The sequence below is a fragment of the Paralichthys olivaceus genome, chromosome 8 (genome assembly GCF_024713975.1).
Source record: "Paralichthys olivaceus isolate ysfri-2021 chromosome 8, ASM2471397v2, whole genome shotgun sequence".
Classification (NCBI taxonomy): domain Eukaryota; kingdom Metazoa; phylum Chordata; class Actinopteri; order Pleuronectiformes; family Paralichthyidae; genus Paralichthys; species Paralichthys olivaceus.
This window is the reverse complement of record NC_091100.1, coordinates 14708398-14830293: the sequence shown is the minus strand read 5'-3', so window position 1 is coordinate 14830293 and position 121896 is coordinate 14708398. Positions and strand designations below refer to the sequence as shown.

The 121896-nt window shown below is 42.8% G+C and overlaps 1 protein-coding gene and 1 long non-coding RNA gene across 6 annotated transcripts; one reads left to right on the top strand and one right to left on the bottom strand.

Moving 5' to 3' along the window:
* The first annotated feature begins 2570 nt into the window (after positions 1-2570).
* tnrc6c2 (trinucleotide repeat containing adaptor 6C2) lies at positions 2571-119665 on the top strand. Of its 5 annotated transcripts, XM_069530278.1 has the most exons (24): positions 2571-2680; positions 31629-31716; positions 31857-31981; positions 84948-85048; positions 85441-85462; positions 95305-95697; positions 103288-105738; positions 106462-106665; positions 107444-107610; positions 107738-107815; positions 108019-108076; positions 108276-108418; positions 108647-108793; positions 109697-109852; positions 110725-110844; positions 111087-111170; positions 111688-111961; positions 112274-112432; positions 113087-113278; positions 113591-113740; positions 114205-114420; positions 115311-115384; positions 115830-115969; positions 117003-119665. In XM_069530278.1, exons 4-24 carry the CDS (start codon positions 84986-84988, stop codon positions 117346-117348), a joined length of 5637 nt encoding a protein of 1878 aa, XP_069386379.1. In that variant the 5' UTR covers positions 2571-2680; positions 31629-31716; positions 31857-31981; positions 84948-84985; the 3' UTR covers positions 117349-119665. The 5 variants fall into 5 exon arrangements, with proteins under 5 accessions (XP_069386379.1, XP_069386381.1, XP_019939758.2 ...); XM_069530280.1 differs by lacking the exon at positions 95305-95697 and having other exon boundaries at positions 2572-2680; XM_020084199.2 differs by lacking the exons at positions 2571-2680; positions 31629-31716; positions 31857-31981 and adding an exon at positions 74194-74994 and having other exon boundaries at positions 95305-95559.
* LOC138411168 (uncharacterized) lies at positions 73410-74636 on the bottom strand. Its single transcript, XR_011243816.1, has 3 exons — positions 74496-74636; positions 74276-74377; positions 73410-74184 (listed from the first exon to the last, which is right to left on the bottom strand). It is a non-coding gene; the product is annotated as an uncharacterized lncRNA (long non-coding RNA).
* Positions 119666-121896: the final 2231 nt, after the last annotated feature.

Below are 121896 nucleotides of genomic sequence, written 5' to 3'. Positions count from 1 at the left end.
TTTATAGACACATGAAGAAGGAAAGGCTTTATCAAATTGAAAAAGTGTGTGATTTAACAACACTCACTGTTGGGTTTTGTTTTAGCTTTAATTTACCTTCTTTTTTTTGATTATCACCACCCAACTCTTAACAAGCTGAATATAAATGATGATGGGCACAGAAGTGGACGACTGAGTTAACACAATCCCTGAAATTGCTTCGTTAAAACAACCATCCATCTAATTTGTGCATTTGTGCCATCTTTTACGATCTACAGAGTGTGAACAAATGTGTTAATGTGATACACTGCGTTAGTCGCTCATATTGTGGAGTTAATTATTTTTCGTTTTAGACTAGTTCAATTTATTATAGATTGGTTTCTTGTGGACAAACAGTGGGTGTGCATCCAGGGTGTGAAACCTCTTTGGTTGCAGGTCACAAGATTGTAGTCAGCTGTTGTAATCAACTTTTATTTCACGTTTTCTAAATGTTGACCCTTTGATAAAATGCCTTTTCAGGGCTGGAACTGTTTTGTTTTCATACAATCAACAATGTGCAAACAGCACTGGGCCGAAAAGACATCACATGTGTCATAACAGCTTATCTTTTTGATTACGTAGACATAATGCAGCTACAAACCCATGGAATTACTGTTTGGATGTGGATTCGAATGCGACACACACTCTTTCATTTCATATCTTTTTTGTAACTGCACACAATCATTGGCAGTTAACATGATGCATAATCCAGTGAGAAACTGCAGCTTGACGCAGTGATACATGAGGCTTTTTACAAAGTTAGCTACGTCAAATGACAGCCCTGGTTAAAGTTAAAATAAAATGATCGTGCTGTTTGCCTGCTCACTGCACTGCTGCCCTCACTGTGGGTCTTTAATTTGTAACATTATCATGTATCCTGTATTCCCAACGTGGAACTCTACGTCAAACTCAAATATCCATTCATATCCATCAATTCATTAGCTCCAGCTAGGAATGAGCTCTTCAGATTCATGAGCACTGGCACATTTAGAAGAATCTTTAACTCTTAACAATGTAGTTTCCATGTGTGACTCGATAATAGTTTGTAAGAAATGCATAAATATAGCAGCCGGGCTTCTGTTGCTTCTTGTGAACAGATTCAATATGTAATATCCAAATGGCAAAGTGAGTGCAGTACATTTATAGAGTTATGATTTTAATTGGAAGACATATAACAGTGTATTGTCATGTGGTAGCCACAGTTTGAATTGCAGGACACCTCCAAATATCTCAATGATAACATCCTGCATTCTCCTTTAAAATCTGCTGTCAGCACTTATTCAGTCAGTCCTTCATCCATTCAATTATTCAATTTACCTCACAGGTCCCTGACTTATCACAGCATGCATTGGACTCATCCAGAAGGATTTCTGTTCTTATCACTGAACAACTAAAGCTAAAGAGGTGGCTGAACGTGATGAGCCTGAACTGGCCTGTTGTTCGCTCAGCACTCGTCACTGTTTCTAACAAATATGTTGACAGAAGTCGCAAGAACAGAGGAAATGTCACCTGGGATGCTTTAATCATGTTTTTGAGTTTTCTCCCGAGGAAGAAGGTGCAGCTACAGTTAGGTCTTGCAGACGGCCTATGTTCAGCTCAGGCAGCGAGCCATGCGTGTAGTAGCACACTGTGAAACACTGAAAGGTGTGAGTTAATCAGCCGTTGAACAATATCAGCTACACGGTGTCATTTTACGTTACATCAGATCAAACAAGGTAAATATGACAAGTTTTAAAGCATGGTGAAATGTGTCTCTTATTTTCAGATGGTGAGCGGTTGGTCAGCAGGCAGCAGGCTCCATGTTCAGGTGTCGATCCAATGCTGGATTGGCGAGGTATGAGTGTGTGGGTTCTTTTCTTAAGGGGCTTGTTAATAATTCACAGGCTTATAGCTTTTTCACTTGAATGAGAAAAATGTAAATGGCTCAGCTGTGGCTCTTCCCTCTACCACGGTGCTGCTGCAGAAATATAGAAATGGATGCCAAATCTAACAGCAGGTACATTATGAGTCTCAGCTGGATCACATAGCCTAATATATCACTACGTTTCAGTCCACCACCATATTGCTCCGTGGCGGCATGTTACCACTGTCTTCTGGCAGGAATACTGTGATTCATGGTGCACATGGTTGGTAGAAAGCCAACATACAGCATTTTGCCTTGTCCACTATTGTTATGTTTTTGTCAGATTAAACTGAATGCCAAATTATTATCAATCCATGTATAAATTTACACCAAATATCCAAAGGAAAGATCAGCTTTCTTTGTTGCTTCACTGGCTCTGGTCGTTACCAGGCAGAATCCTTCCAGCCAGACAGCCAATGAGCCACCAGGCCAGCCAGACAACCAGACAGCCAAGACCTACAGTCAGCCAGTTCACCATCTGCGTGGTAAACCTTCCTTTTTTTTTTAAAAGAGAGCCAACGCCTATCTGTGCTGGGGTGGCACAAGTGGCTAGTTGCATTTCTCATTTTCCCAAACAGACACGCACATGTGCACACAAATCTTTCGTCAGCCTCTGTCTCCTTCACAGAAGAGAGAACTCTGCTGTATCTGCCGGTTCCTCCGTCCTGAGCCGTGAAAACAGCACAAAACAAAAGATCGCAGCCCATTGCCCGGCCGACACTCCCCGCCTCGCTGCGCTTCCAAAATAATCGACGCAAGGTAATTTGTTGCTAATTAATCGCTTATCGTTAATGGCTTTGCATTTATTAAAACTGTGCATGCCATCAATTGTAATCTTTGTCATCCTGTATCACCAACTTATTTATGTAAAAACAAATATGTGTACACGCGGACATACACAGAACACCTCTAATCCCCTGCCCCATTTACCCTTCAGCCCTGCCAACTCACTCTCCTGGACACGAAGCATGGCGCCCTTGTTTGTTGTTGATATATGCTAATGTGCAACATCCATCTGTTCGTTTGCTTAATTTGGATTTTGCTTGTCTCTAGGTCTCTAGCCATGTTCCCGCCCCTCCCACTCCGCCATTCCCTCCCCTTGCCCCAATCTAAACATCCTGCATCTCCCGTTCCTCCTCCTCCGCCTCCTTGCCATCTCCTTCCTGCTGCCGCTCCGACATCGGGGCACTCGTCTGCTTGGATCGCAGCCAGCTCTGGTGCTGTGAGGGTGGGGGGAGAGGAGGAGGGTCTCCCGTTCCTTGCTGTCCGTATGCAAATTGGCCTTGTTTTGATTAAAAGACAGCTGCATATTTCATTAAAGTCGCCAGTGGAGGTGGGAGAGGAGACGTCTTACCTCTCTGGGGAGGCGAAGGTTGTTTAGCTGGAGTGAATGTTGTGGGAGCTGCTGTTTAGTGCTGCTGAGGGGAACAAATAGTGAAGACAAAAGGGCTGCCCAGGGACTGCTTTGGGGTTTAATGGGGCTGACTGACTGGCACATCAGTTAAGACTCACACTGATGCAGAGTGTGAGTGAATGTGCATTGCATGATAACAGAGGCAATTGACAATGAGATATAGACCCCCCATCAGCCTTCAAGGTGCTTCAGCATGCCAAGGCAGTTGTATTTCTACCCATCGCTGCCAGGCTGCTGGAGGAAAACAACTCCTCCAGAGTAATAAAATGAGAAATGGTTTCTGATGTGGCCATCCTTTTAGTCTGTGGCAGATAGGCGGCTCCCTTGTGGGCTAGGTATAAGAAACATTGCTTCTTCAATCACTTCTTCAGAAATATCTTTATGCCTTAAAGGTTTTCACCTACGCCATCTGTGTTTGTCTTCTGTGTTCGATTCCTGGCTGGGCAATGGTACAATTTACTTTTTCGTCTTTAGTATTGTAAAAACGTTATCATCCTCCCACCTTGTTCCCTTTTGCTTTTCAGTCGCTGAGGGCAACCTTCACCTTACTAGAGGTGGAGGAGGTTTATGTATAGGTGGGTGAGGTCAGGGGGTGGGAGTAGGAAGGATGGGGGAGGATCTCTTGGCTTCAAGCCAAGTGCGGTGGAATTCAAAGATATGTGGAGGGAAGGGAGGACAGACCGACGGTTCCTCTGCATAATCAATCAGAAACAATGGAGGAAGAGAGCGAGCGGTTCTGCATTTCTTGACAGGGCTGATTGCATTTATGCAGGGATGGAAGTGTGGGTGGGATTGGGGGGGGGGGGACATTAAAACGGACTGAGTAGTAAGATGTTGGCAGGTGCAGGGAGTGCTGTTATAGGTGGCCCCTACTGCAAAGCCGAGGACATATACCCAAGAGGAACTGATTGAATGCCATGCCAATAAAAAGAGGCAGTTTCATGCGCCATTGACCGTGTTGGCATCCTCACAGTCATACTGTGATGAAACCCACTCTGAGGTCATGAAAATGTAAATCACATTTTGTTCTTCAGTGGGATGTGCTGTTCTGAGGAAGAATTAAACAGCGCCCTCAGACCCAATTTTATTTTCCTGTTTCTCTTGCAGTTTGTGGCATATATCTGATGTTTCCATTGTGTGGCAGAACAGGGGGGGAAATCAGATTGAGTGTTTGGGCAGAAATGAAAAGATCAAATTCTAAGTCACAATAGGTGGGGGAAATAATCTGATTTGAGCCCTCAGTGCGCGTACAGCCGGAGAGATTGTCCTTTCATTTTCTCTGTAGGCAGAGCAGCGTGTTCCGGAGCAGGCTAATAAAGTGCTTGTCTTCTGTCTTCTCAGCCATGAACTTTTCTCTGTCAAAATTACATTCAGTCTGAAAGCCTGTGTGCCTTGCAGCCGAATACTGTATATTAGCTAAAGTAGTCAAAAGCTTGTGTCGAATTCAACAATGACGTTCATTCATATACTGTTGGAGAAGTTCTGTCCTGTAGTGCAGAGTTGATGCTTCTAGGTTTCCAGCAAACAATAGTAAAAAATTGCATTAGTTTAAATCCTCAAAATTGATTTCCTATTATTACCTCCACATTGGAGTTTGTTTCTCTTTCAGCAGGATTGCTCAAAAACTACTGAACCAATTTCAAAGTTTGTAGAGCAGGGTGTTGGTGGGTTCCAAAGAGGAGCCCATTCAATTTTAAAGCTGATCTGAATAACTGGACGGAGGATTTTTTTTTCTCACTTTCTTTAACATGGCAAAACAGGGCTTGTATGTGCCCTCCGACCCTTCTACTTTGCATTCCGTTGTTCCGTTGAGTTGTCAGAATACATTGCAATGAACTATATTTCTCATCAGAACCAGAGATAAATGTAATTTTCTTGGTCAGAGAGAGAGACAGAGACAGATGGGACAGAGGCAAGATGCTACCTTTCAACATCACAGTGTAGAGGATGGTTGCATCAACTTTTATTAGTTGCATTCTGTTTAACATTGTTGTTGAATATAGTGAGTGATGGCCTTTTGCAGAGGAAACAAAGATTAGATTGATGTCGTGATTACAGTTACTATTTGGAACAATAGTTATGTGCTGAGCAATTTGACTGAAAACTGTGAAACAATATGTGGCTAAATGAACAGACACTGAAAGTTTGCAGAACTGTGTGTTTGCATATATGCTGCTGCTGCTGCACTACTGCCTCCTGCTGTGCATCCAGAGCAGTGCACATTGCAAGCCTGTGCCGGTGTGTGTAAAACCAGCAGATTCCCTCCGTCAGTCCCTGACATTAATGCAACTACTGATCCACGAGCCCCTTGAAGCCCTCGCCTCTCCATCCACCTCCCTCTTCTCCGCCCGCTGCTCACCCGTGTTATCGGTTTACTGTTTTCTCTGGGAAAATATAAGTTAAGCTCACCTTATTTACATTTATATGATCAGATTTTCTTCCTTATGGTAGGTATGCAAATTTGCCCTTTTCTCAAGTCTTAGCCACCGAGTGTGTAGATTTGTTGCGAGGGATGGAGGAAAATAATAGCATTGCCCTCCAGGAGGAGAGAGACCCAAGTTTGGATTTCTGGACCTCATGAATTTTGTAATGATCAATTTTGTTTACCGTAGCCTTTGCAAGACTTATCAGGGACCTTTGAGCCAGGGATATATAAGATAAGATTGATTTACACCTGAAATGTCTATCTTTCTTTCTGTCCTTCTTTTTCACAGTGTATTTACCTTTGGTTGTTGCCCCTGCAGTGCTACCATGTTTCATTTTCTTCACCGATGGCCTCTAAATTCCACTATTAGTTTGTGTGTGCATGTGTGAGGTGGGGAGGGTGCGCTCAGGTATCGGTCAGGGGGAATGAAAGGCAAATCTGAAGGCTGGATGGATGAATGCAGTATGTTTGAGAGGAAAAAAAGAGAGCAGTAGCTTGTTTGTGTTTGTGTGTGTGTGTGTGTGTGTGTGTGTGTGAGTGAGAGAGAGAGCGAGTATGTAGGTGTGTTCTTACCTGACTCCTGAACCCATTGTGAATTGGATGGCTGGGCATTACACTGCTTTAGTGTGTGTGTGTGTGTGTGTGTGTGTGTGTGTGTGTGCTTTCAAGAGACTTGTGTGTCTGGGGGCCGTCGCAGAGGGAATAGCACTCGAGCAAATTGCTTTCTGCCAGCATATTGCCAGCGCCACACTTTATTCCTCGGGATGGGGAGGAATGTCTCAGACGATTACGGACCCTGTTTTCAGGGCTCACGCCACCGGCTGGCTCGCTCGCCCCCCGTTCCACCCGTGTAGCCCTGCTTTACAATGCACTCCTCTATACCATTTTCTATACCCTAACCCTGCCTGATGAAATGCTGATGTGGAATATTTAAGTGACACTCCAAGCGAAACCTAATAATATAATCAGGTAATAAGAGATTAATTTTCTCCCTGGCTGCACTTTGACTGTGGTGTTGATACAGGGAAGGGGAAGAGAAACCATGAGGCAAACGTTGGCTGTAGGTAGCCTGGCCCCTCTGGCTGGCTCCCCCGCTCTCTCTGTTTGCATCAACATTCCTCATGACACACTCTGCTGATTCGATAGCCACCCCAATGCACCCATCCGCACGCCCCATGCTGCTGTGCACATACAAATGTGCAGGGACCCACACAAAATAACAGAGGGATCTCTCTCTCTCTCTCTCTCTCTCTCTCTCTCTCTCTCTCTCTCTCTCTCTCTCTCTCTCTCTCTCCACCTCCACCTCTCTCTACCTCTCTCTACCTCTCTACCTCTCTCTCTACACCGCTGAGCTGTAAATGACCAAGACCAAGAAGACCACTCAAGACACACACAGACACACACACACACAACGTTCTGCTGCTGTCAGTGAAGGAATTTCATGTCGCTCACAGGCTTACATGGTGAGTGTCAGTGCCGGTGTTGGCCTGCAGCACAGACAGGTGTGTGTGTTCATGGGCGACGGTTCTTGTGGTAAACTGGGGTAAAGCACCTTGCTGTGTTTCTGACCCACTAAGTGTAGTTCAGTGTGTCCTCTCACTCTCGTTTCCTCTTTCTATCTCCTTGCATTCATCTTTCTTTCCCGTTTCTCCCTCTCTCAATCTCAGTGCTTATCCTCATGTAGTTAATTAGGAGGAAGGAGTCCATCGGTGTCAGTGCTTTGGTGTTTTATTGCCCCCCACCAACCCACTCTTGGCCCCCCTGGCCCCAAACAGGGAGACATCAATAACCCTTCCCACACACACACACACACACACACACACACACACACACACACACACACACACACACACACACACACACACACACACTAACACACGTGCGCACAACATGCCACAGTATCCATGGCCCTGCCTGCTCCTGCCTGGCACAGCCATCCATCTCTGAGTGCTCTCCCCTCCTCACCCCGCTACCCACCCACCCAACCGCTCCTCTCTCCTCATCTTCCATCACCCCCGTCTCCCTCCTCCTCTCCATCCCCTGCCATCGCCTCTATACCTGAGAGCATTTGTCATCCCATTGCTCTGTATGCCACGGCCGACGCGATGAAAAAAGAGGGAGAGAGAGAACCTCAGCAGCAATATGCAAAAATGCAAAAAGGTAGATGCGGGTTGCCCTGGCAACGGCTCCGAGGTTATTTCCAAGCGCTGATGGAAATCAATGTCATGTGCCAGGCAGGCAGGCACCTTCGTCCTGAGGAAAATTAGAAAAAGAAGGAGGGGTTGGGGAGGGGGTGAGGGAGGGTAGGAGGAGGAGAAGCGAGGGCTGGAAGGACAAAGAAAAATGCAGAGGAACAGAAGTCAGGTCTTTCTTCTTTCTCCTCTAAATCTTAAGGGCTCTTGACCGTTCTTCTGAGGAGCTGGAGGGAGGCAGGCCGCCTTCGTCATTTGTTTTCCTTTTGGTCACAAATTTTGTGTTTCTGCCCATAAATTCTGCGTCAAAATGTAATCCTGTCTGTTCACATGGTCAGTTTGTGCTGAAAAAAAAAAGATACCAAACACTGGCATGATAAACATTTTTATACGGAATATTAATGAAAAAACTAAAGCATCAAAAACGGTTAAAATAGCACAAGACTCCTAAGGGTTGAAATTAAATTCAGTCTGAGTTGGATTATTTAAGTAGATAAGGGACAAAAGTCACACATGTCTCTCAGGCTGTGCGTGACTATACTCTTCAGTCTCGACAAATACGAGCACAAAGTATTTTCTCCTTCCAGAGGTTGAAGGGTGCTTCAGGGGAGAGATGGTGCCCGTTCAAAACCTGACACACTTGATGATTGGATTTTAGAACAGTGTTCCTCTCCAGCAGCTGGAGTGACTGATTTTTGTACATGAGTGGCCCAGATCTGCCGACCATGTTTGTAAAGTCGAGGAGCCAAAGGGTCTACACTGCCAGCTGGAACATGCTCTCAGCCTGTGATGAAGTACGTAACTCTTAAGATCTTTTATCATTGAAAAAAAAGAGCTGTGGCTGACAAACATTTTGATTTTCAAATGATGGTTTATCACTGAAATGATCACCGTCCACACAAGCTCAGCAATAATCCCTGTCCATACTTACATACCTGAAAACACATGGGACCATTTACTCTCACTGGTGATGTGTGTGCCACTGTAAACAGGAAGCAGATCTACTTTCAGTCGATTGCTTAAAAAATACTGCAAACAAATAATAACAACAGTGGTAAGAAGTGGAACAACAAACCTTTTCAGTTTCAGTTTCAGAGTTTACAATGTTGAGCCTATGCTGCTGTTACTAGTGAATAACCAAAACAGGGTCGGCAGCGTTTCCTGACTTCTGCATTTTAAACATTTGAGCAATGTGTCTGGGTAATTATAGCAGCAGTGATGCATTTTAAAGCAAAAATGTTGTCGTGTGGATGCAGCCTCATATGTCACAAAGGTGAAGCCTGAAGTGTTTTGCTGAGAAAGTTGGTGTAGTTACTACTAGACACCACAGCAGGACACTATCGTAACTATAACCATCCATTTGGTGGAAGGATGGAAGGATGGGACACAGTAAAAAACCTAGATTTTGACATTGACTGATGTTAAAATCTGGCGTTTTTTCACCAATTTCCCAGGGAATAGTTGATGGATCGTGATTTAAAAGTCAGGCTTATTAAGGGGACTAATATCAAAGAGTGCCAGTCTAATTTTGTTATCCACTCCTGTCTTGCATGTCGGCTGCATTTCTCATAACCTTTTGGGGGTGAAGCAGCAGTGTGGCATGCTTTCAGAGAGGAGGACATATTTGTCACCACTTAGCTTACAGAGAGAGATATATTGAATTAATTTCCATAGGTTGGAATCTATAGCCCATTAACTGTAATTTATAGAGTAAACTGCTGCAGCCACCACAGGCCATCTCTGACGGGCCCTGTATCACCGTGGCAGGCTGCTGTGGAATAGATGGACCATGCATGCCAAGCCAATGGCTTCTTGTCCTCATTTGCATACCTAACATGGTGTTCACACTCCAGTTGACACATTTGTAACCCGCCACTTATCCCATTACCGGCTGTCCCTGGTCGCAGCATTGTTTGCTGTGTCGGCACTCTTTCTCGCCGGCTGGCCAGCTCATTTTCCACCGCGTTGTGTGTCGCAACACTCGATGCAGCTGAGCTTGACACATGTGGCACACATGCACATACATGCATGCCAGGGCACTTGCTTACACAGGCACACATGCTCACAAACGGATGTGCTCAGATATACACACATATACAGTTCCTCTTTACACCTGTTGATGGATACTGTAAGAATAACAGAATCCATAAAAAGGGAAAATATATCAAACACGTCATGTGCACTGAATGCATCATAAAGCTGAATATACTTTGTTTTTTCTGATATTCTTATTGTTTAGAAAGTATACTTGGACTACCCTGTATGTTTTATGCATTTTAAATGTGAGATAAAGCACATGTACAGTGTATATACAAAGAACGGAAAATATAATATTGTCTGAACTCTGTTCAAAAGGGTTTTTAATGTAAGACACTTATTAAATAAATAGATGTAAAGAAAAGTATTGTTTACTTTGCAACAGCGCCCTCAGTATCCTCATTGTGTTGTGCTCCATGTCTAATCCCTGACGTGGTTTTCATGTAGAGAAAAAACAAAGCCTGAGCTCTGACTGCATAGACCCACTTGCACGACTGAATGGTGGATATTACCCATGATCCTCAGCTTCCTCAACCAGAAGAGCTGCCGCTGTGACAAATTCACCAGAATCTTTTTAGGATTGTTGATATTTTAAAGGTTTCCTCACTGAATGTTTGAGATAAATGTTGGTTTTAAGGACTTCCAAGTCTTTTTAACTGATCTACAGTTCACCATTACTCTTGAACTTACGGACCTGATGACTATTTAAGCCCCCAAATACAGCAGATTTCAGACATGAACTCCAGACCAATCTCATATGAAGAACCCAGCAGGATGGATTCTCAGGGTCCAACGCATTAACACTAATTAGAAAATCTCAGGAGGGTTCAGGTGGTGCCTGGATAGAGCAGAAGAGATTTTGTGTCCATTTTGCGTCCATCACGAAACAGAAAGGTCATCAAGCACCATTATCCTGCTGTATTCTCAGAGAGGCTCACTCTGACATTTTTACTAGGCAGGAAGAACTCTGGAGAATGATCAACTGACTCAGACATTTGTATTCTCACATACAGCTCATCAGTTACTTCAGACAGGAGCCACTCACCAAAGTTGCATAGAGCTAGAACAGATGTTCAAGGTTATGGGTGGAAAAGAAAGCAGCACCAATCCAGTTATCCCTATTCTGAGTCAGGGCTCTATCGAAATGATTTTGTGGCTTTTATTTTAGGGTAAGAAATATGTATAGTGTTGCTTTAATACAACAATCAATTAACATCACACAATCTTATTTTTCTATTCATGTTTCTATTTATTTTGTATGTTTTCTTTTTTTCTTCATACGTACATTCGTAGAATTAATGAAGTTTATTTGAGTGTCAACACAAAAGACTGATGTGTGTTCACTGAAAAAATCTGTCACATGCAAATATCTCGCATGAACTCGTGGCTCGTGTGGAATGAAGCTGATTAGTGTGCATTACTGGGGCAACCAGTTTTCATTAAAGGTGCATTTTTTTATTGGCTTCTGTTCTCTGTATGTTTGTTTTGGGTTTAAAATGAACTTCCTGGACCCTTTCATCCATTTTTGCTTCCATGCCGTCTTCTACCTTCCTCCCTTATTCGTCTCATTCCCTCTCTTTTTACAGTATAACTAAAACTGATTCCCGTGGGCTGCAAAAAGAAACTCCTATTACTGTTCAAGGATGAGCGGCCGTGTTCACCTTCAACATCGCTGCAGGATATAGTCCGTTACAGTCTTGTATAGCCACAGTGGTGTTTTCCTTCTTAGTGAATGTTACCAAGTGTTGTTCAGCTGTAAATCTTTCAGAGTTTCATGTTCTAGCGGCAGGGGGTCCTGGTATCTCTCTCACGAGACTTACATGGCATTTCTGTTGAGCTCCGTTATCAAATGGCTGTAAACCCGGCTTAGAGCGACTCTCTGAACTCAATGAACTTAGCATCACTGAGCGGATTCTCCATGGTGCAGGACTGCAGCTGAATGCTGTGTGTCACCCACGGATTTTCTGATAAGATCATTTTCCACCCTGCACATCTATTTTTGATGTGTTGTGTTGGTGGCGCGCCGAATAAATGAATATTCATGAGCGCACAGAAAGCCTGTATGGATCATAGTGATTTCCACCCGTGTCATCAAGCTATGCAAATTGCGTCCTCACATCTCAGTACGGCCACACAGCCCCCTCTTTCTTCTTAATTAATGATGCTGAGAAAATGTTGTTTTTTTTCTTCTAAGGAAAATGAGCTCCTTGGAGACAGAATGGGTGCAGATAATAATGGGAAGTGATAACTCTTTCTTTTTTTGGACTCAATGACTTGAGGAAATGCATATCACTATCAGATGGTCACACTATTTTACATGACTGTCCTCGAGCTGAAGTTGTAAATACTTCGGAGAAGTAAATTTGCTGCCAATTTATGCTGAAGAGGTGAAATCTGATTGGATAGCCTTTTTCTCACTTCTTGTAGTAGTGTAACTAGTGTACATTTAACCCACACCCTTTATTACCTCCACAAAGGAGGTCATGTTTTAATCTTTGTTTGATTTTCTGATTATTTGTTTGTTGCAAATGATTGCAATCATGCAGCATGATTACACAAAAACTATTCAACTGATGCTGCGGAGGACGTATACAATTTCTGAGCATCTTTCTTGTTACCTCTGCCAAGGAAGTTATTTTTCATCAGCATTTGTGTGTTGGTTTGTAGGATTACACAAAAACTACTGGAGATTTGGTTGTGGATCAGGGATCCACGGAACCAGGAATATTTCTTTCACTTTCTTTGACATGACCTTGACATGTGCGATGAGATGTTTTTCAGCATTTTCTTGATTTCTCAGAAAATAATTCATGGATCTTATGATGAAATAATCAAGCATGTCTAGGGGACTGATATTTATTTATGAGTGTGTGCAATTTGGTGCAGATGCAGATTTTTATTTGAATTTAAATGTGGTTTCATAAGGCGACTTGGCGTTGGCAGAGGTATGCACTCTACTGAGTGCTATTGTTTTTCCTCATGGATTAATAAATAGTCTAACGTTTACACAGAATTGAAATCTACCAACCCAAATTCCTAATTCTGATCCAGTAATGATTATATCCCTCATCTTGCCTCCAGCATTTGCTCACGTATTATCAAATATTATTTGCATTGAATTCTTGTTCGATGATGCCTCTCTGCTTAAATGACATTTTTCAGTGATCAGCACGTTTAAACCTACAAAGACTCCACTGTTATCAGATAAAACATATACCTGATGGCGATTTGCTGTATTACAATTCATGTGTTCAACTCGTCATCAGTGTGATCTCGTTTTCATCTTAGGAGATGAAAGAGAAGATGAAGTGAGAGGGGGATAACTTGTGAAGGAGAGAATAAAGGGCTGAAGTGAGGAACAGCAGTACAGCTGACATTGGGGTCAAGAGCTGATCTGGTATTGCATTTCCTTTTCAAATCCATCTATATGCATATGCTCACACGCACACACGCACACACACAGAGCTGTACGTGCGTGGCTGCACGCTCACACATTCTGCTGGGAGAGCTGCCAGAGAGAGGTTAAGTCACACTGAGACAAAAAGCAGATGGATTAAATCAAATGAGTAAAAGAGGATATCAGAAATTATTTAAGTGTGTGCATATGGCTGTGTGTGTGTGTGTGCCCTATAGAGAGGATGTATGTAAGAGTGGGAGGGGGGAGAACCTATTCAGGATTGAGGCCGTAGCTCACTGACAGACTGCACTGCCATGCTCAGCCAGTTCATTGCTGTCATTCCTTACATCTTTTGACATTTTCAATTATGTCTTTCACACATGGCCGGGCTCTTGTTTTTTTTTCTATGCTCACCTCATCATCCTCCCTCTTGCTCTTCTCTCACCTTCCCTGTTCTATTCCTCCACTTCATTCCATTTCCCTTTTAAGTGGCCGCTCCCTCCTCGCTTTGTGCGTTGGCCCTTTTCATTTACGTGGGGGTCAGGTAGCCCAGGGATCCTATTACCCCCCCACACAAGCACTCACTCTGTGGCGAGCGGCGCGAGCAGGGAATGGCAGAGGTGAGGAGTGAAAAGGATGCTGTCAGATATGTCAGAGGCTTGGGTTCAATTTATCTTGTGATCCTCAGGGGGCTCACAGGGCGAAGTACAGCAAGTAAAGGTAGACTTGTGGTTTTGGAGTGGTCCATTGTTCTTACCACTCATTCATCTGAGATTTACATATGTCGCTGGTATAAAATGTCTCTTATTTCTTATTTATCTCTTAGTGCAAGGGAGATGTTCATTTACTGATCTTTAAAGATTCAAATTTGGGAAACCTTTATTTAAACCTTTTATAATCAAAATCATTGCAGTTCCCCTCAGCTTTCAATGTCTTAAAGGTAGTTTTTTTAGATTTTGGATTCTCAACTTTGTTGTTTTGGTTCACTGTTCTTGTCCTTGTGTTTTCTAGATGAAGAAAAAAGTTGGAAATATTGAATAAGATGTATTTAAACTGACCTAATGAATATAATTATAAAACAAAGAAAAAAACTTTGATAAACCCACTGTACCTGCTCAGCACATAAGTTCATGATTAGCAAGAGTGCTAGAGTTACTGTAGTATATTTACAGTTACTGAAGAGGATATGAATTCAGACTATTGCCTTCAAAGCAAATTGCACAGCCAGTCCAGGCTGTATCACACCTCTTGACCAATATCAGCCACCTTTGGTTGACAAGTGGTATTGCTATGGCTTACTTGTGGCTCAGATCTGGAAAATAAGAGCGGACCACCCAAGTGCCATCATTCCACGCAGTATGTGGGCCGGATAAGGGTGTGGCAATGTGACAGCGTGGGCCAAATCTAGGCCAATCCCTCATAGAACAAAAAAAAAGTTCTATGTTGGATTGTTCTGTCTGCATAGCTAGAATGTAGATATAAAGTTGTATTATTATTACTACCAAGCTCTGAATACTTCTTTCACTTCTTGTTATTGGCGACGTTATGGAATGAACTGCAAAATGGCACGTTTAAAAAAAATAAAAGTGAGTGACATTCTGATAGTTACTGTTAACATAGACATGTATTTCATATTGTTAACACAGAAAGGTACTTATTGATGGATTGGCTGTGAGATTGATTATCTGAGTGACTAATTGATTGAGTCATAATGAGGACATCATTTTTTCTCTCCACTAAGAGCGTCAGAGGACACACAACATCCATATTGCATGTTCCAAATTAAAGAGAGCAGGGATCATTTTCATACAAGACCCAACTGATGGATTTACTGACTGATTGATTAGTTGACTGACTGACTGATTGATTGGTTTCATAATGAGGGGAAAACACATTTTTCTCCATTAAGTTGAACGGCGGGGATTCCCTGTCGCTGGCAGCCGTGATGTAATGCAGTAGGTTCTTATGACCTCAGCATAATCACAGCTATTATAAAGCAGGCGTACAGCTCTCTAAACCACTCCATCATCACAGTATTGCCTACTCATGCCTAAAGTCATTGCTCATTCACTCCTCTTCCACAAAGTCAGCCAAACAGATTACCAACGCTGCAGCCAGATCTGCCGCCAAATCACAGCAGAGATGCAGCGGGCCGCCAGCACAGTTTTTTGGAAAAAAATAGTCACTGTGTGTGTTTGTCTGCCTGTGTGACTTTTGGTGTCGCCAAACTGGCATCCCTGGTTGTCCTCACTTTCACCAGGGGGCAGTCAAGGAGGCAGGAGGCCAGATTGCTATTTTTCCAGGCTAATCACGGAAGCGGGTTGCCAGGTCCTTTTCCCCCTCTTATCCCCCCTCTCCTGCGGACTCTTAACCCTAACACTTCAGCGGGAGATCCCCCCTCTCTTGGCAAGAGGGTGGAAGAAAAGCAAGTGGAAAGGGGAAAAAAAGTGGGGGAAGTCGGTGGTGCGGGCTGAACAAGAGAAATGGGGAGTCGTGGTCAAGGGCTGATTAATGAGCCTTTAATTTAATCAGCAATTCCCATCTCGCCAGGGCCTCTCCACGTGGTTCTGCAGCAGCTTATTATTTTTAATAAGTCTGTGATCTCCCTCCTCTTCCTCTGCTCTTTTTCTCCCTCTTTCTGTCTTCCCCAGTTCCTCCTTTTACACCCAGCTCTTATCTGTGTCAGAGTCTGGGATGTGAACAGAGGGGCAATGATTAATGGAGATTTAAGACCTATGAAGGATGTCTAATCACTGTCTCTCACTCCCTCACTGCTTAAACAAAAGTGACTGCTGTAGGCCAAGTTCCCGACTGGGCAGCTGCTGTTATGAAGCCAATTACGGGGATGAATGCTCAAAGACGGCCCATGACACTTGTTTTATATTTTAAGATCAAGAGGTGAGAGGAGAGTGAAACTGTGCGTGGGAATCCTTCATCTCTATTTATATATTTTGTATCTGTCTGTATTTTTTTGTTTTCGTTCACTTTTGTCAACGTCCACAGACAGATATAAAAAGAGTGCCCTTTAATTTAGAGCCTCTATCACATACAGGTGCTTTTCATTTGATTATTAATAATACACACATATATATATATATTGTCAATATAGTGAATATACAATGATAACCAGCGTGTGCCAATGCCTGTTGCTCTTTTCTTATTTTACCTGTGTCTGTCTTTATGTTTTATTTGCAGGATTACACAAAAACTACTAAACCGATTTCCACCAAATTTGAGGGGTGGGTCCTTGGCCTGTGAAGAAGCTGTTCAACATTGTATTGGATGTGGATTTAGGGGTGAATTCAGGTTTAGTTTCCACTTTCTTAAGATTGCTAGGCCTTGGTGGATGACTACTTTGACAACTGAATGAGCAGAAACGATGACTCAGTCACCTTTTTTTGTTTTCTGATTAGTTCTTTTGGTTTAAAACCATGTGACGTGACCGCTCCCCAAAAGTGAAGCCAAACCGTCTCGATCACTACCTGGTGGTGTTTTTGCGGGGCCTCTCTAGCAAGTTGGTGACATTGGTATCTGAGATATTTTGGCTTCAATTCTGGATAGTGGAGACATGTCGTCCATCTTTACAGTTTATGGAAAAAGATTACTGATACGGAACCAAAATACTGGACGGAGATTGTTTTAGTTTGAAAATGCATTGTCAACCAAACAGGTAGAAGCATTGAGTTAGCCTGAGTGCCATCCTAGTTAACTATAATACTTCGCCAAAGTCTATTCAGATAGATTGTCCTGCAGCCCTACTGTTTTTTGGGGGATTTGTTATCCTTCTCCTCTTTCAACTCAACTGGCTGACAGTGTTCACACTTTTCACCTAAACCAGTCACTTTGCCAAAACCTCTGAGGGCCAATCATTGCTCTGCTGTCAAACTTAAATATAACTGGATCTTTTCTCTGCTGCTGCCAGGTCTCATTTCAGTCTCAGATCAATGAAGCCGCATCTCAACTCAAATCACCCTGAGGTTTTCATCAACGCCAACCTCTGACAATTTAACAGTGAAAGTGCTGTGTGTATGTTAAGATAGTGAAACAAGTGTAAATAATAGTTTTTCTCTTTACACTGACAGGAAAACAAACAACAAAGAGAGAAAATCCTCCGTCAGTCTGCGTGCTGTAAAATGCCCTCGCTCACGTTTTGGCTGCATAAAACTGCACACACAGCACCTTCTTTAAAGGCAGCGGCAACTCATTTATTTCTAGATAATTGGAAATGATGGCAGGTTGAAAAAAAGAGACAGAATAAGGAGTGATGGAATAAGAAAGGCTTTGTAGTGAGTCAGAATGGAGATGAGAGAAGCTCTTTAATTCTACCTCTGATTACTAAGTGGCTCTGTCCATTATCTTTACACAGTGAATAGCAGAACACCATAAAGGTAAAATGTGACTCATCCATCCCCGCTGGTTATCACACTCAGTGGCTTATGGGAGCTGGACTCCCGCCCCACTCCCACCCCCACCTACCCCCATCCATCCCCACACAGATTGACACACAGTGCTTTTACATAGCCCTTCAGAAAGTGCTTTAAATTGCATGCCTGTGTGTGTGTGTGTGTGTGTGTGTGTGTGTGTGTGTGTGTGTCTGTCTGTCTGTGTGTGTGTGTGTCTGTGTGTGTGTGTGTGTGTGCGTGCGTGCGTGCATGTGCACGTGCAAGAATTGCCTTTTTCACACCGGCTGTTCATGTGTATATGTCTTCAAGGGAGGCTTGAGTGTATGTATTAGTGTTTGTGTATGCATGAAAAGGTGTAGTGTATGTACAGAGTGTGTCTGTGTCGGGTCATTTCATATGTGTCTTCTCTCAATCTGAGACAAGGGGAGGAGCGTGTATACGTCCCCCTCTCCGATCCTTTGCCGCGTGGCGCTCCGAGAGGTATTGCCTCTCTTATTGCTGTTGAAAAGCCCCATCAGTGCCAGGCGCTGTGATTTATGTCCCTGATCCCCCTCCACCTCCAGCTCCTTTCCATTAGGCTTTACAATATTCCCCCCATTGTTCAGCTGCCGGCGTTATCGGCCCTGCCCAGGCCTGTCAACGGGACCTGCCCCACACACAATCACACCGGGAGCAGCGAGGGGAGGAGGGAGGGGACTGATAGGACGTAGCGAGAGATCGAAGAGGTGGAGTACAACAGATAGGAGGAGGTGGTGGAGAAGTGGCAGGCAGAGATGGGTGGGGGTGGGATGTTGAGGAGGAAGATGAGGTGGAGGGCAGCGCGTTGAGGGAAGTGCAGATATGGGAGATGTCCATCTGAGCCTCGGTTTTATTGTCTGTGCGAGGGTGGAGGTGGTGCAGGGAGAAGGGTACGCAGACATAACTTAGGCAAAGTGTGAGATGTTGACTGTAACGATGAGAGGCGGAGATGCCATTCGGTGAGATACTCTGGGATGTTCTCTTAGAGTATATGTCCATTAAGATATAGATTTTTATTGCCTCGGAATGGTTTGGGGTTGCTGTGTGTGTTCAGTGCAGTGCTGGGGGGCGAGATAAGGTGACGGCAGCGGTTCCCCTGGAGCGAGGCTTTTGATACAGACCCCACTCTGTCAATTTAAAGTCAGCTTTATTGCGTCGAAGAAAGGTTGGAAGAAGTAGGAGTCTTTTTTTTTGGTTAAATATAGCAGCCTTTCAGACAAGGCTTTACAATAAAGTGCAGGCAGATGCAACAGAGTTGTCAAGTGTGGTACAATGAATATTTGAAAGGCAGCCTCAGGAAAGGTCGAGAGGGCCATATGAGTGTGTGCGTGTGTTATTTAAAGAGATTCAAAATAAGTAGTGTCCTTGATGATATGCGAGTAAAAACAGGACATACATTCTGTTTGTGAGGGTGATGCATTGAAAGTTTCAGCTCATCGAGACATACAAACACTATGACGTAACTTTTCATTGCACATAAAGTCGGTATTATTTCTTCAAGTTAATAATGCAAAGGAAATTCAGTACAATCTCCTCATAAAGCTGAGATTTATTCCTTTTCCCCACCTCCTGTAAATGGAAAACACTTTGACTTACATCCCTCCCATTCAAATTCTAACAGAAGTCACATGCTCAACAATTGAGGAAAAGAAATGTCCTATTTGTTTCACTGCTGCATAATGCCACCCAGACAATGACGTGCTAAATTTAAAACGAATTGCAAATCACCCTTGTTTCATATTCAGCCGCCCCACCACCACCTCCCCTCTTGAAGAGCCCTCTTGCTAAAGATCTTTTTGACATATACCTTTAAGTGGAGGGAGATGAGAAATCGGGATGAAAAGGAGTAGAGGAAGGGGGGGGGGTGAGGAGGAGTGGTGGCTGATAAGCTTGCTTGCTTTCAACTCTGTGGAGGATAAGGGAGAAGAAGTTTTAATATCTCTAAATCAGCGGCTCGATATTGAAAATGTCATCTAATTGAAAATGATTTAGGACACCGGGCGCGCCTGGCAATCGTATATAAATTCACTCCTGACACCGGCTCCAAAGTCTCTCTATTTCTACTTTATGAGTCATTTGCATGGTGGGGGCCTTGGAGAGTATAAACCATGCAAATGATATGGAGCACTGCACAAGGTGATGTATCCCCCCCCCCCACAACCACCTTCTCCTCCTCCTCCCCCTACTCCTCCATCTCACTCGTTCTCCCTCTTCGCCTCAGGAGAAATGCTTTCTGCTTTGCCGCTGCCTTTGTCCAGAAAGTCATTTATTTCTCTTGTTGTGGGCTCGCTTGCCATTTTACAGCTTCCCTCACGGGTTAGTGGGGGAGAGAGCCGGCTGCCGCCACATTCGGCTGAATAACTGTCGTCTCCCATTTGCGAGCCTGTGTTGAAAGTCATTTCCTTATTTTGTGAAAGATAGACGCCCCACAATAGAAATGCTGGTGTGTATCCCCACAGTACATAACAATAAATATACCTGCGCTTTAATGCAGCGCTGAAAGCCTCTTACGTCAGACTGTGTTATTAAGTCATATCAGCGCTGTCGATGGCTTAAAGGACTGAATGAGATGTTTTGCTTTAGTGACCGGACATTTCCTCAGACCACTCTCAAGTCACTACACTTGGCGGGTTCAATCATTATGAAGTACGTGGGAAAATCAAGGACCTTGCAAACAGTAGAGAAAGTAAAAACTCAAATAAAATAAAGAGAGAGAGAGAATAGGGAGGAAAAAAAGCTGAAAACTGAAAAGATGGTTCGCAGCCATTAGATTATCTATCACAGCAATTCTTTACATGCGGCTCGTGTGTTCTCTCGGACGAGCATAAAAAGCTTGAGAGTTCAGAGGGCCGACTCTACACGCTTACCCTTTACAGCTCCTATAAAACTTTTATGACTTGAAAATCCTCTATTTCTCTGTCTCAGGAGAGAAAAACTGAGATTAAGGGATGAAGGGATGAGAGCGAAATGAAGACGGATGGAGCACAACAAAATGAGCAACTCTGTCGCTCACGCTCTCCTGTAAATGGACCCAATTTTGTTTTTTGGTCCCACCAAAGCCGTTGTTATTAAGGTGCAGTAAAGTGGCACTGGGGGAATATCCATGTGCACATTATCGTCTAACACTGTGTGGCCTCTCGTTGTAGAAAAAGGGGCTAAGTTATCCCACAGGGTGCAATTTGTGTGTAAACATGTGTGCTCCTGTTTTTTCCCTCTGGATCTGTGGTTTTGGTCCATTTACCAAGAAGACTGGCTCTGCTCTGTAATCTGCTGTGCATGTTTGTGTGTGTGTGCTTCATGTTTTGTGTTTGAATTTTATATGAACGTGCATGTGTGTTGAATTTTCTACTCTCCTCTCCCTCACCTGAGCATCTATGCATGCATCCTAATTTGCTGGTAAACATACATGTATGCAAACGCTTGTATATGTGCCTATATGCATTAGTAAGTATATGCAAATGGTCCGAGGTAGGACTGTGTAAGTGTGTGTGTGCGGTCAGGAGCCGGTGAGTGAATGACTGCAGCAGTCTCGTGTTGCCCAGGGAGCTGCTGCATGCGGTGGCAGTCTTGTTTGTCTTCCACTGCTGTTCAAACAATGGTTCCCCGTGGGCCTGCTCTCCACCTAATTGAGAGACTACAGAGAGAGAGAGAGAGAGGAGTGATGGGGCCGTTCCTACTCCAGCACAATTACACACACACGCACACACACACACACACACACACACACACACACACACACACACACACACACACACACACACACACACACACACACACACACACACATCATCATCATCAGACGCAGCCGGCACTTTCATGCGCGCACAAGAAAACACCAACACACACACTCAGCCGCATGACGAAGTGTAAAGCATTACAAACTGTAATGGAGCAGCTGTACACGCTCTATTATGAGCATCAACACTCTCTCTCTCACACACACACACACACACACACACACACACACACACACACACACACACACACACAAGCAATCACATCTGATGAAGAGACAACTGCACTTCATCTAGCAGCACAGAGAAGTGTCTCAGTGCCGAGGAAGAGTAAACCAAATAGTCGATACGGGGCTGTGTTGTGTCTGAGTGCACTCTTCTTCACAGATACACACTTCACATGGACCCTAAAGGAACTTGTTTTTCACTGCGTCATGTGCAAGTTACATCAGCAACATCATCAGCAAACCATTATAGCCACATTTATATATTTATTCCTACTGAAGATATCTATATCTATTCAGATGTATATCTACATATTCCTTTTAATTTTGGGAGGGAATATATAAACAATAATTGTACTGTATGAATATTTATGTGACGTGTTATTAGAGGAGAATACAACAACTTGTGTCCCATTATTTTGTTCTACATACATTACAAACTAAAAAACACATGATTTTGCTGTTGATGTTGTCTCAAGGAACTACTCACAAGTGGTGGAACTACAAAAAAACATCTTTGAAGTAAATGATACCTCATCCACCCAATAGCAAGTCAGACACACACACACACACACACACAATTCTCACTTAGTGCTCAATGTGTTTGCAGGACTACCAAAAGCAGAACAGACTGCAGGAACAAGTGGATTAGGACTTTCTAACGAGGACAGGCAATACTTCTTGATGGATGACAGCCTTCATGCTGTGCTGCCGTGCTTATAGCATCTGTGTGTTGAGGGGGCATCAGTGTATGTGCACATGCTGGTGTCTGATTATGTCTGTGTGTGTCTGGCTGTGTACTCTGGTTTGAATGTGCATGTCTGCGTGCCATTACTTTCTGTGTCGACGTTTGTGTATCCAATCTCTGAAGGAAAGAGTGAAAATGATGTCCTTGAAAATTCACATCTCGGTAATAAGGCTTCTCGTTTCTTTTTTTTTTCATTTTGCAACAAAGCAGCCTCATTTTCTTCCCAGGTGGTAAAAAAAAAACAGCTCATGGATGTCAATAAAAAATATTTACCGTGCACTACTGCTTCAAGCCTATTGAAAGAGAAAAAAAAGCTCACAGGATATTGTTGAACAGGGTGCCTGTGTTCGTCCAATATCGTTGACACATTCACTTGGTAGTACAATGGAGCCCAAAGCGAGGAGGCATGGAAGTGTCGACTGCTTGTGTAGTCAATGGGGCCCTTTTACAAGCTATTTAAGGGGATAAAAAGCATGTCCTTTTCAGGACGACACCGGTGTCAGTGTGTTTCAAAGGCGCTCCAGGGCCATTTAGGAGCGGTGGCAGCCCCGCCTGCCTTGATTAAAGCGCCACAGTGCAGAAAGGAGAGAGGCAACACTCTGTTAAGTGAATATGGAAATGACCTCCGCCATCCTCTTTTGCTCCCACGCCAACCTGTCCAAATGCACAGAGCAGCGCAGTAGAGATGAGTATGTCCCGTTTCTGTTTATGTGCCTGGGTCCAGGCATTAAAAGGAAAGAGCCCCAGTGTTATAACACTCAAGGGAGGAGTGTGTGTGAGTCGCAGGGTAAGGGGAAGTAATGAGGGGAGAGAGAGAGAGTATGACGATGAAATGGTTTTGGAGCAGCTCAGGTATCCTAGTTTTGATTAATAAGTAAGAGGGCATCTCCCCCCTCTCCTGCTGGAGCTACTTGCTTTATCCACAAGAGACTACTATAACTAATACTGAAAATTAGAGCCCCCCCGACAGTATAAGCCTTTCACAGTTTGCTGATATGCACCAATATACTGTAGACCTTTTTCACGTGGTCAAAACCCACTAACTCCAACTAACATCTGGCTTTTGTCTGCAATGACAATGGATTAAATCGTCATTCACTCCAGTTGGCAGTGATAGAAACCCCACCAGGAAAAAAAAAAAAAAAAACATTGGCCGGGCTCTGCTGAAAATACATATGCACAGAAATAATTTTTTCAGACTCTTTTTCACCCCATAAATATTTAGTTTAGTATATATTTTAACATGAGCTGCATTCAATACCAACCTCTGCACCTATGAAATGTTGATTAATTACACTGAAAGAGAGAGAGAGAAAGAAATTGTCCCTTTAACTTCCACTGCAAAAACATTCCAAAGCACATGCACCTCACTGGTCCTCATCCATAAAACAGATCACATCCCATCCTCGCAGTTCTGTCGGTGAGCTAATTTGCATGTGTGCTCTATTACGTGCCATTGGCCCTCAAATGGATGTGCACCGCCATAGAGGATTCCTGTAATTAACCCAGCACAACATAGTTGTCATGAGGTAATTGACCTAATTGTTTGGCTTGTCAGTTCCCGTTCTATATATTAAGCATTAAATATGCTGGGTGTCATTAATCAAAGGATTATCACGTGTCCTGGGGAGGGTGGGTGCACTGTGTCTTGGTCTTGTTCAGCATTGTGAGACGTTATAAGTGTCTACAAGGTGTTCTATAGCCCTACTTCTCTCCTTGTATTTTAATTGCCATAACATTTTTTACAGGCTCTAGGCCTTTAATAGCTTGTGAAAGTCCCTATTTTATAGCCCAACAACACTCCATCAAATTATCCACCAGGTTTACAATGTGTTGTCTTTGCAAGGCGAGGTGGGGTTCTTTGAAAAGTGTGTAAAATTGAATTTTGTTTAGCCTGGGTAAATCGCAAATCAAAATCTGTTATTCCCAACACCATCATCCCATTACTGTAAAGCTCCCCACTCCAGCTTTAATGTACTATCTCTGAGTGTCGACATCAGCCTTCCATCGCTGATACTTTTCTATATACCCTTATAGAGGTGTGTGTGTGTGTGTTTGGGTGTGTATGTGTGTGTGTGTGTGTATGTGTGTGTGTATGTGTGTGTGTGTGTGTGTGTGTGTGTGTGTGTGTGTGTGTGTGTGTGTGTGTGTGTGTGTGTGTGTGTGTGTGTTTGAGAGCAGGCAGATGGCTCAGGTCCAATTCACAGCTGATTCACGGTTGAGGCTTATGTATTTAGAAGCAGATTGCCTGCAGGTTGCTATAAAAAGTGTTGAGCTGCCACTTTTATTGGATTTTTAAAGTGAGGAGATTACATCCCGTATATGTCTAATGGTTCCCCACACACTGCTTATTCGGTTTCACCTCTCTCCTGGTCAGGTTTCTGTATTGTCTGGAGCAAACGAGGCAGGGTGCGCTTCCTTATATTCTTGTGCACACACCCAGTGCATTAATAACAATAACAATAAAAAGGTAATCAAATCTGTAAAAACAATATGTACTTAATGTTGGCCCAGGATCCATCGCTAAAAGCCCACCTCATCAAACTGCAAATTAGTCTCGGCCGTAACTTTATTACGGCCTGGCCTGGAGACGGGCAGCCATAAATAATTCAACTGCACCGTCTCTGTGAGTGGCGAGATTTAATTCTACAGAATTGAAAGTGTGTGTGCATATGTGTGCATGTGTGTGTGTGTACTTGCTTAGATGCATGCATGCCTGCAAGGTTTTGTTTGAGCAAGTATGTGAATGTATTTGTGAAATGAGGCAACCCCCCTTCCTTCACACACAAACACACATTGCCGGCACCACCCTCCTCTCTCCCTCTCCGCCCCCCCCCGGCAGGTTGCTGGCTTTGGCCTCCCATTACAGAGCATTCCCCACCAGGTAGCACCATGGTAACGCACTCAGCTGCATCCATCAGCCAGCCAGAGCCCCACAGCCCCCCCAGCTACAGCCACCTAGAGAGAGAGACACCTACACACTGGCAGAAGGGAAGAAGTAAAGGATGGGGTAGAATGGTGAAAAGGGGGAGAAACAAAAAAAGAGGATGGGAAAGAGGAAAAGTAAATGTGACGAATTGGAAGTAAAGGTGAAACTCTTAAAAGCCTGAAATCACACTTCTGGGCATCTTTTAAAGAATCATCAAAGTGTAATACAACAAACCTAGTGGCCATGGTCTATAACATGATGACCATGTAGTCATTCATGGCCCTGGTTGGGATTCACCCCACAAATGTATCTGTCGTCACCTAATACTGCTTTTATACCAAAATTAAAGGGTAAAAATTATTGAACAAGGCGATTGACTCATTTACCATTGCCAGTGGAGAAGTTTGCGTTACAGTTTTTACTCTTGTGTGTCATGTTCGACGTCATTAATTCACCGGAAACCGAAAAGAAACTCTCTTACTTTGCTGTATAGTTATTTGACCTGGGAGTGAATGCCAATAGCATCCTTTCCATTGACGACAAAAGACAGATTCTAGTGGGTATTAGTAAGTTTTTGCCCATTAGAAAAGAGGCTAAATGCCTCATTTCCCCTTGTTTATCAAGTGTTTGTCCATCGTAGATATTCGACCAACTGTGGTGCCTGCTAGCAGCTTGTAGCTGTGATTCGTTTCCGACCCAGCCCTTTGCTGTGGGTCCTCTCACATTCTCTCTCGTCATTTCACGCTTACTGTCCTGTCAATATGAAATCACAAATCCAACCAAGTGCTTTAACTGTGAGCTGTGGTTGTGCTCATCCTGTGCAAAAAGGGATTATGAGGCATTTTTGGTTTTATGTCCAGTTAAGTGGCAAAATATTTGGCATGTTTACAATCACTTCAGACTTCAGCAGCAAATACTAAAATACGTTTCCAAGTCTATGCAATCAATCCAAGCCATAGTGCTTCAATGCCAGAAAACAATAACCACAGTTTTCTATTTGACAGCACAGAGAGCTCATTCCCCAACTCTCTCGCTACCTGCGTCTTGTTCTGTCCGAAACTACGGACTTGCCAAATCACGGAGCAGACAGCCGTTGCGTGAAGCGATGCCTCAGGACAGATGGAGGCTGTCTGCCGCTCATGAAAATGTCATCACGGTACCTGCACCATACATCTTCATTAACACAGCACAGATAGGCATCAGGGGAAATGCCCCCAGTTTGATAGGGAATGCTCAAGTGCAGTGAGTTAAGCTCAATGTGCTGAGCAGTAGGCAATTTGAATTCATTGTGTGTGCAGGACCAACCTATTAATGGCATTTAGCTTTCAATACTATCCCCCAGCATTGAGTGTCGGCTTGTCGGTGTATGTGCATGTGTGTGTTTTTTAAGGGGAAGTGACAACTTGAGACACTACCCTGGTGATGCATGTTGTGGTATAGCAGTAGTACACATAACCAGACTGCACACTGACTCTGTGAGAGGGTGAGGAGGTTGGTTTTGGAGAGGGAGGGGGCGCCAGGGTGGAGACCAGAATCTCATTTGTAATAGAGTAGTGTGTGTGTGTGTACTCTGTGCATGTGTGGGACTTTTGAATGATGTAACATCAAGGCAATATCAGTGGCATACCAGCGGTCTGAGGGGTGAGAGGGGTGCAGAGCGAGCAGGACCTAGGGGAGTTTGTTCCTCATTCTATCGCTCTCTCTCTTTGTGTGTGCATGTGTTTGTGCGTGTGTGTGTGTGTGCGTGTAATAGAGCAACAGCTCTGTGGCCACAAAATGCAATCAGTTCTACTAAGCAGACATTCCACTGGCACCTGCCGCGCCTTGATCCCCCCTCCACCACCACCCCGCCCTGCAGCTCATTGAGTCTCGGCATGGATGCAGTGGCGCGAGCGATAAGGCCAATATTACTTGGGGATAAAAGCAGAATTAGCTACCTGCTGTGCAAAACGGGCACCAGGAGCCAGGGGGATCGAAGGAGAGAAGGGGGGTACAGAGATTGTGTTTGTGCAGGGTGGGGGTCGTTCTGATAATATTGGATCGCTTTGGGAAAACTAGCCTTTCAACATCCTTTCAGCTCGTCTTTTATTAAAGCTCCTATATTTACCCTCACTGCTGCCCTCCGGCTCAACTTCATCATCCCTTATTTTTCTGTTTTGGCTTCTTTATCTGTTGCTCTACAGCTCTTCTCACCTTAAATTATCCTCAAATATATTGAAGTCATAATCAGTTTCCTACCAACAGTCAGCATTATTTTTCTTTAATAATGATTCTCTAACCTTAACTGTGTAGTTGTAAATGTAGAACTGTGACGACAAAGGCCCAGAAACCATGACAAAATCCAAGGCATGATGTTCGGCTAACTTTAACTAAATCCAATGATCCTTCCTGAAGTGTAACCTTGTCACTTCGAGCTTGAATGTAAACCAAATCTTAGCTCTAATATGAAACTGCAGACATGTCGGCCATTTTGAGTCCCTAGTGCAGTGGGCGTTTTGTTCAAAAAAGGCTATTGTTTGGTCTGTGGTGATGCTAGTTGCAGTTTTCTTTCTGAAATCGTTAAAGTGACCTGCAGTAATTTAGCCACAGCAAGTTTAGACCAACTTCAGGACTCAGTCCACAGAATCTTGATGCTTCACCACCGCTGCTGCACAAAGAGCTGTTCACCTGTTTATTCAAAGATTAGTGAACCAAGAACTGGAGAATTATTCAAATGTCCTTAATATTAAACACATCCAGTGTCCAAATATGTAGATGAAGTTACAGCTGATATTGGAGATGATGGTCAACATCATATCTGTCAGCTTTGATAACATTCTCACCAAAGTGCTGTGAATCACAGGGGTAGTCTGATGATCACTGACAGATTATATGATTATTATGATTAGACCAACAGTCAGATTATTTGCTACACCAGTTGCATGTGCAATGGAAAGTGAGCATATATATTATATTATATATTGAAAATAATAATAATCCTTCATTGTACACAGAACGTGTACATGTACGACCACACCTCATGCAGTAGGTCAATGGTTAATAGTTTGCTAATCATCAGCATGTGTCCCCTTCTGACCTTCTATTACCAAAGTTCTGACCTTTCCACATCTCACCCACCAACATCATAACAACAGTGTTATTTCTTCAGAAAAATAATAGTAGTGAAAAACTTAATTTATCCTTTTAACTGGACAGAGGCACAAGAAAAAGAAAAAGCTGAGTTCTGAAACAAGTGGGCTGATGGAATCGTAAGACGACAGCCTGAGGGGCCCCTCGTAGATGGCTCAGTTTGAGACAGTGTAGCCAATCCTCCCCCTAAACACATAAAACACATTGATGTACACACTTCAGTGAGACCCCATCTGTTCCGTTTTGCTTTGGCTCTCATTCAGGTGTAACAGTCCGTTTCCAAACATGACCCAGTGCCTGAGGGAAGTGAGGCTGGGGGTGTGATGTGGCCCATCATTGCACAGATAAGGGTAAATACAGCATAAAGGAAAGGAGCTGAAATATTGATGAGGGTCCGACATGGAGCCTGCAGCTCTGTAGCCTTGCTACTATGAGGTGCTTTATCATTCCAGGCTGTAATTGAGCAGTAGGAGAGGGAGAAACCCTCAGGGCAGCTTGCAAGAGCCAGCAGCTACACTCCTGCACCAACCAAAGACCTCCCATGATGCCTCATTGACTAAAACAGAGAATTGTGGGGAATCTACTTTCCCATCTCGCTTTAATTGGACATCATTTATCCTCCAAATGCTGCTAAGTCCATCTCTACTGGGACTGATTGAAAGCATTATATGATCAAATTGGGCTGGTGAGTGGGACAAGCAAAGTTTACGTTTCCACTTCATTAGGTAGATGTGCGGCAACCAAAAGGGATTCATTCATTTTCTACAAAAACACAAAGAAATTGCTGGGTCTGAAATTGCTGGAGGCAGAACTGTCTATGGACCAAAAATTGTCATGCAGACAGATTGTGTTACATTTCATTTTATGGAAATAAGATTGCATTTGTGCAGAAATCCATATCCTGTGGATGTTGACTCTTTTTGAGTCAGAGATTTACCCCAGACTCTTTTACTTTAACATCTGATCTGTTAACATAAACTGCTTTCAGACATGTTCTTGATATTAATTCATATTCCAGATATTTTCCTGAAAATGTCCAGAGGGGCTGTATTTGGGAATGGAAATTTCATAGTTAGTAGCTGTGGGCATTTTCCGCAAACTTTCTTACTGGTGTCTGGTGTCCAGAAAAATGTCAGAGGGAGCCCATGTGAGAATCCAGCAGGAACATGTCTGGAAAATTCAGTGTAAGCACTTGGGTGTGATGCTTCTAGCACATGACAATTGAAAAACTGGAAAAAATAGAATACAAATATGTCAGGAACTCAGGATGAAAAGTGAGAAGTTGCCAAAGATTGGACTTGGAAACACTATGAGGTTCCTGAGCTGTTGGTGATGAGGCTCGACGGTGTTGATGAGCTGTAAACAAGAACATGCGGATTCCACAGCAAGATTTCCACATCATGTTCTGCTTCCTGCAAGCTCCACCCAAGAGTTTTGGACAGTTTTAGTCCAACCTGCAGCTCTCCCTGCAACTTTCCCTTCTCTTCCTTTGAGCATGATGCATGCGTCATTGCTCTCATTCACATATTTAGCGTAATCCCTCCTTCTCCCTCTGGTGCTCGGGATAATGACTGTTGAGAAAAGTCCAATAAGGGAGCTAGTGGATTTTTACGATAGGTGGGCGGTTCAGGGACTAGACTCTGTGGCCTGTGTCACTCTGCTACACACTCCTGTTTAAATCTGTTAATTACTACACGGCTACATAGAGGGAGATTGACGAGTGTGTTGCCATGAGACGACTTGGCTGCTAATTAAGACGAGCTCTGGGAGGGAGGAGGGGAATCTGTGTGAGTGAGTGCACGCTCGCATGAATAACCTTTTGCATAAATCTGTGTGCGTTTATTTTTTTTTTCCGTGCTTGCATGTTGTGTAAGTACATCTGAGCGCGTATCTGTTCAGGGAGTGCGGCGGGGGTGGCAGGTTAACAGTTACACAGGAGACAAGGGGTTGATGGGGGTTGGTGTGATCTGTGGGGGTACCCGTGTGAAACAAGCGTGATAGGTGGAGGGGGAGAATCTGTTATTTTGCGTAACTACCTGATAATTGTGTCTCTGACTGTCAGTGATTGCTTTGTTTATTAGAGGCAGAGGGCTAAATGAACTCCCGATGCTTTGACTCACACCGTCTCTGCTGCTCCTGGTGTCTGTATTTGTCATTAGGTGTGTGCGCCTCGTGGTCCTGTTTGTTAAGATACAGTGGGGCCTCTGGTGTATTAGTAAAGTGCATATGGAGACGTATCATCATTGATTGACAGTGTGAGGCAAAGTCGAGAGCATTTGTATCTCCTGGTGTGCCTCATACCTAGTTTTCCTCAGGTATGTGCCTCCAGTTACTGCATGATATGACCTGTGAAAATCCAAATTACTGCAGAATCGAAATGAAATACGTTAGAACGTACATGCAATTATTCTAGATATTACTGCAGGTCTTCAGTCTGATTTCACCCTAATTCACCGGCATCACAGTAAACAAATCTGAAAGCAGAATACACTGTGCTCTATTGCACAAGCAGTTGCTATTAATACTCAAAAATAGCATTACCTGAAAAATGTTGTACAACTGTTCCACATTACAGCTCCTACTGTTACACACAGTGTGAAATTTTGTGTGCATTCACATGCTCCTCTGAAAGTCCAATTTTCCCATTGTGACGTCGCTCTGACTTTGTGTGTTCATGTGCTTTGAAGTCATTTGCATATTAATGAAGAGCAAAGAAAAAAGTATCAGGTGTGAGAGGCATGTAAATGATTTCAAATTAATGTTTGTTAATCACCATAAAAAGTCTTGTGTTTGAAATAAATGTAAAGTTTGCAAGTGACAAAGGTGAAACTTTTGACAAGTTCAAATTAAAAGCCACTATTTGCAACTAATTGTTATCGATGTTATCAAGTTGTGTACCAACTTTCCAAGTGGCTGTTTCCGACTTGAGGAGGCGTTCAGGTGAATTCTCCCTATTGGAACTAATTTTCCCATTATTCCGACACCACATGAACGCACAATATGTCTGTTCTCTTATTATCCCAAAAAATGTAATTCCTCGTTTTCATCTGCCCACAGAGCTACAAGGTGAGGGGATTGTATTTCCCTTCTTATAAGAGCAAGACCTTCTGAACCTCCAGTCTCCGAGGTCTACAGCATATATGAGGTAAGACTCTTATGACCCTGCAACACTGAGAGCATGAATGTGCAGTACAGAAAGTGGTGGTATACAGAAGGTCTTTGGGTGTATTTTCCCAGTGAACTGCACCTTTTAAAACCTCTGAAATGCTTCTGTTGTCCTCACAGTAAATACAACAATGGAGCCCCGCTGGGTTGCTGAGGCAATTTAACAAAGGACGTCACAGGATGTGCGTTTTGAGTATGGATGTCTTACCTGGGAATGAGCCGTGGTGTCAGCGCTGTATTGTCTGGTGAGTTATAGTGTGATGTGTACACTGAGCTCTCACAGGACTTGGCTCATTAGACAGTTGCGTTTAAGATGACACATAATGGTCCATTTCTTCAACATGTGGCATCCACCACTGAGATATATGGAGCAGCACTCTTTCCCAGTTAAGTGATTCGAAGTAAACTGGTTAAGAATTATCGAGAGTTTTTCTTCTTGAGTATTTTTCTTGGATCATAGAATCCACTTGTAAGGATTTTTGCCTCACTCTCCATGTCTCTCTCTGTCTCTCTTTCTCTCTTTTGTCTTTTTGTTGTTCTCTTTCATACATTCTGCTATAGATATGCTAAGAGTGAAAGTACCAAATGACCTTCAGCTGTCTCTCGCTCTCTGATTCTCCTCTTTCTGTTGTCTTCTAAAAATAGACCCCCCCCCCCCCCCCATCATCAGCACAGTGCTGCGGCTGGCCCTGTGGGCACAGGCTTTGGCAAGAGGGTGCCAGAGATGAGCCTAATTAACTCGTTGAGAAGGGGAGAGCAATGGAGGGAGTGTGTGTGTGTGTGTGTGTGTGTGTGTGTGTGTGTGTGTGTGTGTGTGTGCGTGCGTGCGTGCGTGCGTGCGTGCGTGCGTGCGTGCGTGTGTGTGGGGGGGACAGAGGCAGGGGGTTGGTGAATAATGACAGAGAGATGGAGAGGATGAGGGATAGATTGGCGCAAAGAGGAAGATGAAGAGGAAGAGGGGGAGATAATGAGAAGGAGGGGTCAGAGACGGAGAGAGGAGAGGCGAGGCGAGGTCTCTGGGGCAAGGATATAGTGGTGAGCGAGGCACAGGGAGAGTGATGGAGAGGAGCGCTAATTAGACGTAGGACCAAAGCCTCTTCTCAGTTTACATGGCGGCAGAGGGGGAATGGGAGAGAGGAGGAATGGAGATGGATGGGTCGGGCGGCTGCAGCGCCAAGATATGAAAAGGAAATATGTAATCTTCAATACGGAGAGAGCAAGAACGAGTGACGGCAATCTAGCCAACTCAATTAGCCCACATCTATAAAACAAACTGCTCTTAATCGGCTCCGTCAAGACACTCGCGGGCAAATGAGCTGGCTGCTTCCTGCGGGGAGGTGTGGGGGGAGGTGAGGGGGGGAGAGATAACGGCAAAGATGGAGACACCCCTTCATCACCACTCCACCTCTCATAGCACTTATCTGACCTCCACTCAAGGTGCTTAAAAACATCTTTTATCCATTCTGCTTTTTTCTTTTCGCTCTGCATTTTCATTTCATTTACCTCCTACACATTACTCAGACTCTTACATACATTATCTTCATCCCTCCCCCTCCCCCCCATCGCTCCAGTTATTTATTTATCTATCATTCTGCCTCTTTCAAGGTAAACAGGCCTAGTCATTAACAACTTAAGGCTTTTATCTTTTAAAGCAATGCTCTTTTCTGGTTACTATTTAAATGTCTTATTCACAATATCTACCAAATGTTTTCCCATGTTGTAATAATTAGTTGAAAGTTGTATATGTTTACATACATGTTTTGCTATTTTTTCAAATTTCTGCCCGTTGTCACAAACACATGACCATTCAAATACATTTACAGATATGCCATAATATTGTATTGCAAACATACTGGTAAAGTAAGTTTTATTGCATCTTGTTTAGTAATGTATTTTATTAAGTTGTCAAGTTGGCACACCCATGAGACATTTTCAGCCGCATGTGCCCCTGCTAACCCCGCCTGCCCTGCCATCTTGCATTCAGTGGCCCCTGATGAGTGTCCTGGCCCAGGCTGAGTGTAATTACTGAACAGGAGGTGCTGGTAGGCTAATTAACACGTTAACGAGCAGCAGCCAGCCGACAAGGGCCTACAGCACCGCCGAGCGAGGGTCTGACAACTTCATCCCCCATCTGTCACCACAAGCACACATGCACCTGTGTGTGTGTGTGTGTGTGTGTGTGTGTGTGTGTGTGTGTGTGTGTGTGTGTGTGTGTGTGTGTGTGTTTGTATGTGTGAGTGTGTTTGAACGTGTACTCACAGCATTTGTTAGCGTCCACCCTCTTCCTGCACAGGGCAGAATAGAGACTCTGAAGAGGAGTGGTTAAGTTAAATGCCTTTTGTCCATGAGACCGGTGGAACCCTCCCATGCCACTGTGCAGAGCGACCCTACAAGAGTCATTGCCATACATCACAGTTGGCATCGGCCAGGTGGTATGGTGCTCTGTGCCAGGACCTGCCATGCTGGGTTGTGCAATGCCATGCTGAGAAGTGGCAGGCTATTTCTTGGATGTGTTTGTCTGTGGTTTAGTTTCGACAACAGCGATTTGAGTCAGATTCAAATAAATGCTGAAATAGTATTTCTTTTATTTTGTAGTTGAGAAAAGAGGAAGCAGACACCAATAACTGAAATCCAGGAGCAAAAGTCACAAAATGTACCCTGGAGTCTGTCGCTGGAAATCATACACCAAAGCTCCGTAGAAGTTCAACTGTTCACATCTTTGTTGATCTGATCACCAGATGCTCAACAGTGTGTAGGTCAGAAGTTGGTAAATACTATTCTGCATTCATCGAGTTGCCAGGAGTCTGGTTGCCGGGTGCTTTTCCTTCACTCTGTGCCAGGTTCAGGCAACTGGACAGTGCCAGTCACCACAGAAAAGCTGATTAAATTAAAGTCATTTGGCCGGGAGACGTGTCATTGATACAGAACAAATGTTTTGTGAATCTTCCAGAAACCATGTGGGAGTGGAAAAACCAGGGCCATTGATTTATCCAAGACCACAGAGCATGTTATGCCTGCCTTTACCCAGCCCTGTGCTCTGATTGGCTGTAGTTCCTGCAGAGTCGTCCAGATATCAAACATGTTGCCAGCTGTGTCATGCCACGGCACACTACGGTTAACCAGCAGCAGCTGATGTGGAACACAGATCGCTGGCACAGATACAGACAGCTCACCATTACTGTCACACTGCTGGTGCACCATGACAATGAGATGAATGCATCACGACATTTCCAAACAACATGGACACAGACACTGGATTCACAGTAACAACATAAACCTGATGCACAATAAGACTCAGCATGGCATAAGAGTCATTCAGAGAAACTAAGATTATTTTTTTATGCCTTTGTGTTGGACCATGTGTCCGTCTTGTTCTTGTGAACATGATATCTCAAGAACACCCTTAGATATTTTTTTCAAATTTGTTACATAGGTGTAGTTAAACTTAAATATCAACTGATAACATTTTGGTTATCTTAAGGAATCCTTAATGGCTCAAATGTTCACTTAGACTCATGACAGATTAGATTTGGTTGGTCGAAGGTCAAGGTCTTGGTGGCCCTTTAAAAACATGTTTTTGGCCTCTTGAACATCATATCTTAAGTTTGCCTTCAGGAAATTTCTTCAAATTTTGACCAGTTGTTGCTTAGACTCAAAGATGAACTTATAAGAGTTCAGTGGTCAAAGGTCAAACTGACTTATTGTGAATGCATTGCAATGTCAGCGGCACCTGGGGTGACTGAAACACTGCTGGTTTGTTGTTTGTCAGGGTTAATGTTGATAGTCAGACGATCAAGATATTATAAGTAAGATAATGGGAAACTCTTTGGTGCATTGCTAATAGCACATCGAAAATTTTGGGAAATGGAGTCGGGGTGAAATCAGTGAAGATGACTTAATGGGCTGTACAAACAGTTTTGAGGAAAACATTGCTTGTCTCCATCTCTTCATGCTGTGTCCGCAGCTCTTGAGAAGGAAAAATAGAAGTGAATATTCCACAATAGCTGAATCTGTTTAGCTCTGGTCCTGTGCAGGGTGGATTTGATGGCGTTTTACGCAGTGCTTTTTCTGTCCACCTCTTCTCATGTCTCATTTCTCCCTCTACACACTGAGTCCAGAGTGCCGCTCCTCCTCTGTTGTCAAGACAACCGCACACAGTAGCTCCATGTCTGTCTGTCTGTCCATTCGTCTGTCCGCCCGTTGTCTGCCTGTCTATTTTAGTTTGCAGACTGAGAGAAATATTTGGTGGCAGCCGTAGCAGTGTGACTGATCACGGGAAGGCTGCGTCTGACTGATAAAATACATTTTGAGGCTTATGCTCATGCTTTTATGAATAGAACATACGAGCTTCCTACTTTCATAAGTTGCAGATGTAAACTCAAAGAGCGTTTTAATTTTTTTTCTCCATGACCCTGTTGTTGTCTAATCAGCATCTTATTGTGCCTGTGGTCTGCAGTATTACACTGTCTCAGCAAACAGCACGCTCTGCCCAGCAGCACGACTATGCTTCATATCCAATTGGTTTGATTTCCTCTCTGAAGGAAATACAAGGCGCATACCCCGCCTCTCCCACCGCCACCCCCCCACTCCCCCAGCCCTGTGAAGTGTGGCAGATAGTCTTTTCACGCGGTGTAGACCCAGCGCTCTTCTCATTCATCAGCTTGTGTATTTGCATTTTCAATTAATTGCCGGCGTCACACGCGGCGACTCCGAAAAGCAGCCCCAGCTTTGTGTGCGACCCTTAATTGCGATCATTACGCAATGCAAGTAACCCGCCTTTGAGTGTTCAATTGTACACTGGGTTTAATTATGGGAACGGAGCTAAAAGCATTACTCAACAGTCTAATAGACCAAGATACTGGAGCAGTTTTCTCTGGAACTGAATGAAATGATGGTCGAACGCCGAACTGATAATTACTCATAGCTGCGGCTGCTGATTTGCATAGTTTCGTTTCAAAGGGGATGTGAGCGTATTTGAAAACACAGACGCCACAAACACAGTTGAAATGAACATTCCAACAGTTGGGCAGTTTAGCCTGTCATGCCTCACTGCGAGTCAGATGAGATTAATATACATTTCATAACTATGTATTCAGAGGTGCAGAGGCTAGCTGTTTCCCTCCACTTCCAGTCTTTGTGCTAAGCTATAGGTTAAAATAAGAATTCATGTTTATATTATCCTTTAATTCTTGGAATAAATACAATTTCTCCGAACACATTCTGGGTCTTATATCCATGCAGACGCACACATATTCACAGGCAGCCAGACACACCCGTATTTATTCATATATACATGCAGACACACTCTCACTCACAAATAGATTTCACTTCTTGCATGCGAGCGGTTAGGAACAAAGAGGCGACGTGATGCAGGGGGGTAAAAAAAAAAAAAAAGGAATTATTTTGCACAGGGCTCTGTACCTGGGGTTGGAGCCTCGCCTCTGGAGTAAATAAGTCACTGCGAGAGTGTGTGCTCACGTTGCAAATCTGAGGCAGACACACATGCAAAAGCACACACACACACATGCGCATACTCCCAGGAGCAGGAACAGGGACAAAAATTCAATCTTGCATCTTGCTACAAATGCAGAGCCCACACATTCATGCTCACACACACGCACACACACACGCACACACACACACACACACACTCCAGCATCCTGTCACACAGATAGCCCCCGCGTTCCTGTAATGAAGTTCTGTGTGTTGCATTCACGCTCGGCCACTGAGCCAATAGCACAAAGCCTTCAGCTGTGACCCCCCCCCCACCCTTTCCTTTTTTACTTCTAATTTCTTTTTCCCTTGCTCCCTCACTACCGCCTTCACCGAGCCCTGATGAGAAATCATACTGCCGCTGCCATGAAAGAAGGAAGGACAATTTGACTTGAGATAGAGAGAGCAAGAGGAGAGCAGGAAGGGAAGATGGAATGAGCGGGTTTAAGAAAAAGGAAGACAGGGAGAAGAGGGAGCAATTGTGTACTTGTCAGCGCACAACTGGAGACTCTGATATAAATCTTAATATCCTATTTAAGGCTTTTCTTCATCACAGGCCCTGATTTATTAGCAGGGCTTCCCCTGCAATTTATCAAAATGTACTATGAGCTCACGGTCGTGGCCGTGCAGTGGCAAATTAAAACAAACAGCAGACTGGGGGGGTGAGGGGGCGGGGTTGTCATTGAGAGAGACATATACACACACATACACATACATATTATTTATTCACCCTTTCTTTACCTCTCTTCTATCTCCATCTGTGGGTTTGTGACAAGCTGAGGCCAGTTAATGTGAGCGTGTAGGGAGACGCAGGGACAGAAAGAGAGAGAAATCTGGGGGTGGGGTGGGGGTGGCGTTCACAGATCTCAGATGCTAGGGAGAGCTTTGCGTTAAAGCTGGACTAATTTGTTTTGGGATCTCGAGTGTATCAATTGTGAAGAAGTAGAATCTGAAATCCTCTCAATTAGTTCTGTGTGTGTGCACGGCTGCTCAGGGTGCGTGCGTGCGTGTGTGTGTGTGCATTTGAATTAATTAATGTGCAGATAATGTGTTTGTATTGTATTGTATGTGGAATTTCGCTGTGTGTTTTTTGAAAGTCGTCATTCACAACTCTATCATTTATTTTTGTAGTTTTTGCCAATAATGGTGCTAAATTCTCACTACTGTCTTTTGTTTTTTGCAATTGCCATGTCTTGGAGATCACTTATCTGTCAAGCGCAGCACATCTTTAATTTCCCATTGATGAAGTTTCTGCAGATGGCACTTACTTCTCAATTTATCAGAGTGTTGTCTTTGTCAGTGCTCACATCCCCTACTTTAAGTAATTAAGACATGCATTAGCATTAGCATGAAAACTGCATTTTACTGTAATGTAGTTAATTTAGGCTGATAAAGTTTTAGAGTGAAAACTGTTCTGACTTTGAAAAATGTGTCTGTCTCTGTTCACATATGAAGAACACAGGAGGATATTGGGTCAGGTCAGACACGTTCACAGGAAAATGTCATTCAGATGTTGGCGTCCTGGTAGAGCATGTGGGAGGCGGGACATAATGTATATATCCCACTGTGGAAATCGTGTTTTTGTGTACAGCATATCAACACTGGCGTCGGCCCTGTGTGTGTGTGTGTGTGTGTGTGTGTGTGTGTGTGTGTGGGATGAAATAGCAGACAATGAAAAGAGTGGCAAAAGAAAAGAGACCTGGTGGATAAAGGGAGGGATGTGGAGAGCTGCAGGAGAGGACGGCAACACATTTTTATATATATATATATATATATATATACACACACACAATATACACACACAAAAATAGAGAGTAAAAGTATATGTGAGAAGTTTTGCTCATCAAAGAGCAAAGGATTGATCAGCTCCAGCGTTTCTCTCGTCATGAGAGGGGAAGATACGAAACACACTTTTAAATGAATTGGACAGAACATCTGCTCCTTTTTTAATGTACCTGGAAACTCTTTTATCACATCCCCTCTGATTGGTCTTGTAGGATCAATCATCTGTAATTTTCCTCCTTGTGGGACAGTTGTGATTTCATCAGCCGTGATTTCCCCGTGGGCGAGACGCAGAATCGACTTAACCCACCGGTCAGTCAGCCATGAGGTAACTGATCACCATCCAATACTGAAGAGGCCAGACGAGGTCAACAACCTCGTCCCTCTTGACCTTGCTCATCTGACCTCTGGGTCTGGTCCGACGGGACGCTGCTGGTGTAGGGGACGCTGGTTTAATCAATAGCAGGGGCAGCGTGTAAAAGAAATTGTGTGTGTGTGTGTCAGGGGGTACTCCCAAGAGAGGACTCCAAACAAACCATCAGTGTCCTGAATGGCCACGCTATCTGTCAGTCATGTGCAGCATCACGCTTCTTACAAGCTTGTTTGTTTTTATTGGCAGTGACAGAGGGAGTCGTACACTGAGGGGAACAAATGCGTGACATTGAACTCAGAGACTGTTTTGTGCTCCTACTGTTTGACTCTGATGTTTCATGAGAGGATCCTTGAGAATTAGTTTTCATGAATGAATCATTTTCACAACTAGAAATTACAATTAACACGGATTAATCTCATAGGATAGGAAGTGGAATAGTTGCACTACAATTCTGAATAATTCTTACATCTAAATGAATGAAGTTAAGACTGTCAGTTTATTTATAGTACCTCTGTTGTGCTGCACAGCCAAATACATATTAATGCATACCAATGTTTTCACTCTGTAGAGCACATATTCCCTTCAAGGCACAACAGTTTCCTCAAATTCAAATATTCAAAAATACAAACAAACAAACCCATTAGAAAGGCAATTGGAGTGTAGTTAAAGTTTGTTACCGTACAGTAATTAAATAAATATCAACCATCTAGTTATTCTTTTGATTCACAAAATCTGGACCATTATCTGCATCTCCACCAAATGTTGCATAATTAAAGCAAAGACATTATTTTGAGCTTCCTTGATCGGCTCCTCATACATGTGGTTATTATTTACAAACATGCAAAAGAGGTGTAAGTGCTGCTGTCCTTCTGTAAAACTTCATTATAATCCCCACAACCTTGAACCGGTAAGACAGCTGCCTTTAAAATGCCTGACAGGCAAATCCTGGGAAATATATCTGCACTAAAACAATGAAGTTTAATTTTGGGGGCTTTGATAAAGTCCGATCTTGATTAACTGATTATATTAAACTGTAAAAAGTGGAAACTCTGCCCCTTGTGTTCAGTGGTCGCATGCAGAGGTGAGTCTGGGTTTATATGGACTCACTTGTGTGTTCAGTGATGTGTACACACAGACTGTGTGCTCAACTTAGAATGACAAATCACAGCGTACTATTTTTCCTGTGCTCCCCCTACTCCTATCAAATAACTGTTTCCAGGCAGATCTACTTTGACAAAGCCACCCTTTGTGTCCCCTCTCTCCTCCATCTTTCCACCAAAACACAGTTCAGCTCTTTTCCTCTCCTATTGTATCCTCCTGATCAAACCTGGGGCCCAACCTTCCATCCCATCCTTCTCTTTTCTCTCCGACCATCTCTCCATTCATCTTCCTTTTTATCTCTGTCTCATCGAGGTCTCCGGTGGGAGCGTGGAGGTGACAGGCGTGTGTCTGCCCGGCCCTGCTGTCTGCCTTTCTAATGAGCCAGAAACACAGGGGGTCAGCCTATTATGGAGATGAGGGGATCCAGGAAGGCCAAAAGGTGGCGGACCTCACTAATAGGGACCCTCTTCGATCCTCCACCTCTCCCTCCTACCTCTCCTCACCTCTTTTTTCTTCCTCTCCTAGTTCCTTTTTCCAACCATCCATTTTGAAAGTCTGCACCCGCCTGTCCTGCAAAGACTAATGAAGGGGCTCATATGCTAAACTGGAGCTGTGGCCTCCTGCTCCTCCTGCTCCTCCTGCTCATCCTTCCATCCTCCTCCCTTTTATCTTTTCATTCGGGAGCTTATTTGAAGTTTGTCTCCCCTGGGTCGGTTGGTCGGCCGGTTCAATCGCCTCTCTCAGCCCAGGGCCACCTCTGTTTGTCTGCTCAGCTTCAACAGGCTCTCTTTGTAGCCAGGCCCTGCATGGAGCCTGCCACTGTAGAGAAATGTGTTTACTGTATTTCTTCAGCCTCTCCTCAATGATATGCAGCCTTCCCGTCACCGTCTCTGTGGCAAGGCCTCAGTCAGGTTGGCTTTGACTTGCAGCAAGATTTCAGCCACACAGGGACAACAGGAGACAGGGACGCAGTGGTTTCTTCACTTTTAAAGATTTGTGTTTGAAGCTCACACACATCTAACATCTGATCCACACACCTACCGCCTCACTGCCTGCATAATGTTTTTATTTAACTATGCAGTGTAGTTTATTTCTCATGGGGATAAGATAGTGAATTAACCTCAGGTAAATACATCCGTGTGACTGTTGAATATTGAGTTGTAGCCTTGACGTATTGACGTTCAATAATCCCGCACCATGTGAAGCAGCGGGGTCACCCTCATCGGGTTGTGGCTCATTAAATGTGAAATAAATAAGGGCTGAGGAATCTGCCTCGTTAGCACTTTCTTCAACATTTGATCTTCCAATGTCCCGGGGATGAATTCTATTTGACTATTTGCCAGTCAAAAAGCTCACCGGGTGCTTTCGGTTGCTAGGTCAAATGGAATGATTAAACATGAAGCGATTCATTGGTCAGATCAGGGGATATGCAGATTAGAGCTGACGTGCTGTGCCAATGCCTGGCAAAGAGAAAGCTCCAACACCACATGCCGGGAATATTCTGAGATGGTTGTTGCTAGGGGAAATGTGGGGAGGGGGGGGTTAGGAGAAGTGTGAGCTGTGAGCAACACACCTGTATCTCTCTCTGCACGCTTTGTGCAACACTTTCTACTTGCCAGGCTTTGGAGGCTTTGAAATTTCTCCAGACTTTTTTTCAAAATCAAAATGGGAAAAAAGAAATCCCCTCACTCTCTCAGGCTGCATATCTGAGCTGAAAACTACTCTGCAATGAAACAGAATCAGTATTTGAGAGTATTAATAATTAATAACAGTGACAAAGGGGTTGTAAGCACTTCTGAGGCCGTTCATGTGTCAAATCATATCCCACACACCTCAGCTAGTTCAAATATTTGAGACGATTTATTGAAATTCTATTAATAAAATGCTCCGGGCTCCTGTAATTATCTCGGTTGCCGGTGCCTGAGGTTCCTCCTTCTGAGGGATATTTAGTGTCATAGCTGAACTCATCGTGAGAGGGTGGTCCTGATGATTAGCCCCTGTTAGCGTCAGGTCTCATCCACTTCTCTGTGTTATCCCTTTAGCATTAGTCTAATGGCCCGGGAAACACAGATAATGATTCTCAGCACAGATTAGCATGTGCCACCGCTGCCAGACACACAAGCACAGGCACGCACACATTGTGCACGTGGACACTAGACACAGACTATGCATTAGCACATAATTACACATATAACAACGTATAAATGTTTGTAGAGCAAATGATGTGGTTTAGCAAATGATCCCATTGATGAAAACAGTTACTGTCCAACCACAATCCTGCAGACTTTTTCTTCTCCACTGCTTTTGAAGTCTAAGGATAAGACTGTAAGAAATCCTGCTAGCCACTTCCTCTTTATCTTCTTCTTCTATTATGTAATGCTGTCTTAACCTGCAATAGGTCAAAACAATCGAACTATCTAATAAATGTTTTCATCGTACATGTGATCTGAGCCATGGTTTGTTCGATCTGTACTGACTCCAGCTCCTCTGTTTTACTTGCTCCTCAAGTAAAGGTGCATTTTCGAGGCTCGCATTCAGATGATGTATAAAATAACTAAAAGATATTTGTAATCTGAAGTAAAACTCACTTGTTTTATCATTAAACCACTAAACACACACCCTGAGCTTCCTCTAAACTAATGGCAGCGCTGTCACTGCTGTGAATGTGAGCAACACAGTGAGCTGTTATGCACCTAGTAGAAAACCAAAAAACTGGTGTGTGTGGTGGTGTGAGCGCTTAGAGGAGGCCCAAGGCTTCGTCTGCGATGTGTCCTCTGAAGGATGAGTCGTGTGTGGGTTTGGATGCAAATCTGTGTGTGTCTGTGTGTGTGTGTTTAAACGTTTCCCTGCGTGTGTGTGCATACATCTTTACAGCAGCGTGAGTGAACATCATGTGTGCATCCTGTACCTTGTGCATGTATGCATGAATGCAGGCCTCTGTGTGCATATGTGGCGACCCCCCCTGCAGGGCAGTAGAGTGGGCTGGAGGGAGGAGGCTTTTTCCTGCGCTGTCTGAAGTCTGGCCATCTGTAAAGAAAGACTCTTCATGTGCAGCGTGCTGGGGAGAGTCACTTATGCTGCATCTGACATCCAGTCTGGCATCAGTGATTATAAAGCCCTCACCACTTGATGTGTCCCTCTGTAGTAGCCATCGGACCCCCTCTGCTCAAACACGAAAATCCAATTTTGTGTCAGAGGGCGGTGAAATTAGGTTCATGTGTGTTTGCTTTTTGGTGTGTCTGGAGGTTGTGTTATATGAGTGTGTCTGTGCATATGTGTCTCTTTTTTAAATGGTTTGAGTGATTTTTCTCTCTCTTTGTTTTGTTTCCTAATCCAGTCTGAACCATATAATGATTCTTTAGCAATAAAGTGGCTTTTCTTGACCAGCTCTATTTTTTTAGCCATTTTCACAGTAAGACACCTACAGGTGGTTCCTCTCTGTTTAGTTTTGAGACCGAACATCTTTGTTTAGGTTTCATTCTTCGCCTCTCTCTCTTTTTACTTGACCTCTCTATCTCTGGACACAAATTCTTCTCCCACTCTATTTTCCATCTCCCTACAGTTATTTGTTCTCACCCGACCTTTCCTGTAGTTTCTTGATCATAACTATTCCTCTGTGTAACAAAACCTGGTGATCAAGACATGATCAATACACATGCACACACTGGGCTGGCATTCACCAGAGAACTGTAAGCCCAGCATGGACACTCCTTTGAGACAGCTACAGTACATACTGCCTGTGTGATTAGTCAGTACCACAGGGTGCAGTGTGTGTGTATGTACGTGTGTGAGTGTGAGCATGTGTTTGATACTGTGCCTTTGTGTTTGAGAATCATAAGCCCGTATCTTCTGTGGTTTGGTGTCAACCCTTTGCAACACCAATCTCACTTGTTCCTGAGGGAGCATGGTGCACCTTTATTAAGCCTTTACTCACAAAGAACAAATAGTTCCAGCATGAGCTATCAGACAAATACGCCAGTTCAAACCCCCACAGCCTGGCCCTGCGCCATCTCGGTCTAAGCATGTGTTTCAATGTGTGTGTGTGTCTATGTGTCTGTGTGTGTCTGTGTGTGTGGGTGCATGTGCATTTGTGGCTACAACTGATTTTTGTGTCGTGGTTCGTGAAACATTTGTTATGTTTGAAGTTGAGGTAAATTTCCCGGAAATGAAATCATGTCTAGGCAAAGTAATCATTGTCACACTTGCTTCACTGTATTTCTTATATTTCTTTTTTTTTTTTCACTTTAACCCTTTGTCTTTGTACATCATATGACAGCTTCTGAAAAACGACATTCATATACTGCAAAAAAAAAGAAGTTATGTTATGTATCAACATAGGCTGGAGAGATCTGCATTCATCATTTTACGTAACCAGAAGCCTGCTAAACACAGGAAGGAGAGGGCAAGGCAAAGGGTATTTAGTTTGTTGGCAATCTGCAACTTCACCACTAGATGCCACTAAATCTTACACAGTAAACCTCAATTCATATATTAAAAAGAAGAGTTTGACGAGTTAGATGCAGATGGATGCTTTCTTATGTCTGTGGTAGCTTCTCGTAAATATTAAGTAATAAATTACAGCAACATTAGTTGTGTCAATGTTTTGTCAGTATTTGTTGAAGTGATTATACGAGAAATATTAATCCAGGAGTATGTCGAGCCATTTCAGGTGCGACCACATATTACTAAATCCTGAAAGCTTATACCACCTTACACAAAAAAGCCAAATCTCAAGGGTACCAACGCATCTAGAGCGAAAAGAGACTAGAGAAGTGCCTCAGACTCCTGAGATGTGAAAACCCAGATCAGAAACATCTGACACTGTTTGAGGACATTTTATTTTTAGCATCTCCATTTTTCTTATATTTTTTATTTTTGTGTTCTGTAAGTAATGTCTGATTCTGAATCTTTGAGCTTCTGGTATCCCCAATTTTGGACTTGTCAAATCAGTTTTTCTTCTTTCGGGGCTCTGATTACAGCCTACCAGAAACATGCCACATAATAGTCCACAAGCGCTAAAATATATCCTGCCACGAAGGATTGCCAGTGAAAGAACTTCATGTCATTCCGGCAGAAGCCTGAAAATTGCTTTTAAAATACCGTACCTCCACTTTCTCCATTAAAGAACCCTCTCCTCCTCTTCATGTGGTATTTTCAAGACTCACCTCAGAAAATGTCAAGACGTCAGAAAAGTCAAATCCAGGATATTGTATGCTTAAGTAACTGCCGATAATGATGCTGCATTGAGTCTCTAATGGATTTTTTAAAAAGCTCTTGTCTGCCAAGAAACATCTTAACTTCTTTCATTGAGCATTTTATCACCGGCAGAATGAAACAACCAAAGCATGTGGTTTCTCAGTGCACAATATCTGTGTCACTGGGATGAGTATGCCCCAGAATGCAGATAAAAACAATTTGAAAAAATGGATTCATACTTAAATGAACACATTGTGAAACGTGGTGTTTGCATGTTTTGTTTTTTGGATAAGTTCTTTCTATAACAGAGCTTTTGACTCATTTCGGAATATACTTTACAATCTTATATGGTAGCTTTAATCAATAAATGAAATGCTCAATTTGTTATTCTGGCTCTTTGCTTAGATTCTGGGAACAGAGACATGACCATCACTATTCATTTTGTTGTAATTTTAAATTTTAAGTTTCATAAAATGGCAGAATAATTCTGTAAATGTCCGTCCTGTCTTGACAAAGAGCTGCAGTAGTTGTGATGAATTGTTTATTAAAAAAATATGCAAAAATTCAAGTTGCTGAAGCCCAAGAAAATAACCCACATGCACACAGTCCAAAAGGGAACAAGGACAATAGCGCTGATTTATAGAATTGGATGCTATGAGTGAAGGGATCACAAGGATCATACATTCTCAAAGCGTCACCCTTCCTTTTTAGATGGAAGATGGATGATTAGTCGTTGGGAATAATCGGTAGTTAGCAAGTGAGTCGGAATGATGAGTTTGGCGAGTGCATGCGCGCACGTGTGTGTGTGTGTATAGGTTTAAAGTGACTTTTCAATGTATCATTCACTGTAAGCAAATAAATAAATCTGATTAAAACAGAGGAGGTTAATTATTGAATTTCTGTTCATATTAAATCTGAATATAGTATATAATATAGATAATATTTACTGAAACATGACTCACCACATTGCACTCATTCCCATCATGATCACTGAGATGAGAGACGTATGCGTTTGGTGTTTAATGTCAGACAACCTGATGTTTCTGTCCCTCGTGCATGATTCCTGCCTTCTTTAATGAAGAGCCTTGCTTATTATTGGCGTCGCAAGTGTTGCTGTTGTTTGTAATTTGTAGAAACAGTTTTCTACAACCACTGCAGCATTGAGTAAATCATTGTGCAAAGATCACAATACACATGGGACTCACTCATTGTTTTCGCTAATAGAGCCATAGCCTTATAAAACTGATTATCATGGAGGGATTAAAGCCTTTTGCGTGTATCCAGTGGGAAGTGCAGTGTAAATCATGTAGTATCATATTTTGTCTTCTTTCATTTTTCAGAATGAAAGATTTTGAATTAAAATGCAGGTGAAATCTGAATTTTAAATACCATGTGCAGCACAAACATTTCTATATTTGTGTGTTAACAGAATCAATGTGTTAATCTATTCAATCATGAGCTCTCTTGAGAAAATACAACACAAAACTGCTCAGTGCATATTCCCTCTGTATGGTCCATTATGAACTACTCGTCAGGGGCTAATTTTCAGTGGGGTGTGAAGAAGAGAAAAAAAGTTCAAGACTGTCAGGACTTTTGTTAAGACTAATGAAAACAGAATTATTGTCTCTGTGCTGAATGGAAGCAGCTTAGCAAGTTCTCTCTTTTGTCTATATTTATGTTCCACAGTGTGATGCTAAAACAGACCAAGTTCACTTAAAACAACTCCTTGTGTGCATGTGTGTGTATTTGCGTAACAGTAAGAGTGCATGGCCACTGAAGCCACAGGCCCATGGTCTGTGAAATTGGGCTGCCTCATCATCATCATCATCATCACATATACACACGTGCATGCAAATGATGATGTGCACACATACAGATGTACAGTCGCACACTCAGACGTACAAAGAAGCAGACACACAGAGATTGTAATGTTCCATATTTTCACTGTGTCTCTCTCCTGTGATCAAACACCAATTTTCAGGCCATCACAGCGGTGATAAAAAGACACCGGGCGCAGGAAGGGAGTCTCCCTAATGCGCTCTCAACACAGCGGGGTGCACCATCGTCTCACACGCCTCCCCTGCCTCCCCTTACCTGCTCCCCGTCCCCCCTCCGCTCCTCGCCCCCCTCAGGCCTGGCTACATCCCCCACTAATTGGATTAGCCGTGACAGTAATGCACTGCTGGGTCTCAGTAGCACAAACACGCTAATAAATTGCGCGGGAGGGGAATTAGCGTTTTCACTATCATTTATGAGATTAAAAGAGATTATGAGTGGCAGAATTAAGTAAGTGTGAGAGCCTCTCGACAACAGGAGGAGAAGGTTTCTGACCTTGGAGCTGTGGACCGGCACCATGCCTGGACAGTCAGACACAGTAATTAGCCCGCAGACTAAGTAGCACGCCGGCAGACAGGCTAATAATAGTGTCATTGCTATTAATAATGAGAGTGATAACGGCGCTCGTAATTATGACAGTCATAATCATAATGATGTAAATCATGTTCCAAGTTAACACTTTAATCGTCATGCGCGTGTGTGTTCGGGAAAACATGGAGGTGATGGATTAATTTGAGGTTGTGTTTATGATTTAATGTCATTAGAGCCCTGTGTGTATCCAGTGGGTTATCATTTATGTAACACAGCTTTATTGTGAGAATTATTGCTATCTGTCTTGGGATTGTCTGGTTATCTATTACTTCCTATTACTCACATTTACATATAAGATAAGGGTGTTTTCCTCCGCTCTTTCACACACACAAGCACAAAGCTCAAGCTCAGTCTGGCTCAGGGATAGTTGTATTTTATGTGACTTTTTTTTTATCGTGAGCTCTTTCTACCTCGCTTTATTGTAATTGAATTATTACACTGCTGAGCTGACCTGTTTCTTCTTGTCCAGAACCTTTCATTGTACTGTTGACCCTGTGTAAACTTGCACGTAAAAAATAAAACTTGAAACCTGAGTATGCATTTAAAAAATGAACATAGTCACATACACACACACGTAAAACCACATGAAGGCTTCACTCTTTTATTGCAGCCCCTTGTGGAGCTTGTTCGCTCTTTTCATCAGGCATCAATAACCCTGCGTTCCAGCTTCTTCCACTGAGGTTAGAGAACACACTGTTCCCTAGCTCCACTGCATTATTGTGTTCACATCCAGCCAATTTTTTTTTTTTTACTGGTGCCAGTCGACCTTTTCCCAATGCCTCTCCGCCGTGCTTCCCCTTGACCTTTTTGCCGGATGCCGTGTCTGCTTTGTCCTTTTGTTTCGCCCCGAGGTAATATCTCACATTTGGGCTGGGTGATTTATTTACCGCCTCCCCTCGCACTGGGCACAAGCATGCGCACGCACACACGCACGCCCATTACAATGCACATGTAGGGTGTGTGGACAAACTTTTGTGTTGCCAGTCATTCACATCAGTGTTTCTCCTAAATAAACTCTCAGTACCTGTGGCCTCACTACAGACTGCGAGATGTACTTCTCTCTTACCAACTTAGTGAATATCCACAGAATTCGTCGAGCTTCTTCTGTAAAGTATCATAATCCTGTATACGTATGAGGGGAAGAGAGTTTTACAATTGTTGGGACTTTATGTGGAACGACCTACTAAATAAGTGACTCTTCCAATTTCACCTTCCTCAACTCCATTTCCTTCTTAATCTGGTGACTCACGCCTCTGTTTTGACTGACTGTCAGTCAGCCTAAGTAGCGTATGATTGAGGTTTATTGCAGCAGATTTGGGCACCTCTGTTCGTGTTTGCCGGAGGCTCTTTCTCTGCTGCTCCATGTCGAGCTGAATTCATTACCAGGCGCAGGCTTGGTACATTTCTGCTGTAGGTGGCAGCATCTCTCTCATGCAGTTGCTACTTCCCTGCCAAAAGTTGAAGTTTTGCCTCCGGGGCACCGTTCAATGTGAGACTTTCTTCGCTTTGATTTCCGAGAGCAGATTTTCACTGCTGTTGACCCAGACCTACTGCACTCACTATCAAAGATGTCTCATATTAAACGTCAATCATCCTTCAAGAGGCTGCACAAATACTATTAAATATGACTAAGTATGCTTAGAATAATAATTGAACTTTACAAATCACCAGCTGCCAGATCTAATACTTAAATCTCTTGATGATACTTACGGAAATATAATCATAATATCTTCTAAGGGGAGGATTAATTGTAATACACAAACACATTAAAAAGTGTATTCAATATTTAATGCCTACATGACTTTGTTTAATTACCTCCTCCAGGGAGGTTGTGTTTTCACCCCTGTGGTTTGTTTGTTAGTTTGTTTAGTTTTATCAAGATTACACAAAAACAGCTAAATGGATTTTCACTAAATTTGGTGAAGGATGTGGCAGAAGTCATGAAGACTTTTAATTTTGGGACAGATCCTGACATTTTTTAGAATAAAATAAATAATTTATCTCAAAAATGCATGACATTTGGTGCAGCTTGATTGAAAATAAGGGAACTTGGCAGAGGTATGTGCTCTACTGAGTTCTATTTTAGTTACTATACTTACATTTCCATAACTATAATAAGTACTGTTTCACTGTTTAAGATGTCATTTATGTATTTTATATATTAATAAATGTTTTTTTGGGTATTATAAGTTACTGGTGACCCCTCAAACCCTGAGGTCAGGACCAATTGATTTAATTCTTGGGACAGTTATTTGACCCCCAGTAAATCAGACATGATGATTCCCAAATGGACAGAAGGAAGGAAGAAAAAGAAAAGATTCCTCCTTTAGGCACTTGAGCAAGTATAGGTCAAGGCTTTTGTTATTATAATATATATTTTCCCCCATAACCTGCTTCTGTAGAACCAAAGGGTAACTAAGGTAAATGCTAATTTGGTTCAAGGGTCTAAAACCTGAAGAACTCAAAGCACCTTATAATTCACTTACTAACAAAGGAGAGAAGAAGAAAAAACACTGATAAATTTGTTCAAGCATTCAGATAATCGTCTCAGTCCGACTGTGTGACCAAGCAGAATGTCTGCGTTATCCATACTACAATACCCATAAGCCCTGGGGTTTACACTGTCAGCGAACCAATTAACTCCAAATGCTCCTGTCAGCCAATTATGCTGAAATAATGATACTTTGGAAACCCCCAACCACCAGCATGCATACTTACACACACACACATAAACTCTCTCACGTGCACATATGCCATCTTACTTCATCAGCATGCCGGCTACTTTTGTGTGTATGCGTGTGTGTGATGATGATGAAATAGCCATCTGCCACGGGCAGGCGTGTGTGAATCCCAAATGAAGACGAGTGGCTGGCTTCAAACAGCACCAGCCTGTAAATTGTAAATGAACGTTGGAGCGTTTGTGCCTCCGGGCAACACAACCTATACCTACCTACACAGCATCAGCACCTCACACCCCCTCAGATAAAGAAACACCAGGCAATTACTCCCTTCTCTTCAATTTAATCCGTTTTTGTCCCTTTCCTCCCTCCGTCCCATTAGATGTTCATCCTCCTCTCTTTGAAGATGATACCATCGGAAGTGGGTCAACAGAGAGCAATGTCAGCTGTTTGCTGATATTTGGAGAGTGTGATGTGCAGTTTGTATTGTACTGTGTGTGTGTGTGTGTGTGTGTGTGTGTGTGTGTGTGTGTGTGTGTGTGTGTGTTAGAGGCTGAGAGAGATTTACATTGTGTTTGATGTGGGTAAGTCTGGCGCTGCGTTCATTAAGGTGCTCTCAGGGTCCTGCGTGCTCATGATCAAATGATTTGATGATAACAGTCCAGTCCTAATAGATGATGGCAATTTAAGCTCTTAACCCCAATTTGTGTCTATTAGAGGTACTCCATAAAACTGAAGACCTTTTTTCCCCACTACAAATTAAACCTTTGAGTGAAATTGTTCCCTTAAAAATAATCCACTAGATTTATTTTTCCCATCATCTACAGGGGACAAATACAGTTGAAGTGCTGAAATGAAATTCCACTTCTTCCAACAAAAGACATTTTGGCATGAGGAGTATTTTCATGAAACATATTGAAGTATTTGTAATTGCTCCAAAACCTGAATGTTGCCAATATGATCACTTGGCCCTGAAAGCTCAGCACACTATAAGAAAACACCTGCGAACAGTCACAACAAATGCAAATGGAGAAAACATCATCAAATGTATGATACATGCACGGCAAATACAAAACGTTCTGCAAATAAGTTCTCACAACTCAACCAATTACAACGAAACCAAATACTCACAACACGAGATGTGGATGTGTTGTGAGTATTCAGTTGTGTTATGAATATTTGGTTGCAATGCATTTTCTGTCAAAGTGTTGTCAAATCGATGATGACGTTTTCTTCAATTCCTTGTGTTTGGTCTTTTTGTACATTTTATCATGTTGCCGTGCATTGAACTCTCGGGGCCACCAGGTATTACTCTTCTCTCAGAATAAATTTAGAGTTGGGTTTTACAGCATATATTTTCTCCTGTGGGTCACCCTGAAAACTTTGCAGGAACCCTGGTTTTAAATTGCATGTGTAGTGCATAACCTGCCAACTGTCAATATGGATACAAACTGTCAGTTTTGTGTGTGTGTGTGACTTTTAGGTAAAAGAAATACCAGATTCAAATGTAAAACATGAAGGGTTGTATGCGTTAGAGAGAACAAATGTTTGTGAGACTGCACAACTACAGCTGCAAAAGTGGGATGTGTCCCCTCAGAGCTCATCAATGTCAATCACAGTCAGGCTGCTGTGAAGGTCCCATTATAACTGTCATGTCTGTGTGCGTCTGCATTTATGTGTGTGTGTGCATATAGAGTACTTGTGATAACATTGCTATAGGAGTAGTTGTGTGCACAATATACAGTATATATATGTGTGTGTCTCCACGTCAGGCTGCATATGCATCCTGTCTTGTGTATCTGTTTGTGTGTGTGTGTGTGTGTGTGTGTGTGTGTGTGTGTGTGTGTGTGTGTGTGTGTGTGTGTGTGTGTGTGTGTGTGTGTGTGTGTGTCTGCACATGCAAGGGTGTAGACAACCTCCACATGAGACTTCTCAGACACAAAGAGGGTAATATATGTATAGAAGGGCCTCTGTGTCCCAGTCTTATGGAAATACAGTCTAGCTCACTGTCTCCGTGCTCCCTGGTAATGCCTGCTGCTAAACCCCAAATGGACCATTATGTGTTTGCAGAGTGGGAGGGTCAAGAGACCTCCGACGGAAATTGGAGTGGGGGAAGGGACACATTAATTCAACTTAGGTCTCACGAAACACACTTGGATAGGATATGCTCATTCTGAAACACACACACACACACACACACACACACACACACACACCTTGAAGATATGCACATCCTCCTATAAAGGCTTAATATGCAAACATACAAATAGAGTGGACACGTATGCAGCACGTTGGATGTAGATGTGCATGCATGATTAACTGCTATGGTTTCAAATGCATACACACAGGCATGTATAGGCCCAAACACACACACACACACACACACACACACACACACACACACACACACACACATACTGTATACGCACGTTTATCTTAAACTCCAAAGCCCATGATGGACCTAACGCAGTCCCATAATCTACACTGGCCACATGCTTAGGAGATCAATGCAGCGATTACACCTGAATGTCTCTAGCTATGTTTAACATTGTCTACCCCCCACCACCACCTCCACACACTCCTCTCTCCTGTGCGACCTTATCTCCCAGGCTTAATCAAATTGCCAGTTAGAGGTAGAGGCTGGCGCTGAAGGTTGTGGATGGAATACGGTCTGGGAGGGCGAGTGAGAGTGGAGAGAAAGAGGGGAATAATGAACACGGCCGCTCAGCTCCACTCTGCTTCAGAAAGGGAAAGGTGTTTTAATGGATGTGGACAGACGTCCTCTGTCAGCAACCAGCACTCGATTCAACCTCTCATCTCCTGCATTAACGCCCTTGCACCATCCCCTTCGCTTGCTACCCCCATCCTCCTCCTCCTCCTGCTCATTCACCAGTCCTCTATAACCTCTTGCTATCTTTGGCCGTCAACCTCTCCCTATCCTTGTCCCTGTGTCTCTCTCTCTCTCTCCTCTTGCTGCAGCCTGACACCACACCTCTCTCTGTTTGGATTTTCCTCACACCCTTCCTTTCTTTCGTTCATCTTCCTCTCCTCTTCCTTCGTTCCTCCTCTTTCTCTCTGCGGCAGGCTTGCGCTCAGATCTACATATCTTTAGCTGTAATTGACATTTTCCATTTGCCAGCCTCTCTTCCTATCGGCTGCCAGCCAGCGTCACCAAGGCAACTGCAATAGGCCCCTGCGCTCGGCTAGAGAGACGTGGGGCGGGGGGGAGTTGGGGGGAGGGGGGGAGGTCTGCCTCTGCACTGGCTTCTCATTTTTCCCCTGAAACACACACTCACACACATAATACACACATTCACGGCGTGCACACCACTCCATTGACCTGACAGGAATCTCGGCTGGCCACTTAGGGAATAGTTAATAAGTGAAAAAATAATCATGAAATAGCGTTCAATAGGGGCATTTAAGCTAATTTAAGGAATTAATGAGCATTTTATGATGCCCCAGGGTGTAAAGGGTTGGCAAGAATGGTCATGTGCTCTATGTACACACACATAATCCTTCAATATGTTGTGTCTATATGGATTAAGATGTAGAGAGCTATTAAATATAATGGGCATTTTCAAGTCTTTGTTGAAAACATGAGAGCAGAGTGTAGCTGGTTGATGTGTACTCTGCAGTACATCCGGATGGACAGATGGTATTTTGTATATTTATCCCCGTCTTGCAGTCTGACTTTTCTTCCTCTCTAATTTCACTCTTTCTTTCTCTTTTTCTCTAAATATGTAAAGTAACTAAAGTCCCTCTGACTGTGATTTTAATTATCCCAACTCTGTCTGACAAATAACCAGGCAGAGCTTTAGTCGACTTCCCTTCAGCCACATTCAGACTTGGTTGTTATAATTCTGTGGTAATATACGCGAACAGCTCTCACTTCTGGAGTTATTTTATTCATAAGGTTCTGCTGTTGTGTCTGTGTCTCATTGTTCATAGTCATCTTTTCATGCTACAGGCAATGGAAATGTCCAATATTATCGATTGCTTTGGTGAATTTAAGCAAATTGATATTGAACTTTGACTTAATTGATGACAAAATTGTTGCTTTGCGATGGCCCCAATTTTCCTTCCTCTCCCGTCTCATTTTCAAACGATCATCCAGTCACCAACCACTTTCAAGTGTCAAGGCAGACAACCCAGACGAGAGATGAAGACCAATGTGAGCAGTGTGGGAAATATGTTTGTTGTACATTTGTAGATATCTGAGAGTGCATGTGTATGTTATGGGCCACACAGTGGAGAGCATATATCTGTAGATATATCTCTCACTGTCCTTGCTCCGTGCCAAGTGTGGGGCAAGATACTGTACCTCAAATTGCCCCTGATGGTTGTGCTGACAGTGTCTGAGTGATATGATGGAGAAAGTGCTGCACATAGATGCACTGTATGAATGTGTGTGAATGGCAAAACTGTACTGAAAAGCAAAGTGGCCATCAAGACTAGAAAAGCTCTATATAAATATAGAAAATGCAGAAAAAAATGGCATTTTCATCCACACAGTGTTTCCATCCTTCGTTATTTTCCAATATTAACTATAGAGTAGTGACTGGCATATAGTGTGCGGTGTGAAGTGTCTGGTCACCAATTCAATAGATGTCTTCTGAAGAAATGCATTTGCTGAAACACTGACTTGTCACACCATACAAGTGATACGTCCCTATTACAGGTACATAAATATACTTGCTCATTACTAAATAGGACATAACCCATGTACTGCAAAATTGAAAAATAAAAGCCCAATACTGTCTGAGCAATACTTACGTCTGAACCATTACTAATATTCAACTTGGTCAAATATTGACTTAATTGGACTTGCATTTATTGACCTTTACACATTTCTATTTAAACATTGGACAAAGATTGTCCAACTCTATTACAGTGAGGTGATAGAGTGGAGTACTTCTAACCTCATGTGCTGAGATGGAGAGGAGGTGCAAACTGATAGCTGTGTTGGGTGGCTGGATTGACAAAGTAGGTGATAAGTGGGACCGGAATCATGTCTTTATAAAGCGCAGCAATGGGAAAATGAAAGACCAGTGCGATTTCTATCTGTATTGGGGTCTATACCACAACCAGCAGAGATTCCAGCCATGATTAGAAGCAGAGATGTGTGTGCGCCCCCTCTTCAACGAGACAACATGTACATGCATACAGTTCTTTCTTTATCTCACACATCTCACAAGCATCAAGCCTGTCTTGTCGTTAAAAATGCATCTATTTCATTACCAGGTAAAGAGATCTCATGAATTCATCATTGGTGAGGTGAAGGTAGACCTGGGAGTGATTCCGCCTCTTCCATTCTGTGTAATAAGAGGCCTATAGGCTACATCCAGACTACAAGGTTTTTGTTTGAAAATGTTTTCAATTTAAACAGTTTCTGGCTATTCAAGTTACGTTGTGTAAGAAAAGACTTAACTGGTGGTGAATCTACATCAGGGGTCACCAACCTTTTTGAAACTGAGAGCTACTTCATGGGTACTGAGTCATAGTACCACTTTGATACACTCTTCTGAAATAACAAATTTGCTCAGTTTGCCTTTAGTTACATAATGTTATTAATGATAAATGATACTCATCTATGTGAAGACACTGATCACGTTAATGATTTCTCACAATAATTATCAACAATGATTTAACAAGGTGGGAAACAGATAATATCATTATTCAGCACTTTATTTCTATTAATCTCAGCAATTGTTTTCAGATGATCACTTCTACAACATCCCCAGAGTTTTCAAACTCAAATGGGGACAACAGCGTATCCTAGCATCTCTTTTCTTGCAGCCGTAAAACTCCAGAGTAGAGAGAACACCAGGCGTATCCAAGTTTATGCATTTTCAAACAACAACGTATTAGCATGGATGTAAATGTAGTTAGCAGTTGTAAGACTTTTTTTCTTGTATCCACAAGGCACGGGGTAAAGGCTTCCAGGCAAATTGCTCCATTACTTTCTTTGTCTGTCTGACTGTTTTTACATACACACACACATACACACACTCTTGTCATCTCTCCGCAGCTTTCTTCAGAGGCTTAGTCTCTCTCTCTCCCACAAGGAGCATCTAAATTATTTCAATTAAAGTGTCACCTGTCAGTCAGACAGCTCCAGGTGATGTTTTATAATGTTGAGCCAACATCAGAGCTCCCCCGAACCAAACCGCCGGCGGAATTCATTTCAATCATCTCCGCCGTGCGTGGCTGAACCCGGGGACTGAGACAATCCCCCAGCCTCCGCAGATTCACACCTCCTGTACTGTAATACCTCCACTACCACCACCAGCCCCCTCCTCCTCCTTCCCTCTCCCTCCCTCACTCGCTCCCGCTTGTCTCCTCACTTTAATTAGCTCCGGATTAAATTAAAAGCTATATGTTGGTGTTAATTGATTTATCTTGAGACAGGGTCTATAATTACAGGTTCTCAATGGAGAGATCTACGCTGTGACACTGAAAGGCTTCCCTCACTTCATTGTCTGGCTCTCAGCAAACGTGTGTGTGTGTGTGTGTGTGTGTGTGTGTGTGTGTGTGTGTGTGTGTTGCCCATGTTTGTGTGTGATCACCACTGTAAGCATAATAAGCATTGTTTAAGCCAGTCAGAGGTTAGCGAGCAGCCACCACTCGATGAGCAAGGGAATAAAAGATGATGCAAATAGACGTCGTCTCGCCATAATGAAACACAATTACAGCTTTATTAGAAGATGTAATTGCTTTGTTAGAGCGTCTCAATTTGTCCTTGTTGTGCGCCGTTTACTCCTGCCATTATACAATACACATGCTCATCCATACTTGACCTGCTGTGTAATATGTGAACCCCCCCCCCCCCCCCTTCCGTTATTATTCTGCAAGCATGGAGAGTTGTGTTTATTGTCTTTATAGAATAGAAGTGGGCTTTCACTGGTGACGGGTGGTTTTTGCTGTGAAGTACAATGAAGGAGCCTGAAGGCTTTCTGGCTCTATCGGCTGTAATTGGTATCCTGTGGCATAGCACACACACATGCATGCGGACGCACACCTCTAAATGCACATTGTCTGTAGTACACAGACTTAAGTGCAGATATATGAACGCCCTCAAAACTATACTCGCAGCTTTTCTCCATCTCCCAACTCGTCTCATACGGTCCATCTGAACTAGGGAGGTGGGAATTAACCTGCCAAATGTCAGTGTTCATTTTCCCTCCTATTCCAGTCCACTTTATGCATCCTAATCCGAGCCAGCAGAGTGCAGAATGCTGTCTCTGTCAGTTGTATCTGGCCGACAGACTGGCATCAGGCCTGGAGGTGTGAAATGAGCCCACCGGGGGCCATAGTCTGGCTGGAGCACTAGTCAAACAGCCCTGGACATCATGAGGGAGTTGGAGAGGTGGGCAGAGGGAGTGCGGTGAGGTGGAGGCGAAAGAAAGAAACGGATGATGTGAAAGATTCTGAGCGAGAGGGGGGAAGAACAAAGGAGTGAGGGAGACAGAAGAAGAGGAAGAGAGGCCAACTCATCTGGAGAATGAGGGAGAGAAAAGAAGGGAGGAATATGGATCGAGAGGAGGGAGGATGAGAGATGGAGAGACATGGCTCATCTGCTTCTGCTTGCTGGCTCCTGCGAGATTGCAGAATTTCCTAGACCAGCCAACTGTGGAAGTGAATTTTTCCCCCTGCTTGTCTCCTCTCATGTCCTCCCGTTCCTCCGCCTCTCACTCGCACTTTCCCCCTTTCCCTCATCTCCTCTGTCCCTCCTGTCTCTTCCTTTTCACTGAGCAAAGGATTAGATTCCTATTTCCTTTTCAATGCTGTTGTGATATCAGATTATTCTGCCTTATCCTCTACCTGTCTGCCTTCTGATGTCCACACTTCCCTCCACAATGTCACAATGTTCCCTGTTTTTTATCATTAAATCCTTTTGGAAATCAAAACATGGTATCCTTTAAAGGCATGAAGTACTGATGTGCTTATATTTGCAAACTATATGTGAGTAATCTACTGATCTATGACCACTAGTCTGTGGAAAATCAATCTGAAATTAATCGGCTTTCAGTGGTGCAGAGTTTCTCTAGCGTTTGCCTTTCACACGTGTAAATCACAGCGGGAGATTTTCAGTAGGCTCTTTTCTCACATGGGCTCACTCCGACATTATCTTGAGTTTTTACTGGGGGGCTGGCCGGAGAACCTCCATAGAATGTCCAAAGCCTCTCACTCAAACACTGGTGTTCTTACAAAGCCTATACAGCCCCTCTGGATAATGTCGTGAGTTTATCATACATGTGTTAAAGCAGCTATATATTGGCCAATACTTCAAAGATTGATATAAAGTAAAAAAAAAAAAAAGTCCCTACAAGTTGAGTTTATTATGTCGTAACATGCAAGTGCTGTGATCGTTGTTTTCTTCTTTACAACACTAGGTTGTTCTTTGGTATCACACGCATGTATTTGAAATATGGATTTTCCATGTGTCTCGGATAAGGGTCTCTCAGCAGTAGGTAGTCTTTGCATCCCTATTGAACTCATTCTGCGTGAAATCCATCAGCTAAGCTCCATTAGGAGTTGCTGGATATATGACAGTCTCTCCAGAACCCTCTACCTTTTTCTCTGACTAAGTGTGAGCTTCAGACGGGGATGAGCATAACCAAGTGTCTGTCCGAATATTGAAGAAGCCTGCACAAAGTAGAGTTCTGCCTTTGACACTTTCAAATTCCGGAGCAGTAGGTCCTGAGTGAGCACACAGGGATGTAAGGTCACTGCCTTTAGCCTTGACCCTTTAGAGCATTGGAACTTGAACTCTTCTTGAAAACATTCAACCTCAACAAGGAAAGGCCAATTTCATGTTTGATCTCAGGACCTTCCTGCTGTGAGGTGATACTGCACCGCTCTGCAACATCAGGCTGCCAAGTAACCCCGTAGGGCTTTATATACACTGCATCTGTAACAACTTTAAAAAAAATGTCACAAAAATAATGTTGTCTCTACTCTTATTAATGGATAGTACGCCAATAATGTGCCAAGTATAAAGCTGTAAGCTATAAAAGTGGTTCGAATCAACCATTATAAATCAGGCTACCTGTCGATAGCGCCAGATAAGGTTCATTAATATTTGGAGCGGTTAAATTAATTTCAAATCCTGCAGTCGTACATCACCTTTTGTGTGCATGTAAAAAAAAATGCACCCACACATCTGAATGTGTGAATTTGTAAAACCAAATAAAACCTCACTGATTCAAATATGTGAATCTAGAAGTTCTGTATATAGCTGTAGAAATATTTTGTGTTTTTAACACAACGTTTTGCTTTGATATTAACTTTTCTCCATCCACTGCATCAATCTAGAAAAGTGAGTAATTCTCCTAATACTGTCAAGTTCATAGCAGGGGTTAGCATTATTAAATATTGAAAATATCCATGCTCAAACTTGAACTACAAATACACAAAATATTTCCACAGCTACAAAAACCTTTTACATGTTTAAGTTATATCTGTGGCGAACACACTTTTTTTGCACAAACTTGAATTTGTTTCAAATGTGTACATTCAGATACGCAATTTCTATTACATGCACACAAATGTTGATAAACAACATCAGACTGTGAAATTCCTTGTTATTCTCAAAGTAGCAAAGACCCTTATCCAACTCCAAAACCCAAAGCCAACTTCCCATGTAGATGAGTTTGTCAGCCTGCTTCCATCCGTCTCTCTCGTCCTCTGGACGGATGGACAGCACATTATAGGTCTGGCTCCACAGTATGTTATACCCCATCTTGTGCTAAGTGACCTATGATTAATTGCACATTATTAACTTAGCTAAGATTGTTCTCCAGATACACAGGCGTCGATAATGTCTGATTCCTCTTTAATAGGCCACTTCTGACAGTCTTCATAATGTGCCATTTGCCCTGATCCCTCCCTAATGTATTCCAGCTTTGTGAAAATTCTACTAATTTAGGGGTGGGGAAATGGGCCGAGGGAAGGGGTACGACGAATCAGGAGTGTGATGATCCTCCTGTCGGCTGGTTAGACCACAGGCACAGGCTGATGCCTTTGGGAGGGGAAAAAAGCAATATCTGTTCATGTGTGAAATCTATCCAGGGCTTTTTAAAGAAGATATGAGTTCAGTCTTTTGATTTACTAGATACACCCTTGCAAGATATTTTTGAAATTATAAATTGCTCATAGGAACAATTGCTGGTATCACAAACCCCTGTTGTTCTGTGTTTATTCTTGTTTTGGTGTGGAGGACACCGGGTTGATGCACATGTAGTGATGCAGAACAGGTGCGAGTAGAAGTACAATTGGGAAAAAAAGAAAATCTGACAAATTGTTCTTAATTTAAGTCACAATTGACCTCATAAATAATTTTCCCCCTGGTATCATGCAGGCTAATCATACAAATTGATGAGCAGTGGGTATGTGCTAATAATATATGTAATATACGGATGTTACTCATGTTACTTTGAACCTGCAGTATTTATAGAGCATTGCACTTTTTTCCACAGTGACTTTCTTTCGCACCTTCGCTCGCTACATCCACACTACTACATTTAATTTAATAATGCATCAACTCTGCTACATATATGCCTGGAGTCCACTCTATAGCAGAGATTAAGAACCACTAAAACAGAGAAGATTGGAAACACTGCTGGCCCTGTTTAAGTTTTGAAACTCCAGGGCAGTCTTTTAGTCTGTTTGGAAACGATGATATTCACAACCAATTGCTGATTGGATCTTTTTGGACATAGCCTTTGCTGATTCGTCAGGCTCCTATCATATGGCCCTCTTCCGGAAAAAAAACGTCCAGCACTAGCCTCGGCTTTCAGTGTCAAAAACAACATGGATAATCAATTACACGCGTCGCTGGTCCTGTTGCTTTTGCTAGCAAGCAATCTCTGTGTGTGGTTATTTATGTGTTCCTGAGTGGTCACATGATCTGCAGGCATCTTAGTATGGATGGGGATTAAAATGATCAGAGACATAACGGTCAGAGATCATTTAGTTTGAAAACTTTTCTGTGCACCTCTGCAAATTAGTTGTCCACCAAACATTTAAGCCCATCTCCTGTTTTGGTGGAACACCGTATACACCCACAACACACACCCAACCAGATACACACACCCAAACCAACACACACACACTCACGTTTGCTTTCCCATCTGTCCCCCTGTACCTCTTTAATCCCCCTAATACTTTCTCTGTCAGGTCTGTTTCAGTTTGTGTGATGTTTTTTTTCATCTGTACGTGTATGTGTGTGTGTTGTGAAAAGCAGCAGGGTTTATCTTCCATCTCTGTGTGATGTGGTGCAAACAAAGGCAGCGTCCATGTGGCCCCAGTTGTCGCTGCAGCAGGACTGTAAACACTGTGCCACTACAAAGGGAGAACCCTCGCCGCCTGCCCGCCTGAGTAAATCCCACCGCTTTTACCAATTAACACCGGGGGAGAAACTCACCGCTCGTGTGCCGTCTGCTGCGGTGTTTACCAGTGGAAAACAGACTGGCAGGGACAGAGGAAGGCAGATACACAGAAGCAGAGAGATGGAAAACATATTGCTTGGTCGTATAGCAACTGTGGTACAATATGCTGGAGCTGACGTTTATGACTGTTTAGATAGCCATAACCACAGCAGGCAGTGATGGTAATAATGCTGTGTTGACATTATCCCAGGTGGGAATTTGTCAGCATTGCGTCGCCTCCTCCTAATTGCCCCTTCTATTGTTGTGTAATTAATGCTTAATTAGGAGGCTTGCTTCAATCAGCAGAGGGGTCGTTAAGAAGGGTGTCGCACGCGCTATAAACAAATGTTACCTTTATGGATGCAAATCGCGCAGCTATTTTTTCCTGTGCCCTCTTTTTGTCCTTGTGCCACCAAGCATAAGGAGTGAGCATACCGAGGCATCCATCTTGAGCTGGATGTGGGTGCTAGAGAGGACTGAGCAGGAACAGGGTTTCTGTTCGTGTTGCTTGGCTTGGCTGCTGAGTTGCTATTTTGTGTCTTTTGTCCCCCTTATTTATTTCCGATGTGGTTTATTATGTGCTTCGGATTGTTGTTTGGAGATGGATCCCCCATGCCACCGTATTGTCACCTATGAAGGGAGGGTATGAGGGGCGAGGAGGGATGTAGGGAGTTGGTGTGTGGGGGTACAGTCGTTGAAGAAAGGGTTGTATGTGTGTAGGGGGGGGAGACAGGGAGAGGAGAGAGCATGCAGCGTGCAGCTGGAAGAGGCAGAGATGAGCGGAGGCGTGAAATTGGCACTGCACCTTCCACCACCCACAGCTCCTCCTCAATCTTAACCTATCACCCGTTTGCCTGCCCCCTCCACGCCGTTCCACCAAGGAAAAGACTGGCTATGGTGTGTGTGTACCCCAGTGAGCTACATATGATGCATTCTCTCACTCTCATATATATATATATATATATATATATATATATATATATATATATATATATATATATGAGAGTATATATATATATATACATACACACACTTCACGCCACCCTCCCTGTCCCTCCTGTGGAGTGGTCATAACTCAACTTAATTGTATTTGGTAGGTGGTGCTCAGACCTAGAGTGCATGGTGAAATGTAGCCAGGACCATGAGAGAGCAGTAATGGGAGTGAGGGCAAGGTACTGGAAGGAGGGAAACGAGCGACCTATTGGCCCCTGAAAACACACATTATATGCATTTAGGTTGGACTCGTGCATGCTCACATTCAAACACTCACCACCAGCAAGCATGAAAACACACTCATGAATATACACTAATGCCGACACATGAGCATTAAAGGTGGAACACATACAAAAATACCCTCTCTCAAATGCATGCACTGTGTAGCCTATATCAAGCCCCTGCCCATTTTGCATACATGTACACACATTACTGGTAGTTCATGGATGCATGAAGGAGATATTGCAGCACTTCTCCTTTATTCAACCTTTTCCTAGGCTGTTTGTGTATGCTGGGGACCTTGAGATGTCCCACTCAGGACTATATGGAACTCTATGAGGACAATGAAAATGCTAATATCATTTGTGCCCCTCATGTGCATTTATACTGCCAAAATAATTTCAGACGTAAACACAGACACTCTTAAACGTGTCTACACACACACACACACACACAGACACACATACACACACACACATACAAGTTTTTCCTCCCGGACAGCCTTGTTAATCAGTGTTGTAATAAATCAGAGGCTCGCGGTGTGAGGGCGGGGAGCATAATAAGCTCATCTGTCCGATGAGAAGGTTCACCCTGCCGCTGTGTTGACTGGTTGCGGGTAATTAAAGCAACAGCCACAACTGTGCTGTCCAGTCCCCTGCGAGTCCTCCATTGTCACTCCATTAGCACCTAACCCATACAACTTGCATTCAGGTTGACACACACCACAGAGAAGCCTGTATGACACTAATCAAGTGTGCTGGGAGTCTATTGGAAGAACTAATATGTTGTATTTATCTGTTCTATGTTCAAGGGAGAAGGGAGAAAAAAGGTGACATTGATTATTACCTCTGCCAAAGAGGTTATGTTTTCATTAGCTTTTGTTTGTTGCTGTCAGGGTTCCACAATAACTGGATGGATTAGCACGAAAATTAGTGGAAGGGTGCGACACGGGTCAGGAAAGACTCCATTACATTTTTGGTGCAGATCTGGATCAGGGTATTCAGTTGGGGTTTTTTCACTCTCTAAACATTGCAATTTTTTTTCAACATTTTCGTTTACTTTCTCACAGAATAATTCATGCATCTTGATGAGAAAATTATTGATATATAATTATTATTTTATTATACGACACGTATCTAGTGAATTTAGTTGATAAAGGGACTGTTAGGCCTTGGTGGAGGTATGGATTCCGCTGAATGACATTCTAGCTGTAGCTTCATAGCAACTTTTGATAAATTATTGTGTAACCTTACGCTGGTGACCTGTCCAGGATGTACCATGTCTCTCGTTCAAAGCCAGTTGACTTTCCACTGCAGACTCCAGCAGTCAAGAAGCAAAAGAACAATCCTCTCCATTGTTATCTCTTCCTCCTCCTCTTTCATCCCTCCCCTGATGGTCAAAAGAAGGAAGGTAATTCTAGCCAGGTCCTACTTCACACCTTCAATTTGTCTTTGCTGCACCCATCCCTGCCCTCCCTAACTCCCCCCTCCTCCTCGCCTCCCCTCTCTATTCTCCTCTGCCTGCCTCCCCCCTCCCTCCCTGTGCATGTCTCCGTCTCTCTATCTATCTTTCTGTCTCTGTCACTCGCCCTCCCTCTCTCTCTCTTTTTCCTTCTCTCCTGATGCAAGGTGATGGAGGCGGGTGTGTGGGTCTCCAAGAGCACGCCTCAGGGATTATACAGCCCGCTTGCATGAAAGATTCATGATGCTCTGGAGTGTGTATGTATGTGTGTCGCTCACACTCAGGCACTGACTGGAAAAAGGGAGAGACGGAGAAGAAAAGGAAGGTGGGTGGGGGGACGGAGGGGTACAGAGTGTGAGACAAATTGACGGTGCACAGCGAGGGCTAACTCTCCAGGATGCTATTATGCTGCTGGCTTTTTTGCACACATTGTCAGACTCCATTATGGTCAGGGCTGCCTTACAGAAATTATCAGTGACAAAAGTTTGGTATAGAAGTGTCCAGTGAAACACAAAACATTTGAGCTCATGAGTTGATTGATGGCACATGCAGGGCCTCGCAATACAGAATGGATTCATAGAAAACCAACTCAAACCTTTTTCAAAAGATAATCATAAGCTCGATTCGAAATTCAGTCGACCTTAACAGAACCCAACAGAGGACACCGGCAGCAAGATAATGAATTAACTGGGCAACTGCAGTCAAAAAGCTGTGAAATAATGATAAAGAGCTACCTTACAAATTAATGTTTATATATCTGGAAAATTCACAGCGAGCGAGTGGGTGTGTTGGTGATGAACACAAAACTAGAAGAAATATCTCAGGATTAAAAAAGAGGTGCCACACACGTAGAAGAAGAATATGTTAACTTATAAGGTTAATGAGATCCAAGAGCTTTGTGACGAAAAGAATATTTTTAACTCGTGGACCAAGAATAAACTATTCTGAAGCCAATTGGGGGACAGATTTACCATTTCAATGTTTGTGAATCAAAACAACTCAGTGTAACTCTTTTACATAGGCTAATGATTTCCTGAAATATTCATCAAATGGTGATAATGGTGCCCCCCCGTTCAGACCTGATGAACTGGTGTATCCTCACAGCCATTAGCATTCTCTCAGATATTAGACTCACCATACAATTATTCGGACTCAGCCCAGGGTTTGTCACAACCAACTGGCTCCATGATCTGATACATTATAGAGAGATGCAAGTATTTAATGGTGGGTAATGTGCAGGAGGTTGTTTCTTTAGGCTACATCCAAACTGCTACGTTTTAGTTTGAAAATGCATATCCAGGATTTTAGAGCCGTTAAAAAGGATAAGTTTGGAATCGCTGCCTACACGGACAATTGATTGCAAGCGTTGCTGACCCTGTGTCTTTGCTAACAGCTGTTATTAAGTTTAATTCTGCATTTTACAGTGATACAACTGCTCTACGCTGAGGACATGAGCAATTATTCAAACAATCTGCGACAATTAGCGCAAGCCTTCCTGTTTCCACCGGCACACGCGTACCCAGTGTACCTGAGTGGTCACGTGATATGCGTTTTCAGTGTTAGTATGGACCGGGATTATAACGCTTGTGTGGACAGAGATTATTTTAGTTTGAAAACATAATAGTATGGATGAAGCCTTAATGACCAGTAAATAGAGTCAGTATGACAATGCAGCACAAAAAGAAAACATCTTATTATTATTATTAAACATCAAATTATTTTTAGCCAAGAGAGTGTCTGACACACAAATGTCCCGTCTCTCTCTCTCTCTCTCTCACTCACTCTCGCACTCTCTCTCCTCTTCTTGCCAGGTCCATGCCAGGCAACACTGACTGGCACAGTAAGTAGCATTTGTTACAGTTTCTTAGTCAGAGGAAGTGTGTCATTGCCAAGTGTCTGCTGGTGTAGGACAACTCTATTCATGTGCCTTCACCTTGGCAGTCTGTCTGTGGCAGAGGGGAGGAAGAGGGCGGTGTGTGTATATGTGTGTGTGTTTATCTAAACCTCATTGGATGCTCTAATAGCCCCCTCGCAGGCCTGTTCCCTCTTCCACTCTCCAGCGTCTTCAGACACATTCCATTATTGCTGCTTTTGATTGCATTTCAGATTAGGGAGCGCTGGTGGAGAGAGCAAAAGTGTCAGATGGACGCGAAAAAGAGAAATGGTGGCAGAGAGAAAGAGATGGATGAGGATGATGAGAGATAGAGGGTGTAGAAAGAGAGGAAGGGCAGATCAAGGGGAGAGAAGACCAGACAGACAGAGGGAGTTTAAACGAGAGACAGACAGGGAGAATCAGGGGGAAACAGGAAAAGCAGAGAGAAAGAACCTCTGGGGGAGCGTATTATATGGCCGTTACCCCCCTCTGGTGCAACCGCGAATGGGAGGAGCTGAGTACCCACTATTCCAGTGACCTTGGAGGTCAGTTGGAGGAAAGCAGCATTAATCAAACTGACGCCCAGGCTGAGGCGGATGATAGCAGGCAGCAATGCCCACAACAACAACCCACCCCCCCACCTCCACCAACACACACACACAATCATTCCTCTCACACATTTATTTCCCCTGCACATTCATTTGCATTCTTCCTCTGGCCTCTTGATTTTCTTTCTCTCTCTGTTGCTTTTTGCATATCACCCCCTTCCCTCCTATTTGTCCTCATTCTTTCCATCACTCGCTTTCCCCATCATCCATCTCTCTCCGTCCTCCTCTTTGTGTGCCCTAAACCCTCACTGGATCTCCAGCTACAAACAGTGAATTAACCCAGCTCCACCTCATGTTAATGGACTTCTAAATATCAGCCCTTGCCCGTGGATATGCCACCAACATTTGCATTGGATGTGGGATTGAGTTAGTTGCCTTCTGGCCACTCGCCGACGTTAAGATATCGATACGCTCGTTCTCGCTCGCTGCGTTGGTGCATATTTTGTGGAAATGGCTGATGGGGAGTCAGATACAGAGATATTTAATTCAATATATGTGCAGAGGAATTTGAAATATTACATGCAGGTAGCGCATGCAGACCTCAGATATAGGCCTATTCATGTGGCCTTTATCGTGCCCTTTTCTCTAATGCCAAACATACATGTAAATACAGAGGCAATCATTATTTGTGCAACCCCACACAGTACAGAAGCTAACCAGTCTTTCGAAATCCCGCCACACCTCTTCATTTATAAGGTTTGGAGATCCTTGCAGCCACAACAGGACTTCCCTGACACAAATTTACTGTTTTGACCCTCCTTGCTCCCTACTATGCTGCACCCGCCAGTGAAAGATAAAGCAGTGAAAAATAAAGGCAACAAGCAAGTGTGTGCATGTGGTGGTGGTTCTGTGTGTCAGTCAATACAAACCAATCAATATACCCAGGGCCCTTACTGAATAAGGTGTCTATTTTAGTGTGTGGCTGTGTGTGTGTGTGTGTGTGTGTGTGTTTGGGTTGGGGGATGGTTATGGGAGGCCGGGTTAATCCGTGACCGCCCGTCTGCAGTGATGATAGTATTGATCTGGTGAAGATCATGTGAAGGTCAGGATATGTTGTCTTCTGTGTTTGTGCCGCCATGATCTTAAAACACTGTCCCACTCCACTGTCCATGTACTGCTGGTATATACTATTTCATTTTAAATAGAAATGTCACAGTAGAAGGTCCATAAAGAGCAAAGACAGAAAAATAAACACCTCACTTTGTGTCAGCGTTTTGAGCGACAGACGAGTGGAACTATTCATACAAGGCATTAGTATAATCAGTTTTGAATGAGGCCAATAAGTGGATCCTGTGATGTTAGCATTTTTTGATTGACACATCCACAACCTTCCCTCAGTGTGGGTCATTATCATCAGTTCAGAATGGTGAAACAGAAACTAGGCTTGTTAGCCCTTAATTATTCATTTGAATCCATAAAGGCAATCAATTAAGCTTAAGTGTGCAATAAATCTGATTAACCAGTCAGTTCCCAAAACACCATAAAATCCACGCAGGTCTTATACCCTGGTAATGAGTTTGCAAGAAGGGAGGGGGAGGGGGCTAATAAGTGAGGGTGCTCACCCACAAACACGCACACACACACACACACACACACATACAAATCACTGTATACAAACCACTATTGGGGTTGATGTGTTTTTTTCAGGTGATAATTTGATGTATTAGCTATTGGGGATGAAAGATAAGCAGGGCTTAATGTATGCTAATATTAAGGTCTGCAGCTTGTTACAGAATAAAGCAAGGTCATCAGGAAAAGGCACACTTGTAATTAATAGATGAATTCATTAGAAAAACAATGACTCAGTTCAGAAACACTCATTAACAAGATAAGGCATTTGAAATGAAAATAATGTGTTGACAGTGCGGGTTGCTACATTGAAGCCAGAGAAGCTGCTAATGCGGCGTGCACACATTTGATTGGGCGAATCTGCCGGCCTCTTTTCCGCCACTGCTGTATCATTTGCCATTATTCACTGACACACTTGCTTGCTGCCTCTCTCTCTCTCCCTCCCTCCCTCCCTCCCAGCCTTCTTTAATCCATCTCTGCCTCCCTCCCTTTCTCGCTGGCCTTTACCTGCTCGGTTGTCTCAGGGGAAATTACCAGAGCTCAGAAACACTGTCCTACTGCACTGCAATGCTCCGTTCTGCTCTGCCTCCCTCCACCCAAACAGCACACACATATGGACATGCACAAATACACACATATACTGTGGACATGCACTCTCACACACGAGCATGCAAACGCACCCTTGCACACAAAAACACTACGAGACCACTATGACCCCTTCCCCACTCATTGTATTGCTCCTTTCCCAGCAGCTTCATACACAGTTTCCTCTGGCTATTGTGCTTCCCCCATAATATATTATATAGCATAAAGACACACAGCAGTATGAGAGGATCAAATACATTTTGTTGCCATGGTCTGCACTGCATATTTGTGCAGGAATAGTCTTATCGTGTATCTCTATTTTTATGGACCATAACAGTAACTGCCTGTTTGTATGTATGTTTGCATGTGTGCTTTAGTGCAAGGGTGTGTTTATGTACTGTACATGTTTACCTATCTTCCGCTGAGGGTAATTCATTATTTAGTCTTAATTAAAGTTAATGTAAAGTTAATGATAGCCCTCCTATGGACTATCATGCCTTCTGTTCCTTGAGCTATACTCGCAGTTTGACTTATCATTCATTGCAATGCTGCAGACCATGGAGATGAGCAATGAGTGACTCAGAGGAGCTTTACCACTCAACACTGTTATTCAGTGGATAGGCACTTCAATCACATTGGTAATCAGAGTGAGGAAAAACTTGCTATGAATGTTTCAGCTCAACTGCACAGCTACCACTTGCAAATTTTACCCCAAAGCAGCAGGACTGGGGAGCTCGCTGCGCAACACTTTTCTTTTATGTACGGTTAGGAGATGGTTTCATTTGGCTTCTTCCGCTGTTAGAATTATCATCATGACGGTCCTTTTGCATATGTCAAGTCATGCCTTTGGAAATGTCACTTTGAGCGAAGCAGCACCTCGCCGTCTGCATTTTGATTACTCACATGCATAAAGTCCAGACTGGTGTGGAAGATTGTGTATTCATAATCAACACCATAATACTGACACCACCAATAACTCATCAGTCATTCCGCATCACACGGCAAAACTACGAATGTCTTCTTTTAGATTGCAGTGTCTCGAGAATGACGTTTCAATACCAATATCTGCTTTTGTTCTCCGCTCCAGTGAAAGATGTGGCAAACCCTCAGATCATGTTTGTTTGGTTAATTCCACAATATTAAATATCAAGATGGTACAGTTGGAGAGGGCTTCGTATTTAAGAGAAAGGCAAAAAAAAAAAAGATGTTTGAATGAAAAATGGTTTTGATGATTCTATAAATTCTGCTGGTCTGTCATAAGCTATATGAAATATATTGTGACTTTCAAAGCAAGAAATATAGTCTGTTGGGATTCTTTTCATACAATTTGTCTGGTGATATCTATGCCTTTTATGAATGTGTGTGATTCTTAATGTTTCTAGATGGAGATACTGTCCCTCATGGGAAATGAGTTTAAATGATAAAATGTAGCCACAGAGCACTAGCATTAAATATGCATGTAGACACGAAACACATTAGTGTGTGTGTGTGTGTGTATGTATGTATGTCTGCGTGCATGCGTTTGTGTGCGTGCGATATGTATAAGAATCTGTGGTTTGGTGTATGCACATGTACTCCTGTGTGAATTTGTGCATATATGTGAGTGTGACAGACTCCAGTGGCAGGCTTGAAATTAAAACCTTATGCGGAACACATCTCATGATTGGACTGGAATTAAAACAAAAGGCAGAAGAGCATGCTGGAAAAAAAATAGAGAGAGGAGAATAAGAGAATGGAGAGAGCAGCAGCAGCAGCAGCAGGAGGAGAAGTGTTTTGTCTGAGAAGGGAAGGAATGAGCGATTGCCTCTGCTGCAGTCCTTCGGCTTGTGTCTGGGCCGGTTCTTATCAGACTGTCAGGCAGACCTTTCCCATTGGCTCGCTTCTGTTAGCAGTCTGCTTAAATGTGAAAGCAATTAGGGAAATTGGTGGAGTCAAAGAAACAGAGACACCTAAAAGAAAAGCTGTGATGAGTTGGAGAGCGGATATGAACAAGGAAGACACACAGACACTCACCCTAAGTAGTATGAACCACTGATGGCTAATATCATGTCAAACCGCTATTGTTATTTCTAAATTCCAATTTGTGTTGCACAGATTTCCATCACTGACAATTCCTGCAAGTGTAGATTTAGCCTACAGTACATGTGATACTTGTACTTAAAATGTGTACTTAAATCTGCATGATGTATTAACTCTGTGAATTGATGCTTCATGTAAGCACATTTAACTAACTCTGAGAAAAAAATGTTTTGTAACACAAGCTATTTAGAATTTGATATGAATGAGCAGCAAATTCCTGCATACAGTTAAATTGTATGTGATCCACAGCAAACAACATTTCCCTTTTTCTGAAGCCGTTCCCCTCTGCTCTCACCTCTCTTAACCCCAAGTATGGAACATCTGCTTTCTCCATTCAGACGGAGCTTGCCATTTTAATAGCTCTGGGCATCTTGCCTTGAAAAGGAGGGAAAAAAAACATTTGGCCGGGGCCCCTGTCTTTCTCATTAGCATTCTCTCCCAGTAACGTATAGGAGCCCAGAGCTTTCCTGAAAGAGTTCTCACTGGTCAGTCTTCCCCTTTGTGGACCGCAGCCTTGACCTGTTCCCACCGCGCAGTGTGAGTGTGTCTGTGTGTGTGTTTGTCTGTGCATGGAGCGGTCATTTCCATGAGAAAGGGAGTGTAGAGAATGGACAGGGGCCGCAGTTTCTTTTTCTGAAGCGGCTGCAGATGCGGTTCAGGGCACAAGGGCGACCTCATCCATCATGTTGAGAATAGCCTGGAATTATCGCCCCATGTTTCTGGACATCATGTGAGAGAGAGATTCTTGACAAAGGTCATCTTGGGTAAAGAAACTTGGGGTGAGCCCTTTAAGAGGCATTTGAGTCTGCTAAATAAAGTTCATGATGACGTTCCAAACTGCAGACTTTTATGAGGCTTCTCTATTTTTGTACTCTTTTGCACTATTTTCATCATGAGTCACATGTAGTATGGTCTTATATTTCTACTAATACTATTATGTAACAATATGATTGAGAGGTACTAATGAAAAATAACTAAGTACATTTATTTGAGTACAATTTGGAGTACATGAACTCAACTTGAGTATTCATATTACATTTTCTTTTCTTTCTTTTTTTGTTAATAACTTTCTTGGCCACTAGGAGGCAGAACAAGTAGCCATAAAATGCTGACATATCATCTCCTTAGTAAGTTGATATTGTGAGAAAGTTGCTCATTAACATAACAAGCACAACATGGAAGAACCTTCAGTTAATTTTAGAGTCCTGTTCATGACCACTCAACACATGTAACTCTTATTGCTCCATTTTGGTTTCCACTTAATCTCAAGAGAAATAGTTGTCTCTTGGGCTGTTACATGCTCCAATGTGTTTTCCAGTTAGCTAATATCATTGTCTGTCTGCCAGTTAGTTCTACGCAGGTAGCATATGCTGATCCCGAGCATTTATGTAATGACGTCTTATCCACATGGCTTTCATAGTTCTGCCATATAAGCAAGTAGCTAGTCAGATTTACCTTTATCCTCAACATACCCTAAGGTTTGGTCTGTATCGTTGATTATAAGGCCAAAACACTTGATGATGCTAAAGTGAACAACTGAAGTTATGTCCCTAACATCCGCTGGTGGCTGCTAACACCTGCTAACATCTACTGGTAGTCGGTAACTTAAATTGTGCAGAAGACCTTCAAACGTACAAGGGATATTCACCATCTTGTCTTATATTCTAAATGTTGTTACCTACAAAAATAACCATCTTTTTTTATCAAGTCATTGCTAGCATGCAACACACTGTCGTGGCGCACACCCCAAATTACAGGTACTCAGAGTAATGATAGAAACCTTAAGGTGCGGCGGGCCACCAGGATTGGTCCAGTTTGCCTTCTATTTGTTTGGAGTTTGAATTCAACAGTGTGACAATTCCTCAATTACATAACATCTGTAGTACTTAAAGGTTCAGTGTGTAAGATTTAGGTGAAAGTGATCTATGGGCAGAAATTGAATATATAATAATCTTAGTGATTGTTTTCCTTACCCTAGAATGAGCCCTTTATATTTAAATACTTTATATATAAATCATGAGCGGGCCCTGTCTATGGAGGCCGCCATGTTTTTTTTATACAGTAGTCCAAGCTAGACAAACTACGCACGAGTTTTTATGACAACTGAAGGTTACCACAGGTTCTCTCTCATGTTTCGAAGAGGAGGGTAAAGGGTATCCGGCTGCAACATGCAGCTTCACCACTAGATGTCATTAAATTCTACACACTGATCCTTTAATAGAAAATAAATACGGACCACGTTGTACGTAGTGTTAAATGAATCAAAATGCCTGCCATCCTTGTTGCTTTTACAAGATGAGAATCTAATTTTGCAGGAGATATACTTGCATCCAGTCTTGACAACATCACCCTCGTCAAATCAGGCATTCGTATCTTTTTTAAGCTCGCAGTCTTCGCTGCGTGTTTCAGCGATGACCGCGGACACACGAGCTGCTCCGGCCCGGGTCCAGCCTGTGTGTGTCCGCGGGGGGAGGGGGAGAGGGGGCGGGGCCGGGGCGCCGCGGGCGGAGCCAGCGTCCGGGCGCCCGTGGTTGGTCGGGAGTGACGTATCCGGAGCCACTTCCTGGTCCGCCCGCTGTCTGGGAGGAGGAGAGGGAGACTGCGGTGTTGTTAGTTTGAACAAAATGGCTGCGAGACCGCTGTCAACGAGAGCTCAGTGAATACGCCTACCATGACTGTCCGCTCCGCTGTCCGGATCCACACAGAATGTATTTCCCCGGAGTCGCTTTTCACTTCGCACCCGCGGTAGCCAGCGCGTCGCTACTCGTCCGGCTGGCGACATAAACAAACAAAAAAAACCATTTCTTTTTTGCACTTTAAAACAAGTTAGCTGACGGCGGCTCGCTCCAATACGCGAGAACTCATCGGTGTTTTTTTTTTAAATTCATACCGAAAAACGCCTGAATTCTCCGGTTTGCAAGAACCTGGCGACGGCCGACGACTCTCAGCGTCAACCAGCTAACGTTAGCTTAAATTAGCTGCTTTTAAAAGTCATTTTATCCGTGTTGGTTTGTTTTTTGTTTGTTGTTAGTGGTGCTCCGTGTCCCCTCCCCGCCCCCTTTATATCGTGACGTTTTACAGATTTCTTGCGAGTGTAATGTCTCTGCGTATTTTCAATTTTTTTTCTTGCTCAAAGCATATACATCACCGTGCCCGCTGTGTGTAACGTTATATCTGGCTCAGTAGCCGCTGTTTACCTCGGTCTCTTGTCACCAGTCGGCTTATACCTGCAAAGTCTTGACTTAAAAAAAAATCGCGACTGAATCTCTGCACCATCTCTTTTTTACGGGTAACTTCAGAAAAGACATCGGAGGATGCTTTTCTGCGTCTGTTTTTCTGCCATGCATCGACTCCTCACCGAAAGCTGCCAAAGCTGTGGTTAACGCGAGGTAAGTTTTTTAATGAATGGCTCTTTTTTTCTCATCCTGTGGTATATAATACATGAGTGTGATTGCTGATCGGTGGTATTGGAGATTAAAATCGAGGCAGCAAAAATTCACAATGCACATTCAACTAATAGATTATATAGCTTCACTATTTTCTGCCCCTGTGATGCATCTTAATTTAGCTCTACAGCATTCAAGTCCAAGTGCCACATAATTAAAACATTGACTAACAATTATTTAAGCCTATTTGTGTTGCAGCGATGTTGTGATTTATTCACATTACTCACATCCCCAGAAATAAAACATGCTTCTGGCTGCCTTCTTACTGTGCAACCAAAGACCTAAAGGCTTTTTTCTTAGTGTTTTATGTGATGTTGGATTAATTAGTAAACCCCCACATGAACTGACTGATGAGAGGTATTTTCCCTTTTACCCCCATGTTTATGTGAGGGGGCTTGATGGGAAAATGTTGGGAACTTAACTAGTGTTATATCATCGCTCTTTCACGATTGGCTGAGTGGACTGGAACACACTCTGTACATGTGAGCGTGTAATGTGATTATTTCTTGACCTGGCTGCAAACACTGCCTCTCTATTTTGAAAGTCTGTGCACTTTTTAGAAGGTGAGGATGTGCTTAATTATTTTACAAGATTTGTTTTTTGATTGCATGGTTGCTGACAGAGTGGAACTGTATGTTGACAGCAGGACTTTTGTTAAATATTTTAGTTTTTTGTCTGCATAATGTAGATGTTGCTTTTTTCAGTGCGACACAGGCACCTTCTTAGATTTTATCCCGATTGTCACTCCTGTCTTTCCTCTTTGGTTCATTCCGTAGCTGTATCACATCATGTATCTTGCACACCAGCGTACATTTCACTACACTAAGTCCAATTACATTATTAAACATAGCTGTCCTGTCTCTCCCCCCCCGGCTCTGTGCGAAAGCCAGGGATTCTGATTTAACTGTCGCTTTCCATTGCTTCCCCCCTTCCTGCATCCTGGCCCCCAGGCACTGGAGTATAGCTTTTAATATCTCCTCCGCATGTCTTAATTGAAGTACATAATTTCCTGTTCAATTTCAAACCCCCTTTTTCTCCCCCCCCCCCGACATCTCTGTCATCGCTGTCTTATCTCCATCGTCACACACCAGTGAGGTGATGAAATGAAAAATATGCACGAGCAGTGGTACGCATACATTCATTTATTTGGGTGTATGGTTTCGTACAAATTTGCATCCATGTCTTGGAATGTAAGTGCGTGGCTGCAAATATTTGTGTCTGATCCAGCCAGTGATGACACTCGTGTAAGGCTGTGCGAGTGTATGGCCATTTATGTCAAGCTCTTGCAGTTTGTTAATGTCCTGCAGTTGTTAATCAGGTTGTGAGCTGCATGCCCTAGACACCCAGCTGACTCACAGACACACACTGCCCTGTTCCTATCCAGGATCAAGGGTGCTCCCTTCTATACACACGCTCATCTTTCCAAAAGGCTGGCAAGCACGCAATAAGCGGGTGGCTGTGAAAAGATGTTGCAGTGTTGGTCCTCTGGTGTGTATGTAAAAAGAAAGATCTTAAAGCTTGTTAAGAGGAGGAAGGAGTCTGCTAGTTTTCTGAAATTGTTTAGCTTAACCCTTCCAGACACAAATGCTTCAGTACCATTGCTACAGCAGGTGGCTGTCATCTGTGGGGCAATGGGGTATATTTGAGGTGTATATCGACACTAGGTCAACAAAGGTTACCCCTGAGACAAGACGTGTTGTATTGCACTGAAGATTTAAGCTGTGCTTTTCCGTTTGAGCCATTTGGAAATATTTAGGCTGCAAAGCTCAACTTAGTTATTTATGGTTCTAACAGATTTCATAAATGATCTTCTGGAACATGAACGGCCCTGATACTCTATGGAGAACATGGACAGTCCATCAATCTATGCCTGCATCTAGACATAGAAAATATTAAACTCCATTTTGAGGCACATAATTGGTTCTTCCCATTGCAAAAGGACCCAAAATGAGAAATCCATTCTCTCACCGGGGCCTAGCCTCAGTGAATTATATTACTACTTTTGTCATCTTGGCAACGTGCTTGCAGGAAACCCTTAACCCATGTTGGCTGGGGATCCAACCAGGCTCTAGGCTGTTGGCATCCAGACACTGTTTTGATTAGAGTGTAATGTAACAAAGCCATGAGGACAAACCCTGGCAGTAACTGTATCTGCAGCCCCTTATCACTGAAGGGGCAGGATCATTTGTTTAAAAGGAAACCCAAGGCATGCTTCCCCTTGTCTGACCCTTTAAAGACAGAACTTGGAACACTAGCCCAGTTGTCAGGTTGCTATCACCAGCCTGGTTTCCAAATGTAACTGGAATGAGCCTGCTTGACCTATGCCCACTGTTACCCCCACATACACTTTCTTCTGCTTCCTAATTGTTGTTTATGTACAGTAGTTTGCAGTTTCAAATACACAAAGTTGACATTTTCAGTTGACCCTGGTAAATCCCACTTTGGAAAAGTGGCTTGTGTTGTCTATCCGTTTTCCCCTGTCATTGACCTTAGCCCAGGCCTGACCGTGGTAGTTACTGAGCCTGTGATTATGAGGCTTTTCTAACAACTGGCACAGCCCTGATAGATAACGCACTTAACACCACCACAGGGTGCTGCTCCAGTAAGGGAAGGGGGCTCTAGCGGTGACAGTAGAATCAGCTTGATTCAACGGGATGCTGCTAAAAGCCATTACCCTCTTGCTCTACTCTATGGTTGGCTATTTTGAGGTGTGGATGTGATTGTGTGCAGGATGTACGCTTGCCAATTGTGTTTGGTGTGGCCATTTTACTGTGTTTATGTACAGTATGTGTGCTAACCTGGGACAGGGTACAGGGTGACTGTTGACTGTGACATATCAATAGTAATGATAGGTAGCCACGATGACATTTATTAGTGTCCAACATTAATGAAATATTAACAGGTTTCATTTTTAATGTTGTTTTTTTTTGTATGTCAATGTTTGTGTACTAGATGGTTTGCATCTGTTGTTTTCCTGTGAAGTAATGCCTCAGGAAAAAACCTGTGCTGCCACTGGCTCTCCTTTTTTTTTTTAATTCGAGGTGGTTCAGCTCAGGTCTGACACTGATCTGCTTTGCTATAAGACCGTTATCTCATGTCATGATACTCATTATCTTATCTTTTAGTGCTCTCAGCCACAAATTTGACACTTCCTGATTGCATGTTCGCAAGAGTGTAGGTTGCCTTTGCTTTTGAGATTGTAATTGTATGCATATTAGAGGAATTAAACTATAGTTTTAGTAATGTTTGAAAGAGAGCAGATGTTTACTTCTGAGCAGCAGTTTGTGTACATAGGTTAAACCTGTGTTCATTTTTTATAATATGTCATACAGAGGGCTTTTGTGTGAATGAGGTATTGGAGGTTTGTAACATAAGAATCCTATGGACGTTGGGGAGGTTTGGTGGTCCCCCCCCCCCCCTTCTTGTCCAATTTTTGTGCCAATGAAGGGGGCAGGGGCTTAGGGGCCCCACCAAGGGTAACCCAGGCCATGATGCAAGCAGGGGGATGGGGGAAGCAAAGCCGCGACTGGCGAGCTGCTGCCTGTGAGTCTTGGCAGGGATCCAGGGGAATGTTCAATGTGCCGAGGGTAGGTGGGGGCCTCCTCCTCTCCCTCTGCTCCATGTCGGCTAATTGGAGAGATGTGGAGAGAAGGAGAGGGGCATCACATGGAGGCTGACAGAGATTCTGCAGGACATCCAGCCTACAATGTTCCCCTTTTCCTGCTCCAAACCAACATTTAGACAACCTTACTCATTATAGCTGCTTTCAGACATGCACTGAACTCCGCAGTTCCTCTGTATTTCCTCCGAAGGAAGTCCATGTGTGAACGCAGATGTCCGAGTGAGATGCTACACAGTTTCTGCTGACTATATCGCCTGGCCTCCTTGTATGAAGTCCATAGAAATCCAGAAAAAGTTGTATGAACACAGCAGGAGATCCCACGCTATATTCAACGCGAGTGAGTGATGGGGGGGTTGATGACGGTTCTCAAACGCAAGAGACACAAAAATGAAAAAAGAACAAATATCTCCTAATGAAAAAGAGGAGCCACGCACATAGAAGACACTGACCAAGATGTCAATAGAGTTTGTTGGGGCCATGGTTTGGCTCGTGAGCTCAGGTCATTTGTTTGCTGTCTGCACTGTTTTATCACATTAATGTCAACTTAAATACACTCAATGAGCTTCAAGTATTTACTTTTACTGTGTATATTGATTTTTACTGTATATTTGAAAGTAGTTGATCAAACACATTATAGCCTTTAGAAATAATCAACACAATTTTCTTGGGCTAAAAACAGAATTATGGACAAACAAACTTTCAATGTTTGGTATAACTATATATAATAATTGTCTGAGCTACTAAATAATAGCAAGCTAGTAAGCTAGCAGCCCAACACATCATGTTGTATCTTCTTTGCTGTTGTTTCAATACTGAAATAGCTAAGAAACTTTCTGTAATTTTTTCAGGATTTATGTTAAGTTATTTGAAGTGTAGTGCAGTTATGTTTCTACTTCTTCCCGATCATTCTTTTGGCTTTATCAAGAGGACTGTCACAAACAGCACTTGCTTTTATTTGTCTTTCTCTCTGTCCTCCTATCTCAGAGTAGGCTTTGTTCACACAACCAAGCACAGTACTTATTTTCTGTTATTGCTTACACTGTTGATGGACAGGGAATTATTGACTAGCGTTTCAGATGAGGGTGGATTTTTGTCATTGCCCAGTGAAGCCCCCCCAAAGGACAGGTAGAAAAAAGTTTTGTCTGCCTGCCAAGAATGGTAAAAACACGATGGGCTTTTTGACAGTCCACCAACACAGTCGTATTTCTCCCATCAGTGCCAATTTTCAGTCTGACTATGAAGGACAGGTGTTTGCGTGCCAGAGAGAAAGGGAAAAAGAGGCAAAGATAGCTGCACTCATATCTACAATGAAGCAGTGGTGCAAAAATTGTGGCAGCAGTCCCCTGCCTAGGTAACTGATAAGAAATCTTGTTTGCAGCCTAATTTATGATAGGCTGAATGTTGTTTAATTGAATAGAGATTAGCGTGTTGCCAAAGCTATGTTTGACTGATGTTCAAGTTCAAGTGCTGTCGGTGTGCATTGTGAGGTACTTGGGTTTGGTATTGAGTGAAAAAGTTTAAGGAACTTATTCATGAGGTTAATCTGAGAGGTCAGTCATTATATTAATGCTAATAGCACTCTATAACTACCTTAAGACAAATATTCACCCCAAAGCCTCTAAGCTGGCAGTTGAGCATACAGATTAAAACAAATATGCAAAAAATGCAGACGTTTGCTGAACATGCACAGCCACACATTCCCATCAACACAAGCCATCATCGGCAAAGAACATATATACCAGCACAGTGTCTTTGACAGTTTTTTTTAATTCAATAAGCTTTAGCTGTGGCACTGGCAGGGAGCAGGCTTCCTTGGTCTCGTGCATTGTGCTGTTTTCCTTTTTAATGAGCTGCCACTGTGTTAAAGTTTCATTTCGACTTGGGAGAGGAAGCAGCCAAGACACTGAGAGCTAATTTTCTGGAGGCAAACCTCAAAGCTTTTATTTATAGCATAGCTCAGACTTTCTCACTATCTGATCTTTGACTTTTTCTCTCCATCATGCATTCCCCTCTTTCATTGCCGCTCTCCACCCACCTTTTCGCCACAAGCCAGTCCGCCAACCAAGAATATTTCTGCCACAGTTCATTGAGCAAGTCCGGTCCAGCACCAATAAAGTGTCTTGTATATTTTCACAAGCCACTCACTCCACCTGCTGAAAGCAATGCTGGTATGCACAGTATGCTTACAAACAGAGCAGTCAGTGAGACTGTTGTGTGTGACAGAGGGCATGGAAATGCACACCGACAACAACATTGTTATAACTGCTTCCCAACTGTGGAATTTACAGGCTTGTTTTCCCCGAGCCATTCAGGTCGAGTAAACACAAATACACCCACACACGTTTGTGGGGAGTAGTTGAGGTCTGTAGCAGGTACTGAAGAATTATTCCCCAGGGCTGTCCATGATAATGTTCCATGTAATAAGGCTCAGGAGTCCTGTGGCTTCTCTAATGCCACAGGAATGGGTGGCTGGCTGAATGGTAATAGTGGTGGGGGGGTGGATTTGCCACACTATGCGGCCACAACCTATTACATCTCTTGCTTAGAGAGGAAAGTCTCTTTGCTTTTTCTTCCTCCGTCTTTGTGATTGGTGTTGTCCCTGGTTGACCTGACAGCCATTCCGAACATGTGAAGCTATATGTTTTCCTTACAGCTTTTCCCCTTTTAAGTTCTCTCTGTGTCTTTCCTCCTTTGCTTTGCTAAGTCTTCACACAAGTGAAGCAGCATCTTTTTACTCCCCTCTTTTCATTCTCCTCTCTTAGCCTAGCGCAATTTCCTTCCCTCTCCCCTTATTTTTCTCCCTGGGTCTCTAGATACTAGCAATCAAGATGCATGGATATTTCAGCACCAACATCCCCCCACCCCTCCGTCGCTCCGTGTCTGCCAGCCTCGATACTGCTTCGTTCAGGTTTTTCTCCCCCAACTGTCTCTTCATCGAGGATTCTTTCTCTCTCCAGCACAGTATCTGCCTTTCTCTCTGCTCCCTGTTTGGTTCTCCGGCGGCTGTCGTTCTTAATTGGTGTTACTCTGCGTCTGCTTTCTAAACCCCCCTACCCCATCCTCATCTCTCTGTATCCTCTTCCCACCTCCCTCTCCTCTGCATCCCTGGCAGAAAAAGACAGGCTTCAGACAGACTGCCTCCCGCCTGTGTACATCAAGCTTCCCCATGTGTGTCTGTGTGTTTATATGTGATTTGGTTTGTGTGCTGGGAGCTCCTCGCCTCCTCAGTCCTGTACAGCGTGTTCCTGTTGTCATGTCTCCTTCTCCATAGCTTAGCAGCATTACAGTCCCAGGACAAGGGGCTGTCGTTAACAGCATAGGAAGAGAGGATCCTGCCTCACCATGCAATTTATTCACAATTTCCCATGGGCCCAGTTTGCTGAGAATTTGTATTCATTCAATACAAAGGTAGCTCTATCTCAAGCTTAGCTTTGTAGCAGAGAGAAATGGTTAGCCAAGTCTTGGCAGCAGTCATTTCAAGCCAATCCAAAGCTATAAGCATTTAAATAATGCAGAAATATAAAAGAGACATTGTAGGCAAACAAGCACATCTGAGATCATTCTTGACAATAGCCTGCAAACATCTGCCAGCTTCACAAACATTCATAACTCAGAAAAAGTCCCAGCAGACTCTTCCATGTGTTGGTGAACAGCTTGCAAGCTAACATATAAATAAATTAATTTTTGCTTAATATACCTACAGACTGTCTTTGCAGTGGTATATACCTTCTTATCTAAACTTTAAATAGTCTGCAAATTTCCCTGAATGTGATATTTTCAATATAACATTTTTGATTTGTTAATCATGTATTAATTTAGTTTTTAATTCGAGTCGTGTAGTCTTTAGCAGTTAAAGCTGGTTGTTGATGGTTACCATAGGTGAGACTTAAGTCCTTACTTAAAGTACTTAGTGGTTGGAGGTATTGCTTGTTGATAGTTACTGGCTGTGTTATGATCTAAGGCCCCTTAATGTGAGAGAAGATCGAATGACACGCGGCTGTCTTGTAGGTTGCTAACCTCAAAACGTGACATATTTTTTCCTAATTGCAGTGTCACACTGGCAGCGAGTTAATCTGATATTAGAAGGCAGCGCAGAGACAACCCAGGGTCACTGCTGAAGAGGTGCTGGTGTCAGCAGTACTTTGAGACGGGCAGAGAGAAGCAAGTAAAGAGATATGTGGGGGCAGCAGAGGACAGGCGGGGGAAGCTAACTTTAGGACCTACTTTGTCAGCTCAGTCCGCTTGCTCCCATTTCACATAGCAAATGTTTTTCCAACAGGATGACATTATAGTAAATAATGATTAAAAATAATTTCAAATTAAGCCAACTATAGTGTATTGACACATAGGAAAATTAGTAGTATTTGTAACCTTTGACCCATTTTCCCCCCATTATTTCTTGTTGTCTGTGACGACTGCAGTAGTAACCAGATAGAGCAGATCCACATTCATGTAGGGGCTAAAAGGTGAGAATACCAGAATGACCTAGTCAACTGTGGTGCAGAGGCTCTGTAACTTGCTGAGTTAAGGGATAGAAAACTAGGACAGTGAGTGAAACCATTTGTATCCCTTTGCACTCTCATTTTCACATGTCACCATTTGCCCATTGCTGGTGCTTGTCGTCATCGGTTAGCAAGTTGTTTGCGTTTCTGATGGCACGCTTGGAATTTGATAAAGGGGGGTGTCAGATTGGAGGCAGAAGTTTAGTTAAAGAGGATCGTGACAGAGAAATGAACAGCAAAACATACTACACATACAGCACAAAATTAGCCATATGCACGTACCCGCATCCACACATGAATTAAGGTTTATTACCTGAGGGCTTCCCTCCCCTTGCTGCTGAGACGGCACAATGAAACACACAGACTACTCGGTTTGAAAAATAGGACTGTGTGACTGTTCAAGAAAAAGAGCATGTGGCAGCAGTGAAAGGAGAAACAGGGAATTAGGAAGAGAAAATCCAGCTGCAGTGGGACAAGGTAATCCAGGGATATCAGTTTACATTTGAAACTACTGTCATGGCCATTAGTTTGTCAATCTTCCCGAGGGTTTGTCTCTAAACTCACTATTCACTTTCTTTCTCTCTCCATCTGTATGTCTCTGTAACTTCACTCTCTTTCTTTCTCTTCCTTACTACTAAAGAGACATTACCCCATCATCAGTCAGTCTCTGTGAAGACTGCTGTCTGTTTGATTGACAGCGCCCTCCCCCTGCTAGTGGGCAGCACAGTGAGAGGCCAACCTTTCATTCTCTGTCATGAGAATTATGATTCTTTTATACATTCTGATTAGAATCCAGGCCATGTGTGGACACATTTTGTATGTTATGCTTTATTTGTCAGGGACACGAAACATGAATAGCATTAGGGCTTCACAGAAGCGGTGCATTTTTAAAATAATATTCAACTGCTTATAGTGATGAATTTGGCCCAGGACAAACATGATCACTATAAGCAATTTCCACTGTACCAGAATTTTGTCAAGAGGCAGAGGCGGCACGAAATTTGACGGAGGTGTCTGCCTCGCAATTCTCTGCAGGAAAACCCTGGGACTAAACACACATTCAGTCCCTGTGGCCTCTACTAGTTTCCAGGGGCTGTCACTGAGGCCAAGCCAAAGGAAACTTGCTGAAATGAAGCACTTAGCTTCCCCGGCCCTTTCCTTTCCTCCAGCTAGATATCTAGCTAGATTGACTCACACTCTCTGAACATATCTTTGTAAAAATACCTTGTCTTATTTTGTCAATCTGTTGGCCTTTACATAGTCTCACTTTCAGTCCGTTTAATCCCATGCCTTTTTTTGTTTTCTCGAAACAAGCATGATCTTTAAACCAGCCCCATTTTTACACTGGCCTTCATTCATACTGTTCACTCTCTTTATCCCTCTCTCCAACTTCTTTTCATTTTCCTTTTTTGTACCCCTCTCCTCCCCCTTTTTCCATCTTCTTCATTACAGTTTTTGACCATGAGGGAAAGTGCTCCTCAGAAGTGCCTGCCATGATTTTTGCATGAAGTGATGATTGTGGATGGATAAGTTTTTCCAGACACTTTGGCTCTGTCTCACTTATGCATCAAAGGGAAGGGGATGAAAATGTGCGTTTTGTGTGTGTGGAATCTGACTATCGCAATGTGACTGTGCTTGAATGCCTTAAATGTGCACAGTGTGTGATGCACATGGGGTTACATAGTTTAATAATGAAAAGATGGACGACACTAAGCATCAGAGCTGAATCCTTTATGTTTTACTCATTACGCTTTCCCTTTTTTGTTGGGCAGCTGAGAGAAGCTAGCGACAGAAGAAAGAGAACCATTTGATGGAAGAAAAGAAAAAGAAAAAACAAGAAGAAAAGACCAAGAAGGACACCGCTCAGAAAAAGGTAAATGTTAAAATCATGCACATGTTCACAAATATACACACTTGTCAATAGCTTGTAAATAGTTTCTGAGGCTAGCAGGTACTTGTATGTGTTTGCTTTTTTTTAGACCTTCAGTAGTATCTTATCTTTTTTTTTCATGAAATAAATATCTATGGCTGAGTTGTTGGAAGTTGGTCTGCAAGTTTCTAGTAAACAAACACTCACTGACACTAACTTCTTCAGTTCATTCAGCAGCAAAATGGCTTGAATCACTGTACTGACACTCTAGCTATAAATGAATAAGCTCTAGGGTTCGTCATAACACTTCTGATTTGTTTATGGTTTTGATGATTGTTAAACATCATCCTGGGAGTATTCAGTATCAAACTGTGTCTCTCTTTTCCCTTCTGCAGGCTGCTGATCAGAAACCCAAAGGTGAGTGTCATGATCAAGTTCTCTTTACCCTTACATCAACCTCCAACCAACTGATATACATTAATCACATCTGTTATCATATTATTCATGCATTATACACTCATATAATTTAGCGTTCTTGTACTCAAATGACCACACACAGTTTACACATGCATGCACAATTGTGCCTTTTAACTCAGTTTCTCAGACGCATGGACCCACACACACACGCACACACCGTAGCAGAGCGAATACAGAGTGTGACAATGATGTGGAGTGAGTACGCCCGCAGCACTAGGCAGTGAAGCGTAAGGGCACCCAGACAGCACCCTGAGTGTGGTGTTGGTAGGGGGATGGGAGGATGGTGAGGATGGGGGGGAAGGGAGGGAGAGAAGAAGTGGAATAAAAAGAGAGCATGGAGTTCAGCTGAATTGCAGAGACTGGCACAGGGAAAAAGTGTCCTCATGTGCCCTTGGTTCTTTCTTTAGAAGCTAAAATGTATTTTGTGAGTGTTTTGCAAGAAAATTAGTTTTCATAGCAAGACATTAATGAATTACGTAGTGATTCAGCTGTTCTCCCAGCTGTGCTTCAATTAAATATCTGAATTGCTGAAACATGAGAGGTATAAACATCTGTTTGGTCCTTTGATTTGTCTACTTTTGCTTTATGAATAGCTTTAGACCCTTCAGTTAGGTTTGGTATTGATATATATACACACATATATGAATGACAACATTAGCAAGTGAACCGTGTGCTAAGCATCTCTATCCCCTTCATCTTTGGCACTTTCGTCTTTGTCCTGTGTAATGTCTACTCTCTTTGCTAGTGCTATTTGTCTCAAATATCATCCTAGCTTGTTTTCTTTTCACCTGGCACCCTCTCTTGTGTGAGTCTTGCATTTACAGTAGGAGGTGATGTAATTAATTCAGAATTTAGAAATTGTTTTTGTGGTGTGATCAGAGCACAGCATTTGAGCTGCAGTGTCTGTCTTTACGTGCCCATCCTCCCCCACTTTGAGCAGCAGCTTGGCCATCTGGGTGTAAGTGTAGGGCTTTAACAAAGGTTACCACAGCTTGCCGTGAACTCTGACCAGCTTATTTAATTACCCTCCCTGGGTTTCATTGCCTTGTCCATGAGCTTGTACTGTTTCAGTTTCAAAGCTCACTGCTACTAATTTGAATAAACATTAAATGGCACTTTTCTTGCAGTAGGGTTTATGAATAAAAATGCATTTCTGACTCATCCGTTCTTTATTGGAATTAAATCCAAATTTGATGACATCTGTATGTGCATAATTAAATTATCTATAAACAAAGACTGCTTAAGCAACAGAAACACTAAGCGAGAACAAACAGATTTTATACTTTGCTGCGAAGGTTCCATTATTTACATAAAGCGGTTTCCGGCCATGATTACTCTGTTGAGATAGATTGGTTGGCTGAAAAAATTATTTTGTAGCACTTTTTCTGTGCAGTTCTGTCTCTTGATTGTGGCACATTTTTGTACTGCAAAAGAAAAGATTTGAAACAAATCAAGTGCAAGTTAAATGCTGACTGTCAGTAACTGTACCTGTAACCTGAGCTTTTTATATTTTATAACAAAAAATGCACTGTGGATAAGTAACTGAACAAGTTACTTACTATACTTAAGTACAGACATTTCACATCTTCCCCGGTTATGCTCTTGACTGACCTGTACTTCACAACAATGCTTGTTTCAGGGGCTTGTTATTTGGATTGCATTCAGGTCTTGTGATGTGTTTGTATTCATTTATGATTTGTCCATCTACATTTAAAAATGTTTAAATTTAGGCCCTTTTTGCAAAATGCTTAAATTCACATTGTCATTGTTTCATCTCTAATCCAGTGTGCCAGATTTGAGCCAAAACAATGACAACAGAATCACAGCCCTTTTACTTTCTGACTGCACTGTATGACGTGTGTGTGTGGGCTGCACCAAGTGTTACTGGCAGGCGCAGTAAAGGAAATGCTAAAAGTCAGTGAGGGAATATCATAAAGTCTACTAAGAATGGGAGATGGAAGGAAAGAGAATGTGTAAAGGCATTCGTCTGGGGCTAGATAAAAGCAAGAATGAAGTAAGGAAAGGGATAAAAAAAAGTAATGAAGCAAAAAACACTTTAGATGTGTACCAAAATTGACCATTGGTAGTCAATGACAGTGCTAATATAGAAGAGGACCAATGACATGGACATTTATTTTATGTTATGTTTAATGAAAGATAGAGAGAATTGTGGACACAGAACAAGAACCTGATTTTGTGTGTCTGTAGTAGGTACTCATACAGACAGAAATGTGAAGAAAGTACAGGGAAAGAGGACTTGTTTGAAGACTAATCGTTCAGCGAGCCATCAGGACGTCTGTTTCCTCAAAATTTCCCATCTGCAATATCTTTTTAAAAGGAAAGTAGCATGAACTGGAATGAGTTGAGTTTTCATGCGTGACACTAAATAATAGAAGTGTGTGTGTATGCAGGATGGGAGAAAATCAGTATGCAGTAGTGATTTGTGGCTTTCCATCCATATCAGTGAATTCTGCCTTCCTTATACACTCTCAGAAATTCATAGACACATACACATGCATACCACCTCCCCCCATCCTTTGCTGTCTTTTTCTGCTTTTCTCTCTCCGTGGGCCTCCTTGGTCCCAGGCATTTCAATTTGTTTGCGGTAATCGATCTCAGCCCGGCGCGTTCATATGTATGAAAATGAGATAAAGCTTTGGCGCAGTGGAATTAACTCCTCTGCCCCCCATTAGGCTAGGAGCTTCTGCAATCGTAGGGTTCCAGGAGGCAATGTCCCGCTGCCCTAACCCACCTCCCCCACCTGCACTCAGACTGGACCTCTGATGCAGGACCCTCCCTCCTGGTCCCCATTACCTCAGAGGGATGTTGATTATTCACCTCCAGCACACATGCTGCTTCATCACAATCTCTACTGCCACTGCAATCAAAATCAGGTCATTTGACTGCTACACATATTTAATGGTCTTGGCAAAAACACACACACACACACACACACTCACACACAAAGAGGAATGCATGAAAAGTGCCCATATTGGTAAAGCTGCTACATAATTTAGTTATGTTAAAACGATATAGACACATTTCTACAGTGACTAGGAACCTTTCAATTCTTTCTCAATATCTGAATCAAGTCAAATCACTTACTGTGGGGTTGCTAAACAACCAAGGCAATAATATTTCAGCCATGATGTCTCTCAGAATATGCTTGCATAAACACACGAATACACAATTATTATTGAAGCTATGAGAAAATGTTGCCAAAACAGGATGTTGCATAAATGCATTGCTTGAAGCAGGTAGCTACAGGCACAAAAATACCACAAAGCGTCATTCACACACCCAATCATCAGTAAATTTGCAGTCTTCATTTGTGCTGTTCGTGCACACAAGATTTTAAAGTAATGCATATCACTGCCTTGTGCCTTATTTTCCTCCTTACCCACGCTGTTTCCTCTGCCCTTTTCATTTCACCCTCAATGTGCTCGACTGCACCTGAAGAGAGATGTATTTACACAGTGTTACTACGGCGATAACAGCATTATGTCTGTCAATCTGCCAAGAGACAAACACGAGTGCGTCCTCTAATTTTGTATTGGATTATTCTGAAATTTCACGTTATTAATTGCGTCAACATTTTTGAAAAGGGATTTCATGAATCAAAATATAATTAGAGACTAATTTCCTTCAGCGTGTGGGCTGCTTCTCTTATGTTAACCACATTTAAACACTTAATGAATTAATAGTGAAGAGCTTGTGAGTTACGTCCTGTGGATTTATGACTGCAGAGCATAATTGTTTTTCCTCTACCTCCTGTGTGCTTGCCCCATGTGCATGTCAAGTGCTGGAGGAGAGATAGGGATGGATGGATGGAGAGACTGAATATGTGATGGGGGGACAGAGAGAGAAAGGAAACAAACTTAAACAATGCTTTCCCCTCTGTTGTATGATCACTCATGAGCTGCTGACAAGAGAGCATATTCAGTGGCCCCTTCCCCTCCCCCGTCATCTTCTCATCCCCCAGCAGTGAGCTGCTACGTGTCAAATATCAGGCAGATTAATAGGATGTAGCTCGACTGATATGAATGATGCTTCAGTCTGTGATTTCAGGGCAACGTGGCTGGATATATATGAATAAAAAGGTTTAATGGCCATGCCTATATGAATGCATAAGGGGATGTTCTCCCTCATCCCTCAGGCCATTGTCAAATAGCAGTTACGCCATAGAGAAGATAAGATAAATGCTCCATACACCTTTTTATTCTTCCATTAAATTATCTTAATTAAATTGTTCTGTTATATGTAGTTTTAGTTGATGATAACTTGGAGTGTTTGATATCCAATTGTTTCCATATGCTCTAATGACATTGTCCACTTTATTATTTGGATGCCAGCCTTCAAAAGTTTGAGATGCTTTGCTTAATGCTACACAATTTGTCAATTTCAAAAGGTACAGTATTTATCTTCAGGCCGTTGTTGTCTTCAGCCTCTGACCTCAGATGTATGTGTTGCACTATCCTTTGAAGTCACTTTATCCATAGACTTCAGAAAAAAATGGTTCCTTGGTGCAACTCTGTCATAATCCACACAGACATAGTTGAGATGAGCAACTGTGACTTCAGACAGAAAAACGGGGAGCCTGACATGGAGAGGGGGGTGGGGGCACTAATTAGAGAGAGAGGGTTAAAGAGGCGTGCTATGGGAAGAGGTCACAGGAGGCACAGGCGGTCGCAAGAGGCGAATGGAGGTGCGTTAAGCAACTGTCAGTCTCTATAGCAACGTCCCTGTATAGGAAGGGTGAGGGGTGAGAAATTTTAGCCTTTTATTTTGTGTGCGAGTGAGGGAGTTTCTGTTTTTCTCCACTAATACTGACAGATGGGACCTCATGGAGACGCACCCACTTGACCCTCTCTTGTTCGCATAAACACATGCATGTATATTGCTTATGGGTCCTCTTGGTTACGGATACCAAAACAACAAAGTCTCATTTCTATGTTTAGTTCAAACATCGGCCACTTATAACACTTGCTATAGGCTTCAATTAATACGTGTGAGATATAAAAGGACTCAGTTAATACACCTAGTTAAACGATCTACAGTGTAAGTGCGTCTGTTTTCATGTTGTTTTGATCCTTTGTCTGAACTATTCCATTACTTTCAGTATGGTACATGCTTCTTTTCTGTTTTAAAATGGAAGTAGTGATGCAATCAATCGTACACAGAAAAGCACTTGAATAAGTAGCATTGATAAAATTGTAGTAGACAGACCAAACCCACTTTAAAACATTCTGCATTCACCTTCCATGCCCCATTGTGGTGGGCATATAGGCCCCTGTTGTGTCCATCCCTCCCCTCTCTGTAAACATGGCTGCATAATAAAGTGGATCTGCAGACAATAGACAGAAGAGATGTGGGAACCTGCGCTGCCTGGCACTAGGCTCAGGGAACCAATCACAGTTGTTCTTTACAATAACAGATACCGCATTCCCTCTTGCCCATGATGTATTCTTGGAGTTTAAACTTTCTATTTGGCTCCTTTATGTCTTCATCTCTGCCTTGTGTGTGTTTTTTTCCCTCTTCAATGCTCATTTGTTCTCTATTCTTAAGCTATTGCTCTTTCTCCTGATCTCTCTCATTGTATGTAATTAACCATTTAGTGGGAGGACAGGCTGTAATTAAAAGTTTGGTGCAAGGTTGCAGAGAGTGCCTCAGCTGGAGGGTTTAATAGAATTTACAGTGCGCTTGATACAAATGCTTTTTTAATTGGCTCTCCATTTCTACTTCAGTAAGAGGCACCAAGGTCACTACTAGATACTTCAAGTTTCACAAACACTACTCTCTCTTAAGTATCGCTAAATTTACCACATGGTTAAGAGATTATTTTCATCTGGTTTACTTTACCATTGCTATGTCTCTTGCATCGGGCAACAGTGTCTTATCAAGGTAATATATACAAGTTTTTATTGCTGTTGTTGTTGTTGTTGGACAGTTCATAGTCAAAGAAACAGAAGTTTTGCTCAGCTCGTGTTGATGATGAACTTGGTAGCACTGGGCATCATGGATTAAGAAAAAATCTTTCCCCCTCAAAGTGAAAGATGTATCTCACTTCATATATTTGTTTGTTCACAGCAAAATGGGACCGTTTCTCTCTGGTGTACCATTTTTCTTGTTTGCGCTCAGATTTCTGCTGTCTCTTTCCAGTCGTCCGCTTGCACAGACACACACACACACACACACTCTCTCTCAAAAGCACATTAATTCAGATTCAGACTTGTTAAATACATATTACACCAAAGATGGCTACACATTATCCAGCTGTTATAGAAGCACCTTTTTTGACAAATGAGAGATCAATTTAGCTTATTCACAAACAAATAAAATAACTAAACAGGTGTTTGACAGTTTTGTTATAAACCCATCATGCTTGTGTGGAGGAAATTGGATATGGACGTGTGATAAGAGGTTTGCAGCATAAATACAACATTTTTAATACAGCAACACAAACGCAGTGTGTGTGAAGCAGGGTGTGCAGGAGAAATGCTTGACCTAAAGGGGTTGCGTCTTATGGGTTAGTCAGTGAGCTGACTGACTAAACTTACCTGGGAAATAAAACGTCTCAGGATCCTTATAGGTCCAGTGTGTAAGATTTAGATGAAAGAGATTTATTGACAGAAATTGAATATAAAAAAATCCTAGTTATGTTTCAACTAGTGTGTAATAATCTAAATTGTACAAATTGTTCTTTTCTTTACCCTTGAATGGGCCCTTTATATTTGAATACTTTATACTTACATCTTCCTCTCTATGGAGGCTGCCATGTTTTTTACAGTAGTCTGAAATAGACAAAGTGCTTTTTGAGTTTTTATGACAACTGCAGGCTACCATAGGTTCTCTTTCATGTCTGGAAGGGGAGGGTAAGGTGAGGGGTGTTCAGCTGCAACATCCAACTTCACCACTAGATTTCAGTAAATTCTTCACACTGAACCTTGAAGGGCCTGTACACACCTGGTATTAACATGTGTTTTTTGTGATCCAATCTCAAGTACAGGTTTGAACGCAGTCAAATAGATATAAGCACCACACTGATCACCACATAATGATCGATACTTTCCTGAAATTGGGAAAATCTTTCTTCAAAGTGAAGCTGCACGAGATTCATTCAGACTCTCCTGACTCGTCTCTACCCCTCTTTCGCTCATGCCGACACACAAAAATACGTCAGCAGATTTGTGTATTTGAGAGGCAGAAGGTAAAATGTTTTGCAGCTTAGTCAGACAGAAGATGTGTAATTGTGAAGGAAATTGAATGAAGCAGAAAACCAAAACGCCCATCTTTAAAGTAGATCACCTGCTAAAGGTTTCTTTTTTGTGGTTTGTACAAAACCATACTAAAACAATTAGTAACATTAGATATAACATAGAGTCCAAAACAAGAACAAAAACTAAGGTTAAACTTTCTGCACTCTTTTGAAGGTAAAACAGTCTATGTTACCACCTTGCAGCAAGGGGGGAGAGAAAGATGCAGCAAAGAGCACAGAAGAAAAATTTTTTGGAGTCTGAATAGACGGAAGAAATGGAAAATAGAGAAGAGAGGGAGAGAAAGATGTCAGCTGGAGGTTATAGATAGAGGTTTTGAAACGTTGAGATGGAAAGGTAAGGAGACAGAAACAAGATGAGGGGAGAAAAGAGACAGAAACACAAGAGATGGGGGATCAGTATGGATATAGGCCCAGAGGGAGAATAACACATGGCAAGCAGGCAACACCAGGCTGAAAGACAGGTAGACACCTAAAAAAGAAAGGGGGGGGGGTGTTGGGCAGCAACCCACTGATGGGCAGACAGAGAAAGAGGGGTAGTGATTAAAAACAGACAGGGGAGGAGAGACAGGATGGGGGGGGGGGCAGTGTGTTTGTACCTTCTTGGTATCTGATTTGCAGAGGCAGCGTCAGGCGGGCCGAGCTGAATTTAATCAGAAATGTGCGTCACCAGCTGCAGTTCCAAGCCAACAGCCAGTCAGATAATGCTGGAGGGGGGCTGGCTCGTTCTCCCTTCCTCCCTCCCTCCCTCTGCATGTGTTCAACTACAGTCTCATTGGCGGAAGGGGGGTGCAAACCACTGTGAAAATGTGTGTGCGTTGCATTCTTATGTTTTTGACAAAGATGCAAGAGGCACGTGTCCGAGAACGAGGCCAATAGATGAATGAAAACAAAATGTTTTGCATCCAATCACGTATACTTACACTGCTCTCTATGTGCAGAGTTGTTGTGCTTTGAATTTGTTTGTGTTCTTGTAATTTCAAGTTTCCTGCATGTCAGTGCTCTTACTGTGTGTCAGCAGTGAGGCAGCCATCTGGATTGGAGTTGTGCTCACTGAGAGGGCCTCTGTTTTGCGCCGTGCTCTTAGACAGGCTCTTGGCAGGCAAAGTGAATACCTCTGCGCTCTGAATTTATTTTAACCTCCACTGTGGCAGCATTTGCCTGTGTGTCACTCAGTGGTTCATAGCCAGTACTGCAGTACAGGGCTGCTGTGGGCGTAGTTCAGACTTTCATACTGGACAGACTGAAGCTTTAATTAAATTATTTCTATCCCATTTCATTCAAAAAGCATCCTCCTCGTACCAATTGATGCAACAAAACTACCCCTGTCCCTGTGTGTCTCTGCTCCCTTGAGTGAAAGCAGTCTCAGCTGTTGTGTGGAATGGTTGTATCTGTCCACAGACAGCAGAAAACAAGATCAACTATTCATCATACATTTACCCTGGACCAACAAACTGTAATTCACAGGAGCTCTCTAGGTTTCTAGCTATTAGCAGCCACTATGAAAGCAGCTACGTCTGTGAAGTAGGGAACTCTCAAGTAGAGCAATGCTATACCGTACCTACTTCACTTTCCCTAATCTCGTAGGTCCATACAGCCACAGACTCAGCTTCCTCACTCCATGTATTTGGGTCAGTCAGCACCTTTGAGAGGAAACCCCAGTCAGGCCAATCTGTTTGGTTGATAGCTGTCCAGGTTCTGCTAATTTTAACGCCTTCCAAGCTAATGCTCAATAAGACGACTGGCTGGTCACTTCTACCAAATGGGAAGGGTCAGGCCAAGGCAGCAGAGAAAGGGTTGTGCCTTTGGGTATATGTGTGTGTGTCACTGGTTATACCACTGGGGACAAATTTCAGACTAAATGCCTGTTAAATAAGAGAACGTTCTGCATTTTTAGGAGACAATGGCAAATCTATGTATCGTCCCGAAAGTGACTTCATAACAATGTGTGTGTGTATGTGTGCACACATGAGTGTGAGCATGTGTGTGAAAAGGAGCGAGAGGAAAGAGTGTAATGAAGAGGAAAGGAGGTGTCTTCATGTGTTTGTGTGTGTGTGTTCAGTCAGCAGAAAAAATATGACCTTTTCATCGAGTGTGTCTGGGGCAGCAACATATGTTCAACAACAGGCTGCATGAAGCAGTTTACTTAAAGGGATAGTCCACATCACAACGCAGTGCAGAGGCAAAGGACAATTCAAGGAAATCCTTTACGAAACTGAAAACACAGTACCCAAAATATTACAACTGAGAGACTGAATGAACCTGCGTTGAAAGAAAAGCACGTCTGTCACTCGTTCTTTAAAGATCTTCCCCATAAATAGGACTTTCAATATCATTAACTGTTCTTACAGCAAGAAGATAACTTGATAGGATTGATACTCTCTATGCTATCACTACTTGACAAATCCTTTCTGTTAAATAAATTACTAATAGTGAGTTAACGCAGACCTGCATGTGTCTTCTTGTGTGTGTGTGTATGCTTGTGTGCCTGTGTATTGTATCCATCCAGTGCCAGAGCCTGCTCCCACTAAGCCCAGCCCCGGCCAACCCCACCACCTCCACCCTGCCAGCCTCACGCTGCCCCTCTCCTCCTCCTCCTCTTCTTCTTCTGGCAATGGCAAGCACACCTCCTCCAGTAGCCAGCTCCCGACTCAGACTCCCCCTCAGCAGCAGTGCCAGTTGTCCTCTGCCAGTGCTCGCTACCCGCCCAGAGAGGTGCCCCCGCGCTTCCGCCAGCAGGAGCACAAGCAGCTACTGAAGAGAGGTCAGCCACTGCCTGCAGGAGCCCTCAGCGCTCTGACCCTCTCCTCCTCTTCCACCTCCTCATCTTACTCCTCTTCTACGAGTACAAGCAGCACTACCCCAAACTCTGCCACGTCCACTGCGGGCAAACGCCACCCAGGTTTGTGTCAGTATAGTATTAATAATGAATTGAATGGAGGTCTGATCTTCTTTATTTTAGATAAGAGCTTTAGGTGGTGGATGTGTGCACATTTTACTATTTCCAAAATTAGTTTATTTTACTTTAAAAGTGCATGTTGGCTCTATTTTGGCTGCATTTCTAGTGAAATGACACTTTGTGTGACATAAATTGTCCTTTAAATCTGACATTCTCCTTCATAAACAGTAATTTCAGTAAGATTTCTTAAAATTTTGTGAGACAAATGAAGGATGACAAATGCACACTACATACTCTTTTTCTTGACTCACAATCTATAGCACACTTGCTGAGCCTGCCTTCTGATGTTCAGTGTGTTGGCTTGTGTGCACATGTATACAAGTAATGTGTTGATAAACGGGTGGCCATAAGTTATTGATATCATTTCATGTGCCCACTAAAGATTTTTTGATTTTCGTCATATTTTCCTCATCATTTCCAAAAGGGTTTAAATTTTATTTTTTGCCTGTCAAGCATTATTTTTATCTGCTTAATGATGGTACATAGACACAAAAGATGGTGTCACCTCATATCCTCTAACATGTCGCACTGTAACTTTGAAGACATGGATGCAGGGATTATCTCTGTAGCACACCACGCAGTGTTTTCATGTTTAAGGCTTTGAGCAGGAGCTAGCATGAGCATCTACTCGCATCTTTCTCTTCTGCTTTTTTCTCTCTTTCCTCTTGTTCATCAATGCTCCTTTTCTGCGCTGTGCTGCCTTTCATTATTCCCTCAACATTTGCTGTTGTTGGGCTCTCTGTAAACAAATCTGCAGCAGCTGTAGTGCATGGCTTGATAGTTGGCAAATAGCCCTTTACAGAGGCAACTGGTCCTTGCAAGTTCTAGCCAAACACAGTATCAAAGAAAAGTTGCAAGTTGTCCCATATACTAGCACACTAGCTTTATGAGGCTTTTAAAGCTGTGTTTCTGTGCAGTTAGTTAATCAATGGTAAATGTTGTGAATTAGCCTTTTCTTTCAGCATTTCAAACTGTTTTTGAGCACCTATAATCAATGCCATTTCTTTTTTTTTTTCATTAATAGCTCAGAAACTGAAACATCTGTGTTTTTTATCATGACATTTCTCTGTGGATATTCTCGGCTGTGTTGTGCATGGTTTCTTCAACTATGGTCCAGGATCTAAATTTGGCTTCAGGCTTAACGAAGCAATATATCCAAGTGTTAAACTTAAAAGAGCGTGTTTCACTTTTGGTCTCCAGACCACTTAAGATCCCTGTTGGGTGTAATTAACCTGCAGTGTCCTTATTATTGTCCTAGTCTGGCAGTTGTTGTCATGTTTGGTCTTTACCTCACCCTAGTTTTCTCAGGGGCCCTTCGGTTCAACACAGCCTTTGGCAGAATAGCCATTGGCTGGGTTTCTACCTCCTTTCCCTCTTGTTTGTGTCCTGAGGGCCTCCCATCGACTGTCTGTTCTTCCCTGCCTGCTCAGCTAATAGCCTCAAGCTAGTGGTCCTGTTGTTGCAGTGATTCTGGCATACATAATTTAAAGAGTGGACACTAGTTAAACCTACTGCTCTGCAGTCTTCTTGCTTTATTTACGCTTATTATAACTTTGAGACCTTGAGAAACAACTTAAAATTTCATATGTAACCATTCCAGCTGCAGTAGTTGTGTATGAAGTAGCAGTATTCATTTAAACCTCCCCTTTTGTCAAACTACACATTTACAACACTGTTTTGAGCTCACTTTAACATATCAACAAACCAACAAATCCAAATATTTTATCAAAATCATGTTTACATACACCGTGTAATGTTTTGGTCACTGCCTGCAATTACTGAGACAAAGTTAACTCCTCAGTGTAATTGTAAGGGAGGGAGGAACTCTGTTTTGAGGACACATCTCTGAACTCTCTGGTGAGGTTACTGTGGCCCAGAGCGATGTGATGAGATAGTTCCTTCCGTCAGATACTCAAACACTTGCATTTGTGCACATGCAAACACAAACACATGTGCATAGATGCAGTAGCTGTGCAGCAGCAAAACACTGACCTAGTTGTGTCCTCTCAGATGTGTCTGCCTTGCAGGCCAGCTGGCTCATAGTTTGTGTGCACGCACAACACACACACATACGCACACGCACACACACACACATAAGAAATGCACAAGTTGTTTTATAAGCCAGCAGGATGTCCTAAGGTGGTTAAATGCATTTTTTACCCATTTTTTGGTTAATATAAAATTTGTTCAAAGTGTGTTTTATGTAAAACATTCCAACATGGACACACACACACACCACCCCTTCCCCAAAGTCTGAAAGGCAAGTCCCTCTATATTCAAGGGCATTCACGCCACTCCCACATAACCTTCACTCTACCAGCCCCATTTAATTGTCTCGAACACCAGACAGAAATCCCTGTCTTCTCTCCCTCCCTCCCTCTTTTACATCCACCACCCCCGTCTCCCCAGCTGACGGGGGACCATTAAATAGTGCAGAGAGAAGCCAGCAGCCGTCCAGACAGACTCCCCTAGTAGCAGGTGTTGGAGTGGGGGTCTCTTAAGACTGTGGGAACTGCATGCCAACAGCTGTTTGCTGGTCACCCAGATAGACTATGTAGCCAGAAGGCACTCTGCTGGGTGCTGTGAAACACTTAGCCCTTTCATTTGAGCCCTTTTTGATGTTCAGGTAAAGCGGCTGAATTTTTGAGCATTTCTTACTTAAGTTAAAATGCTGCTTATGGATGAAGAACAGCGTGTGGCTTCCAGTAAGAGGAGTTAGGCAGTATCTAAGGTGTTTATAATATGTTGTTGGTTGGTTAATAAGTGGTGAGTTCCTAAAGTAACACTTTTTAACTTTTGAAAAAGTCAGTCCGCATCTTCAAACACAGTTTCCTAAACATGTAAAGATAACTACCACTTAGATCTTGGGTATTTGCAATGTTTAAAATCCTAGAATAATCACAGTACTATTTTGCTGTAATGAACCCAGGAAGGTATAGATTGCCCCATGTGCTCAGGCTATGACACATACGCACACAAGTGAGAGAAGCCCCTAGTGGCGTCATTAATCCAGGCTCTGTCTGAGAAACCAGAGAAGTCACCATGGTCTCGCTCTCCTATTTTTCTCATTTCCCTCAGCAGAGGTAAACAGACATGAGTGATGAGCTCAGTAAATCCTCCTGTGACCAGTCCCTCACTCTTTCTTATTCGCCATGCTTCCAGGAAAAACAAGTACATGCTGTCTTTGATGTAAGTGGGCTTAAAGCTCCCCTCACAGAGAGATGGAGACGCATTATTTGGTGACAAAAGACTACTAAACGCCCCCTCCTGTTCTGGTTCTGTTATTCCCCCCACAGTTTGCTCTGAAAAAGCCAAGTCTGTGACTCGCGGTCAAACTAAAGAATCTGTTAACATTTCTTTCTCATTGTCCCCCTTTCTTTTCCGTTGTCCCTGCGAGTGCTAGCCCTTCCCCCAGACTTTCTTCTATCCCTCCCTACCACCATCTCCTTCTCTTATTCTGTCTCCCTGCCTTTCATTTCATTCAAAGGGGAGGGAAGATATTTAATTCTTGGCTACCTGCCCATTTCTATGATGGCAGCTCGCCTCATTATCAGCTCATCTCCAGCTTTTTTCTGCTTCAACTCTGGCAAGCTGGCTTGACACAGATTCAGTGTGTTGCTGTTGTTTAATTAAACTCATAGCAAAAGTGCTGTTAGTGTCATCAGGAAATGTTTGGTATTACTTAGTTGTTGTCGTCCAGGTTCTGTGGAGAAATCAGGTCTTTACCTTCTTGCACTGGCTTGCACATACATGCACACAAAAACGCAGCCCCACTTCCACTCGGAAGCACAAAGAGCCATCGTGGGGCCCTTGGTTTTATATTTTTTTACCATTTTCATTCACAAAGCATTATTAGAGACTGCCCTCCTAATTGCGACCAGAATGAAAACAGCAACGCATTACTGACACACGACTGCAAACAGTGGATGGAAATGATTGTCCTCCTTTCCTTTGTTTTTTATGTTCAGCCGACTTTCGTCTCCATCGCCTGCCAAATTATGGCTCTGCCAAGAATCAGCAAGACCTTTCCCTTTCTGTTGGAATGTCGGTAGAGGGAGTTGAAAGGGGAACAATGGAGGCATGTTGAGGTGAAAGGAAAAGAGTCTGTTCTGCATTAGTCCACACTTTCCTAATGTACATATTTACCAGGGTAGGCACAATGGGATTAATGCATATACAGTATCTTGTAATCCAATACTATATTCCTTTGATAAATGATCCTATTTTTGAGCTTACTTTTCATTTTTGTGGAGGAAGATATGTGCGCTTGCTATTTACATTTGCCGTTACACACAGTTATACAAATACCTGCACACAGAAGAAGGTAGTTTATTGCAGACATACTAAGAGGATATAATGTTTCACTTCCTTGCATGGATCTGTGTAATCGCTCTGAGTGGCCTGGTGCACCTTTCTGCAGGTATTTTTCCACTCTCTCTCCCTCTCTTTCTCGCCTGCAGTAGAAAAAAGGGTCTGTCTGTTGTCTTCTCCATTCCAATTTATAAATTTTTATTTTTGTTGAATTTTGGTTTGTTCATTGTGTCACTGTCATGATGTGGCTGATAACCATGTAACCTATTTTTACAGTCTTTAACAAACATGTCTAAATGAGACTGAGGCAAAGAGAGAGGAAGATACACAAGGGGGTTAACCAAACAAAATGTTCCTGGGGCTGCAGCCTCTGAGCTCCTTGATCTGATAAAATGGCATACCATCTGATTAGAAAGACAGAGATGGAAAAAAGCACAAAGACACTAACACCAGTGGCTTTCAATGGTGATCATGTTTTTCACTTTATTTCTACAACAAAACACCAATAAGCCACTTAAAGCTTGCACTGGTGACCAAAAAGATCAGCAGTTTAGGGTTTGTTTCATTTATTTGTTTACAATTTGACTGTTATTAGTAGATATGAAAAGGTGCAAAATTTGCTTTTGGTGAAACACTGACACTTGACACATTCATCTGTGATGGAACTCAAACCTCATTCAGTGTTGCAATCAGGGAGACTATATTCATATACTCTATTTAGACTTAAACTACATGTTCTGATGTTTCTGTTGGTTGTCCACCAGTGTGTATGTGTTTTGAGTGTGTTTTTACAACTAGTGTTTGGCCTGTTTGTATGATCCTGGCTGCAAAACAATTTCCCTGATTGGGACAATAAAATTACTTTGAACTTTTGATACATTTAAAAAAAAATTGTACATAAGATAAATGCAGATTCAGGACAAAGGTATACATTTTAGTGTACACAAGAGTGTTTATTGTGACATCTAACAATCATAACTGTCCCGCATACAAAGATAAAATCAATGCATCTCATCCCTCAGTATGCTATGACACACAGATGTCTTTTGAATGTCTTCCAAAAGTATTACACAATGTCCAATTAGAGTATTTCCAATTGAAGGCTCACATCTGGCTTGTTTATACGTTTGAACAACTTCTAACTTAAGTTAAAAAGAATTGGCACTAGTACAGCCATCGTAAAGGATTTTTTTTACTGTGATGTTTTAAAAAATTTTTTGAGTGCAACTGATTGCAAATTGACTGCAGACTAGTGTTTGTATGTGTGCCATCCGTCTGACAACCCTGTATGATAAGGCTACTTGGGGAGGGGAGATAAGTGTTTTAAGGCGAAAATTGCATCCACCGCCACTCTGTGGCACATTGCAAAATATCTTGAAGCCACATATCTGCCAGTATGTGTGTGTGTCCACACACTGCAATCAAATGGATGTTAACCTCATCTGACTGAATTGCTTTGACCACAGGGTCTTTATCTCATGATGGACAACTTCTGGCTATTATTGAAATCTCTGAGGTAATCTGATGAAAGGTAATGGCAAAGTAATTAAAGGTACGGCAGCCTAATAACCAAACAAGGCAAATATTTTACCAGCACATCCTCCATCTTTGTTTTTTTCTTTAAACGTTGGTAAACCATGCTGCAGCTGCTCAGGAGGATAGCCAGAAATGTATTATTGTCCATCTTTAATGCATGTTGAAAATGGCTATTTGTTATTTATATGATCTGGAGTTGCAGACTTGGTTTTTATTTCCTATTTTATTGCCTAATTGAAAACATTGAGTGTTTTTATTTCCATGAAAAACATTTAGTTTGAAAGAGAATTTTGGAAAACAAGATAAATATCAAGCTTTCATCTGCATACTTTGATTTCATACACACATTCATTTTCATTTCTTCGCCTGAAGTTACTGGATTAATTTTCTTCCCTCACATGCTCAGTTGGCTGTGTGCTGTTGGTATTCATAGCAGTACTTCTCATTGGTTTTCTAGCCCATTACATGAGGCTGGCCTAGAGGTTAGGATGTTTGCATGCTGGATCGATAGCCACCCTGCTCTCATCCACTACCATTAATAAGATCATTGATTAGCTGCCTCCCACTGATTGAATACCCCTTTACAGCATCGACTCAGTCTATTATTAGTTCCCCCTCTGATGGGATGCTTTCGTGCCTAATGAAATTGCTTTCGTGTGATACAATGTTGATTAAATATTTGTTGGAGTGGCCTTGTTTTTGGTAGCATCATACTGAATTTGCAGATCATACATTAAGTCAGCAGGAAGTAGACCAAGATTTACATGCAGTCTACACATGCAGTGTTATCTATATGCATGTAGAGAGAAGCCGTTGCACACACACATACACACAAGCTTCGAGGAAATGTCTTGCGGTTTCAGTGCGGTTGAAGGAGGAGTATGCCCGGCGGAGCGTAGGGAGTGATGGATGGGAAGCCATCCTGGTTTCATTCCAATAAATGAGCGGCGTTACACTTGGGCTTCCCTTCGCAGACCCCGCCAGTGAAGCCACGATGGAGACTGATGGGCCTCTCACTGCTGGGTATTAGGGGAGAGGAGGAGGAAGAAATGGGTGTGGATAGAGAGGGAGAGAGGAGGCATGGGCAGAGAGAGAGAGATGGGGGAGCAGGGGAGGAGGTAGTTATAATAATAAAAAGGGCAGTTGGAGAGTGACCAGGAAGTAAGGGGCAAAACAACACAGCACGAGCAACAGTTATGTGAGAGGGTGAAAGAGAGGAGAAGAGTAAGAATGCAAAAAGGGGTCCTTCTTCCTGTTTCTGTTTGGCTCACTGCACCAAGTCAAGGATATATGGATATGTCATAGCTGATAGGACATGTAGCACACTTGGCTGTGCATTCTGATTGTATTGAACTGTGGAACCTGCTAGTGTGACCATCTCAACCTGCCAAGTCTGATTGCTAGCATAAACCAACCAAGAAGATAAAAGTGGTCTGTACAGGGCTAACATGGGCTGTATTACATGATGTAGTCTTGTACAAAGTATTTTTCTACTACCCCTCCAACCACCCACCCACCCTTTCCATACTGGTTTGTGTTCTCTGTATTCCTATGAAGGTTTTCTAAATTTTTACATTTCTGTATATAATGTTGCTCGAATCCTCTACCCACCTACCCTCTATGTTGTATTTTTCTGCTCTCAGTTTTCTTAACATCTCTTTCCTTTCCCTCTCTTTTTCTCTTTAGACATATCCCTCCAGAGTGGCCCTGGTGCCCAGTATGAGACATCTCGTTGGGGAGCCTCTTTGTCAGTTGAAAGCCCCACCAGTGCCAACAGCTGGGACAAAGTGATTATTGACGAAAGTGACAAGGAAGCTTGGCCCTCCATCAGCCACAATAGTGACCCCAACCACTCTGCAGGACCAGAATGCCCCTTAGGCTCAGCAGGCTCTAACCTAGACACCAGTGCTGTCACTACCACCAATAGTAGCTGTTTTCTGAGTATGGCCACAGGTGCCGCAGGCCAGCAGGCCCACTACACCTCTCTCAAAGCTAACAATAATATGATGACGGGACCTGGGTCAGCCAACACACTAGCTGGTAATAGAGGCTGGGGCTCTGATGTGAAACAAGAAAGTATGAATGGTGGTCGAGTAGGAGCACCCAATAACTGGGGCTCTCCCAATTTTAACCTGAATCTCAATCCCAATGCCAACCCATCAGCCTGGCCTGTTCTGGGCCATGAGGGTGGTGGCCCCAATGGAGTCTCTAACTCTGCATCTCTCCCACCAGGTATTAATGGCAATGGAAACATGGGAAATGGGAGCCTTGGAGGTACTGATAATGGTGGGGGAGGTTGGGTTGGCATGATAAGTCCCAATGAAAATGATCAACGCCCTTCATGTAACACAAGCTTGTCCTTCAATATGGAACCTGCAAACCTTAACACTGATGGACCAAACCACACTAAGCAACAGCAGCAAGTTCAGGAGCCTATGAGCCCTATCCATGGCTTAACTGGCTGGGGAGGCCAATCACCTACTGAATCATCCCAGCTCAATGGAGACACAACAAGCACTTCTTTATGGGGTGGTGGAGAAACAAAGTCTGCTGACTCTCCCAAGGAATCAGGCTGGGACTCAAATCCTTCCGGAGGCCTTTCTGCCTGGGGCCGCCAAGGCAGTGGCGGAGGGAGTAGTGGAAGTGGTGGCTGGGGTGACTGGGGAAAACCTGCTGTGGGTGGAGATGGATCTAAAGGCTGGGACTCAGTAGATGCTGGTAGTTCAGGTTCAGGCCAAGAGCAGCAACTTAGCTCATGGGGCCAGCAGCCTGGAACAGCCCCAGCCAGTGAAGGTAGTGGAGACAGCAGTGAAGGTAGATCCCAGCATAGAGACAGGTCCTCTAGCATGGAGTTTACCCCTGTGTTACCCCGACAGGACCTGGACCCCAGGGTGCTGAGCAACACGGGCTGGGGACAGACTCCCATTCGACAGCATACTGTATGGGAGATGGAAGAAGCCAGTTCTGATGATGATAAGAGCAACAGCAGCTCTGTAGGAGGCTCCAGCTCTAACAGTGGACCTTCATCCATCAATGGAGGTACCATCAACCCCAACATCGGCTCCAGTCAGCGGCCTGGGTCTGGGGGAAAACGTGAAAAAGAAGAATCATCATCCTCTGGTTGGGGAGCCCCTCCACCTCAGCCAATCCAGACTGGATCAGGATGGGGAGAACCTCCACAGTCACTTAGCAAAGCCCCAAATGGCACTAGCAATAGCTGGGGAGACCCTTTGCCCACCAATGGTCATAAAAGTGGGGGCACAACATCCTGGGGTTCTGAGGAGAAGTCACCCAGTTGGGATGATGGCCCTATGAAAAGCCAGCCTACTAGCTGGGGTGAAGGCCCGAAAAATACCCATGGATGGGGAAGCAGTAATGGTGGTTCCAATGGCTCCAGCACAGGAGAATGGGGCGAAAAAGAGGTCAAGAACAATAGTTCCTCCAGTAGCATGTGGGAAGGAGAAGGTGGTAATGCAGGAAATGGTGGATGGAAGGAAAGTCCCAGAGGAGGAAATAGAGGAGGAGGGTGGAGCAAGCCTGCTCCTGCTGCGAGTAATAGCAGCTGGGGGGAGAACCCACGTTCTAATGGCCCAGTACAGGGTGGCTGGGGATCTTCCAAGCCCCAGGAAAGCAGCAGCAGCAGCAGTACTGGCAGTGGAGGAGGAGGCAGCATTGGTTCTTGGGGTGGCCCTGGTTCTGTGAAACAGAACACCTCTAGCTGGGGCAATGTCAGCAAACAGGACCACGGCAAGGAAACTACTGGCTGGTTAGAGCCCTCCCCTCCATCTATCCGTAGGAAGATGGAGATTGATGATGGAACATCCACCTGGGGCGAACCCGGTACCTACAACAAGTCTGTCAACATGTGGGATCGCAACAATCCCAATAATAACCCAGGCAACAGCGGCTCAACTCCCAGTAAGAATGGTGGAATGACTATGCCCAACAATAACAACAATCACTCTGTCAGCCCTGGGAACAACAATCACCATCATGCTCACCACATGCACCACCATTCCCATCATGGCCAGCCCCCAACTCACCTGCAACATCACGGAAACAACAATGGATCCCCCAACAATGCCGTCTCACATCCAGGTGCTGGTCCCCAAGGTAGACCCCCACTTGCCAACCCAGGTATGTAATTACAATACAATTTGATGATATAAAAATGCTAAAAGACTGGTACAATGCAATATCTGGAGTCTGGTTCTAAAGTCAAGGAAATTGGTTCTTCTGGACCCCACTGTATCAGGCAGCTCTCGAATAGCATGCATATTTAATTGCATTAAAGGCTTTAGAGCTGATCTCTGAAATAAAAATTTAGATAGATAAAGCTTATGAAAGGATTGTTTTAAATAATGCACACATATTGTGACTAAATTACTAATTAAATGCATTGTTGACAATGATGCCTATTCCATTTTGGTGATTCATCAAAATAATTATCATACCTTGATTATTAAACATATGGTCTCACAGGTATTGGTGTAATGCATGCATTATTAAGATTTTTATAGCAAGCCCAACTTAGCATTACAGCCTTTTCGAAAAAGTGTTTGTTGAGACAAAAGCCATGCATATAGACATGACAGAGCTTCAATACCATACACGCTCATCCAGTTTTCAATGTGAGAACATTGCCCTCTGCTGTTTTTCATTTATACTACACCTGAAGACTGCTTCTGTACTCAAAGAACATCATGACCACTTTTAGATTTTGAAGACAATTTAGGAACATCTTTCAAATGTTTAGTTCTCAAAGAAGGAAGGGGAATGATGACTGCAAGTGGATATAGATTTTACTGCACCATGAGTCATTTCATCATATTCTTTTCTAATTTACCCTTTTTCTTTCAGGTTGGGGAGAGCTTCCCAGTGCTCAGCCCAAGTCTGAGCCTGCTTGGGGAGAGCCAGCAGCTCCAACATCAACCGTGGACAATGGTACTTCTGCCTGGGGCAAACCCACAAGGGGAGTAGGAGGTTGGGGAGATGGCAGCCATGAGACCTCTGGACCCTATGGCAGGGCTAACGCCCCCCCAGGTTCTACACCCTGTAAGCCAGGTAATGTCCACAAATGAGTAAATATATGCTGATACAGCAATGCATCATGTCAACTATAGGATAAAGGCATGGCCCGCATAGCAAGATGCAGGAACATTCAATGGTGATCACACCTTTGGGCTCACATCCCCCCTGGCTCCTTTACTACCCTAGTATAGCCATACACAGCAGATTATTGTGGTTTTATATTTGCTGCTGTACAAGAGAATTCCTCAGAATCGACATAATAGCCACGAATTGTAAGCTCCACTGTTAATAAGTCTCTTTATGATAATTGGCATTTAGAAGATTGGTACAATGTTCCTTTTTTCTTCAGCCTGTTTGCATGATTTTTACTGTAGGCATCTGCGGTTCAGATTGTGTCCAGTGGTACAACAACTCCTGTAAAAGACCAACTGATGATCACTCCCAGTGTGTTCGCACCAACGCTCTTCACTTATGGGGACAAAAACAGGGATTTTCTTCAGACCTGTACCATTTGTGCCAATTCTGAAGATCATTGATAGTGCTAGTGTGTGGCTGAGATTAAAGTCATTCCACACCTCAGCGGGTCTTGGTTATTTGCACTGTTGCTTTGAAATGTTGGATATTGCAGAGGGATGTGTTGGTGGGGAGAAAAACACAGTGTCAAATGGCAACAGTGGCACCAAGTGGTCAAGTTGAAAATTACCTGCTGCTCATTTAATAGTGAATTGCATTTTTTGTGCATTTCAAAACACCAAACATACTGAAACTATGTGTATAATATTTTTAACTGTGGTTAATTTCCGTTTCTCAGGCCCTAAACCTATGCAAGAGGGCTGGGGAAATGGAGGAGAGGAAATGGGCATGTCTACCAGCCAATGGGATACTGAGGATGGGGACATGTGGAACAGCCCCACCTCCCAGGAGAGCAGCTCCTCCTGCAACTCTTGGGGCAATGGACCCAAGAAAGGCCCAAGCAAGGTCAGAAAACACCCTTGACTTATGTCATAAATTTAGTGGCAGATGTTAATGTCTTGAATTGTGAGTCATTTGGAAGAACTTTATTGTGGTTGAATGAATTAAAAATATTTTGCTTGTGTTTTGTCAGGGGAAGATGGGCAACAAGCCAGATGAGGCTTGGATCATGAATCGTCTCATCAAGCAGCTCACTGACATGGGCTTTCCGGTATATTTAAAAATCTTTACAAAGAAAAGATGTTCTGACACACACACAGCACTGACAAGCTTTTTTTAGGAAGATCTCTCTTTATATACATTTTTAGCAAAATAAATCCTCTAACAATAATAACAGTCGATTAACTTGAGAAAACTGTTCATTTGTGTGAGAAATATACCACAGTTAGTAAGCATGTTATTCATGTGTTCCAGAGAGACCCTGCTGAGGAGGCTTTAAAGAGTAACAACATGAACCTTGACCAGGCCATGAGTAAGTTCATCAACATGAATCAATGAATACCTGATTCAACTTTGTTGCTACCTCTCTTCTTTGATGTTGCTGTGAATGATACCCAGTCATACACTTCTCAGGAATTATAGTATTTAATATATCTGAAGGACAATGCTTCTGAATCACTTTTTAAATTAATATTTTAAAAAGAAATTGACATTTTACTCTCTGCTACCAGGCGCCCTGTTGGAGAAGAAGACGGACCTGGACAAGCGGGGTATGGGCATGTCTGACTACAGCAACGGCATGAACAAGCCCATGGTGTGTCGTCCCTCAGCACTCTCCAAAGACCTCTCTGACCGCACCTCCTTTCTCGACAAGGTAAGAATATTAATCAGCTAACCTTTTTGTGGGCGTTTTTCATTATTTTTTTACATTGTGACTGTTTTGACATGTGTTACAAAGAAAGTTTAAGAAGAGTTGTTGGGAATTACACCATCTCAAATTGTTGCTTGAATTATTTCTTCACATACCTAATCATTTATGTAATTTAGATTTCTTTCTTATCTATTTATTCTCCCATTAACCACTTATTTTGCTCTGGTTCAGGATGGAATTCTGTCAGACGACGCCTCCCCATCACCGTTTCTGCCTTCCCCCAGCCTGAAGCTCCCCCTGGCCAACAGTAGCCTTCCTGGGCAGGGTCTGGGACAAGGCAACCCGGGGCTGGCCATGCAAAACTTGAACAACAGACAGGTAACACAGTGATACACACACAGTTGTACTATAAAATGCCACAGTATCAATAACACAAAACATGGTAATGTTGCACAATGCAAATTCTAATTCAGCAGTTAAAAGTAAATCTGTGAAGCCTTTAACTATTTAGACTGTATGAGTTTTCAATAATACATAATAGCAATATTTGTCCTATCATTTTATTGGCTTTGCAGGGTTTAAGTTTATATCATGCAATGTTACTAAAAACCTTATGATATATTTAATTTGTTTTACACACCTCTCTTCTCGAATGCGCTCTCAAATCCCAAATGTTCTATTGCTCACTTATGTGTGTATATGACCTTGCTGGATGTGCCCATTGAAATGAGATAGTTGAGCTCTTCAAATATCAACCCCAGAGGCAGCCATGGCCCAGAAAAATTGCAGCACGTCCTTGAAGCACAAACAAAGGCATTGTACGCCTGTTGTGTCTGCACTGAATTGAACAATCTCTGCCAGCATCATTTGATCTGAAATGTGGATGAAGCTACTCTTTTACAGGGTTAATTGTTTTGGGCCATTTGAAATGTCAAAGATAATTACAGTTTCATGTTTTAAACAACTGTCTGCTCTCACTTGGTGTTCAGTATCTGTTGTGAGATGTTACAGCTTGAGGGTAAATGCTTTGAAAGAGTTTTATAGACATTGCTGTGTGGGCTGAAAATATCATCGACCTAATCAGCTTTTGAGTGCACTTTAAGTTCTATTTAAGTGAACTCATTTGTGTACTGACTTACCACATCAAATTTGTACTAAGAAGTTGGAGGCTCAACTCTGGACCCTACTCCTGAGGTGTTGTGTTGCTGTTTGTTGGTTTAATGTAAAAAATATAAAAGTTTCATTGTGCCTATTATGATTCTTGATTTATTTTGATTTTAGATATCCAGTGGAATGTTTGGCAGCAGTGGAGCAGCACAAACCCGGGCCATGCAGCAGCAGCAGCAGCAGCAGCAGCCTCCTCAGCCACCTGTGCCACCTCTCAGCTCCTCCCAGCCTAGTCTACGTGCTCAAGTGCCTCAGTTTCTCTCCCCTCAGGTAAATACATACATTACATTACTTCATTTTATTACATTTACTGATTTGACAGTCAAAAGACACTTACAACTGGGGACCACACAAAAGTTTCTGTAGGGTTGTAGTGTGTACTAATCTGTGTATAAGACAGCGTGTGGGAGATCAGGTAAAGAAGTGCTAGTAAAGACAGGCTGTTCAATGTGTTTAAAGAAAAGGTGCTCTCAGAAAAGATGGATCTTTGAGAGGTTCTTGAGGTACGCCCCCTCATTCTACTATCAGTGAAATTAGAACGGTATGGACTCTGGCTGTTTTGTTTGTAGAGATGGCAACACATAATAATGGACATATTGGATGTAAGACATGGTAAACATTGGTTCATAACACACAGAGGACCAGTTTTCCTCTAACCAGGGAACACAATTTGACAACCAAATTGTGAATAATAATTTTTGATTAGTGCATCTTTCTTCGATGACCGACCAAATTCAGTGGCTGTAATTTGTGCTGCATTATAGCAGTTCTTTATAACTATAACCACAGTTTGCTTATGATAATTATTCTCAACTATTTTTACTCATGTCACCTTGAGTTGACTAGAACCCAAAATGGGTAGCATCATTTCAGTTTAACACGAGTAACAAAACAAAAGTAAATTAGAGTAAATACATTGTAAAATAAAGATCTTATTTTCTGCAAACAGTCATTTTGCTGTTAGAACCTCTTGGATGTGTAAAACCCCTCTGCAGATCCTGTCTCTTCTCTTTTCCTCTCTGCACACATGTACTGGTGATTGCTTTACCTTGCCAGAAGCTGTTTTTGTGCAGTTAATGTGATTTGCAATGACTAACTTGTCCTCTCCCATTCCTTCCTCCCCATCCTTCCCTTCCCTCCAGGTCCAAGCACAGCTCTTGCAGTTTGCAGCAAAAAACATAGGTCTGAACCCTGCACTTTTAACCTCACCAATAAACCCTCAACAAATGACCCTGTTGTACCAACTTCAGCAACTGCAAATGGTGAGTTGACATTCCCGCCGGGTTTGTCGTCTGTCATGTACACAACAGAGTATTTGTGTTGAGGACTTTAAAGGATTTTCTTATTTGAATGGAAAGGAAATGAAACCAAGCACATAAAATTTGAAAGTTTAGCTTAATGGGTTTAAAATAACACAAGACTCTGTCTCTATCTTTTATTAGTCACTCTATTCATGTGTTTCTTTTTTAATCAATATATTGTATTTTTGATTCCCTTCATTCAGGCGTACCAGCGTTTACAAATCCAGCAGCAGATGATGCAGGCGCAGCGCAATGTTTCCGGGCCCATTAGACAACAAGAGCAGCAAGTGAGTCAACAACTGCATCATTACAGCTGCGAAACGTATGATTGTAAAAGTCATGCATTTTGTGCCTGTTGCCATGTGAGAACATACAAACACTGTGGTACAACACCATGTTGCTCAATAGATATTGTGAGTTTCACATGATGCCATAACAACAGCAGAGAGAAATCTTGTTCAAACTAATTGCATGGGGACTTTTTCAACATTAGCCAACAACCTGTTCTTTGCAAAAAGGACAAAGAGTTTGTTCTCTTTTGCAGTGCCCTACTTTTCAGATGAGAACTGTTAGAAGAGCTTTTTTTCTCCCTTTAATATTTAAATAACCCTACTTTCCACATCATCTCTCCTTATGCTTTGCCTTTCTTCATTTCTCTAAAACCTTTTTTCTCTCATTATTATTCCACCCAGCTTGTGTTTGGCTCTTTATAACTTGATTAACCTTCTGCTTTCCTCTCCCTCATTGCCAAACATTTCTTTCCATGATATACTGTTGTGACAATCCCTCTCTTTTCTCCCCCAGGTTGCACGTACAATCACCAACATGCAGCAGCAGATCCAGCAGCACCAGCGTCAGCTGTACCAAGCGCTGCTGATGAAGCAGCAGCAACTTCCCTCTCATTCCTCCTCCTCTTCCTCCTCTTCTGGTCTGCATCACCCTGGTGGCCCCGCTGGAGGCCCCGGCAAATCAACCCTGGACCCCTTCACAGGCCCACACCAGGCTCCGGGCCTCGTCGACACACTGCACACCAAAGAGGCGCCGTCTTCGCCCAATGCCTACAGCACCTACCCTCTTTGTAAGTCTAGGATCGGGACGGCAACAGGTTGAAAATAATCTTTTGTTGGTCCCTTCTGATCAATAAATGTGAATTTAACAAAATATGGTTTGCGTTACACTTTTCTTTTGAAATCCTAGCGGTTGCCCAACCATAAGTCATACATAAATGATGTGAAAAATTTATTGTTGTCCAACAAACAGCTAAAAAGGTCTATAGCCATGTTGCTGGGAGAATTGCTGATACACATGTTCTTGCATCTTGTCAAATCATAACATCATCCTCTTACATTTTATGAATGAAGTAAAAAGAGAGTTTTGTGTGTGTCTGCAGCTGGACTGAATCCAAACATGAATGTAAACTGCATGGAGGTTGGGGGTCTGTCCCTGAAGGAGCCCCCTCAGCCCCAATCCCGCCTGTCCCAGTGGACACACTCCAACTCCATGGACTCTGGCAACTCCTCAAACATGGAGAACAACCTCAATAAGCATGGTATGTTGCAGAAAAACACAGACAAGCATGCACACAAATATGAAACATGGTTTAATATGAACATTTTTAATGACATTTCACACTATTGAAGTTCATTCAATAATTACTTAATTTATTAATACATTCCCATCCCATATTAGATAAATGTACTCATTATACAGATTTCATACAGTCATACATTTATAGTATTGTGCTTATTATTATATGGTCTATAAAATTCTATTTTCAGACAAAACAACTTGTCTATAAAAACACATTTGAAATGAAATTAGCAAATGACCAACTTACTCTGACTTATTGACTCCTACACTTTCCATATCAACATTTAAGTCACCATTAGGTTCTGATCTGCAGCTTTTTTCCCCACACATCCTGTCAACACACATACACTTCTATAATATCAGCCACTACTTGTTTCCATTGTCATATTTCCATGTTTGGAAATATGTATGAATGGCCTTAAAAGGCATCAGAGCATCATCTTACTATTGAAGTCACACGTCTAACTCTTAAGCTTTCTTAAGTTTATGAACCTAAATGCATTTAAGAGACTTGCATAACTAATAATCTGTAAAACCTGTGCAAAAACATGAAATATATATCATCTTCGTGGAAGTATATTAACTGAAACTCTGTTATTTGTTTTTGTTCCAGGTGCCATATCTGCTGCCTCCAGTCTGGGGCCCCCTGGGAAGCCCCCCCAGCTAGAGGTCTCCTACAGCCCTTACAATCTTATATCCAGCTCTGAGTCCCCCACCAGCCCCTTGGCACCCCCTGACAGTTGGGGCCAGGGTAAGAGCCCCAATGAAAAGATCACCAACGGAACCAACATTAACTGGCCCCCAGGTGAGAAGATAAAATAAAAATAATTTAAGTGTCATACAGGTTTATAGTCAGTGCTACTTTCTTCTCATCCTTCGTTCTTTTCCTGTGTAACTGTTCCAGCAGTTCTTCCCACAGTTGGAGAATTATTTGTGATAGTCAAACCTGAGAGGGCTTGGGGTTGGGAAGTTGCAATTTTAATTTTGAGTCAAGCAGTGGCTTCGAGGCCTGTTTAAGATTGTGTGAAACTATAAAGAAGTCATGTGATGGCAGTCTTTGTCCCTAAAAGATTGTTGTTGTTTTTTTTCTAATCATGTTTTATATTTTTGCCCATAGAGTTCTGCCCAGGTGTCCCATGGAAGGGCCTTCAGAACATCGACCCTGAAAATGACCCCAACATGACTCCTGGTAGCGTCCCCAGCGGTCCCACCATCAACACCAACATCCACGATGTCAACAGATACCTGCTTCGGGATCGGAATGGAGGTATGTTGAACACACAAACTGGAGATTGGCCTTTTTTACAGTACACACCTTTATGTGCCTGTGTGCAACAAAGAATATCTTTAGTTCTTGTTTATAAATGTCATTGGGGATGTATCTTGAAAAATGTAATATCATAGACACTTATAAGCATCCTATAAGCATTTTTTATACTAAAACTTCTGTGGGTGCACTTAGTTATGTCTGGTTTAGGTCAAATGAATGACAAGAAAACTCTTCAAGACATTTAGAAATTTTGACTCATCACAGTTCTGGGACAGTTTAAGTGCACAGTAGAAAATTAGCTTTTATTGCAGTTTAAATCAGGGACTCTTGGACACTACCCCTCATGTAGTGCCACATTTTCCAATCCTACACATATATGCAATTACATCTTAGTTCTAGCTCAACTATTTGTCTGTAAGTTTGTGCTCTGACCTGTCTTTTCATCCTCTCTCTGTGTGAAGGCAAACTGTCTGACATGAAGTCCACCTGGTCCCCAGGGCCCATCTCACAGAGCCAAGGCTCACTGTCCCATGAGCTGTGGAAAGTCCCCCAGGGCCCACGCAGCTCCGCAGCTCCTTCCAGACCCCCGCCAGGCCTCACCAACAGCAAGCCCTCCTCTACCTGGGGCGGTAACTCGCTGGGCCTGGCCCAAGGCTGGAGCAGCTCCTATGCCTCTGGTGAGTACTTATTTATTTTTCTCTCTTAGAAGCATCTAGTTGAACTGACTGGACACTGTTTCAGTTACAAACTCTTGCACCATTCCTTCAGACTTTTAAGATGCAATTTAAGGCGTAATATCCATAAAATGTATCAATGTCTCAGGTTTCATTTTGAGGTGTTTCTCCTTATATAGATAAACATTTTCTAGAATGTTGATTATCGTAGCAATATGAGTCCATTAACATGTGAAGAAACAACTATTTTGTGGATAAAATCTTTGTTAAATTGAGAAATTTAAATTCTTTATAACTAGTAAAATTAAGGTTTTCAACAAATTCTTTCATATAAGGCAGCTTCCTTTAAAGTAAAAGCACGGATATCAGTCTTGTTTTGATGCTCTTCACTCTCAGCAAACATTCACTTTACTGTTGATGTGTAGGTGTGGTGTAGTTGATAGCTGCGAGTGTGCATTCGCTGCACTCGCCTTGTCAGTGTTTGCTGAACACACCCTGCTAAACTGACATCTTGAGGTTTACCGGCTCTGCAAAAAGAAAAGATATATATATGTGACCTCATTTTGACCTGATCATGTGTATTTTCTCGAGGTCACAGGAGATGCTTTAAGAGAGAACAATGGGTAGAATTTATCGTGGTTACCTCTCATGTCAAAGCTTATGACCTCATGCCCAGAGGTCCAGGCTCTGCTAAAGAGAATGTGGCGGTGGCTTATAAAGATCTAATACACATAATTAGAAAGTAAATTACATTTTTAAATTTATAATTTCCTTTTAGAGTTAGATACATTCAAAGGGCACTGTCATATGAAATCAGCTTCTTGTCTCAGTGCTTTTGAAAAGAAAGCTCTTTGCGTTACGTTTTATTAACGGACTCTTCATTTCTCTTACAGAGGGAACCACCTGGAGTACTGACAGCTCCTCCAGGACCAGCAGCTGGCTGGTGCTGAGGAATCTCACTCCACAAGTATGTATTCTGTGATTCTAATTCTTGTTTAATCTAAGCCACATTGTATGATGAGCAGAATTTGCATGTAAATATGATGAATTCCAAGATATATCTGGTCATGAATCAATGTCATATCGAAAAAAAAAAAAAAACAGAATAATGATTCGTCATGATTCCTCCGATGGCTGTGTCAAAGTGAAACTGACATGATTTTCTGCTCCTGTTGTTCCTTCGACTGAGTGGCTTGTGTTGTTTATTTCTGAAAGTGACTGAAGTGGGATTTAAAAAAACAAGGCTTCGATTTCTTTAACAACAACAAAAAAGGAAGAAAACAATATAGGACAAAAATAGAGGTTGGACAGTAATTAAGAGAAAATGAAAAGTGTCTAGTGTATAACTGATGAATAATAATGATATTAGTACTGCATTTTTTTACAAACATTATTTTTCTCCTGCGCTCCAGATTGATGGTTCAACTCTGCGGACCCTGTGCATGCAGCACGGCCCCCTGATCACATTCCACCTCAACCTGACCCAGGGGAACGCCGTGGTACGCTACAGCTCCAAGGACGAGGCTGCAAAGGCCCAGAAGTCTCTGCACATGTAAGACACAGCAAAGTCTCTCTCATCAACCAGAGTGGTTTAGTAGGCTGAAATGAAATGTTTTTTTTCACTTGTTTTGCTTTTCACTTCCCCCTTTCTTTTTTATATAAAAGTCATTGCGCTTTAAAGGTCCAGTGTGTAAGATTTAGGTGAAAGGGAACTATTGGCAGAAATTTAATGTAGAATAATCCTCATGATGTTTTCACTAGTTTGTTTCATCTAAATTGTATGAACTGTAGTTTTCTTTACCCCAGAAAAGGCCCTTTATATTTAAATATTTTATATTTAAATCAAGGGGACCCTCTCTAAGGAGGCAGCCATGTTTTTTACATTAGTCCAGACTGGACCAACTAAACATCTTTTGAGTTTTTATGAAAACTACCACAGGTTCTTTTTCATGTTTGGAAGGAGGGTGAGGTGAGGGGTGTTCAGCTGCAACATGCAATTTCAACACTAGATATCACAAAATTCTACACACTGTAACTTTAACAGAGAAATCCATAGTTTTTTGTTTCTCAATGGTGGCAGAGAACACCTAACCCATCTTTTTGGGGAAGCATAGATGATGTTATTTTTGTATCTCTGCAGTCACAAGGAGAGTCAGTGGGAAAGTCACACTGTAGTCAGCTGTATCGTAAGATTACAGAGATTTCTGGAGTCATGCAAGTGAAATAGGAGAAGCGACCAGTCCAAGGGAGTCTCTATGCTTTATTTGCAAGTGTCTAAGATTTGTCCCCTTATTTTGTTTTCCTGAGGGTTTGTACTGGTTGTCATGGAAACAAAATATGAGATGTGTGACCTACTTTTCATTACCACTTACATGCAAATGTGGTTACAGCAGGGCACGAAAACGCATAATGGAACAATTAAGCCCTAAATGAGCACTAGTTTGTTTATAAAAAAGTGTCAGGTGTATCCTGGCCCATTTTTACACAAAGATGACATTTCCAAAACATAAAAACATTATCAGTTCCTTATTTCTGTATTGCTTTTCACCGTAAGACTAATTATTTCCTCTTTTGTTCCGTGTCAGGTGCGTGCTTGGTAACACCACTATCCTTGCGGAGTTTGCTGGCGAGGAGGAGGTGAATCGCTTCTTTGCACAAGGTCAGTCGCTAGCGGCAAACACCACTAGCTGGCAGGCCAACCCGGGAACCAATCAAAACCGAATGGGCGGAGCGGTGCAGTCCCACTCGATTGGCCAGTGGAGCAGCGGCGGTGGCGGCAAGGCCAGCGGCGGCGATCTGCTGTGGGGCGGGGTGCCTCAGTACTCCAGCCTTTGGGGACCGCCAAGCGGAGAGGACGCCCGCGTGATCGGGAGCCCTACCTCCATCAACACCCTGCTGCCTGGAGATCTACTGAGTGGGGAGTCCATGTAGGATGATGCCACGATACACTAACCGACCGACCACCGTGTCATGTAAGCCAATCGGTGGTGGGTGAGGTGGAAAAAAAAAAATACAAAACAAACAAAAAAAGTGAACAGGAGTAAAACCCAAGCAAATCATGTGGCGATAATCAGTATCAATTTGAACTGTTTTGAACTGTGAATTGTGATCCAGAAGGAAGGGGGTCCCTACCACAGACTGCCGACTCCACTCCTTCTGTTTTACATTTATCCTTCTTTTTTATTTGGTTTATTTTTTTTATGGAAAAACGGCAAGTTGTTTTCCTTTTGCTATATTTGAAATGCATCATATAAAACAAACTGAAATGAGACACAACACAAAGAAACCTTTTAAGTATTTTTAGTTTTTCCATAAGTATACATGACATTCTGAGTGAAGTGTTGTTAGGAGAAGCAATCAAAGCTGCCATCTGAGACTTTCCTTTTCCCTCCAAAAAAGAAAAACAAATCATCCCAAAATAAGACTTAAAACGACCATTCCCAGCATGTCCATGGCCAATGATGTGGTTCGAAGACCTTTACTAGTTATGTTAACATTGTTTTCTCAGCACTAATATTAGCCTTAAGTGCTCTCTGGCCCAGGTCCTTCCCACGCACCTTTTTTAGTTTGTTTTGTAAGTGAAGATATAGCTGAAATCTTGCACAGTTTCACCTCTGAGCCAGCAAGTGGTATAGGACACAATTGGTGACCAACTCTGTCACTGGGCAGTTAGAAGGCCTGGCCATGTGACTGGCCCTACCAATCATCAGCTTAAATAATTAAATTTGTCTTTTCAAAGGAAATGCTCAGCTATTAAATGTTCTTATTTTATTAGGTTTAGATCCAAGCGCATTTTTGATATCTGTCACAACATATAAGCTGAGAGAAGATTATTCGTTAACCTTGTCTCTGTTTTCATACATGACCTTCGTATGTCCGGTGGTACCCAATCACTGACATCTGCGAGGCCAGATGCTTCTGGTCACCCTCAACTTGGAACATACTGGTGCTTTGTTGAATTTTCAATTATCCAGTTTGTTACGAAGCCCAGTGGTCTGAATGATCAGCCATTTTTTGGGGAAAAATTATTATACAATTTCACCTTCATGACAGTTCATTGTGCAATATACACCATAGACTTTTCTTCCGTCCATACTCGATGTCCACCGGAGCTGGTTTCTCTTATATTTTTATTTTCTTTTTTTGATTGTTGCTGATTGCAGCAAAAGACTTTGGAACTCAAAAAGAAATAAACACCTTACCCCCTTTTCACAACTTGGATTCCCTCCAGGCTGCCAATCCCCCTGATACTGTTGGGAAAACTCTGCAAAGAGGAAGAAGCAGCTTTTGAACTGTGCATGCAGAAAACTGTACTGAAGAGTGAAACTGGGCACACACATGCATACTTCCTCTCTGCGTGCCACAGCCACGCCCAACAGAGACTGAATCTACAGTGGGATTGGATGGTTCTGGGTATCTGGCACAATACCAAATAAGAGGGGTTTCTCCTAATGCAGTAAACCTACGAGTGTTCCTTGCGTTTGGTACTGTATAAACAGAAGAGACTAAGACTTTTATAAATTCAAAGGGTTTTATCATAGCACTTATGAAGAGCAAATCGCTTCAACTGCAATCCAATAAATCAAAAAAAGGAGCAGCAAAAACATAGAAAACAACAAAAAAAACCTGCTCTTTTATGTACTGTATCAATTTCTTGGAAATGTGTCTGGCGTTGTTCCTCTGGTAGCAGGATGAAGGGAAACAGAACTGAAATGTACCATTGGACTTTTGGGGGGAAAGAACTGCAGTCTACGATCCCCCCCTCTTTCACCTTTATCAAAGTGAATATCACTGTTACTCCAAATGTTTTCGCCTTGTTCTGTTTGGAGGCACTAGACTTGCAACGTCAGCTGTCTCGACGCCTGCTGGCCCGTCAAGCCAGTCGGTCGGTGGATGAGTCCGAGTGGGGTGGGGAGGTGGAGTGTCCACTGAGTGCCTCTATGTTGTGGTCCTCTGGGTGTCAAGCGGCAGCCCCACTTCCTCCCGGGCTCCACTTGACCATCCCTCAGCCTGGCAAGACAGCGGCTCCTCCAAGACTCGGCCAATCACGGCTTTTGCCACACACACGTGCAGCATCTCCAACGGGGGCCCGCCACCACTCAACCCTGCTGTCATCCTGCCCTCCCCCCTCATCTCTCAGTTCTTTGACACAAAGATCACTTTAGCTGGAAGATGTAATAGTCATATTTCTGGAATTTTTGCCAGTGTACTCTTTTTTTTTTTGAAAAAAGGATGATTTGACTTTGTTTCCAATGTGTTCTATTTTTATTTTTTGTCTACATGCAGTGGTCTACAATATACTGGCTGCTGACTAGCCCTTCACTGTTCATATGCAGAAACACTTTGGTCAGAGGTGCCTCTGTATGTTCATCCTGTGTATTGAATGCAAAACGAGGATCAATACTACAGACCGTAATTGATTGTCTATTAGTTTTTTTTTTTAACTATCATGCTTTTGTGTTTGACAGTATTCTGTAGTACTTCCAGGTAGTACCTTGAGATGTGTAAAAAAAAAAAAAGAAAAAAGAAAAAAAAGGGGTGTGGGTGTTTGTCGCTCCAAGCTGCTCCGCCTGCCCGCAGGCTGTCCCCCCTTCCCCTTTGCCTAGCTGCTATGCTATAACCTCCTCACCTCCACCACCTCAACCAGACCCAGTAGCCCCCCCCCCCCCCGACCAGGCACCAACAGGCCCTCGTATCTGTTTCTATGCAAAAGACTAGAGGCTGGGGCCCTTTACAGCACGCCAAACCCGACTCTGGAATGAGCGTGGCAAACCCTGACACTCGTCCCCGGTGGCTCCTGTCAGCACTTCGGAATGGCCACCGTTTCTGTAAAGTCAGGCAAAGCCACCAGAACACTGTCGTATACTTAAAGTTCGAACACTTTTATCAAAAGATCGAACTTTGTCTCTGCGCTGAAGACACTTCTGTCCAGCTTGATCTCAGGGTTGGGGAGTTGATGATACCAAGCACGAGATGCAGCTCTCCGTATCTGTCCTTTCTACTGTGAGAGCGAAGTCTTAAATTTAAAGGCCATCTGCGCAACAATATGTACAGACCTCATGCCTCGAACTTAATCCTAATTGGAGGAGAAAAGGCTTGTATTCAATCCTTTTCTCAAAAGGTGGCCTACAGTTACTGTGGCCTATTATTGCATGTCAAAGATGCCAATGTAACGTGCCAATATAAATTTGCTGTGTCATACCGTGTCTTTGTAGACAGCACTTCTGTTCCGTACTCGGAGGAGCTTTGATAACCTTTGCGGAGGGTGCAGCGGGGGACAGGAGGGAACAAACAAATGGGCGGCAGCATCACACCCTGAAATGACTGAGATTTTTTTTTTATGCTTTTGTGGGGAACGCCCCATGCTAAGGAGAAAGTCTACTCAGTTGGGGGTTCCAGTTTGCTACAGTGCACAGTTGCTGATGGGTAATCCCGGGTACATATTTTTTTAAAACCAAAAATGAAATCGCATTTTAACGTCATTTTTATGAAGTTTGACATAAAAATCTTAAAAATGCTAAAAAATCTAAATGAAAAAAAAAGATCTATAATATGTTAAAGCTCTGCACTTATAGCTGAAACGTCTCCGGCCATCAGCTTCTACTACCACCATCTAAAGGAGTAGACTAGTGGCTGGGGTGCCTTTTTTTGTGGATGCTGTATTTATCTCGTTTTTATGTTTGTGTCCTGCTCAAAGCGGGTCCCACTGAACTGTACATTTCCACAGACCCAGATGGCTTGGGCCCACTGTATCAGCCTCAACTCCCCTCACTCTGCATCAGCAAGAGGGGAGGGGGCACATTTCAAGAGGTACAAAGTCTTAAAAATCATTTAAAAAAAAAAAATGTTTAAAAATTAAAAAAAATAATAATAAACAAGAAAACGGGAAAAGGCTACCTTTCAGGACTTGCAGTCCTGCAGCACACAAGCAAAAATCACTATTGCCTGTTTCTGTAACTGCCTTGATCCAAGCTCAGACAGACCCAATAGCCGAGGACCTCCCAGCATCCTGTACTAACTGGAGAACCCTGACAGTGAAGGGGGTTTCCCATGCTGCACCAGCATCGAGAGGGTCTCCTCTCTACAGCTCTGTTCTAGATAACAGTATATAATGTATGTATACACTACATATATGTATATGTATATACTGTGAGTGTGGTGTGTATTATCACCTCTTCTGACTTCTTGGATCTTAACCTCTGAAACTTTTCGTTTTTGTTTGAAAAGGTCTTGGTTTGATACACCTGAAAATGAGCAATATGTATTTTCCCCGCAAATAAGTGACACAAAGGAAAGAATTAGGGTCGGGTGTAAACGGATACTTGATTGATTGAAAGCTGCGTCTTTGTTCTACGGAGTTGGATATGCACGTTCTGGTTTTGATGACATATTACAGTACTTTGAAGTGCTCGTACTGTATATATGTGTTTGTTTGTTAGTTAGCCCAACCTGAATCACCTGGTTTGATGCATATTTTAC

Bases quoted from the DNA above. Each gene is read 5' to 3' on its own strand.
- tnrc6c2 (XM_069530278.1), top strand. From the start codon at position 84,986: ATGGAAGAAAAGAAAAAGAAAAAACAAGAAGAAAAGACCAAGAAGGAC. The intron at 106,666-107,443 runs GTAATGTCCACA...TCCGTTTCTCAG, and splicing joins TTCTACACCCTGTAAGCCAG to GCCCTAAACCTATGCAAGAG. The intron at 109,853-110,724 runs GTAAATACATAC...CCTTCCCTCCAG, and splicing joins CTCAGTTTCTCTCCCCTCAG to GTCCAAGCACAGCTCTTGCA.